This window comes from Rutidosis leptorrhynchoides, chromosome 11 (assembly GCF_046630445.1).
Source record: "Rutidosis leptorrhynchoides isolate AG116_Rl617_1_P2 chromosome 11, CSIRO_AGI_Rlap_v1, whole genome shotgun sequence".
Taxonomy (NCBI): Eukaryota; Viridiplantae; Streptophyta; class Magnoliopsida; order Asterales; family Asteraceae; genus Rutidosis; species Rutidosis leptorrhynchoides.
This window is the reverse complement of record NC_092343.1, coordinates 273,045,646-273,189,824: the sequence shown is the minus strand read 5'-3', so window position 1 is coordinate 273,189,824 and position 144,179 is coordinate 273,045,646. Positions and strand designations below refer to the sequence as shown.

The window sequence follows — 144,179 nt, the reverse complement described above, 5'->3', positions numbered from 1 at the left end:
TTAACTTTTGTTTGCCAACAAGTTTAGAATTAACTAAACTATGTTCTAGTGATTACAAGTTTAAACCTTCGAATAAGATAGCTTTATATGTATGAATCGAATGATGTTATGAACATCATTACTACCTTAAGTTCCTTGGATAAACCTACCGGAAAAGGAAAAAATGGATCTAGCTTCAACGGATCCTTGGATGGCTTCGAAGTTCTTGAAGCAAAATCATGACACGAAAACAAGTTCAAGTAAGATCATCACTTGAAATAAGATTGTTATAGTTATAGAAATTGAACCAAAGTTTGAATATGATTATTACCTTGTATTAGAATGATAACCTACTGTAAGAAACAAAGATTTATTGAGGTTGGATGATCACCTTACAAGATTGGAAGTGAGCTAGCAAACTTGAAAGTATTCTTGATTTTATGTAACTAGAACTTGTAGAATTTATGAAGAACACTTAGAACTTGAAGATAGAACTTGAGAGAGATCAATTAGATGAAGAAAATTGAAGAATAAAAGTGTTTGTAGGTGTTTTTGGTCGTTGGTGTATGGATTAGATATAAAGGATATGTAATTTTGTTTTCATGTAAATAAGTCATGAATGATTACTCATATTTTTGTAATTTTATGAGATATTTCATGCTAGTTGCCAAATGATGGTTCCCACATGTGTTAGGTAACTCACATGGGCTGCTAAGAGCTGATCATTGGAGTGCATATACCAATAGTACATACATCTAAAAGTTGTGTATTGTACGAGTACGAATACGGGTGCATACGAGTAGAATTGTTGATGAAACTGAACGAGGATGTAATTGTAAGCATTTTTGTTAAGTAGAAGTATTTTGATAAGTGTATTGAAGTCTTTCAAAAGTGTATAAATACATATTAAAACACTACATGTATATATATTTTAACTGAGTCGTTAAGTCATCGTTAGTCGTTACATGTAAGTGTTATTTTGAAACCTTTTGGTTAACGATCTTGTTAAATGTTGTTAACCCAATGTTTATAATATCAAATGAGATTTTAAATTATTATAGTATCATGATATTATCATGTATGAATATCTCTTAATATGATATATATACATTAAATGTCTTTATAACGATAATCGTTACATATATGTCTCGTTTAAAAATCATTAAGTTAGTAGTCTTGTTTTTACATATGTAGTTCATTGTTAATATACTTAATGATATGTTTAATTATCATAGTATCATGTTAACTATATATATATATCCATATATATGTCATCATATAGTTTTTACAAGTTTTAACGTTCGTGAATCACCGGTCAACTTGGGTGGTCAATTGTCTATATGAAACATATTTTAATTAATCAAGTCTTAACAAGTTTGATTGCTTAACATGTTGGAAACATTTAATCATGTAAATATCAATCTCAATTAATATATATAAACATGGAAAAGTTCGGGTCACTACAGTACCTACCCGTTAAATAAATTTCGTCCCGAAATTTTAAGCAGTTGGAGGTGTTGACGTATCTTCTGGAAATAAATGCGGGTATTTCTTCTTCATCTGATCTTCACGCTCCCAGGTGAACTCGGGTCCTCTATGAGCATTCCATCGAACCTTAACAATTGGTATCTTGTTTTGCTTAAGTCTTTTAACCTCACGATCCATTATTTCGACGGGTTCTTCGATGAATTGGAGTTTTTCGTTGATTTGGATTTCATCTAACGGAATAGTGAGATCTTCTTTAGCAAAACATTTCTTCAAATTCGAGACGTGGAAAGTGTTATGTACAGCCGCGAGTTGTTGAGGTAACTCAAGTTGGTAAGCTACTGGTCCGACACGATCTATAATCTTGAATGGTCCAATGTACCTTGGATTTAGTTTCCCCCGTTTACCAAATTGAACAATGCCTTTCCAAGGTGAAACCTTTAGCATGACCATTTCTCCAATTTCAAACTCTATATCTTTTCTTTTACTGTCCGCGTAGCTCTTTTGTCGACTCTGGGCGGTTTTCAATCTTTGTTGAATTTGGATGATTTTCTCGGTAGGTTCTTGTATTATCTCCGGACTCGTAATCTGTCTATCCCCCACTTCACTCCAACAAATCGGAGACCTGCACTTTCTACCATAAAGTGCTTCAAACGGCGCCATCTCAATGCTTGAATGGTAGCTGTTGTTGTAGGAAAATTCTGCTAACGGTAGATGTCGGTCCCAACTGTTTCCGAAATCAATAACACATGCTCGTAGCATGTCTTCAAGCGTTTGTATCATCCTTTCGCTCTGCCCATCAGTTTGTGGATGATTGGCAGTACTCATGTCTAGACGAGTTCCTAATGCTTGCTGTAATGTCTGCCAAAATCTTGAAATAAATCTACCATCCCTATCAGAGATAATAGAGATTGGTATTCAATGTCTGGAGATGACTTCCTTCAAATACGGTTGTGCTAACTTCTCCATCTTGTCATCTTCTCTTATTGGCAGAAAGTGTGCTGATTTGGTGAGACGATCAACTATTACCCAAATAGTATCAAAACAACTTGCAGTCCTTGGCAATTTAGTGATGAAATCCATGGTAATGTTTTCCCATTTCCATTCCGGGATTTCGGGTTGTTGAAGTAGACCTGATGGTTTCTGATGCTCAGCTTTGACCTTAGAACACGTCAAACATTCTCCTACGTATTTAGCAACATCGGCTTTCATACCCGGCCACCAAAAATGTTTCTTGAGATCCTTGTATATCTTCCCCGTTCCAGGATGTATTGAGTATCTGGTTTATGAGCTTCTCTAAGTACCATTTCTCTCATATCTCCAAATTTTGGTACCCAAATCCTTTCAGCCCTATACCGGGTTCCGTCTTCCCGAATATTAAGATGCTTCTCCGATCCTTTGGGTATTTCATCCTTTAAATTTCCCTCTTTTAAAACTCCTTGTTGCGCCTCCTTTATTTGAGTAGTAAGGTTATTATGAATCATTATATTCATAGATTTTACTCGAATGGGTTCTCTGTCCTTCCTGCTCAAGGCATCGGCTACCACATTTGCCTTCCCCGGGTGGTAACGAATCTCAAAGTCGTAATCATTCAATAATTCAATCCACCTACGCTGCCTCATATTCAGTTGTTTCTGATTAAATATGTGTTGAAGACTTTTGTGGTCGGTATATATAATACTTTTGACCCCATATAAGTAGTGCCTCCAAGTCTTTAATGCAAAAACAACCGCGCCTAATTCCAAATCATGGGTCGTATAATTTTGTTCGTGAATCTTCAACTGTCTAGACGCATAAGCAATCACCTTCGTTCGTTGCATTAATACACAACCGAGACCTTGCTTTGATGCGTCACAATAAATCACAAAATCATCATTCCTTTCAGGTAATGACAATATAGGTGCTGTAGTTAGCTTTTTCTTCAATAACTGAAACACTTTCTCTTGTTCAATATTCCATTCAAATTTCTTCCCTTTATGCGTTAATACAGTCAAGGATTTTGCTATTCTGGAAAAGTCTTGGATGAACCTTCTGTAGCAACCAGCTAGTCCTAAAAACTGGCGTATGTGTTTCAGAGTTTTCGGGGTTTCCCACTTTTCAACAGTTTCTATCTTTACCGGATCCACCTTAATACCTTCTTTGTTCACTATGTGACCGAGGAATTGAACTTCTTCCAACCAAAATGCACACTTTGAAAACTTGGCGTACAATTCTTCCTTCCTCAATACTTCTAACACCTTTCTCAAATGTTCACCGTGTTCTTGGTCATTCTTTGATTAAATAAGTATGTCATCAATGAAAACAATGACAAACTTGTCAAGGTATGGTCCACACACTCGGTTCATAAGGTCCATGAACACAGCTGGTGCATTAGTTAAACCAAACGGCATGACCATAAACTCGTAATGACCGTAACGTGTTCTGAAAGCAGTCTTTGGAATATCATCTTCTTTCACCCGCATTTGATGATACCCGGAACGTAAGTCAATCTTTGAATAAAGAGACGAGCCTTGTAGTTGATCAAATAAGTCGTCGATTCTCGGTAGTGGGTAGCGGTTCTTGATGGTAAGTTTGTTCAACTCTCGGTAGTCGATACACAACCTGAATGTACCATCTTTCTTCTTGACAAACAAAACAGGAGCTCCCCACGGTGATGTGCTTGGTCGAATGAAACCACGCTCTAAAAGTTCTTGTAATTGGCTTTGCAGTTCTTTCATCTCGCTGGGTGCAAGTCTGTAAGGAGCACGAGCTATTGGTGCAGCTCCTGGTACAAGATCTATTTGAAATTCAACGGATCGATGTGGGGGTAATCCCGGTAATTCTTTCGGAAATACATCGGGAAATTCTTTTGCAATGGGAACATCATTGATGCTCTTTTCTTCAGTTTGTACTTTCTCGACGTGTGCTAGAACAGCATAGCAACCTTTTCTTATTAGTTTTTGTGCCTTCAAATTACTAATAAGATGTAGCTTCGTGTTGCCCTTTTCTCCGTACACCATTAAGGGTTTTCCTTTTTCTCGTATAATGCGAATTGCATTTTTGTAACAAACGATCTCTGCTTTCACTTCTTTCAACCAGTCCATACCAATTATCACATCAAAACTCCCTAACTCTACTGGTATCAAATCAATCTTAAATTTTTCGCTAACCAGTTTAATTTCTCGATTCCGACATATATTATCTGCTGAAATTAATTTACCATTTGCTAATTCGAGTAAAAATTTACTATCCAAAGGCGTCAATGGACAACTTAATTTAGCACAAAAATCTCTACTCATATAGCTTCTATCCGCACCCGAATTAAATAAAACGTAAGCAGATTTATTGTCAATAAGAAACGTACCCGTAACAAGCTCCGGGTCTTCCTGTGCCTCTGCCGCATTAATATTGAAAACTCTTCCGCGGCCTTGTCCATTCGTGTTCTCCTGGTTCGGGCAATTTCTAATAATGTGGCCCGGTTTTCCACATTTATAACAAACTACATTGGCATAACTTGCTCCGACACTACTTGCTCCACCATTACTCGTTCCGACACCATTTGTTCCTTTCGTTCTATTAACCCCTGGTCCGTAGACCTCACACTTCGCCGCGCTTTGACCATTTCTTTTACACTTGTTGCAAAATTTGGTGCAGAACCCCGAGTGATACTTTTCACACCTTTGGCATAGCTGCTTCTGATTGTTGTTGTTGTTGTGGTTATTATTGTTGTTGGGATGATTGTTGTTATTGTTGTTGTTGTTGTTGTTGTTGTTGTTGTTGTTGTTGTTGTTGTTGTTGGGCCGTTTGTTGTAGTTGCGATTGATGTTGCGATTGTTGGGATAATTGTTGCGATTATTGTTGTAATTGCTGTTTTTGTTGTATTGGTGATTCTTATCACCGTTTTCCTCCCACTTTCTTTTGACTTGCTTCACATTAGCCTCTTCAGCAGTCTGTTCTTTAATTCTTTCTTCAATCTGGTTCACTAGTTTGTGAGCCATTCTACATGCCTGTTGTATGGAGGCGGGCTCGTGTGAACTTATATCTTCTTGGATTCTTTTCGGTAATACTTTCACAAACGCGTTGATCTTCTCTTCCTCATCTTTGAATGCTCCCGGACACAATAGGCACAATTCTGTGAATCGTCTTTCGTACGTGGTAATATCAAATCCTTGGGTTCGTAACCCTCTAAGTTCTGTCTTGAGCTTATTGACCTCGGTTCTGGGACAGTACTTCTCGTTCATCAAGTGCTTGAATGCTGACCACGGTAGTGCGTACGCATCGTCTTGTCCCACTTGCTCTAGATAGGTATTCCACCATGTTAACGCAGAACCTGTGAAGGTATGCGTAGCGTACTTCACTTTGTCCTCTTCAGTACACTTACTTATGGCAAACACCGATTCGACCTTCTCGGTCCACCGTTTCAATCCGATCGGTCCTTCGGTTCCATCAAATTCCAAAGGTTTGCAGGCAGTGAATTCTTTGTAGGTGCATCCTACACGATTTCCTGTACTGCTAGATCCAAGGTTATTGTTGGTATGTAGCGCAGCCTGTACTGCGGCTATGTTTGAAGCTAGAAAAGTACGGAATTCCTCTTCATTCATATTCACGGTGTGTCGAGTAGTCGGTGCCATTTCCTTCAAAATAGTCAAATGGAACAAGTTAATCATACAGAATATTAAGAGTAGTTAATAGTATTTCGTAGCATAATATGAACTCATTTATAAAAGCTTTTTCTTCATATTAGCGTTTTATAAGTTTTAATTCGGGTAGTACCTACCCGTTAAGTTCATACTTAGTAGCTAATATACAATTCAACTACTACAATTCTATATGAAAAACTGATTGTAATAATATTTCGCGTTCAAACTTTTATACAATATTTCACAAACTTACAATACCGCTTATTTTACATAAATCATGAAATATAGCACACAATAACTTTGATACAAGATAGTTGTGAAGATAATTCTAGCTAGTACACAAGTCATTCAGCAAAGGCAATAAAGACACGTAATTCATACGTCCAGAAACAAGTCATGCATTCTGGTTTTACAAGGACTACTTCCCATCCTTGGTCTTGTACAACATAACCGTTATGGCCGTTGATAAGACAGCGTGTTGTAACGTCGTCAAAGGGACGAGGGTTACGTAATGACCAACAGTCTCGTAATAACCTAAAAACCTCATTTCTTACCCCAATTACCGACTCCGTCACTTGTGGGAACGTTTTTTTTAATAGTTGTAGCCCGATGTTCTTTTTCTCACTTTGGTGAGAAGCGAACATTACTAACCCGTAAGCATAGCATGCTTCTTTATGTTGCATGTTAGCCGCTTTTTCTAAATCATGAAGTCCTATATTCGGATACATTGAGTCAAAATAATTTCTTAACCCGTTGCGTAAAATAGCATTTGGGTTCCCCGCAATATATGCGTCAAAGTAAACACATCGTAACCTATGGGCTTCCCAATGTGATATCCCCCATCTTTCAAACGAAAGTCTCTTATAAACCAAGACATTCTTGGAACGTTCTTCGAATGTCTTACAAACTGATTTCGCCGTAAATAGTTGTGCCGAAGAATTCTGACCGACTCTAGACAAGATTTCATCAATCATGTCTCCGGGTAGGTCTCTTAAAATATTGGGTTGTCTATCCATTTTGTGTTTTTATACTGTAAAATAGACAAGAGTTAGATTCATAAAAAAAAATACTTATTAATACAAGCAATTTTTACATATATCATAAAGCATAAGCAAACTATATTACATATATTACACCACACGAATACAACTATCTTATTCCGACTCGCTCGTTTCTTCTTCTTCGGTTTTGGTTCGTTTTGCCAAGTTTCTAGGGATATATGATGTTCCCCTAATACGAGCTGTCGTTTTCTACAACGGTTTAGAAAAACCTGGTGGTTTAGAGGTTCCCGGGTCATTGTTACAACTTAAGGGCTTCGGAGGTTGACGATACATATAAAGTTCATCGGGGTTGGAATTAGATTTCTCTATTTTTATGCCCTTTCTCTTATTATTTTCTTTTGCCTTTTTAAATTCAGTTGGGGTAATTTCTATAACATCATCGGAATTCTCGTCGGAATCCGATTCATCGGAGAATTGGTAATCCTCCCAATATTTTGCTTCCTTGGCGGAAACACCATTGACCATAATTAACCTTGGTCAGTTGGTTGAGGATTTTCTTTTACTTAATCGTTTTATTATTTCCCCCACCGGTTCTATTTCTTCATCCGGTTCCGATTCTTCTTTCGGTTCCGATTCTTCTTCCGGTTCCGACACTTCTTCCGGTTCCTCTTCGGGAACTTGTGAATCAGTCCACGAATCATTCCAATTTACATTTGACTCTTCATTATTATTAGGTGAGTCAATGGGACTTGTTCTAGAGGTAGACATCTATCACATAATATCAAACGCGTTAAGAGATTAATATATCACATAATATTCACATGTTAAAAATATATAGTTTCCAACAAAATTTGTTAAGCAATCATTTTTCAAGTAAACACGGTCGAAGTCTAGACTCACTAATGCATCCTAACAAACTCGATAAGACACACTAATGCAAAATTCTGGTTCTCTAAGACCACGCTCGGATACCAACTGAAATGTCCCGTTCTTATTGATTAAAAACGTTCCATATTAATTGATTTCGTTGCGTGGTTTTGACCTCTATATGAGACATTTTTCAAAGACTGCATTCATTTTAAAACAAACCATAACCTTTATTTCATCAATAAAGGTTTAAAAAGCTTTACGTAGATTATCAAATAATGATAATCTAAAATATCCTGTTTACACACGACCATTACATAATGGTTTACAATACAAATATGTTACAACAAAATAAGTTTCTTGAATGCAGTTTTTACACAATATCATACAAGCATGGACTCCAAATCTCGTCCTTATTTAAGTATGCAACAGCGGAAGCTCTTAATAATCACCTGAGAATAAACATGCTTAAAACGTCAACAAAAATGTTGGTGAGTTATAGGTTTAACCTATATATATCAAATCATAATAATAGACCACAAGATTTCATATTTCAATACACATCCCATACATAGAGATAAAAATCATTCATATGGTGAACACCTGGTAACCGACATTAACAAAATGCATATATAAGAATATCCCCATCATTCCGGGACACCCTTCGGATATGATATAAATTTCGAAGTACTAAAGCATTCGGTACTTTGGATGGGGTTTGTTAGGCCCAATAGATCTATCTTTAGGATTCGCGTCAATTAGGATGTCTGTTCCCTAATTCTTAGATTATCAGACTTAATAAAAAGGGGCATATTCGATTTCGATAATTCAACCATAGAATGTAGTTTCACGTACTTGTGTCTATTTTGTAAATCATTTATAAAACCTGCATGTATTCTCATCCTAAAAATATTAGATTTTAAAAGTGGGACTATAACTCACTTTCACAGATTTTTACTTCGTCGAGAAGTAAGACTTGGCCACTGGTTGATTCACGAACCTATAACAATATATACATATATATCAAAGTATGTTCAAAATATATTTACAACACTTTTAATATATTTTGATGTTTTAAGTTTATTAAGTCAGCTGTCCTCGTTAGTAACCTACAACTAGTTGTTCACAGTTAGATGTACAGAAATAAATCGATAAATATTATCTTGAATCAATCCACGACCCAGTGTATACGTATCTCAGTATTGATCACAACTCAAACTATATTTATTTTGGAATCAACCTCAACCCTGTATAGCTAACTCCAATATTCACATATAGAGTGTCTATGGTTGTTCCAAAATATATATAGATGTGTCGACATGATAGGTCGAAACATTGTATACGTGTCTATGGTATCTCAAGATTACATAATATACAATACAAGTTGATTAAGTTATAGTTGGAATAGATTTGTTACCAATTTTCACGTAGCTAAAATGAGAAAAATTATCCAATCTTGTTTTACCCATAACTTCTTCATTTTAAATCCGTTTTGAGTGAATCAAATTGCTATGGTTTCATATTGAACTCTATTTTATGAATCTAAACATAAAAAGTATAGGTTTATAGTCGGAAAAATAAGTTACAAGTCATTTTTGTAAAGGTAGTCATTTCAGTCGAAAGAACGACGTCTAGATGACCATTTTAGAAAACATACTTCCACTTTGAGTTTAACCATAATTTTTGGATATAGTTTCATGTTCATAATAACAATCATTTTCTCAGAATAACAACTTTTAAATCAAAGTTTATCATAGTTTTTAATTAACTAACCCAAAACAGCCCGCGGTGTTACTACGACGGCGTAAATCCAGTTTTACGGTGTTTTTCGTGTTTCCAGGTTTTAAATCATTAAGTTAGCATATCATATAGATATAGAACATGTGTTTAGTTGATTCTAAAAGTCAAGTTAGAAGGATTAACTTTTGTTTGCGAACAAGTTTAGAATTAACTAAACTATGTTCTAGTGATTACAAGTTTAAACCTTCGAATAAGATAGCTTTATATGTATGAATCGAATGATGTTATGAACATCATTACTACCTTAAGTTCCTTGGATAAACCTACTGGAAAAGAGAAAAATGAATCTAGCTTCAACGGATCCTTGGATGGCTTCGAAGTTCTTGAAGCAAAATCATGACACGAAAACAAGTTCAAGTAAGATCATCACTTGAAATAAGATTGTTATAGTTATAGAAATTGAACCAAAGTTTGAATATGATTATTACCTTATATTAGAATGATAACCTACTGTAAGAAACAAAGATTTCTTGAGGTTGGATGATCACCTTACAAGATTGGAAGTGAGCTAGCAAACTTGAAAGTATTCTTGATTTTATGTAACTAGAACTTGTAGAATTTATGAAGAACACTTAGAACTTGAAGATAGAACTTGAGAGAGATCAATTAGATGAAGAAAATTGAAGAATGAAAGTGTTTGTAGGTGTTTTTGGTCGTTGGTGTATGGATTAGATATAAAGGATATATAATTTTGTTTTCATGTAAATAAGTCATGAATGATTACTCATATTTTTGTAATTTTATGAGATATTTCATGCTAGTTGCTAAATGATGGTTTCCACATGTGTTAGGTGATTCACATGGGCTGCTAAGAGCTGATCATTGGAGTGTATATACCAATAGTACATACATCTAAAAGCTGTGTATTGTACGAGTACGAATACGGGTGCATACGAGTAGAATTGTTGATGAAACTGAACGAGGATGTAATTGTAAGCATTTTTGTTAAGTAGAAGTATTTTGATAAGTGTATTGAAGTCTTTCAAAAGTGTATAAATACATATTAAAACACTACATGTATATACATTTTAACTGAGTCGTTAAGTCATCGTTAGTCGTTACATGTAAGTGTTGTTTTGAAACCTTTAGGTTAACGATCTTGTTAAATGTTGTTAACCCAATGTTTATAATATCAAATGAGATTTTAAATTATTATATTATCATGATATTATCATGTATGAATATCTCTTAATATGATAAATATACATTAAATGTCTTTACAACGATAATCGTTACATATATGTCTCGTTTAAAAATCATTAAGTTAGTAGTCTTGTTTTTACATATGTAGTTCATTGTTAATATACTTAATGATATGTTTACTTATCATAGTATCATGTTAACTATATATATATCCATATATATGTCATCATATAGTTTTTACAAGTTTTAACGTTCGTGAATCACCGGTCAACTTGGGTGGTCAATTGTCTATATGAAACATATTTCAATTAATCAAGTCTTAACAAGTTTGATTGCTTAACATGTTGGAAACATTTAATCATGTAAATATCAATCTCAATTAATATATATAAACATGGAAAAGTTCGGGTCACTACACACTATGGCTTTAGTGGCACTTTTCAGGCTTTAGTGGCACTTTTTCTTCAATTCTTTAATCTTCGTGCTTTGTCTTCACATTTATTTATTTAAACGATTACAACCTAAAAATAGAATAATTACAACTAAAAACTTTACATATTGGGATGATATTGCGACTAAATATATGTTCGTTTGGAGCACTATCAGCATGCTATTGCGGTTACTTGCGCTAGGTGGTTGTGGTACTTATATATATATATATATATATATATATATATATATATATATATATATATATATATATATATATATATATATATATATATATATATATATATATATATATATATATATATATATATATATATAATGAATTGTGTGGCAATTCAAGTCGGTAAGTTGTATGCATATTCGTATACTTGTTCCCTCACTAAGCATTGTAGCTTACCCCTCGTTGTTTATATTTTCTTAGATTGCGTGGCACCAAAGGACAAGGGTAAGAGTTTGGCATAGGTTGCTTGTGGTGGATTTCCGGGAAGGCGCTTTTGGTAAAGGTCCCGACGGTCATGCACATTAAGGGGTCATTTTGGTTTAAACAATTTAGTTAAACTTATGGGTCGTGTTGTGGCAAATAACGTTATGTTTTGGTTTGTAAAACTTAAACATGGAACGAGTGTATTTTGGGTCCCTTGAACTTGTACTTGGGATCTTTGAATGTGAAATGGTGTTTGAGTGTTTGAGTTGGATTGACACACAGTTAAAATTTCGAAACTGCATCACTCAGGTACATGAAAGCGCCGCTCCTGGACAGTTTTTGGTTGTCTTTTTGATCCTTTGGGTAGAAGCGCCACTTTGGGTGACAAAAGCACCGTTCCTGAGTCCCAAAAGCGCCGCACCTGAGAGTGGTGCGCCGCTCCTGTTCTAAAAAAAAATAGTTTTAAATTAAACGGGTTGGAGTCGTTTCAATACTGGATTAGCAGTGGATGACACACACATTTCACTTTTTATTAATTGCTTTCTCATCGCCTTCCGCGGAACCGGAAGGTAGTTTACCATAAGGTAATATACCGAGTTAGTTAATTGTTTGTCTCTCTGTTCATTACCAGGATGGCCGTGGAAGACACATTACCCTTTTCATTTAATAGTTACTTACTCACCGCCTTCCTTTTTACCCAGAGAGTAGTTTCGTGTTATCAGTGATATACCGAGTAAGTTAACTGTCTCATGTCGTAATCCTAAAACCAAGGGCTTGCTGCGGGTGACACTTTTGTTATCTAATAATGGTTAACCTTAATCATTAGAGCCTTTTGGGCTAACGCCAAAACACGAGAGCTACTTGGTACAAATCCAAGAACGTGGTAAGACCGTACTAAGTAGCGTGGGACTATAACCACGACCCTCCTTTCATTCGTACACCCTGCTCTAGACAGCAAGACTAGCCGGCTTCAGAACATTTGATGTCTTTGTCCTGAATACGATGACAACCGTGGATGACAAACTCACCTTTTACCCAAATGATACTTCCGAAAAGGTTTCTAGTGTAACAACTAGAGCGAAGCGGCCTGTCTCTCGATTCTGCAACATGAAAATTTTAGTGCACAATGTCCGATCTTTTTCGTTACGTTGGTGGTTTTCTTATACTCGCTTCCGATTCGTATTGAAAATTAACATCAGAAGTCAAGTCAAAGATTTCCAAGCTTCGTTTATTTGCTAAGTTTGATTAAAAGTTGATATATCGATGCCATTTTATGTGTTGTGGTTTGAGCTTGGGAAATTGGGAAGAATAGAGTTTGCGAGTGAGATTTTGTTGTGTAAAAGTGAAAATGATGAAGATTTCTAAATCCAGAAGAGTGCACGCTTGATGCGCCGACGGCAGTCATCTTGTTTTAGGAGAAGACTGCTGCAACTTTCACTCGTGACGGTCGGTCCTAGTTGCGTTCGTTTTAGGAGCTGGACCTTTCAGCTTACAGAGAGCGAGATCTGTCACATGAGAGGTATTAATATTTGTAATTGCAGGGGCATAAGTTCGCACTCACTTTTATCTAACAAGTAGATAGAGTAAGTATAACCTAGGGTCGTCAGACGAGCCAACCAGTTGTGGTAGAAAGTCAAAGTTGTTCTAATTTAAAATTTGATTTAATGTTTTTTATATTTTTGTGAGTACTTTTTGGGTGTTTTAGCCAAGGTTTATTTTTAGTGATTTTTATATTAATATTTTTATGTTAATATTTTTAATAATAATACTTAATATTTTTGTGAAGTGTTTTTCTGATTTATTAACTACATACTTAACTTATATATATATATATATATATATATATATATATATATATATATATATATATATATATATATATATATATAACTAACTAAGGATCGTTATATCTATCAAACGTTTATAGAGTGTATCTTCATGGGTATCATATGGTCAAACGGGGGTAAAATCATAGATTGTTTATTAAATTTTGTTGTAAACTTAAAGCCCTTCTTAATTGGTCTAGTTCCAACCAAGGATGTCACATTGTCACTGGTAATATTTAAGCCAAGAGTGATTCTGACTGTAGGGTTACTTACATGTCCCCGGAACCGTACCCTCCAATAGAGAATACAAGCGACCTTTGGTTAGGCTATCTGAATAAGCCGGGGGCCCATTTAATATTATAGTTTTTCTTAACGACAATATTTTAGTAAATTCTTTAGGAAACCACGCAGACTACTTTAATATATATTTAATGACTGTTGTATAAATTCTTCATTAGACGTTGTAATTAATTATCTTAACCCCTTTTTAAACCTGTTAATATCAACTAAAACCTCCATTTAAATCAAGCTGTTTATCTCAACCACTATGGCCAGCCTTGCCCTTCCGTAAATATTGTCACGTATAATTACTTCTATCTCACCAGAGACGTTAACAAATATAATTAACGAGTTTAGAAGAAGTAAACTTTTGACGTTTAAGAGTAATTAAACCGTTTATCACACATACTGTTGGAAAGAGTAATCCATAAACTATTTTCTTCGTTGACGAAGGTTAAATATATAAAGAGTAGCTCCCGAGAGTTTTAGCTAATTTTAGAGTTTATAAGCCCGAGATATATTAAGGATTTATTATTTAAAAGATAAGTCTAATATTCAGTAGCTTACGCGGTAAATATTACGGGGATATTACTAATCAAAATATGATAACGATAAAGCATAGTTATTATAACAACACATATAATAACTAAATAATTATAATGATAGATGTTAATGTAATAATGATGAGTATAGCAATAATTTGACTTACAATGACATAGACGATCTTGCAACCATCGCTATCACGATGATTCTGAAATGTCCCGTTCTTATTGATTAAAAACGTTCCATATTAATTGATTTCGTTGCGAGGTTTTGACCTCTATATGAGACGTTTTTCAAAGACTGCATTCATTTTAAAACAAACCATAACCTTTATTTCATCAATAAAGGTTTAAAAAGCTTTACGTAGATTATCAAATAATGATAATCTAAAATATCCTGTTTACACACGACTATTACATAATGGTTTACAATACAAATATGTTACAACAAAATAAGTTTCTTGAATGCAGTTTTTACACAATATCATACAAGCATGGACTCCAAATCTCGTCCTTATTTAAGTATGCGACAGCGGAAGCTCTTAATAATCACCTGAGAATAAACATGCTTAAAACGTCAACAAAAATGTTGGTGAGTTATAGGTTTAACCTATATATATCAAATCATAATAATAGACCACAAGATTTCATATTTCAATACACATCCCATACATAGAGATAAAAATCATTCATATGGTGAACACCTGGTAACCGACATTAACAAGATGCATATATAAGAATATCCCCATCATTCCGGGACACCCTTCGGATATGATATAAATTTCAAAGTACTAAAGCATCCGGTACTTTGGATGGGGTTTGTTAGGCCCAATAGATCTATCTTTAGGATTCACGTCAATTAGGGTGTCTGTTCCCTAATTCTTAGATTACCAGACTTAATAAAAAGGGGCATATTCGATTTCGATAATTCAACCATAGAATGTAGTTTCACGTACTTGTGTCTATTTTGTAAATCATTTATAAAACCTGCATGTATTCTCATCCCAAAAATATTAGATTTTAAAAGTGGGACTATAACTCACTTTCACAGATTTTTACTTCGTCGGGAAGTAAGACTTGGCCACTGGTTGATTCACGAACCTATAACAATATATACATATATATCAAAGTATGTTCAAAATATATTTACAACACTTTTAATATATTTTGATGTTTTAAGTTTATTAAGTCAGCTGTCCTCGTTAGTAACCTACAACTAGTTGTCCACAGTTAGATGTACAGAAATAAATCGATAAATATTATCTTGAATCAATCCACGACCCAGTGTATACGTATCTCAGTATTGATCACAACTCAAACTATATATATTTTGGAATCAACCTCAACCCTGTATAGCTAACTCCAACATTCACATATAGAGTGTCTATGGTTGTTCCGAAATATATATAGATGTGTCGACATGATAGGTCGAAACATTGTATACGTGTCTATGGTATCTCAAGATTACATAATATACAATACAAGTTGATTAAGTTATGGTTGGAATAGATTTGTTACCAATTTTCACGTAGCTAAAATGAGAAAAATTATCCAATCTTGTTTTACCCATAACTTCTTCATTTTAAATCCGTTTTGAGTGAATCAAATTGCTATGGTTTAATATTGAACTCTATTTTATGAATATAAACAGAAAAAGTATAGGTTTATAGTCAGAAAAATAAGTTACAAGTCGTTTTTGTAAAGGTAGTCATTTCAGTCGAAAGAACGACGTCTAGATGACCATTTTAGAAAACATACTTCCACTTTGAGTTTAACCATAATTTTTGGATATAGTTTCATGTTCATAATAAAAATCATTTTCTCAGAATAACAACTTTTAAATCAAAGTTTATCATAGTTTTTAATTAACTAACCCAAAATAGCCCGCGGTGTTACTACGACGGCGTAAATCCGGTTTTACGGTGTTTTTCGTGTTTCCAGGTTTTAAATCATTAAGTTAGCATATCATATAGATATAGAACAAGTGTTTAGTTGATTTTAAAAGTCAAGTTAGAAGGATTAACTTTTGTTTGCGAACAACTTTAGAATTAACTAAACTATGTTCTAGTGATTACAAGTTTAAACCTTCGAATAAGATAGCTTTATATGTATGAATCGAATGATGTTATTGAAAGGACCCGTTCATATACATTATAAACGATTCACAATAGTTGTTTACATCGCGAGGTATTTGACCTCTATATAATACATTTTACAAACATTGCATTTGTTTTTAAAAGACAAACTTTCTTTACATCGAAAATTGACAGGCATGTATACCATTTCATAATATCCACTATTCAACTATAAATTGACTTAATAATAATAATCTTTAATGAACTCAATGACTTGAATGCAACGTTCTTCGAAATATGCCATGAAAGACTCCAATTAATATCTTTAAAATGAGCAAATGCACAGCGGAAGATTTCTTTAATACCTGAGAATAAACATGCTTTAAAGTGTCAACCAAAAGGTTGGTGAGTTCATTAGTTTATCATAATCATTCATTTTCATCATTTTAATAGACCACAAGAATTTCATTTCCAGTTCCCATAAATATACGTCCCATGCATAGAGACAAAAATCATTCATATGGATTGAACACCTGATAACCGACATTAACAAGATACATTTAAGAATATCCCCTATCATTCCGGGATCCTCCTTCGGACAAGATATAAATTTCGAAGTACTAAAGCATCCGGTACTTTGGATGGGGCTTGTTGGGCCCAATAGATCTATCTTTAGGATTCGCGTCAATTAGGGTGTTTGTTCCCTAATTCTTAGATTACCAGACTTAATAAAAAGGGGCATATTCGATTTCGATAATTCAACCATATAATGTAGTTTCGATTACTTGTGTCTATTTCGTAAAACATTTATAAAAATTGCGCATGTATTCTCAGCCCAAAAATATAAAGGGTAAAAAGGCAAATGAAACTCACCATACTGTATTTTGTAGTAAAAATACATATAACATCATTGAACAAGTGTAGGGTTGGCTTCGGATTCACGAACCTATATTAATTATATATATTTATATGTCGGTCAAAATTTGTCTAACAATTTAGGCCAAGTCATAGTGTACCACAATCCTAATGCTCGAGTCTGACTCAACAGTATAGTAACATGTTATATTACCCATGCTCAGTTAAAATTCTAGTAAAAGGTGACGTGTGAAACAACGTAACACAAATGGTTTCATAATCATAAAATAGTATTTTAGTATTTAGAGAAAGTCAACACAAAAAAATTAACTGAAAAGTTAACGGGAAAAGTCAAAGTTCAAGGTCAAAAGTCAAAGGTTAAAGTAAAAACGAGGTCGCATGCAAAAATACAATAACTTATACAACAAAATGATTTTTCGGTCAAACATGACTAAACGGCAGCTTCAGCGATTTTTAAAAAAATTATCGGAACTCCGATTGATAAACGGCCAAAGATAAAAGTTATACATTACCAAAAAGATTAAGTATACATTTTACAGAAGTAAACTAAACCTAGACAACTCGATAGTTGCCAACGCGGTTTCGGCGTTTCAAAGTTAATTTTTCAGCTTTAATAAATTTACAAAAGTGACCGAGTAGCCTACTTTGGAGATTTTTAGAAAATTCCTCGAAACTCGGATTGACAAACGGTCAAAGCCTTCAAATTCTCGTTACCACAAAGATATAACATGATTTTTGGAAAAAGTAAACACACATCAGGCCGACCATGACACGTGATACAAAACTGACATTTTTAATAAAAAAGTTTCAGCTCTTTTTAGAATTTTAAAATGTGACCAAACAGTCAACTTTGACGATTTTTAGAAAAATCGTCGAGACTCGAATTGACAAACAGCCAGAGTCGTTTGTTAGACCTTACAGCAAAGAATTCAGTGGTATTTTTGTTTTAATCTGAAACAACGCAGGTCAGCGAGAATTTTAGTTTCCGTATCGACGTTTCATCAAAATTTACAAAACTTCTTTTATCCATAACTTGACAACCGTTCAACGAATTCATTTGATATCTAAATGAAAAGTTCTTAATTTTTCGCTAGCTTTCCAAAGACATGCATATTTTATACCTTATTTTATCCCTAGTATAACAACCTTTAAGATTCAACATAACTTATCTAAGGGCAATATCAAATATACAAGCATGCACAATCCTATATTCTCGAGCACTAGTCAGGGATACACTATTGGTATATAAAAATTAAATTATGAGTACTCACGTATCAATATTGAGATTCAATATTGTAGGAAAGGTACGTAGACGCAACGAAGATGACAAACACTAAATTGACCTCATGAGCATACCCATGGACCATACTCAATCACCTCCATAGCTATAACCCATAATTTCCTTAATCCGATCATACTCGAAAAACAATTTCGAAATCACTCGGACAGCACTCCGTCGTAATATTTTATGTATACTAATAATATCTTGAAATAATACGGAGTAAATATATATATGTAAATCGATTGAGAGAGTTTAGAGAAAAATATTTTCAAGTTTCTATGAAATAATGAAACCTATTGAATTCTATTTATAATAGATTTTTGAATTATTAAAGTAAATTATTAAAGTATGAATTATTAAAGTGAATTATTAAAGTATGAATTATTAAAGTGAATTATTAAAGTGAATTATTAAAGTATAAATTATTAAAGTGAATTATTAAAGTATGAATTATTAAAGTGAATTATTAAAGTTAAAGTAAAGTAAAAATAAAGTAAAGGTAAAGTTTAAGTATAGTAAAAGTATAAAACTATGTACGTATAATACGCGTATAAATATATATAATATTAATTTAAATCGTTATATATATTTAATAAAATAAAATATAAATATCGTTATCTTTATCATACTAGTTAAGTAATGAGTTGTCAAAAGTGGTTCTAGATATTTATAAAAGTTATATACATTTTAATAATAAAGTTCTTTTTAAACTGAAAACGTTTTTGTACGTTTGAAACTAAATAGATCAATCGAGTCTTTATGAGATTCAATCTTCCACTATCCTTTGTCTAGTTCTCAATGATTGACAATTTGTTCTTATTTATAAATCACTTTACCATTTTCCGAATATTGTTAAAACGGAAAGATTTCTCAAATCAACGTGGGCCTTTCAACAGAGACTTGTAATCATAATTCAATATATCTGATAATTCAATCATTTGATCTTATATTCTAATTCCATTGATAAATATTTTGAAACAGATACAATCATATAAAGTATTTAATCTAATATTTTGTTTACGTTTCAAGTTATAATATATATACACATATACATATATAATCATATTCGTTTAATGGTTCGTGAATCGTTGGAACATGGTCGAGGTTGAATGAATGTATGAACATAGTTTAAAATTCTTGCAATTTAACTTAACAAATATTGCTTATCGTGTCGGAAACATATAAAGATTAAAGTTTAAATTTGGTTGGAAATTTCCGGGTTGTCACAGTTATGAACATCATTACTACCTTAAGTTCCTTGGATAAACCTACTGGAAAAGAGAAAAATGGATCTAGCTTCAACGGATCCTTGGATGGCTCGAAGTTCTTGAAGCAGAATCATGACACGAAAACAAGTTCAAGTAAGATCATCACTTGAAATAAGATTGTTATAGTTATAGAAATTGAACCAAAGTTTGAATATGATTATTACCTTGTATTAGAATGATAACCTACTGTAAGAAACAAATATTTCTTGAGGTTGGATGATCACCTTACAAGATTGGAAGTGAGCTAGCAAACTTGAAAGTATTCTTGATTTTATGTAACTAGAACTTGTAGAATATATGAAGAACACTTAGAACTTGAAGATAGAACTTGAGAGAGATCAATTAGATGAAGAAAATTGAAGAATTAAAGTGTTTGTAGGTGTTTTTGGTCGTTGGTGTATGGATTAGATATAAAGGATATGTAATTTTGTTTTCATGTAAATAAGTCATGAATGATTACTCATAGTTTTGTAATTTTATGAGATATTTCATGCTAGTTGCCAAATGATGGTTCCCACATGTGTTAGGTGACTCACATGGGCTGCTAAGAGCTGATCATTGGAGTGTATATACCAATAGTACATACATCTAAAAGCTGTGTATTGTACGAGTACGAATACGGGTGCATACGAGTAGAATTGTTGATGAAACTGAACGAGGATGTAATTGTAAGCATTTTTGTTAAGTAGAAGTATTTTGATAAGTGTATTGAAGTCTTTAAAAAGTGTATAAATACATATTAAAACACTACATGTATATACATTTTAACTGAGTCGTTAAGTCATCGTTAGTCGTTACATGTAAGTGTTGTTTTGAAACCTTTAGGTTAACGATCTTGTTAAATGTTGTTAACCCAATGTTTATAATATCAAATGAGATTTTAAATTATTATATTATCATGATATTATCATGTATGAATATCTCTTAATATGATATATATATACATTAAATGTCTTTACAACGATAATCATTACATATATGTCTCGTTTAAAAATCATTAAGTTAGTAGTCTTGTTTTTACATATGTAGTTCATTGTTAATATACTTAATGATATGTTTACTTATCATAGTATCATGTTAACTATATATATATCCATATATATGTCATCATATAGTTTTTACAAGTTTTAACGTTCGTGAATCACCGGTCAACTTGGATGGTCAATTGTCTATATGAAACATATTTCAATTAATCAAGTCTTAACAAGTTTGATTGCTTAACATGTTGGAAACATTTAATCATGTAAATATCAATCTCAATTAATATATATAAACATGGAAAAGTTTGGGTCACTACAGTACCTACCCGTTAAATAAATTTCGTCCCGAAATTTTAAGCTGTTGAAGGTGTTGACGAATCTTCTGGAAATAGATGCGGGTATTTCTTCTTCATCTGATCTTCACGCTCCCAGGTGAACTCGGGTCCTCTACGAGCATTCCATCGGACCTTAACAATTGGTATCTTGTTTTGCTTAAGTCTTTTAACCTCACGATCCATTATTTCGACGGGTTCTTCGATGAATTGAAGTTTTTTGTTGATTTGGATTTCATCTAACGGAATAGTGAGATCTTTTTTAGCAAAACATTTCTTCAAATCGAGATGTGGAAAGTGTTATGTACAGCTGCGAGTTGTTGAGGTAACTCAAGTCGGTATGCTACTGGTCCGACACGATCAATAATCTTGAATGGTCCAATATACCTTGGATTTAATTTCCCTCGTTTACCAAATCGAACAACGCCTTTCCAAGATGCAACTTTAAGCATGACCATCTCTCCAATTTCAAATTCTATATCTTTTCTTTTAATGTCAGCGTAGCTCTTTTGTCGACTTTGGGCGGTTTTCAACCGTTGTTGAATTTGGATGATCTTCTCGGTAGTTTCTTGTATAATCTCCGGACCCGTAATCTGTCTATCCCCCACTTCACTCCAACAAATCGGAGACCTGCACTTTCTACCATAAAGTGCTTCAAACGGCGCCATCACAATGCTTGAATGGTAGCTGTTGTTGTAGGAAAATTCTGCTAACGGTAGATGTCGATCCCAACTGTTTCCGAAATCAATAACACATGCTCGTAGCATGTCTTCAAGCGTTTGTATTGTCCTTTCGCTCTGCCCATCAGTTTGTGGATGATAGGCAGTACTCATGTCTAGACGAGTTCCTAATGCTTGCTGTAATGTCTGCCAGAATCTTGAAATAAATCTGCCATCCCTATCAGAGATAATAGAGATTGGTATTCCATGTCTGGAGACGACTTCCTTCAAATACAGTCGTGCTAACTTCTCCATCTTGTCATCTTCTCTTATTGGCAGGAAGTGTGCTGATTTGGTGAGACGATTAACTATTACCCAAATAGTATCAAAACCACTTGCTGTCCTTGGCAATTTAGTGATGAAATCCATGGTAATGTTTTCCCATTTCCATTCCAGGATTTCAGGTTGTTGAAGTAGACCTGATGGTTTCTGATGCTCAGCTTTGACCTTAGAACACGTCAAACATTCTCTTCTACATATTTAGCAACATCGGCTTTCATATCCGGCCACCAAAAATGTTTCTTGAGATCCTTTTACATCTTCCTCGTTCCAGGATGTATTGAGTATCTGGTTTTATGAGCTTCTCTAAGTACCATTTCTCTCATATCTCTAAATTTTGGTACCCAAATCCTTTCAGCCCTATATCGGGTTCCGTCTTCCCGAATATTAAGATGCTTCTCCGATCCTTTAGGTATTTCATCCTTTAAATTTCCCTCTTTTAAAACTCCTTGTTGCGCCTCCTTTATTTGAGTAGTAAGGTTATTATGAATCATTATATTCATAGATTTTACTCGAATGGGTTCTCTGTCCTTCCTGCTCAAGGCATCGGCTACCACATTTGTCTTCCCCGGGTGGTAACGAATCTCAAAGTCGTAATCATTCAATAATTCAATCCACCTACGCTGCCTCATATTCAGTTGTTTCTGATTAAATATGTGTTGAAGATTTTTGTGGTCGGTATATATAATACTTTTGACCCCATATAAGTAGTGCCTCCAAGTCTTTAATGCAAAAACAACCGCGCCTAATTCCAAATCATGCGTCGTATAATTTTGTTCGTGAATCTTCAATTGTCTAGACGCATAAGCAATCACCTTCGTTCATTGCATTAATACACAACCAAGACCTTGCTTTGATGCGACACAATAAATCACAAAATCATCATTCCCTTCAGGCAATGACAATATAGGTGTCGTAGTTAGCTTTTTCTTCAATAACTGAAATGCTTTCTCTTGTTCATCATTTCATTCAAATTTCTTCCCTTTATGCGTTAATGCAGTCAAGGGTTTTGCTATTCTGGAAAAGTCTTGGATGAACCTTCTGTAGTAACCAGCTAGTCCTAAAAACTGGCGTATGTGTTTCGGAGTTTTCGGGGTTTCCCACTTTTCAACAGTTTCTATCTTTGCCGGATCCACCTTAATACCTTCTTTGTTCACTATGTGACCGAGGAATTGAACTTCTTCCAACCAAAATGCACACTTTGAAAACTTAGCGTATAATTCTTCCTTCCTCAATACTTCTAACACCTTTCTCAAATATTCACCGTGTTCTTGGTCATTCTTTGAGTAAATAAGTATGTCATCAATGAAAACAATGACAAACTTGTCAAGGTATGGTCCACACACTCGGTTCATAATGTCCATGAACACAGCTGGTGCATTAGTTAAACCAAACGGCATGACCATAAACTCGTAATGACCGTAACGTGTTCTGAAAGCAGTATTTGGAATATCATCTTCTTTCACCCGCATTTGATGATACCCGGAACGTAAGTCAATCTTTGAATAAATAGACGAGCCTTGTAGTTGATCAAATAAGTCGTCGATTCTCGGTAGTGGGTAGCGGTTCTTGATGGTAAGTTTGTTCAACTCTCGGTAGTCGATACACAACCTGAATGTACCATCTTTCTTCTTGACAAACAAAACAGGAGCTCCCCACGGTGATGTGCTTGGTCGAATGAAACCACGCTCTAAAAGTTCTTATAATTGGCTTTGCAGTTCTTTCATCTCGCTGGGTGCAAGTCTGTAAGGAGCACGAGCTATTGGTGCAGCTCCTGGTACAAGATCTATTTGAAATTCAACGGATCGATGTGGGGGTAATCCCGGTAATTCTTTCGGAAATACATCGGGAAATTCTTTTGCAATAGGAACATCATTGATGCTCTTTTCTTCAGTTTGTACTTTCTCGACGTGTGCTAGAACAGCATAGCAACCTTTTCTTATTAGTTTTTGTGCCTTCAAATTACTAATAAGATGTAACTTCGTGTTGCCCTTTTCTCCGTACACCATTAAGGGTTTTCCTTTTTCTCGTATAATGCGAATTGCATTTTTGTAACAAACGATCTCTGCTTTCACTTTTTTCAACCAGTCCATACCGATTATCACATCAAAACTCCCTAACTCTACTGGTATCAAATCAATCTTAAATGTTTCGCTAACGAGTTTAATTTCTCGATTCCGACATATATTATCTGCTGAAATTAATTTACCATTTTCTAATTCGAGTAAAAATTTACTATCCAAAGGCGTCAATGGACAACTTAATTTAGCACAAAAATCTCTACTCATATAGCTTCTATCCGCACCCGAATCAAATAAAACGTAAGCAGATTTATTGTCAATAAGAAACGTACCCGTAACAAGTTCCGGGTCTTCCTGTGCCTCTGCCGCATTAATATTGAAAACTCTTCCGCGGCCTTGTCCATTCGTGTTCTCCTGGTTCGGGCAATTTCTAATAATGTGGCCCGGTTTTCCACATTTATAACAAACTACATTGGCATAACTTGCTCCGACACTACTTGCTCCGCCATTACTCGTTCCGACACCATTTGTTCCTTTCGTTCTATTAACCCCTGGTCCGTAGACCTCACACTTCGCCGCGCTATGACCATTTCTTTTACACTTGTTGCAAAATTTGGTGCAGAACCCCGAGTGATACTTTTCACACCTTTGGCATAGCTGCTTCTGATTGTTGTTGTTGTTGCGGTTATTATTGTTGTTGGGATGATTGTTGTAGTTGCTGTTGTTGTTGTTGTTGTTGTTGTTGTTGTTGTTGTTGTTGTTGTTGTTGTTGTTGTTGTTGTTGTTGTTGTTGTTGTTGTTAGGCCGTTTGTTGTAGTTGCGATTGATGTTGCGATTGTTGGGATAATTGTTGCGATTATTGTTGTAATTGCTGTTGTTGTTGTATTGGTGATTCTTATCACCATTTTCCTCCCACTTTCTTTTGACTTGCTTCACATTGGCCTCTTCAGCAGTCTGTTTTTTAATTCTTTCTTTAATCTGGTTCACTAGTTTGTGAGCCATTCTACATGCCTGTTGTATGGAGGCGGGCTCGTGTGAACTTATATCTTCTTGGATTCTTTCCGGTAATCCTTTCACAAACGCGTCGATCTTCTCTTCCTCATCTTCGAATGCTCCCGGACACAATAGGCACAATTCTGTGAATCGTCTTTCATACGTGGTAATATCAAATCCTTGGGTTCGTAACCCTCTAAGTTCTGTCTTGAGCTTATTGACCTCGGTTCTGGGACGGTACTTCTCGTTCATCAAGTGCTTGAATGCTGACCACGGTAGTGCGTACGCATCGTCTTATCCCACTTGCTCTAGATAGGTATTCCACCATGTTAACGCAGAACCTGTGAAGGTATGCGTAGCGTACTTCACTTTGTCCTCTTCAGTACACTTACTTATGGCAAACACCGATTCGACCTTCTCGGTCCACCGTTTCAATCCGATCGGTCCTTCGGTTCCATCAAATTCCAAAGGTTTGCAGGCAGTGAATTCTTTGTAGGTGCATCCTACACGATTTCCTGTACTGCTAGATCCAAGGTTATTGTTGGTATGTAGCGCAGCCTGTACTGCGGCTATGTTTGAAGCTAGAAAAGTACGGAATTCCTCTTCATTCATATTCACAGTGTGTCGAGTAGTCGGTGCCATTTCCTTCAAAATAGTCAAATGGATCAAGTTAATCATACAGAATATTAAGAGTAGTTAATAGTATTTCGTAGCATAATATGAACTCATTTATAAAAGCTTTTTCTTCATATTAGCGTTTTATAAGTTTAAATTCGGGTAGTACCTACCCGTTAAGTTCATACTTAGTAGCTAATATACAATTCAACTACTACAATTCTATATGAAAAACTGATTATAATAATATTTCGCGTTCAAACTTTTTCACAATATTTTACAAACTTACAATACCGCTTATTTTACATATAGCATGAAATATAGCACACAATAAATTTGATACAAGATGGTTGTGAAGATAATTCTAGCTAGTACACAAGTCGTTCAGCAAAGGCAATAAAGACACGTAATTCATACGTCCAGAAACAAGTCATGCATTCTGGTTTTACTAGGATTACTTCCCATCCTTGGTCTTGTGGAACATAACCGTTATGGCCGTTGATAAGACAGCGTGTTGTAACGTCGTCAAAGGGACGAGGGTTACGTAATGTCCAACAGTCCCGTAACAATCTAAAAACCTCATTTCTTACCCCAATTACCGACTCCGTCACTTGTGGGAACGTTTTGTTTAATAGTTGTAGCCCGATGTTCTTGTTCTCACTTTAGTGAGAAGCGAACATTACTAATCCGTAAGCATAACATGCTTCTTTATGTTGCATGTTAGCCGCTTTTTCTAAATCACGAAGTCCAATATTCGGATATATTGAGTCAAAATAATTTCTTAACCCATTGCGTAAAATAGCATTTGGGTTCCCCGCAATATATGCATCAAAGTAAACACATCGTAACTTATGGATTTCCCAATGTGATATCCCCCATCTTTCGAACGAAAGCCTTTTATAAACCAAGGCATTCTTGGAACGTTCTTCGAATGTCTTACAAACTGATCTCGCCTTAAATAGTTGTGCCGAAGAATTCTGACCGACTCTAGACAAGATTTCATCAATCATGTCTCCGGGTAGGTCTCTTAAAATATTGGGTTGTCTATCCATTTTGTGTTTTTATACTGTAAAATAGACAAGAGTTAGATTCATAAAAAAAAATACTTATTAATACAAGCAATTTTTACATATATCATAAAGCATAAGCACACTATATTACATATATTACACCACCCGAATACAACTATCTTATTCCGACTCGCTTGTTTCTTCTTCTTCGGTTTTGGTTCGTTTTGCCAAGTTTCTAGGGATATATGATGTTCCCCTAATACGAGCCGTCGTTATCCACATTAGTTTAGAAAAACCTGGTGGTTTAGAGGTTCCCGGGTCATTGTTACAACTTAAGGACTTCGGGGGTTGACGATACATATAAAGTTCATCGGGGTTGGAATTAGATTTCTCTATTTTTATGCCCTTTCCCTTATTATTTTCTTTTGCCTTTTTAAATTCAGTTGGGGTAATTTCTATAACATCATCGGAATTCTCGTCGGAATCCGATTCATCAGAGAATTGGTAATCCTCCCAATATTTTGCTTCCTTGGCGGAAACACCATTGACCATAATTAACCTTGGTCGGTTGGTTGAGGATTTTCTTTTACTTAACCGTTTTATTATTTCCCCCACCGGTTCTATTTCTTCATCTGGTTCCGATTCTTCTTCCGGTTCCGATTCTTCTTCCGGTTCCGACTCTTCTTCCGGTTCCTCTTCGGGAACTTGTGAATCAGTCCACGAATCATTCCAATTTACATTTGACTCTTCATTATTATTAGGTGAGTCAATGGGATTTGTTCTAGAGGTAGACATCTATCACATAATATCAAACGCGTTAAGAGATTAATATATCACATAATATTCACATGTTAAAAATATATAGTTTCCAACAAAATTTGTTAAGCAATCATTTTTCAAGTAAACACGGTCGAAGTCTAGACTCACTAATTCATCCTAACAAACTAGATAAGACACACTAATGCAAAATTCTGGTTCTCTAAGACCAACGCTCGGATACCAACTGAAATGTCCCGTTCTTATTGATTAAAAACGTTCCATATTAATTGATTTCGTTGCGAGGTTTTGACCTCTATATGAGACGTTTTTCAAAGACTGCATTCATTTTAAAACAAACCATAACCTTTATTTCATCAATAAAGGTTTAGAAAGCTTTACGTAGATTATCAAATAATGATAATCTAAAATATCCTGTTTACACACGACCATTACATAATGGTTTACAATACAAATATGTTACAACAAAATAAGTTTCTTGAATGCAGTTTTTACACAATATCATACAAGCATGGACTCCAAATCTCGTCCTTATTTAAGTATGCGACAACGGAAGCTCTTAATAATCACCTGAGAATAAACATGCTTAAAACGTCAACAAAAATGTTGGTGAGTTATAGGTTTAACCTATATATATCAAATCATAATAATAGACCACAAGATTTCATATTTCAATACACATCCCATACATAGAGATAAAAATCATTCATATGGTGAACACCTGGTAACCGACATTAACAAGATGCATATATAAGAATATCCCCATCATTCCGGGACACCCTTCGGATATGATATAAATTTCAAAGTACAAAAGCATCCGGTACTTTGGATGGGGTTTGTTAGGCCCAATAGATCTATCTTTAGGATTCACGTCAATTAGGGTGTCTGTTCCCTAATTCTTAGATTACCAGACTTAATAAAAAGGGGCATATTCGATTTCGATAATTCAACCATAGAATGTAGTTTCACGTACTTGTGTCTATTTTGTAAATCATTTATAAAACCTGCATGTATTCTCATCCCAAAAATATTAGATTTTAAAAGTGAGACTATAACTCACTTTCACAGATTTTTACTTCGTCGGGAAGTAAGACTTGGCCACTGGTTGATTCACGAACCTATAACAATATATACATATATATCAAAGTATGTTCAAAATATATTTACAACACTTTTAATATATTTTGATATTTTAAGTTTATTAAGTCAGCTGTCCTCGTTAGTAACCTACAACTAGTTGTCCACAGTTAGATGTACAGAAATAAATCGATAAATATTATCTTGAATCAATCCACGACCCAGTGTATACGTATCTCAGTATTGATCACAACTCAAACTATATATATTTTGGAATCAACCTCAACCCTGTATAGCTAACTCCAACATTCACATATAGAGTGTCTATGGTTGTTCCGAAATATATATAGATGTGTCGACATGATAGGTCGAAACATTGTATACGTGTCTATGGTATCTCAAGATTACATAATATACAATACAAGTTGATTAAGTTATGGTTGGAATAGATTTGTTACCAATTTTCACGTAGCTAAAATGAGAAAAATTATCCAATCTTGTTTTACCCATAACTTCTTCATTTTAAATCCGTTTTGAGTGAATCAAATTGCTATGGTTTAATATTGAACTCTATTTTATGAATATAAACAGAAAAAGTATAGGTTTATAGTCAGAAAAATAAGTTACAAGTCGTTTTTGTAAAGGTAGTCATTTCAGTCGAAAGAACGACGTCTAGATGACCATTTTAGAAAACATACTTCCACTTTGAGTTTAACCATAATTTTTGGATATAGTTTCATGTTCATAATAAAAATCATTTTCTCAGAATAACAACTTTTAAATCAAAGTTTATCATAGTTTTTAATTAACTAACCCAAAACAGCCCGCGGTGTTACTACGACGGCGTAAATCCGGTTTTACGGTGTTTTTGTGTTTCCAGGTTTTAAATCATTAAGTTAGCATATCATATAGATATAGAACATGTGTTTAGTTGATTTTAAAAGTCAAGTTAGAAGGATTAACTTTTGTTTGCGAACAACTTTAGAATTAACTAAACTATGTTCTAGTGATTACAAGTTTAAACCTTCGAATAAGATAGCTTTATATGTATGAATCGAATGATGTTATGAACATCATTACTACCTTAAGTTCCTTGGATAAACCTACTGGAAAAGAGAAAAATGGATCTAGCTTCAACGGATCCTTGGATGGCTGGAAGTTCTTGAAGCAGAATCATGACACGAAAACAAGTTCAAGTAAGATCATCACTTGAAATAAGATTGTTATAGTTATAGAAATTGAACCAAAGTTTGAATATGATTATTACCTTGTATTAGAATGATAACCTACTGTAAGAAACAAAGATTTCTTGAGTTTGGATGATCACCTTACAAGATTGGAAGTGAGCTAGCAAACTTGAAAGTATTCTTGATTTTATGTAACTAAAACTTGTAGAATATATGAAGAACACTTAGAACTTGAAGATAGAACTTGAGAGAGATCAATTAGATGAAGAAAATTGAAGAATGAAAGTGTTTGTAGGTGTTTTTGGTCGTTGGTGTATGGATTAGATATAAAGGATATGTAATTTTGTTTTCATGTAAATAAGTCATGAATGATTACTCATAGTTTTGTAATTTTATGAGATATTTCATGCTAGTTGCCAAATGATGGTTCCCACATGTGTTAGGTGACTCACATGGGCTGCTAAGAGCTGATCATTGGAGTGTATATACCAATAGTACATACATCTAAAAGCTGTGTATTGTACGAGTACGAATACGGGTGGATACGAGTAGAATTGTTGATGAAACTGAACGAGGATGTAATTGTAAGCATTTTTGTTAAGTAGAAGTATTTTGATAAGTGTATTGAAGTCTTTCAAAAGTGTATAAATACATATTAAAACACTACATGTATATATATTTTAACTGAGTCGTTAAGTCATCGTTAGTCGTTACATGTAAGTGTTGTTTTGAAACCTTTAGGTTAACGATCTTGTTAAATGTTGTTAACCCAATGTTTATAATATCAAATGAGATTTTAAATTATTATATTATCATGATATTATCATGATATTATCATGTATGAATATCTCTTAATATGATATATATACATTAAATGTCTTTACAACGATAATCATTACATATATGTCTCGTTTAAAAATTATTAAGTTAGTAGTCTTGTTTTTACATATGTAGTTCATTGTTAATATACTTAATGATATATTTACTTATCATAGTATCATGTTAACTATATATATATCCATATATATGTCATCATATAGTTTTTACAAGTTTTAACGTTCGTGAATCACCGGTCAACTTGGATGGTCAATTGTCTATATGAAACATATTTCAATTAATCAAGTCTTAACAAGTTTGATTGCTTAACATGTTGGAAACATTTAATCATGTAAATATCAATCTCAATTAATATATATAAACATGGAAAAGTTCGGGTCACTACAGATTCACTTATGCTTTATTCATAGACAAATATTACATAAGGTAGAGCTCCAGCCCAACTCACGATGGTCACTCATCACACAAGTGTTTAGGGTGACATACTATAATTTTAGGGGTGCGCTCGATTGGCCAGTCATGTGTGCATTGATCGTCATAGGCTTGATCGAGAATCATATCTCCACCACCTAAGTGGGTACAACGTTTAAATATTGATAGTTATCAGGAAAACATGTGATAGATGGTACGTTTTGTGAAGGTTTGTGGATGTATGGATGAAACTCTTAATATTTGTCTAGTCGAATTATAGATTTTGTTTTCAACAAGGAAAACAGAATGTTTTAGCCAGAACTTTATTATGCGTAAAGTTCTAGGGTTTACATAGTAGGTAGCTAGTATAACTTTATTGGATAGCTTTGTTAAAAGCTTTATTTAAGATAGTGTTTTTAGGAAGAAGGATATGATAACTTTATTAAAAGCTTTATTTGGTGAGAGAAGACTAGGTTTTTAAAAGCTTTTTATTTAGGAAAACTTGTGAGACGATTTTTTTTTTTATTTGTGAAGTTTGGGAATTTTCAAGGGTTTTGAATTTTTGACAGGTTGCATACTAAGCAAGGCTTAGTCCATCTTGGTTCTTAATTCCTCTTTGTTCCTTTGGCTTCATTTTTATGAAGTCTTCAAGAGTTACTGAGTCTTCTTGCCAATCATCAATGAGTTGCTTTCTGAAAATGGCTTTCAGACCATCTTAGGCTTCTTTCCTTCGTTTTCTCTTTTATCTTTGATTTTAGTAGCCGCTCTTGTGTGTGTGTGTGTGTATATATATATATATATATATATATATATATATATATATATATATATATATATATATATATATATATATATATATATATATATATATATATATATATATATATATATATATGTATTATCGCGAGACAGCTTTAACATTTATAGTAGATTGAGAATTCACGGAGAAGACATTTTTAAAATATTTTATAATTTTGGCTTTACAAAGATTCATTGTGGAGGGAGAATATGAGTTTGGAGATTGTGGGAGTGGATGGATGTGTGTGGGTGTAAGAAGGTGATTTTATTTTTCTGAGAATTTTCAAGACTTAGACAAAGTACCTAAATTACTTAAGTGATTTTACTTAGAGTGTGGTCTCGAAACGCATGTCAGGAGCAAGTTCTAATTCAAAATACAAACATCGGTATACACTCTTTTTGGGGTGAAGCATTATAGATGTTATGCTTTGGTATAGTAATTCCTCACTTTGAAAAATTGGGTTGTATATACCTAGTCATGCGATGCTTTCAAAAATCATAATAACAGTAAAAATATTCCTAACATGGTATTATTATAAGCCACTTAAGAATCAAGATAACAATCTCCTAAGAGATTATTTAAAGAAAAATATTTTTCGACAAAAAAATTTCAAAATTAACCCAAATTTTTTTAAAATTTAGGTAATTTTACTTGAGGATGATTACAGAATGCTAAAGTATAATATACCGATATCCCACACTTATAAAGAACATTGTCTCTAATGTTCTTGGTGACTCCCTATCAATTGTTTTAAGAATTCTAATTAAGTATATAATGATATACGGTTATATAGAAATGATTGTTAGGAATCTCACACTTGTTTTTCAAATAGCTTTCAATTTTAAATGTTTTAATGATTAATGGGTTTTATCCCACATTTGTGTTTAGCTCAGATATGGTATATATACTTGGTTAGGGTAAAGAAGAGCGAGTACTTTTCTACGTAAAATTCCGTTTGAAGATTCTATATTTGAGACAAGTTTTGGAACATAAAATAGATGTTTTCGGGCAGGTTGTTTTGAAGAACACACCTTTTATGTCCAAAAAGTCCCTTTTTAGTTTTCTAAGAGTTGTTTTAGTCACAAATCCAAACAGTCCGAGAAGTTTAAACTTCAAAAGTTGAGATTCAAGTTGTTTTTAGCATATATATGTTCAAAATGTTACAAAACAACAATGAGTTAATTTTATGATATATATCAAGTTGTTTTTAATAAGTTCAAGTTTAAACACAATTTCAAGTGGTTTATAAAGCAAATATGTTATGGAATACGTACCAAACCAACAAGAATATAAAAAAGAGTTAGGTTATCAAGTTACCTAAAGCAAGAAAGAACACAAACACTTCATAAACACAATGGAGACCTTCGAGCTTTGGATCTTCTAAACACGATGTCTAGACCGGCTCTGATACCAATTGTTAGTCCTAAATGTGATGAAGATTCCGATCGATTTTGTGTGTGTTTGTGGGTTTGGGATAAGATGAACTGGAGATAAAATATAGAGATAATATTTGAGAGTTAACAACTTCAACTTGGATAACTAAACAACTAGTTACAAATGAGTGGGGAGGTTGCTTTTTATAGTAGCAACCTCCCATAAATTACATGAGATGGTAAATTACATTTACCAGGGTAAACTAGCAATTACAATAATTAATACATTAAACGTACGCCATCTAAAGTGATTAAAATCGCACGCCATCTGAAATATACAATATCTATTGTCAACACTAGTTAAACTTGTGCCTTGTATAAATTTAAGTGAAACTTGGAGGACTAAATCTTGAACATAATTTTTGATTTCTTTCAAAAATGTGATATGTGATTGTACAATTCAGCTAATGTTCTTGTCATCTTAACCATTGTAAATAGAATATGCTTAATCAAATACCTTCGAACATTATTCTCCCTTTTTTCCATTAGAGGGGTTGTATAAAAAATAGCACTACACCTTACATACATCACCATCATTTCATGCATCTCAAAAATTTACGGTTACGCATCGTAACCATCAGCACAAGATCTTTAATCTTTTGAATGTTAATGATTTCTTCTGTATAGCTGATTGGAAAACCAAATCTACGAGTAACTGGTCACTTAACACGAAAATCGTATCTAAATATTGTCAAATTTTGGGTGAATTTGTCTCGGTTCTTCGAATCTAAGCTTCTAGATACATTAAACATCAGTTTGTCAAAACATAAGGACAGTCGTTGATGCTGATTTGCAGGCTGCAATATATAAACAGATGGAAATTATCATTAGATACCAGTTATATGAAACTTCCACTCGCCTTTTATACTAGAGGGTCAGTTATTTTCGTAAATAGGGTCAAAATGGGTGGTGGCTCTTACTTCTTGGTACATATTAAAACAAGTTGGTAACTCAAAAACAATTAATGTTTTATAAATGTTTTATTAGAATCCAAATCTGTTCTCACTATTTAAGCAGTTAAATACACCTCGGGTAAAAATGTAAGATATCCAGTAGTTACTCCTACCGCTTATTTAACAGATGATGATAATGTGACTTTGAAAGGTCTGTTTTCGGAGCAGGAAATAAAACAAACGGTTTACTTTTACAGTTATCAAATCCTTCTGGGATATCAGTATGGAGGTTGTCATGAAAATATTAGAGACTGGTATTTTACCAAATAATGCTAGTTCCACTTTCATTACTTTAATTCCTAAGATCACGAACCCGGTATGTGTGAAAGATTACCGCCTGATTTCCTTGATCGGTATGATGTATAAAATTATTACCAAGTTTTTATCTTTACGTCTAGCGTGAGTGATTGATCACATTATTAGTTCAGAACAGTCCGCTTTCATAGCGGGTCGACAGATTCTCAATGGTCCGTTAATGTTAAGTGAAAGTCTTTCCTGGTACAAAAGGAATAATAAAAGGATGTTAATTTTTAAATTCGATTTTGAGAAGGCGTACCATATAGTGAGTTGGAATTTTTTGGATCATATGATGATGCCTTAAGGTTTTAAACCCAAATGGCGTATGTGGATCTCTGTGTGTCTTAATTCAACCCGCTCTTCTATTTTAATCAATGGTAGCTGATATCGGTCAAAAAGTCACGTTTTTACCCCCGATATTGATCCCTAAAACCATAAAGTTCTAAACTTTATCCCCAAAATAATCAATTTGTTGGTTAATTTGTTAGATTTAGTAATTATAAAGGCTATGTTTCAAGAATCACTAAAAACGGATGAAAAACGAGGAAAAACGAGCAAACCCGGCTAAGACGATTTACTCGCGTTTAAATAACTTATTTTATAATTTTTGTAAAAGTTTATTTACTTAATCTCCCATTATAGAATATTCAATTACGAACGCGTGGGCGCAAGAATCGTCAAAAACGGAGCTAAAACGAAGATTCTAGAACGAATACGGTGAAAGACAAGTTCGATCCAGCAAACGACTTGCCAAACCCCTTGCCAAACGGCCTGCCAGGCTTGAAAACGGCCTGCCAGCAAACGGGCATCAAAAACAGGTTGCCTGGCTCGCAAACCCCCTGCCAAACGGCTTGCCAAACGGCCTGCCAAGTGGCAAGCCGTTTTTCAACCATTTATTTACATTTTTGCCATCGAGCATTTCCTATAAATGGGGGTTTCATCCCACCATTTCAACACACACCAATTCTTCACTTCTCTCTCATATATCTCTCTATAGTCGCTCTCTAGTGATCTATAGGAGATTAGTTCTCTCTACTTTCTCTCTCTAGATTCTAGAGAGAGAAAAGTACAGAGATTAGGAAATGTTGTCGCTCTCTAGTGATCAATAGGAGATTAGTATGTAGTTAGTAGTAGAAGCTTTCAAGCATTGTAATGCTATGGATATTATGAAGAAATACAAGTGTTATTCTGCCGACATTATTCGGTAACATTTATCCTTTCTTTTATAAATTTATTATAATTATAATATTCTTGTTCGATGTTTGTGATTTATTAATATTAGAAATGCTTGTTGCCATGATATGTGAGTAATTGATTGATTGTTTGCCATGATTTAATAATGTTAGTCAGGGATAATTATCGTTTCGTACTCAGTTTCTGTCTATGATATTAAACCTCGTTATTATCGTCCTTCCACCAATAAACGTGATTAAAACCTTTTATAAGTCGACAATTATAAGGTAATTAATTATCTGTGCTTATACATTGGTCAAGGTATGAACCCATCAGAAATGCTATAAAGTACATGGGAAATTACCGTAGGACCAGAGCAAGACATTGGTCAAGAGTATAAGACTGGAGGAAATACTGTTGCAACGGTAGAGTACAGTGTTGATGTACTATAGGACCACTTGAGCATGGTCAAGGTTAGAAGCTATGGAACCACTATAAGTCTAGTACTTGGTGGATAACTAAGGGATTTATTGAGTAGATTTAAGTAAGAGCTGGTTTAAATCATAAATGGGAATTTAACACACTACAATACAAACTAAGCTTATAAGTCTTTAAGGATGACTGAGAACTATCAGAAGTTCTAATTTGTCTACAAACCCTTAGATTTTACCAAACCATTGACAGAAGGGGATTCGAAACACAATCATAACCACTCACTTGGGTGATACACTAAGGTGTTAAGAAAGGTTGGATATTATATGGCTATGCTACTTTATTCGTGCGCCCAAGGTATGCACTGCATCCAAGATGGGCCGCTTATATCCTTAAACCTGATAAAGCGTCGGGAGTTGAGCATAGTCCATCCGATCAGAATATTCAAAGCCTAGTTCCTCGTGACATGCTAATCGAGAAACCGCTTAGTAGGGAATCTAGTGTTTACACCAAGGTATATCTATCCAATGAGTGTCTCGCAATCATCCCGACACTACGTTATTTTAAATCATGGTGAACCACGTCTTCTCTGTCCTTAGCTGTTGCATGCTAGCTAGCTTATTTTAATTATATCGCTTTAATATTTTAAATACAATTATAAATCAAATTAACCCAACTATTGTCTTTACACAATTTGATATTTCGGATAAAGTGGTGTCTAGAATAAACCGGTTGGACTTGGTTGTTGGATTTTCCGAACAGTCACCAATTTATTGGGACCAAAAGGATCCTGCCTCTCCACACAAGGTGTACCTGGCCACTAGTCTTGGATACTAAATTGTGTACAAACCCAATCCTAATTACTAGATTATCTGAATAAGCTCCGCTTCAAATTCGACCGCTCAAGGAACGATCCTAGGTCATATTTTCCCTTTCTAACTCATAGGAAGGAATAATAGATTTAGGCCCAGCATATATAAATTAAACAATCAACTTCTTCTGTTGATATCCTAAGTTGACGTTTTGCGACCTAACGACACCGCACAAATAAACCGTCCGATTCGGGCATATCAGTATCCCTACGAAAGAATTCGACATTAAAAGGGGATTTCGACAAGGTGATCCTCTTAGTCCTTTTTTATTTATTATCGTCATGGAAGGGTTACACCTTATGATTCAAAAAGGGGTATCATCTGGGTTGATTCAAGGAGTAAAGATAAGATCAGAAGATTTAAAATTGTCTCACTTTTTCTAGGCGGATGACGTGATTATAGTGTCCAATTGGAATAATACAGACATGGCAAATATTATTAATATTTTGCATATATTTTTTGTGGCTTCCGGTCTTAAAATAAGTATCGAAAAATCAAACGTATATGGAGTTGGGGTATCGAATTTGGAGATTCATAACATGGCGTTAGAAATGGGCGGTCAAGGTTGAAAACAAATTTGTTATCCATCGATGGTCGTCTAACTTTGATTAAGGCTGTTTTAGGAAGTCTTGGTATTTACTACCTCTCTCTGTTCAAGTGTCCGGAAGGAGTTATGAAATCTTTAGAGAGTTTGAGGTCTCGATTCTTTTGGGGTAGTAGTGTTGGATCCAATAATATGGCATGGATTCATTGGTATAATGTACTTGCTTCACACGAGAAGGGAGGGTTAAATATAGGAAGCCTTAAAGCTTTTAATTTATCCCTTCTACTTAAGTGGAAATGGAGGTTTCGTAACAATCCAAAAGCGTTATGGGTAAAAGTGATTATAGCCATTCACGGGTCAGATTGTTTTGAAGGAAGATCACGACTTGCTGTAGTATGGTCCAACATCATTCCTTCGGTTTCATCTTTACATAAAACAGGTATAATTAATCATAATTTGTTTCAAAGGAAAGTGGGTAATGGCATTAATACTCGGTTTTGGAAGGACATATGGATTGGTGATTCTTGTTTGGCTACTTGGTTTAATCAGCTTTTTAGACTTGAGAGGGATGCAGACTGTTCGGTTGCAGGAAAACTTGTTAACAGCGTGTGGCAATTGAATTGAATTTGACCATTGCGTAGTAGTAGTCATCAAGCTAACTTCGACGATCTTTTGCAGATTTTGGAGAACGTGCAACTGAATGAAGAGATTGATATTTGGAGATGATTGATCAATGGAGAAATGATTTACACGGTCAAAGATAGGAGAGTTAAGATTGATATCATATTCTTCCTTCGTTATCTCTGTCTACTAATTGGTGTTTGTGGGTTCCTCGGAAGGTAAACATTGTTTTGGAGACTTATTTTAGATTGATTACCTTCCTGGTTAAATTTATGTATAAAAGGTTTAGAGATTCAATCGATAACTTGTCCAATATGTAGTTATGGTATAGAATCGTCAGATCATGTGATGTACTCGTGTGCTATGGCTGTTCAACTGTGGCATAGAATTCGGGTATGAGTAGACGAGGATATTCTGATTTTTTTGATTTGGAACAAATGGGCTGATTGGTTGGAAGACTGGGATAAGCCGATGACATATAAAGAAAAAATGTATGTTATTATGGTGGTGTATTTTTGGATGATGTGGATGTAAAGGAATTTTGTCACCTTTGGTAATGGCCCAATGAAGAAAAGTGTGCTTTTTTGACTATGTCATTTTTCATTCTATTGGATTAGATATTGAGGTAAATGTAATGTGAGCTGGAATTCCTGGCTAGCACACCCCTTGTAATTTGAATTGTGTTCCTTGTATCCCCTCTAGCTGCTTGCTAGAGTGAGGCTTAATAAAACTTTTGTCATTCAATATATATATATATATATATATATATATATACCTCGGGTAACACTTGACCAGTTCCACTCTTAAGCAATTTATTTTAGTAACCAAATTGACCAAGAAGTAAAATACAAGTGGAACCAAACCATTTCAAGGTACATGGGTTGAAATTTGCACCTATAATTTTAAGACATTTTATGTCGTAATTTGTCATTTTCATTGTTTAATATAGCTTAATATGTATAATTTGTCAGCACAATTCTGGCAAACTACAAAATGTAATGCATAGGCAGAGATGAACAAACCTGTGAGCCTAGTATATGAGCTTTTAGATCAGAAAATATCTGCAATTAAATGGTGATTACCTCAGTCAAACACCAGATCATTCTAATATCATACCCTAATACACCATAGTGCAACACATTTTTATGTATTCAAAATAATAAACATAATCAAAGGGCAGGCCTCTTACCTCTTCATTGATTAATATTAAGCTTAGCATTGGTCTGCTAAGGCTCCATTGAACCACAGAATCCTCAAACAAAACAATCTCGAACAAAGTCTTCAGTATCTGATTACATTAGGTAACAAAAAAAAAATTATAAAATGATACAAAAATGAGAAATCCACTCAAGCAACTGTAATGCTATTAAAGATAAATTAATAGTCAATGTAGCTTACTTCTGGGAACAATGTTTGGTAGTCTGCAATATGTCGAGCAAGGTTGACCGCAACGGGTGAGGTTGGTACTTCCGCAATGGTGATGTTGTTGAAATAAAACGCAGCCAAGTTGTCGACGGCTGATGCTGCCTGATATAAAATTTTAGACATGAAAGTAAAAATCAATGATAAAAATGCATATATATATATATATATATATATATATATATATATATATATATATATATATATATATATATATATATATATATATACATACATACATACATGTATGTATATATATATATTTGTATACATACATATACATACATATATATGTATACATACATATATATGTATACATACATACATACATATATATATATATATATATATATATATATATATATATATATATATATATATATATATATATATATATATATATATATGTTATAAGACAAATATGTATGGTCGACAACTTTTATGCATATGGCCAAATGCATTTAACAACTCTCAACTATGTACAGTAGATTTAAGCACTATAAATAAGCCTCATATGTATGTAAGTTTTGTACACCGAATAATATCAATATGTTCTTTCCCTCTCTTTTATCTTCTAATTATCAATAGCCTACAGTCAAGAAACAGACCACTAAAGGTAGTTATAAGCCTACTGAATTATAACACGTTCACCACTAAAGGTAGTTATAAGCCTACTGAATTATAACACGTTATCAGCACGAAGTGCTCCGTATAACCAAGGTAATAAAAAAAATTCTTTAACGATATCTTCTATTATTTATTAGTAAGGTAAATATTATTATCATCATAACTAACATTTATATTTATATTATTTAAGTTATATATGGTCGGTTATACCGCCTGAATTATATTTCTGTAATCTAACTTTTATTAACTTCATTAACATTTATATTTATGTTATATATGGTCGGTTATACCGCCTGAATTATATTTCTATAATCTAACTCTTATTAACTTCACTAACATTTATATTTATGTTATCTAACATTTATGATTATTTATGCAATTAATCATTATTTATTGCATGCATACTAATGTTTATTCTTAAATTTATTATTTATGCATAATATGTTTATTCTCTTAATCTTCGTATTTATACTAAACATATTTATACTAAATATATTTTATAGTAATCATATTTATACTAATAAAATTCTTTTATTAAAATGATTATTAATATAACGAGTACATAACATTCGTTAACGTCAACTAACGACGTTACAACGGTCATATATACATAACGGTTGTTAACGTCAACTGACGACGTTATAACGATTATATTTTTCAAATATAAAATAAACATCTCCGTTTTCACATTTTCACAAATCAATCTTCATTTTCTCATATTACCACTCTCAAAAAGTTTTTGTAAAGATGATTCACACAAGGATGATTTTTCCTATTGTATTGGTCATATTAACTATCATCAGTGTTGCTAATATACCACCGGGTGAACCTATATTCTATCCTGCCCTTGTGGTTTTATTATTTGTAATCATACTATTATTCTGTTGTTTGCTACTTATGAATTTAAAATGATTCTAATTTCATGTTGTTAGAAATTGATTATGATTATAATTTATGTTGTTCATCTTTCTGAAAATAAAAAATGTCAAACTTATCAAAGCTTGAGTTTGCTGCCCTAGACGTATCGGGAACAAACTACACATCATGGGTCATGAATGTAGAAATAAATCTTGGATCATTGGGTATTCTAGAAACTTTAAAAGAAAATAATACTTGTTCTGATCAAGATAAATTAAAATCAATTGCTTTTATTCGCAAACATATTGATATCACCTTAAAACATATGTATCTCACTATCAAAGATCCACATGTTTTATGGGAAAGTATCAAGAGTAGATTCGATAATCAAAAGAAAATATTACTCCCAGCTGCGGGGGAAGAATGGAGAAATCTAAGGTTTCAAGACTTTAAAAAGGTAAGTGAATACAGCTCGGCCATGTTCAAGATTCATTCAAAGCTTCAATTCTGTGGTCAAGAAATAAGTGATGCTGATATGATGGAGAAAACTTTCTCCACAATGCATTCTGCAAACATAAGTATACAAGAAAATTTAAGATTGTAGAATTACAAAACTTTTTTCAAACTTCAAACTTATCTCTTAGTTGCAGAAGTGAATAAAGAATTACTGATGAAGAATCAAGAATCTCATCCTACGGGTGCGCTAGCATTCCCTGAAGCTAATGCTATTAACAATAATAATAATAAAAAAAAGAAATACACCTGGACGAGGACGTGGGCGAGGTCGTGGTCATATTGGCCAAAATCATCATCATGGAAATTACCATAACAATAATAAAAATCATAACTATGTTCGAAATCACCCTTATGGTAATGGTCGTGGTGGAGGTCGTGGTCGTAATGGTTACGGTGGTCGTGGTCGTGGACAAAGAAATAATAATCCACAAAATTATAAATTTCAACTACCATACAATCCCACAAATCATAATGTTGAAGGAAGCTCTTCAAAGAATATTGAATATTCTTGTTATCGATGTGGTAAAATTGGACATTGGTCTAAGAACTGTCGAACAAATCAATATTCTGTTAATCAATATCAAGAATCCCTAAAGAGAAAAGGAAAAGAGGCAAACCTTGTGGATGAGCTTGATACAAAAATCACTGAGCCAACAAGTGACTACTTTAATGAATAAATTTTCTATTATATGTCCATATCAAATAAATGGATATAGATTTACGATCTATATCATATCTACTTTACTATATCTTTCCTTATTATGTACTTTCATTTATAACATATTTTGAATGTAATATATTGATGAATTATGTACTCATTATTTGTTTCGCATATTTTGAAGTTCATGATGTACACTACTGGAGTGCAAAATCAGTCAAATGGTGGGGATCTTTGTATTGCAGACAGTGGTACCACACACACTATACTCAAATCTAAAAAATATTTCACTAATTTTAAAGCAACAGAAGGAACGGTACATACTATATCAGGTCCTGCGGATTTAATAAAAGGAATAGGAAAGGCAAAATTCATGTTACCAAATGGTACAAATTTTCTGATAAAAAAATGCCTTATTTTCTCCCATGTCAAAGAGAAATTTGTTAAGCTTCTCTGACATATACCAAAATGGATATGATTATCAGTCAGTGACTACAGAAAATGATAAATACTTAAGTATCACTGACAAAAAGCATGTAATTGAAAAACTACCAAGACTTAGTTCTGGTTTACATTATACATATATAAATGTACCAGAAGCACACATGGTAGTTAATGAAAATGTATGTGATCCTGTAATGATCAATCTGTGGCATGAAAGATTAGGCCACCCAGGATCAACAATGATGAAAAGAATAATTCAAAATATACATGGACATCTATTGACGGATCAAAAGATCCCTCATGATGCACTTATCCCATGTACATTATGCTTACTTGGAAAATTGATAATAAGACCATCACCTCTTAAGATTGAAAAAGAATCACCATTGTTTCTTGAAAGAATTCAAGGTGATATATGTGGACCAATTCATCCACCATGTGGACCATTTAGATATTACATGGTCCTAATAGACGCATCTAGTAGATGGTCTCATGTTTGTCTATTATCAAGTCGAAATGTGGCATTTGCAAAATTTCTTGCTCAAATTATTAAATTAAGAGCACATTTCCCTGATTATACTATTAAAAGGGTGAGATTGGATAATGCTGGTGAGTTTATATCTCAAGCATTTAATAATTTTTGCATGTCTATTGGGATTGTTGTTGAACATCCTGTTACCCATGTGCATACACAAAATGGTTTAGCCGAATCACTAATCAAACGATTGCAATTAATAGCTAGACCATTGATAATAAGAACAAAACTCCCAGTATCTGTATGGGGTCATGCAATTTTACATGCTGCATCATTAATTCGCATTAGACCAAGTGCAAGTCATACATATTCTCCTTTGCAACTTGCTTTTGGCCATCAGCCAAATATTTCCCACCTTAGAACATTTGGTTGTGCGGTTTATGTTCCTATCGCACCACCACAACGCACTAAAATGGGTCCTCAAAGAAGGATGGGAATATATGTTGGATATGAAACATCTTCAATCATAAGATATATTGAACCCATGACGGGTGATATTTTTACAGCACGTTTTGCTGATTGTCACTTTAATGAAACATTGTTCCCTAGATTAGGGGGAGAAATAAAAAATAAATAAAATGACGTTTCATGGTGTGAACCTCAATTAATGTATCTTGATCCTCGCACAAAAGAATGCGAGATCGAAGTTCAAAAAATAATACATATGCAAGAACTTGCGAATAAATTACCTGATGCATTTACAGATACAAAAAGAGTGACTAAATCATATATACCAGCAGCAAATGTTCCAGCTCGAATTGAAATTCCAAAAGCTGGCAATAATGTCACTCTTGAGTCTTTGTCTCGCCAGAAACGTGGGAGACCAATTGGTTCCAAAGATAAAAATCCCCGAAAAAGAAAATCAGCTGATAATGAGGTAAAAGAAAGTGTTCAAGAAGAACCACAAATCAATACTCCTTCTGCAGAGGAGATTGATGATGTCAATACGGAATTTTCAATTAATTATGCACATTCAAAAATATTATGGAACCAAAATGAAATGAAAAATCTTGATGAGATATTTTCATATAATGTTGCATATGACATCATAAATGATGATGATGATCCAGAACCAAAATCTGTCATGGAATGTCAAAATAGACATGATTGGGATCATTGGAAAGGAGCAATACGAGCTGAATTTGAATCACTCAATAAAAGAAAAGTTTTAGGATCTAGCGTTCTCACACCTAAAGATGTGAAACCAGTGGGATATAGATGGGTTTTTGTGCGAAAAAGAAATGAGAAAAATAAAGTTACAAGGTATAAAGCTAGACTTGTAGCTCAAGGTTTTTCTCAAAGACCGGGAATTGATTATGATGAAACTTATTCCCCTGGTATGGATGCAATTACTTTTAGATACTTAATCAGTCTGGCAGTTTCTAGAAATTTAGAAATGCATCTCATGGATGTTGTGACTGCTTATCTATATGGATCACTTGATAGTGATATATATATGAAGATACCTGAAGGATTTAAGGTATCAGAAGCAACCAATGCAAAATCCAAAGAAATGTACTCAATCAAGTTACAAAGGTCTTTATATGGGTTGAAACAATCGGGTCGCATGTGGTATAAACGATTAAGTGATTACTTGATATGCAAAGGGTATACCAATAATCTTATTTGCCCATGTGTATTCATTAAGAAAACAACATCCGGATATGTGATCATAGCCGTTTATATCGATGATCTTAACATCATAGGTACAAATAAAGAGATCCATGAAGCCATTCAACTTCTAAAGAAAGAATTTGAAATGAAAGATCTTCAAAAAACCAAGTATTGCCTTGGTTTGTAGATTGAGCATATGCCTAATGGTTTACTTGTACATCAAACAACTTATACGGAAATGATTTTAAAACGTTTCAATATGGACAAGGCAAAACCATTAAGTACTCCTATGGTTGTTAGATCACTTAATGTTGACACTGATCCATTTCGTCCCTGTGAAGATCATGAAGATATCCTGGGACCAGAAGTACCATATCTTAGTGCAATTGGAGCTCTTATGTATCTTACAAATTGTACAAGACCTGACATTTCTTTTGCAGTTAATTTGTTGGCAAGGTTCAGCTCAGCTCCTACCAAAAGACACTGGAATGGGATCAAACACATATTTAGATACCTTCGAGGAACTACTGATTTAGGATTATTTTATTCTAACGAATCAAAACAAGATTTGGTTGGTTATGCAGACGCAGGTTATTTATCTGATCCACATAAAGCTAAATCTCAAAATGGATATGTGTTCCTAAATGGAGGTACTGCAATATCTTGGCGTTCTCAAAAACAAACACTTGTTGCAACATCATCAAATCATGCCGAAGTGATTGCATTACATGAAGCTACTCGGGAATGTTTTTGGTTGAGATCAATGACACAACTCATTACTGATTCTTGTGGACTAGAACGCGATAAAAGTCCAACAACTATCTATGAAGATAATGCAGCTTGCATAGCACAGATGAAAGAAGGGTATATCAAAAGTGACCGAACAAAACACATACCTCCTAGATTCTTCTCATATACTCAAAATCTCATCAAAAACAACCAGATTGAAATGAGATATGTTCAATCCAGCAAAAACTCTGCCGATCTTTTCACCAAAGCACTTCCAACTGCTATTTTTAGAACGCATGTTCACAATATTGGCATGAGGCATGTTCAAAAGATGTAAAAGATCAACGATGTCTACTTGAGGGGGAGTCAACTGTAGTGACCCGAACTTTTCCATGTTTATATATATTAATTGAGATTGATATTTACATGATTAAATGTTTCCAACATGTTAAGCAATCAAACTTGTTAAGACTTGATTAATTGAAATATGTTTCATATAGACAATTGACCACCCAAGTTGACCGGTGATTCACGAACGTTAAAACTTGTAAAAACTATATGATGACATATATATGGATATATATATAGTTAACATGATACTATGATAAGTAAACATATCATTAAGTATATTAACAATGAACTACATATGTAAAAACAAGACTACTAACTTAATGATTTTTAAACGAGACATATATGTAACGATTATCGTTGTAAAGACATTTAATGTATATTTATCATATTAAGAGATATTCATACATGATAATATCATGATAATATAATAATTTAAAATCTCATTTGATATTATAAACATTGGGTTAACAACATTTAACAAGATCGTTAACCTAAAGGTTTCAAAACAACACTTACATGTAACGACTAACGATGACTTAACGACTCAGTTAAAATGTATATACATGTAGTGTTTTAATATGTATTTATACACTTTTGAAAGACTTCAATACACTTATCAAAATACTTCTACTTAACAAAAATGCTTACAATTACATCCTCGTTCAGTTTCATCAACAATTCTACTCGTATGCACCCGTATTCGTACTCGTACAATACACAGCTTTTAGATCTATGTACTATTGGTATATACACTCCAATGATCAGCTCTTAGCAGCCCATGTGAGTCACCTAACACATGTGGGAACCATCATTTGGCAACTAGCATGAAATATCTCATAAAATTACAAAAATATGAGTAATCATTCATGACTTATTTACATGAAAACAAAATTACATATCCTTTATATCTAATCCATACACCAACGACCAAAAACACCTACAAACACTTTCATTCTTCAATTTTCTTCATCTAATTGATCTCTCTCAAGTTCTATCTTCAAGTTCTAAGTGTTCTTCATATATTCTACAAGTTCTAGTTACATAAAATCAAGAATACTTTCAAGTTTGCTAGCTCACTTCCAATCTTGTAAGGTGGTCATCCAACCTCAAGAAATCTTTGTTTCTTACAGTAGGTTATCATTCTAATACAAGGTAATAATCATATTCTAACTTTGGTTCAATTTCTATAACTATAACAATCTTATTTCAAGTGATGATCTTACTTGAACTTGTTTTCGTGTCATGATTCTGCTTCAAGAACTTCGAGCCATCCAAGGATCCGTTGAAGCTAGATCCATTTTTCTCTTTTCCAGTAGGTTTATCCAAGGAACTTAAGGCAGTAATGATGTTCATAACATCATTCGATTCATATATATAAAACTATCTTATTCGAAGGTTTAAACTCGTAATCACTAGAACATAGTTTAGTTAATTCTAAACTTGTTCGCAAACAAAAGTTAATCCTTCTAACTTGACTTTTAAAATTAACTAAACACATTTTCTATATCTATATGATATGCTAACTTAATGATTTAAAACCTGGAAACACGAAAAACACCGTAAAACCGGATTTACGCCGTCGTAGTAACACCGCGGGCTGTTTTGGGTTAGTTAATTAAAAACTATGATAAAATTTGATTTAAAAGTTGTAATTCTGAGAAAATGATTTTTATTATGAACATGAAACTATATCAAAAAATTATGGTTAAACTCAAAGTGGAAGTATGTTTTCTAAAATGGTCATCTAGACGTCGTTCTTTCGACTGAAATGACTACCTTTACAAAAACGACTTGTAACTTAGTTTTCCGACTATAAACCTATACTTTTCTGTTTAGATTCATAAAATAGAGTTCAATATAAAACCATAGAAATTTGATTCACTCAAAACGGATTTAAAATGAAGAAGTTATGGGTAAAACAAGATTGGATAATTTTTCTCATTTTAGCTACGTGAAAATTGGTAACAAATCTATTCCAACCATAACTTAATCAACTTGTATTGTATATTATGTAATCTTGAGATACCATAGACACGTATACAATGTTTCGACCTATCATGTCGATACATCTATATATATTTCGGAACAACCATAGACACTCTATATGTGAATGTTGGAGTTAGCTATACAGGGTTGAGGTTGATTCCAAAATATATATAGTTTGAGTTATGATCAATACTGAGATACGTATACACTGGGTCGTGGATTGATTCAAGATAATATTTATCGATTTATTTATGTACATCTAACTGTGGACAACTAGTTATAGGTTACTAACGAGGACAGCTGACTTAATAAACTTAAAACATCAAAATATATTAAAAGTGTTGTAAATATATTTTGAACATACTTTAATATATATGTATATATTGTTATAGGTTCGTGAATCAACAATGGCCAAGTCTTACTTCCCGACGAAGTAAAAATCTGTGAAAGTGAGTTATAGTCCCACTTTTAAAATCTAATATTTTTGGGATGAGAATACATGCAGGTTTTATAAATGATTTACAAAATAGACACAAGTACGTGAAACTACATTCTATGGTTGAATTATCGAAATCGAATATGCCCCTTTTTATTAAGTCTGGTAATCTAAGAATTAGGGAACAGACACCCTAATTGACGCGAATCCTAAAGATAGATCTATCGGGCCCAACAAGCCCCATCCAAAGTACCGGATGCTTTAGTACTTCGAAATTTATATCATATCCGAAGGGTGTCCCGGAATGATGGGGATATTCTTATATATGCATCTTGTTAATGTCGGTTACCAGGTGTTCACCATATGTATGATTTTTATCTCTATGTATGGGATGTGTATTGAAATATGAAATCTTGTGGTCTATTATTATGATTTGATATATATAGGTTAAACCTATAACTCACCAACATTTTTGTTGACGTTTTAAGCATGTTTATTCTCAGGTGATTATTAAGAGCTTCCGCTGTCGCATACTTAAATAAGGACGAGATTTGGAGTCCATGCTTGTATGATATTGTGTAAAAACTGCATTCAAGAAACTTATTTTGTTGTAACATATTTGTATTGTAAACCATTATGTAATGGTCGTGTGTAAACAGGATATTTTAGATTATCATTATTTGATAATCTACGTAAAGCTTTTTAAACCTTTATTGATGAAATAAAGGTTATGGTTTGTTTTAAAATGAATGCAGTCTTTGAAAAACGTCTCATATAGAGGTCAAAACCTCGCAACGAAATCAATTAATATGGAACATTTTTAATCAATAAGAACGGGACATTTCAGTTGGTATCCGAGCGTTGGTCTTAGAGAACCAGAATTTTGCATTAGTGTGTCTTATCGAGTTTGTTAGGATGCATTAGTGAGTCTGGACTTCGACCGTGTTTACTTGAAAAATGATTGCTTAACAAATTTTGTTGGAAACTATATATTTTTAACATGTGAATATTATGTGATATATTAATCTCTTAACGCGTTTGATATTATGTGATAGATGTCTACCTCTAGAACAAGTCCCATTGACTCTCCTAATAATAATGAAGAGTCAAATGTAAATTGGAATGATTCGTGGACTGATTCACAAGTTCCCGAAGAGGAACCGGAAGAAGAGTCGGAACCGGAAGAAGAATCGGAACCGGAAGAAGAATCGGAACCAGATGAAGAAATAGAACCGGTGGGGGAAATAATAAAACGGTTAAGTAAAAGAAAATCCTCAACCAACCGACCAAGGTTAATTATGGTCAATGGTGTTTCCGCCAAGGAAGCAAAATATTGGGAGGATTACCAATTCTCCGATGAATCGGATTCCGACGAGAATTCTGATGATGTTATAGAAATTACCCCAACTGAATTTAAAAAGGCAAAAGAAAATAATAAGGGAAAGGGCATAAAAATAGAGAAATCTAATTCCAACCCCAATGAACTTTATATGTATCGTCAACCCCCGAAGTCCTTAAGTTGTAACAATGACCCGGGAACCTCTAAACCACCAGGTTTTTCTAAACCAATGTGGAAAATTACGGCTCGTATTAGGGGAACATCATATATCCCTAGAAACTTGTCAAAACGAACCAAAACCAAAGAAGAAGAAACAAGCGAGTCGGAATAAGATAGTTGTATTCGTGTGGTGTAATATATGTAATATAGTGTGCTTATGCTTTATGATATATGTAAAAATTGCTTGTATTAATAAGTATTTTTTTTATGAATCTAACTCTTGTCTATTTTACAGTATAAAAACACAAAATGGATAGACAACCCAATATTTTAAGAGACCTACCCGGAGACATGATTGATGAAATCTTGTCTAGAGTCGGTCAGAATTCTTCGGCACAACTATTTAAGGCGAGATCAGTTTGTAAGACATTCGAAGAACGTTCCAAGAATGCCTTGGTTTATAAAAGGCTTTCGTTCGAAAGATGGGGGATATCACATTGGGAAATCCATAAGTTACAATGTGTTTACTTTGACGCATATATTGCGGGGAACCCAAATGCTATTTTACGCAATGGGTTAAGAAATTATTTTGACTCAATATATCCGAATATTGGACTTCGTGATTTAGAAAAAGCGGCTAACATGCAACATAAAGAAGCATGTTATGCTTACGGATTAGTAATGTTCGCTTCTCACCAAAATGAGAACAAGAACATCGGGCTACAACTATTAAACAAAACGTTCCCACAAGCGACGGAGTCGGTAATTGGGGTAAGAAATGAGGTTTTTAGATTGTTACGGGACTGTTGGACATTACGTAACCCTCGTCCCTTTGACGACGTTACAACACGCTGTCTTATCAACGGCCATAATGGTTATGTTCCACAAGACCAAGGATGGGAAGTAATCCTAGTAAAACCAGAATGCATGACTTGTTTCTGGACGTATGAATTACGTGTCTTTATTGCCTTTGCTGAACGACTTGTGTACTAGCTAGAATTATCTTCACAACCATCTTGTATCAAATTTATTGTGTGCTATATTTCATGCTATATGTAAAATAAGCGGTATTGTAAGTTTGTAAAATATTGTGTAAAAGTTTGAACGCGAAATATTATTATAATCAGTTTTTCATATAGAATTGTAGTAGTTGAATTGTATATTAGCTACTAAGTATGAACTTAACGGGTAGGTACTACCCGAATTTAAACTTATAAAACGCTAATATGAAGAAAAAGCTTTTATAAATGAGTTCATATTATGCTACGAAATACTATTAACTACTCTTAATATTCTGTATGATTAACTTGTTCCATTTGACTATTTTGAAGGAAATGGCACCGACTACTCGACACACCGTGAATATGAATGAAGAGGAATTCCGTACTTTTCTAGTTTCAAACATAGCCGCAGTACAGGCTGCGCTACATACCAACAATAACCTTGGATCTAGCAGTACAGGAAATCGTGTAGGATGCACCTACAAAGAATTCACTGCCTGCAAACCTTTGGAATTTGATGGAACCGAAGGACCGATCGGATTGAAACGGTGGACCGAGAAGGTCGAATCGGTGTTTGCCATAAGTAAGTGTACTGAAGAGGACAAAGTGAAGTACGCTACGCATACCTTCACAGGTTCTGCGTTAACATGGTGGAATACCTATCTAGAGCAAGTGGGACAAGACGATGCGTACGCACTACCGTGGTCAGCATTCAAGCACTTGATGAACGAGAAGTACCGTCCCAGAACCGAGGTCAATAAGCTCAAGACAGAACTTAGAGGGTTACGAACCCAAGGATTTGATATTACCACGTACGAAAGACGATTCATAGAATTATGCCTATTGTGTCCGGGAGCATTCGAAGATGAGGAAGAGAAGATCGACGCGTTTGTGAAAGGATTACCGGAAAGAATCCAAGAAGATATAAGTTCACACGAGCCCGCCTCCATACAACAGGCATGTAGAATGGCTCACAAACTAGTGAACCAGATTGAAGAAAGAATTAAAGAACAGACTGCTGAAGAGGCCAATGTGAAGCAAGTCAAAAGAAAGTGGGAAAAAAACGGTGATAAGAATCACCAATACAACAACAACAACAATTACAACAATAATCGCAACAATTATCCCAACAATCGCAACATCAATCGTAACTACAACAAACGGCCCAACAACAACAACAACAACAACAGCAACTACAACAATCATCCTAACAACAATAATAACCGCAACAACAACAATCAGAAGCAGCTATGCCAAAGGTGTGAAAAGTATCACTCGGGGTTCTGCACCAAATTTTGCAACAAGTGTAAAAGAAATGGTCATAGCGCGGCGAAGTGTGAGGTCTACGGACCAGGGGTTAACAGAACGAAAGGAACAAATGGTGTCGGAACGAGTAATGGCGGACCAAGTAGTGTCGGACCAAGTTATGCCAATGTAGTTTGTTATAAATGTGGAAAACCGGGCCACATTATTAGAAATTGCCCGAACCAGGAGAACACGAATGGACAAGGCCGCGGAAGAGTTTTCAATATTAATGCGGCAGAGGCACAGGAAGACCCGGAGCTTGTTACGGGTACGTTTCTTATTGACAATAAATCTGCTTACGTTTTATTTGATTCGGGTGCGGATAGAAGCTATATGAGTAGAGATTTTTGTGCTAAATTAAGTTGTCCATTGACGCCTTTGGATAGTAAATTTTTACTCGAATTAGCAAATGGTAAATTAATTTCAGCAGATAATATATGTCGGAATCGAGAAATTAAACTGGTTAGCGAAACATTTAAGATTGATTTGATACCAGTAGAGTTAGGGAGTTTTGATGTGATAATCGGTATGGACTGGTTAAAAGAAGTTAAAGCAGAGATCGTTTGTTACAAAAATGCAATTCGCATTATACGAGAAAAAGGAAAACCCTTAATGGTGTACGGAGAAAAGGGCAACACGAAGCTACATCTTATTAGTAATTTGAAGGCACAAAAACTAATAAGAAAAGGTTGCTATGCTGTTCTAGCACACGTCGAGAAAGTACAAACTGAAGAAAAGAGCATCAATGATGTTCCCATTGCAAAAGAATTTCCTGATGTATTTCCGAAAGAATTACCAGGATTACCCCCACATCGATCCGTTGAATTTCAAATAGATCTTGTACCAGGAGCTGCACCAATAGCTAGTGCTCCTTACAGACTCGCACCCAGCGAGATGAAAGAACTGCAAAGCCAATTACAAGAACTTTTAGAGCGTGGTTTCATTCGACCAAGCACATCACCGTGGGGAGCTCCTGTTTTGTTTGTCAAGAAGAAAGATGGTACATTCAGGTTGTGTATCGACTACCGAGAGTTGAACAAACTTACCATCAAGAACCGCTACCCACTACCGAGAATCGACGACTTATTTGATCAACTACAAGGCTCGTCTGTTTATTCAAAGATTGACTTACGTTCCGGGTATCATCAAATGCTGGTGAAAGAAGATGATATTCCAAAGACTGCTTTCAGAACACGTTACGGTCATTACGAGTTTATGGTCATGCCGTTTGGTTTAACTAATGCACCAGCTGTGTTCATGGACCTTATGAACCGAGTGTGTGGACCATACCTTGACAAGTTTGTCATTGTTTTCATTGATGACATACTTATTTACTCAAAGAATGACCAAGAACACGGTGAACATTTGAGAAAGGTGTTAGAAGTATTGAGGAAGGAAGAATTGTACGCTAAGTTTTCAAAGTGTGCATTTTGGTTGGAAGAAATTCAATTCCTCGGTCACATAGTGAACAAAGAAGGTATTAAGGTGGATCCGGCAAAGATAGAAACTGTTGAAAAGTGGGAAACCCCGAAAACTCCGAAACACATACGCCAGTTTTTAGGACTAGCTGGTTACTACAGAAGGTTCATCCAAGACTTTTCCAGAATAGCAAAACCCTTGACTGCATTAACGCATAAAGGGAAGAAATTTGAATGGAATGATGAACAAGAGAAAGCGTTTCAGTTATTGAAGAAAAAGCTAACTACGGCACCTATATTGTCATTGCCTGAAGGGAATGATGATTTTGTTATTTATTGTGACGCATCAAAGCAAGGTCTCGGTTGTGTATTAATGCAACGAACGAAGGTGATTGCTTATGCGTCTAGACAATTGAAGATTCACGAACAAAATTATACGACGCGTGATTTGGAATTAGGCGCGGTTGTTTTTGCATTAAAGACTTGGAGGCACTACTTATATGGGGTCAAAAGTATTATATATACCGACCACAAAAGTCTTCAACACATATTTAATCAGAAACAACTGAATATGAGGCAGCGTAGGTGGATTGAATTATTGAATGATTACGACTTTGAGATTCGTTACCACCCGGGGAAGGCAAATGTGGTGGCCGATGCCTTGAGCAGGAAGGACAGAGAACCCATTCGAGTAAAATCTATGAATATAATGATTCATAATGACCTTACTACTCAAATAAAGGAGGCGCAACAAGGAGTTTTAAAAGAGGGAAATTTAAAGGATGAAATACCCAAAGGATCGGAGAAGCATCTTAATATTCGGGAAGACGGAACCCGGTATAGGGATGAAAGGATTTGGGTACCAAAATTTGGAGATATGAGAGAAATGGTACTTAGAGAAGCTCATAAAACCAGATACTCAATACATCCTGGAACGGGGAAGATGTACAAGGATCTCAAGAAACATTTTTGGTGGCCGGGTATGAAAGCCGATGTTGCTAAATACGTAGGAGAATGTTTGACGTGTTCTAAGGTCAAAGCTGAGCATCAGAAACCATCAGGTCTACTTCAACAACCCGAAATCCCGGAATGGAAATGGGAAAACATTACCATGGATTTCATCACTAAATTGCCAAGGACTGCAAGTGGTTTTGATACTATTTGGGTAATAGTTGATCGTCTCACCAAATCAGCACATTTCCTGCCAATAAGAGAAGATGACAAGATGGAGAAGTTAGCACGACTGTATTTGAAGGAAGTCATCTCCAGACATGGAATACCAATCTCTACTATCTCTGATAGGGATGGCAGATTTATTTCAAGATTCTGGCAGACATTACAGCAAGCATTAGGAACTCGTCTAGACATGAGTACTGCATATCATCCACAAACTGATGGGCAGAGCGAAAGGACGATACAAATGCTTGAAGACATGCTACGAGCATGTGTTATTGATTTCGGAAACAGTTGGGATCGACATCTACCGTTAGCAGAATTTTCCTACAACAACAGCTACCATTCAAGCATTGAGATGGCGCCGTTTGAAGCACTTTATGGTAGAAAGTGCAGGTCTCCGATTTGTTGGAGTGAAGTGGGGGATAGACAAATTACGGGTCCGGAGATTATACAAGAAACTACCGAGAAGATCATCCAAATTCAACAACGGTTGAAAACCGCCCAAAGTCGACAAAAGAGCTACGCTGACATTAAAAGAAAAGATATAGAATTTGAAATTGGAGAGATGGTCATGCTTAAAGTAGCACCTTGGAAAGGCGTTGTTCGATTTGGTAAACGAGGGAAATTAAATCCAAGGTATATTGGACCATTTAAGATTATTGATCGTGTCGGACCAGTAGCTTACCGACTTGAGTTACCTCAACAACTCGCGGCTGTACATAACACTTTCCACATCTCGAATTTGAAGAAATGTTTTGCTAAAGAAGATCTCATTATTCCGTTAGATGAAATCCAAATCAACGAAAAACTTCAATTCATCGAAGAACCCGTCGAAATAATGGATCGTGAGGTTAAAAGACTTAAGCAAAACAAGATACCAATAGTTAAGGTTCGGTGGAATGCTCGTAGAGGACCCGAGTTCACCTGGGAGCGTGAAGATCAGATGAAGAAGAAATACCCGCATCTATTTCCAGAAGATTCGTCAACACCTTCAACAGCTTAAAATTTCGGGACGAAATTTATTTAACGGGTAGGTACTGTAGTGACCCGAACTTTTCCATGTTTATATATATTAATTGAGATTGATATTTACATGATTAAATGTTTCCAACATGTTAAGCAATCAATCTTGTTAAGACTTGATTAATTGAAATATGTTTCATATAGACAATTGACCACCCAAGTTGACCGGTGATTCACGAACGTTAAAAATTGTAAAAACTATATGATGACATATATATGGATATATATATAGTTAACATGATACTATGATAAGTAAACATATCATTAAGTATATTAACAATGAACTACATATGTAAAAACAATACTACTAACTTAATGATTTTTAAACGAGACATATATGTAACGATTATCGTTGTAAAGACATTTAATGTATATATATCATATTAAGAGATATTCATACATGATAATATCATGATAATATAATAATTTAAAATCTCATTTGATATTATAAACATTGGGTTAACAACATTTAACAAGATCGTTAACCTAAAGGTTTCAAAACAACACTTACATGTAACGACTAACGATGACTTAACGACTCAGTTAAAATGTATATACATGTAGTGTTTTAATATGTATTTATACACTTTTGAAAGACTTCAATACACTTATCAAAATACTTCTACTTAACAAAAATGCTTACAATTTGATAAGGCTAAAAAGGAACATATATTTCATAGCAAAATCCCCCAAGAAAGACAAGATTTTAGTTGCAATTGTTCCATTTTCGAGTAATATTCGTTTATTTTAAATAAGTGCGAAGACAAAAGGCGAAAACGAAGATTTGAAGACGCAAAGGTCCAAAAAGCTAAAAAGTACAAGATACAATTAAAGTGGTTCAATTTATTGATGAAGAACGTCTAAAAATGACAAGAGTACAAGTTACAAAACGCAAAGTACACAATATAAAATTGTACGAAAGGACGTTCGAAAATCCGGAACTGGGACCTAAGTCAACTTTCAACGCTCGACGCAACGGTGTAAAAATTACAAGTCAACTATGCACAAGAATAAAATATAATATTTAAATAATTCATAATAAGAATAATATTAAATAATAAAAAGTTGTTAATTGAGCATAGTTCAGGGGTCGTAAGTGAAAAATCAAATTCAGAATTCGCCTATAAAAGGCAGTGTATTCGATAGAAAAAAAAATACACCCTTTTCTATCCTAAATCCCTTTTCTATATCTAATATCAATATCTATAATTCTCTATCATAATGTTAATGTAATAAGATATAACAATAATCTTAATTTTAAGTTTAAATTATGATAATAATAAGATTTATGATAGAGATCGTTTGAGTATGTAAGTCGAAATTCTGTCCGTGTAACGCTACGCTATTTTTAATCATTGTAAGTTATGTTCAACCTTTTTATATTAATGTCTCGTAACTAAGTTATTATTATGCTTATTTAAAACGAAGTAATCATGATGTTGGGCTAATTACTAAAATTGGGTAATTGGGCTTTGTACCATAATTAAAGTTTGGGCAAAAGACCGACACTTGTGGAAATTGGACTATTGACTATTAATAGATGGGGGGTATTGTCTAATTGAGTGACAACTCATTGGAGTCTGTCGAACCTATCTTCAAATTAATTATCCTAATAATTAATAATGATTATGGTTGTCCTATTTAGTGACGTTCATATAGAATCTATTATAATCATTTAATTAATTATTCGGGTTGGGTAATTGATTATTCAAACTGATCAAGTGGGTAAATTAATATTCATATCTAATCAAAACAGGGGTAGATTACATACAGTGATAACTGGTGTAATTGTTGACAGAAGTGATAACTGCGTCACAGTTTAAATCCTTAATTAGTTGGAATATTTGACTTCGGGTATAAGGGTAATTTGACGAGGACACTCGCACTTTATATTTATGACCGATGGACTATTATGGATAAAAACCAGATAGGTATCAAATAAACCACGACAAAGGACAATTAACCCGAGTAACAATTAATTAAAATCAAAACGTCAAACATCATGATTACGGAAGTTTAAATAAGCATAATCCTTTTATTTCATATTCTATCGCAATTTTATTTATTGTTATTTTATTTATCGTCATTTATTTATTTTACGCACTTTAATTATTTTCATTTATCTTTACGCTTAAAAATATAAAATCGACAAACCGGTCATTAAACGGTAAAAACCCCCCTTTTATAATAATATTACTACTTATATATATATATATATATATATATATATATATATATATATATATATATATATATATATATATATATTTATATAAATATAGTTATAGTTAAAAATATAGTACGTAATCACTAGCTCCCCGTGGAACGAACCGGACTTACTAAAAACTACACTAATCTACGATTAGGTACACTGCCTATAGTGTTGTAGCAAGGTTTAGGTATATCCCATCCGTAAATTAATAAAACTTGTGTCATATTTTGTAGTATTTTGTATTAAAAATAATACTATTTCGTACCCTCACGCTACATCGCCAAGTTTTTGGCGCCGCTGCCGGGGAGCGCTAAAACGCTATATTTTTAATTATAATAATATTGAAATAAAATATAATAATATAATAATATTGAAATAGAATATAATAATATAATAATATTGAAATAGAATATAATAATATAATAATATTTTAGAATCAAAATTTGATACGTAAATTTTAAAAAGTCGTATTTATTAAATACTTCAGGGGTATATTATGTAACTTGTAATTAATAATTTCTATCATGTCGCTTTCATGTGAATAGTAAATTAATTAATTTCTTTTCATTTACTATTCATGAATAGTAAATGAATTAAAAAAAAAGTTTTGAAAAAAAATAATAATTATAAAAAAATTATTAATTTGTAAAAAAAATCGTTTTTTTTAAAAAAAAAAAAGTTGTAAAAAAAAAACGTTTTTTTAAGAAAAAAAAAATTCGTTTTTTTAAAAAAAAAAATTTGTAAAAAAAAAATTCGTTTTTTTTAAAAAAAAAATTATAAAAAAAAAATTTTTTTTTTAAAAAATAATAAATAATAATTTTTTTTTAAGTTTTATTACCTTTAGATTTTTAGACTATAGTTACAATTTTTAGTATTAAGTTTAGTTTTGCATAGTTATTTTTATTTCTAGAATTTTTAGGTTTGCCGTAAAATCCCTTAAGTGCTTATTCCTTAGACTAAGATTTAGGTGCTTTAGAATTTTGCGACGCCGTTTTTCGCGCTACTTTCTTATTTTTATTTTTCGACGCCTATTTTTCGACCTTTTATTTTTCGACATTTTTCGACGCGCAATCTATTTCTTTCTTATTTCTCGACGCTCTAGTTTTTAGGACTTAGAATTTTCTCTATTTCTTATCTAATTCTCAAACGGAAAGAAAAATTATTTAAGCGGTTAAGTTAATAGACGTTGACATTTTTCTGGTTCGTAGTAATAGTTGGATTTGTTAGTGGCTAGTTGTGGGCTTCCGATTTAAAGGGTCCTGGCTACCTGCTACATCTTTTGGCTATTCGAAACGTGGGCAAAATCAGAAAAGTCTATTAATTGGACAACTTATATAAGTTTTTCTTATTTTTTTTATAACTACTAGGATATTCTGTGAATGCACCGAGCAAAACGTTCACCACCTTTCATACGTTCACCACCTGTAACTCGATCAAGACATTGAGCAAATATTGTCGCCATTGATTTTTCTTTAGAATCGTCATCTAGTCGAACAAGAACTCCAACTCAAATTTCCGATAATCCATCTTTTGAACCCGACTTCACAATTAAGAACCCGGAGCATATTCAAGGACAATTCCAAGATCCTGAACCACAAACCGTTAAATCAGAGTCCTCTAGTGATTCGTATTCAACGAATTCAATTATGGAAGTAACGGAACCTCTAAGTATGGAAGATCGAATGAGAGCCACACGCACGGGCCAAGGTCACGCCATTATTAAGCCAGAAGTTAATGCGCCAGATTATGAAATCAAAGGACAAATTCTACACATGGTAACTAACCAATGCCAATTCAGTGGTGCACCGAATGAAGATCCTAACGAACACCTTCGTACGTTTAAAAGAATTTGTACACTATTCAAAATCCGAGAAGTGGAAGATGAGCAGATCTATCTCATGTTGTTTCCCTGGACTTTAAAGGGAGAAGCCAAAGATTGGTTAGAATCGTTACCTGAAGGGGCGATTGACACATGTGATGTTTTAGTTGAAAAATTTCTTAAACGGTTCTTTCCGGCATCCAAAGCCGTGAGACTTCAAGGAGAAATTGTTACGTTCGCGCAAAAGCCAAATGAAACATTATATGAGGCGTGGACAAGATTCGGAAGGATGTTGAGAGGATGTCCTCAACACGGTTTAGACACTTACCAAATAGTACAAATATTCTACCAAGGTGTCAACGTTGCTACACGAAAATACATCGACATAACAGCTGGTGGTTCCATTATGAAGAAAACTGCAACTGAAGCTTACAAAATTATTGATAACACAGCCTCCCACTCACATGAGTGGCATCAAGAAAAAGATATCTTTTGATCATCTAAAGCGGCTAGAGCCGATTCTAGCCATGACTTTGATTCCGTTTCAGCAAAAATAGATGCTTTCGAAAGACGAATGGAAAAGATGAATAAAGATATTCACGCAATACGAATCAGTTGTGAGCTATGCGGTGGACCACACTTATTGAAAGATTGTCACATTGAACCAACATTGGAACAACGAGAGAATGTTTCCTATATGAACCAAAGGCCTGGAAATAATTATCAAAATAATTATCAACCGCCAAAGCTAAACTTCAATCGAAATCAAAACATTCTTTACAATCCAAAAGGACCCGACAATAACTCGTATAACCAACAAGATCCGAATAACCAACCAACTCAAAACAACACTGTCAATCAACAAAGACCTGGCTTGTATAAACCACCACAACAAACCGAAGAGAAAAAGTCAAATCTGGAAGAAGTGGTATTTAAGCTAGTTGAATCTCAAACACAATTTATTGAAACTCAAACTCAAACGAATGAGAGGTTTGATCAGTCATTTAGAACTCAACAAGCTTCTATTTTGAATCTAGAAAAATAAGTAGGTACTCTTGTTAGATTGATGAGTGAAAGGAAACAAGGAAAGCTACCGAGTAATACTGAAGTAAATCCTCGGAATGAAAATGTTAATATGGTTTCAACAAATTCTGAAAAACCAGCATCAGAAGATGGGAAGGTTTTAGATGAGAGTAACAATGAAGAAGTTACACCACCACCACCCGAGTATGTAAAGCCAGTGGTGGCACCATACAAACCACCCATCCCGTTTCCAAGAAAAGGAGTTGAGTATGAGCAAGTGATAGGTAATAAAGATTGTGATACCTCTGGAAAAAAGAAGAAGAAAAAGAATAAGAAAGTACAAGAAACAAAAGCCGTAGAAGTAAACCCGGTGAAGACAGTTCCACCAAAACCTCCTCCTAGGATAGGTGATCCGGGTGAATTTATTGTTCCTTGTCTACTTAGTGATTGTGTCATGTATGATGCACTAGCAGATTTAGGTGCGAGTGTAAGTGTTATGCCTCTTTCCTTATATAAGAGATTAGGTGTAGGTAAGTTAAGTCCAACGGATATGAGTGTTCGACTCTTTGATCAAACCATTAAGCACCCAGTTGGAATTGCTGACAACCTACCCATTCAAGTAGGCAATTTAACCTTTCTAGTCGAATTCATTGTCATTGACATAGAAGAGGAACCAAACATTCCTCTAATTTTAGGTCGACCATTCTTAGCGTCCACCGGGGCGTTCTTTGATGTAAGAAACGGTAGAATGACACTTAGTAATGATGAAAAATCGATCACCTTTATGATTCGAAAGTCTAAATCTCCACCAACCAAAACCGTTGAACCAGCAAAAACGATTGGTAAGAACCATGTTGTTTTACCAACTCCAACGGTAGTGCTTAACAATAATAAAACGCCTAAGTGTGGGGAAAATGAAGTAACACCTAATGATGACATGATAACAAAGAACCCCGTTATTGATACGAAATTAAATGACCCCGTTATTAACAGTTCAATGAAGAAACTTTTTAAACGGGCTATTGATGCTAGAAGTAAGGGGAACTTTAAGTTATGTAACCGGTTAGTATCCAATCTGTCGCCTAAAGAAAGAGCGAAACTAGTTGAATTTTGGGATATTACGGAAGAAGCCGGGCACTGGCTTAAAGAAAAAGTCACAGATATGCAAGTTGATTATGGACCAAGAGAAATTAACGATGAAGTTAATCACAATTTTGACACCACAGCTACCTAAGTGTGGGGAGATTCAAATGTTCTAAAAAGAAAATGCTGTCTAGAGTTAATTTTTCTGTTCTCGTGTAGTTCCGAGAATGGAATCCGATTGGTCTTTTCCGCTAGCAGACACTAAAGAACTAGTTTTCTCCCCCCATTCTGAATTTTTGTTTTTTAGGTTTTATATAAAATTAATATGTTTTTTTTAAATTTAATGTTTTGTGTGATTTTAAAAAACAAAAATTGACTTTATTTCATTAAGTTAAAAAAAAATTGATTTCTAAAATTCGTCGTGAGTTGAAGACTAGGTCATTAAGCCGAAATTGCTTTACCTAAGGACGGGGCGATAAATTTTGTTATCATTATTTTTTTAATTTTATTGATCTAAAGTATGCAAAAAATATATATATATATATATATATATATATATATATATATATATATATATATATATATATATATATATATATATATATATATATATATATTATATTTTATAAATTTTTAAACGTGGGATAATATATCAAACTTTAAAAATATGTATATATATATTTGTATTTTATGTTATGTACAAAACAGGGTAAAACAACGCACTTTCAAAAACTAGCATTAAGTTCAGCAAAAGCTACTAATTTTGACGACAAGACGCAAAATATCAAATGTGATATGACAACAACATGTTTGCAAACTGGGTATTTTTAATCACTTTTCTACACTAATCACCCTCGTGAATTTATAATTAGAGTCTGATTTCATGCAAATGAGGGCATTGCATGATCTTAAGTGTGGGGAAGGGTTATAAATTCTCTCGGGTTTACACTTGGTTTATTTGCCAAATTTTGCGAAAATTTGAAAAATTTTCAACTAAATGAAATCAAAATCATGTTTATATATATTTATGAACGATGAAAACTAGGTGTTAATACCGAAATTATTGTTACCTCGGAAAGGACATAAATTGAGAAACACCCTAAAACGATTGAATTCATTTAAAATGGAATAAAGGAGAATAAAAAAAGCAAAGAAAGAAACTAAGTGTGGGGAGAATGTACCAAGTTATTCAATTAAAAACTATCTATCACATGTTTCTGTAAAGTTATTGCAGGTACTTTTGTTTTGGACGATTTTAATCAGTTTTACCCGATTTACTGTAAGAAAGATGGATCTACACGATGAATCAATTCCATCATTAAAAGGAAGTAAAGTCTTCCGAAAAAGAAACGCGCTTCTTGATTTAGGTCAAGAAGTTGTCGTCCAGACCAGCTGTAGGTTGACGAAAAATCTAGAAAAGTCATCTCTAAAATCAGCAGGAAATCCACGGACCTCAGCATCAAACAGGGTCGCCATGTGGTCAGATTTATCCTAACCATGAGAAGGATTTATCTCGTACAATGGGGGGGCACCGTGCAAATTAGCTTGATAAGACTAATGAATCAGATCCCCAGAAAGGATAATCTCCTTAAAAGATTAAAAATCAGCTTTTAAGACTGATATTACTCAATCCTTGAGATTGACCTTAAAGATTGAGAATTCAAACTCATGGAATTCAATGATATCTAAACTCGAGCTTGAACGAGAAAATATTTTGATCAAAAATACAAACCGATTTGTTTTCTGAAAACCCATTTTCAATGCGTTCATTACCATTGAACGTAAAATCGTAGGAATTCACCTGGAATTCATTAGGTCACCTGAACCAGATCGGGTGTCAACCGTAAGAACGGTGGTTGCATAGCATGGTCGGAGACAGGACCTTGTGCCAGACCGAAAAATCATAGGATGATCTTTACTATTGCTCCTACCAAGGATAGTACTAGCATCCGACACGTTAATAAGACCATAATCATCTGCATGTCACGGGACATTGTCCTAACAGTTTCTTGTTCATCGCTTTTCTTTACAACCGGACGGTAGTTTACCGAAAGGTAATATACGGAACAAGTAAACTGGATGTGTGCTTTCCGATACCGGGATAGCAGTGGATTACACGAACCTAAATGTTTTTAGCCAAAATATTGATCCACAAATATATTTTGCAACACCGATGGTGGGTCAAATCAGAAAACTTGTCTAGGGTAAAATCTAGCTTGAATTTTTAAAAGATCAAATGTTTTCATAAAGATCCAATTTCCTAAAGGATCTACATTTTTATAGTCATGTGGGACTGTAAACCGCCTTTCAAATGTGCACTTTGCTTTGGAAACCGAAAGTAAATCGGCTATTTGATTGCAAGTTTCGTTGACCTTAACCCAAGGCAACTGTGGATGACACACCCACCTTTAACCATGGTTCTATTGTTAATATCATTGTTTATACCGCTCAATCAAAATCACTGATGTACAAAGTGTGAAGAATAAAGAAGTGATTCGTGTGATGTATTATATTATTTCAAGACTGTATTGCTTGAGGACAAGCAACGCTCAAGTGTGGGGATATTGATAAGGCTAAAAAGGAACATATATTTCATAGCAAAATCCCCCAAGAAAGACAAGATTTTAGTTGCAATTGTTCCATTTTCGAGTAATATTCGTTTATTTTAAATAAGTGCGAAGACAAAAGGCGAAAACGAAGATTTGAAGACGCAAAGGTCCGAAAAGCTAAAAAGTACAAGATACAATTAAAGTGGTTCAATTTATTGATGAAGAACGTCTAAAAATGACAAGAGTACAAGTTACAAAACGCAAAGTACACAATATAAAATTGTACGAAAGGACGTTCGAAAATCCGGAACTGGGACCTAAGTCAACTTTCAACGCTCGACGCAACGGTGTAAAAATTACAAGTCAACTATGCACAAGAATAAAATATAATATTTAAATAATTCATAATAAGAATAATATTAAATAATAAAAAGTTGTTAATTGAGCATAGTTCAGGGGTCGTAAGTGAAAAATCAAATTCAGAATTCGCCTATAAAAGGCAGTGTATTCGATAGAAAAAAAAATACACCCTTTTCTATCCTAAATCCCTTTTCTATATCTAATATCAATATCTATAATTCTCTATCATAATGTTAATGTAATAAGATATAACAATAATCTTAATTTTAAGTTTAAATTATGATAATAATAAGATTTATGATAGAGATCGTTTGAGTATGTAAGTCGAAATTCTGTCCGTGTAACGCTACGCTATTTTTAATCATTGTAAGTTATGTTCAACCTTTTTATATTAATGTCTCGTAGCTAAGTTATTATTATGCTTATTTAAAACGAAGTAATCATGATGTTGGGCTAATTACTAAAATTGGGTAATTGGGCTTTGTACCATAATTAAGGTTTGGGCAAAAGACCGACACTTGTGGAAATTGGACTATTGACTATTAATAGATGGGGGGTATTGTCTAATTGAGTGACAACTTATTGGAGTCTGTCGAACCTATCTTCAAATTAATTATCCTAATAATTAATAATGATTATGGTTGTCCTATTTAGTGACGTTCATATGGAATCTATTATAATCATTTAATTAATTATTCGGGTTGGGTAATTGATTATTCAAACTGATCAAGTGGGTAAATTAATATTCATATCTAATCAAAACAGGGGTAGATTACATACAGTGATAATTGGTGTAATTGTTGACAGAAGTGATAACTGCGTCACAGTTTAAATCCTTAATTAGTTGGAATATTTGACTTCGGGTATAAGGGTAATTTGACGAGGACACTCGCACTTTATATTTATGACCGATGGACTATTATGGATAAAAACCAGATAGGTATCAAATAAACCACGACAAAGGACAATTAACCCGAGTAACAATTAATTAAAATCAAAACGTCAAACATCATGATTACGGAAGTTTAAATAAGCATAATCCTTTTATTTCATATTCTATCGCAATTTTATTTATTGTTATTTTATTTATCGTCATTTATTTATTTTACGCACTTTAATTATTGTCATTTATCTTTACGCTTAAAAATATAAAATCGACAAACCGGTCATTAAACGGTAAAAACCCCCCTTTTATAATAATATTACTACTTATATATATATATATATATATATATATTTATATAAATATAGTTATAGTTAAAAATATAGTACGTAATCACTAGCTCCCTGTGGAACGAACCGGACTTACTAAAAACTACACTACTCTACGATTAGGTACACTGCCTATAGTGTTGTAGCAAGGTTTAGGTATATCCCATCCGTAAATTAATAAAACTTGTGTCATATTTTGTAGTATTTTGTATTAAAAATAATACTATTTCGTACCCTCACGCTACATCATCGCAATTACATCCTCGTTCAGTTTCATCAACAATTCTACTCGTATGCACCCGTATTCGTACTCGTACAATACACAGCTTTTAGATGTATGTACTATTGGTATATACACTCCAATGATCAGCTCTTAGCAGCCCATGTGAGTCACCTAACACATGTGGGAACCATCATTTGGCAACTAGCATGAAATATCTCATAAAATTACAAAAATATGAGTAATCATTCATGACTTATTTACATGAAAACAAAATTACATATCCTTTATATCTAATCCATACACCAACGACCAAAAACACCTACAAACACTTTCATTCTTCAATTTTCTTCATCAAATTGATCTCTCTCAAGTTCTATCTTCAAGTTCTAAGTGTTCTTCATATATTCTACAAGTTCTAGTTACATAAAATCAAGAATACTTTCAAGTTTGCTAGCTCACTTCCAATCTTGTAAGGTGATCATCTAACCTCAAGAAATTTTCGTTTCTTACAGTAGGTTATCATTCTAATACAAGGTAATAATCATATTCTAACTTTGGTTCAATTTCTATAACTATAACAATCTTATTTCAAGTGATGATCTTACTTGAACTTGTTTTCGTGTCATGATTCTGCTTCAAGAACTTCGAGCCATCCAAGGATCCGTTGAAGCTAGATCCATTTTTCTCTTTTCCAGTAGGTTTATCCAAGGAACTTAAGGTAGTAATGATGTTCATAACATCATTCGATTCATATATATAAAACTATCTTATTCGAAGGTTTAAACTCGTAATCACTAGAACATAGTTTAGTTAATTCTAAACTTGTTCGCAAACAAAAGTTAATCCTTCTAACTTGACTTTTAAAATTAACTAAACACATTTTCTATATCTATATGATATGCTAACTTAATGATTTAAAACCTGGAAACACGAAAAACACCGTAAAACCGGATTTAAGCCGTCGTAGTAACACCGCGGGCTGTTTTGGGTTAGTTAATTAAAAACTATGATAAAATTTGATTTAAAAGTTGTAATTCTGAGAAAATGATTTTTATTATGAACATGAAACTATATCCAAAAATTATGGTTAAACTCAAAGTGGAAGTATGTTTTCTAAAATGGTCATCTAGACGTCGTTCTTTCGACTGAAATGACTACCTTTACAAAAACGACTTGTAACTTAGTTTTCCGACTATAAACCTATACTTTTCTGTTTAGATTCATAAAATAGAGTTCAATATGAAACCATAGCAATTTGATTCACTCAAAACGGATTTAAAATGAAAAAGTTATGGGTAAAACAAGATTGGATAATTTTTCTCATTTTAGCTACGTGAAAATTGGTAACAAATCTATTCCAACCATAACTTAATCAACTTGTATTGTATATTATGTAATCTTGAGATACCATAGACACGTATACAATGTTTCGACCTATCATGTCGACACATCTATATATATTTCGGAACAACCATAGACACGCTATATGTGAATGTTGGAGTTAGCTATACAGGGTTGAGGTTGATTCCAAAATATATATAGTTTGAGTTGTGATCAATACTGAGATACGTATACACTGGGTCGTGGATTGATTCAAGATAATATTTATCGATTTATTTCTGTACATCTAACTGTGGACAACTAGTTATAGGTTACTAACGAGGACAACTGACTTAATAAACTTAAAACATCAAAATATATTAAAAGTGTTGTAAATATATTTTGAACATACTTTAATATATATGTATATATTGTTATAGGTTCATGAATCAACAGTGGCCAAGTCTTACTTCCCGACGAAGTAAAAATCTGTGAAAGTGAGTTATAGTCCCACTTTTAAAATCTAATATTTTTGGGATGAGAATACATGCAGGTTTTATAAATGACTTACAAAATAGACACAAGTACGTGAAACTACATTCTATGGTTGAATTATCGAAATCGAATATGCCCCTTTTTATTAAGTCTGGTAATCTAAGAATTAGGGAACAGACACCCTAATTGACGCGAATCCTAAAGATAGATCTATCGGGCCCAACAAGCCCCATCCAAAGTACCGGGTGCTTTAGTACTTCGAAATTTATATCATATCCGAAGGGTGTCCCGGAATGATGGGGATATTCTTATATATGCATCTTGTTAATGTCGGTTACCAGGTGTTCACCATATGAATGATTTTTATCTCTATGTATGGGATGTGTATTGAAATATGAAATCTTGTGGTCTATTATTATGATTTGATATATATAGGTTAAACCTATAACTCACCAACATTTTTGTTGACGTTTTAAGCATGTTTATTCTCAGGTGATTATTAAGAGCTTCCGCTGTCGCATACTTAAATAAGGACGAGATTTGGAGTCCATGCTTGTATGATATTGTGTAAAAACTGCATTCAAGAAACTTATTTTGTTGTAACATATTTGTATTGTAAACCATTATGTAATGGTCGTGTGTAAACATGATATTTTAGATTATCATTATTTGATAATCTACGTAAAGCTTTTTAAACCTTTATTGATGAAATAAAGGTTATGGTTTGTTTTAAAATGAATGCAGTCTTTGAAAAACGTCTCATATAGAGGTCAAAACCTCGCAACAAAATCAATTAATATGGAACGTTTTTAATCAATAAGAACGGGACATTTCATCAACTATATGCTGCACTCTTTTTCCCTTAGCTAAAGTTTTTCCCACTGGGTTTTCTTTAGAAAGGTTTTTAACGAGGCAGTAACTTGTATTTAATCTTATGAAACAAAATTGTCGTCCAAGGGGGAGTGTTATAAGACAAATATGTATGGCCGACAACTTTTATGCATATGGCCAAATGCATTTAACAACTCTCAACTATGTACAGTAGATTTATGCACTATAAATAAGCCTCATATGTATGTAAGTTTTGTACACCGAATAATATCAATATGCTCTCTCCCTCTCTTTTATCTTCTAATTATCAATAGCCTACAGTCAAGAAACAGACCACTAAAGGTAGTTATAAGCCTACTGAATTATAACAAAATATATATATATATATATATATATATATATATATATATATATATATATATATATATATATATATATATATATATATATATATATATATATATATATATATATATATATATATATATATATATATATATATATATATATATATATATATATATATGGTGATGGGATCCAATGAGAACCATTTTAGTGGTGAAAACCCCGTGAACCCTTGGGTCGAGCAAAAAAAGGGCACGGGCGAGCAATTATGGTCTTGATCGAGCAATTTTGTTAGATGCATCAGAATTAGTTTGTTCTACATTTATGTAGAACAAGCTGTAGAACATGATGTTCTACATCAATTTTCTTCAAATTAGGTTTATGGTTAGGATTTAGGGTTTAGCCAGGGTTTAAATTTTAGGGTTTCGATTGAGTTTTAACACGAACGGTTTATAGTTTAGGGTTTAGGGCTTTTGATTTAAGGACTAAACCCAAAACACTAAAACCAAAACTCTAAATCGGGCTAAATTTATTAAAAAAGGTGAAATTGAACAAAAATGGGCATATTAGAACAAATCTGGCATATTAGAACAATTTCTGTTCTACAACTTTTTGTTTGAATTGGAGCAAAATTGCTTGCTCGAATTTAAGTTCCTAGAGTTCTCAACCAAGTTATGTGATCCTTGGATCCTCATCCTATTGTCCCGAGACAAAAAACACACAACTTAAGAAAAAGTACATGACACATGTATTGTACTAACCTGTTAACTTTTCAGTTTTACCCCTTACTTTTTACCTATAATTTTGTCTTACATGTTTAAAGTAGGGGTACAAAAGAACATTATCACATTATTCTTTCCCATTTATGGAATTGGACAATTAATTTGGAACATCCCTTTATGGGACGAATATATATATATATATATATATATATATATATATATATATATATATATATATATATATATATGAGCAGGATCCATGAAGAAGTAACAAATTGGAGGGAAGTGGGGGAAAGCATTCTGAACCACTCATTCACCTCCCTAAATTTTAGGATCTTGTCCCCCTTAAAATGGGTGTAGAGGTATTTTCATCATTTTTGATTAATTTTTTTTTTAAATATTTATTTTTTTAAAAAAAAAATTTCATGAAATTTTTTTATTTTTATTTTTTTTTCTAGAATATATTGTTTAGAAAGAATACTATTTTTTCTTGGATTTCTTTTTTTGAATATAATATTGCTTAAAAAGAATATTATGTTGTTAGATCAATATATGTTGAATATTGTTTCAAAAGAATACCATTCTTTCAAAAGTATATTTAACAATTTTGAGTTTTTTCTCAAAAAACTAACATTTTCGATAAGTATTAACTAATTTCGTCCAGATTGTTACTATTATTATCAAAGAATAATATTCTCCTCCAAACTTTTTGTCTAGAAAATTAGTATTCTTTACAAGCAATATTATTCTTAACGAAGCAAATTACTATTTTTTCTCTAGAAATTTAATATTTTTTCAAGGAATTATACTTTTAGTGAACATTATGCCTAAAAGGAAATATACTTTTCAAACAATGTTTATCAGAGAATATTACTAGTTTTTGTTTAAACAGTTATATTGTTAAATAACAATGTATGGGCAAGTGAAACAATTTGGACGAAATTAGTTAACATTCATCGAAAATGTTAGTTTTTTGAAAAAAACTCAAAAATATTAAACATTTTTTTGAAACAATATTCAACATAGATATCGTTTAACAATATAATATTATTTGTAAGCAATACTATTTTTCATAAAAAAATACAAGAAAAAAAATAGTATTCTTAGTAAACAATATTATTTTACTGGAAAAAAAAATTCAGGAAAAAAATTTTCGATAAAAAAATTATTTAAAAATGAATAAATGTAAATGACGAAAATACCCCACCATCCATTTTAGGCGATAAGGGTGGGGGACATGATCCTAAATTTTAGCAGGTGAATGTGTGGTCAAAAATGCTTCCCCCCACTTCCCCTTGATGCTACTCATATATAGGGGCAGGATCAATGGGGAAGTAACCAATCGGGAGGAAGCGGGGGGAAGCAAAAAAAAAATATTTCGTTTTTTTTGGAATTTTTTTTTCCAGCATCAAGATCACACGAAAATATGAACATTTAGAAGAGACACTTCGTGATGAATGTTATTATTTAGGCGGGAAAATGATCGACAAAAATAACATTCAAGATAATATTGTTCGTGAAGAATATGAACGTTTTTTTTTCATGTTTTGTAAAGTAAAATTTAGCCCGATTTAGAGTTTAGGGTTTAGGGTTTAGGATTTAGGGTTTGGTGTTTTGGGTTGATTCCATAAACCCAAAACACCAAACCCTAAACCCTAAACCCTAAACTCTAAACTCTAAACCGTTCGTGTTAAAAACTCAATCTAAATCCTAAATCTAAACCTTAAACTCCAAATTTCTAAACCCTAATATCTAAACTCTATAAACCCTAATATCTAAACACCAATAGCTAAAACCTCAACATACGCTCGAAAAACACGATAATTGTTATATATTACTTATTCGAGCGTTTTCCCGCCAAAATAAAAACATTTATCACAAAGTGTCTCTACTAAATGTTCATATTTTCATCTCATCTATAATGTTCGTGAACAAAGTTTTTTCAAAAAACGAAAAAAAAAAAGTTGTTACTTCCCCCGATTGGTTACTTCCCTCTTGATCCTACCCTATATATATATATATATATATATATATATATATATATATATATAGAGATAGAGAGAGAGAGAGAGAGAGAGAGAGAGAGAGAGAGAGAGAGAGAGAGAGAGAGAGAGAGAGAGAGAGAGAGAGAGAGAGAGAGAGAGAGAGGGGTAACTTGACAGCTACGTTGCTTGATAAGTACCTGAGTTATGATATTTGTATCAAGGCCTTTCAGTCCAGACTCTAGCGAGCCAACTATATGCATGAAAGTTTTCATATCCAGGTTCAACATAAAAACTATATGGTTGTCGAATAGAACCTCCAAAAATGCATAATATGCCTTAGTAAGCTACAAACACATGAATTTAACATTAAAGTAAGGAAACAATAATTTCAATCCCAAATGTAATACATTAATTAACATTTTCATTCTAACAAACTAAATAAAATATAGCTATTTCAGCTGAACCCAAATGATGAAAATACCTTTCTGTAAACCAAAATATCTGCCAAAGGAAGTGATATGGTCATCTTTAGAGCAATGTCAAGGGCATCGGCAAGAGCTCTGTCTCCATACAGTTCAAACACCCCAAAATTTACATAATTTCCAGCAAGGGCTGTCATTAGTACACAGTAAAAGATATTACTGTTAGTAAATAAAAGTAAAAATCATATGTGACCAACACGAAAAAAGACATTAAGGTACAGTTTTTTGAAATGAAACAGCATTTCAGATTATCAAAATCAATTAACTAAAATTTCATATCAACCCTATGAATGATGTATGTCTTTTCGTATATATACACATGCCACAATCAACAGATTTACGAAATCCATAATAATTAAACAAATTGCATAGTCAAAAAAGGAATCGCCCAATACAAAAAAAAAAAAAAAAAAAAAAAAAAAAAAAAAAAAAAACGTAAAAAAAATATATTATTTCATTTCTTATCAGTGTCCAACAAATAATCAACAACTCGTGCATTCTAGAAGCTTTAATAAATAGAGCTTAATCAAAAACACATAAACAAAAAGGTAGGTTATATTTACCCCTTGAAAGAACAGTTATTGCAATCCAAATCCCCTTGTATTTAAAGCCATAAATATTGGTAACATTAGGCATGGATAAGATCCTTGATCCATATGCCACAACAAGTTTACTAACTTCTCGAAAAAGAAGTATGCCATTAGGGGATGAGGAATCAAAAGTTAGACGTTGAGCCTTGTTTAATACAAATTCAGCCATAAACTTCAACAATGGGGTAGTAACCTGCAAAATAAACTTTTCGTTGAGTATCAACAGTAGGCTATATTTCTATGCATTTTTAAGTATAGTAAAAATAAAGTTACATGTTAATCATAGAAGTATCTCTTTTGCCACAAGAATGCTACAAACTAACATATATAGTCGAACACAGTGGCTGTAGGAATATTCTTGGATATACTTGGAGGTCATTTTCCATTATTTTTACTGACAATGAACGTTTTTGAACAAATGAAGCAATTAATGCATATGAACTGTTTAAATCATATTTGAAATTAATCTAATTGCTCTACACATGTGATGTAGCCATGTAGGACATGATATAATTAGTTTACAAACACGTTGCAAACAGGAATAAATCGCAAACGCGAATCACCAAACTATAAACTTCAAGAATTATTGAAGAGTATAAAGATAACACAAAGTTTTAAAGATAACACAAAGTATAAAGATACCACTTATGTGGTATTGGGTTTTGTTGTTGTTGTATAAAGATAACACAAAATTTTAAACTTGAATTACTTCAAATGCCTAATAACACAATCCATATTTATAGACCTAATAATCCTAATCCTACATAATTTCAAATACTTATTTAAAGATAATATCTAATCCTACATAAACTCTAATTAGTTTCCTAATAAACAAATAATAAATATTTTCCTAATTTAATTCGTATTACTTGATCCTCAAGTAATTATCCAATTCCTTATCGGTCAAGTAATCTTCTATTCCGTTCCTCATCATTCTCCCCTTCTTGAAAAGAACTCGTCCTAGAGTTCCCATTCAAATCAGATGATATACCTGATGTAGACTCAAACAAATCAAATACCACAACTAGACACTTAATTTTAAACATCTTTTCATGGAATTGATTTTCCCCAAAGTCTTTGTACGTAATCGTCTTGAACTCAACCCCCTTGACTTCGTCTTGAGCGATAATATTTATTGCATCAACTATATTGTCAACTGAATTTAGTAGGAGTGGCAATGAATCTTCTTCATCGATAACTTGTGATTCATGTAATTTTCCCAACTCAGTAGGGATCGGGTTTAAATCTTCATCTTGTGTCACTGGAGTCGGAACTTCCGCTTTCAATATTAGTTCATCTTTTAGTTCTTCTTCCAAAACTCCGAACATGATTCATCTACATCATTTAAAGAGTACAATGGTGATGTTACTTTCGGCTCATGAGGGATGTGGTCCTCGTTGTAAAGATCTTGAAATTCATAGTTTGAGGATGAATCATCATTATCATCTAAGCGACAGTGTAGTTGTTTCAATTGATGATGTGTTGGTCGTCGGATTAATCGGGGTGGTGGTTGTTGGTAGAAGATGGTGTTTTGTTGGTGGTATTGTGGTAGTCCATATTGGTGGTATTGTTGTGATTCGACCCAATGTTATACACTATAAGTAGCTCTTCGGGTTTCTTCCTCAATCCATCGTTCTTTTGCACGTTTGTTGGATTCGTTAATTATGTCTAACGTGTTCTCGATTCTTATGAGGATGATAGCGAGATCTCGATTCTGGTTACCCTTATCATTGGCCATTGAAACTAGTAAAGAAAAAAGAAAAAAAATTTCTTTTTTTCCTAATGAACAGTACCTTCGAAACAGTAATCTGACACGTTTTTTCTGACGTAAACAATGTTCCCTGACGATGAACAGTGATTTCCCGACGATAAATAGTACCGTGACGCATTTTTCTGACGACGATGAACAGTGATTTCAGAGTTTTTTTCTTTTTTTTGTATATAATATCAAAATTCAAACGTACGAGAGACTTAACTAATCGGAATTAAGATATGTGAGATAAACTATCAAAATCAAAACGTGGGTGCGACCCTACTAATCGGAATTATGATAGGCTGGATCGATTGCTTTAATACCAACTAATGTAGGACAGGATATGATTCGTTTACAAACACGTTATAAACAGGAATAAATCGCAAACGCGAATCACCAAACCATAAACTTCAAGAATTATTGAAGAGTATAAAGAAAACACAAAGTTTTAAACTTGAATTTAAGTGAATAGAATGAATTAATTAAAATGCCTAATGACACAATCCATATTTGTAGACCTAATAATCCTAATCCTACATAAATTCAAATACTTTATTTAAAGATAAAATCTAATCTTACATAAACTCTAATTAGTTTCCTAATAAACAAATAATAAATATTTTCCTAATTTAATTCGGATTACTTGATCCTCAAGTAATTATCCAATTCCTTGTCGGTCAAGTAATCTTCTATTTCGTTCCTCATCATTGAGTAAGGATTTTTCTTGCCAATATTGAGTAGAGAACAAAAATATAAGCTTTAACATGAAACAATATTCATGAGGTTACCTGTGGTGTGTCTGCCCAACGTGAGATCCCTTTTAAAAGGATTGGCATGTGAGAAGGATATAACCAGTCAAATAAAAGGCCATATGTTTTTGGACTGAAAATAAACAAATGTGATGTCGTTATAACATAGACAAATATAAACAATCTATAAAAAGAAACCAACCTATTGGTTGCCATTGTGATTCCTCTTAAATCCCTCATCAATCCAATCAATGCATATTTGACATTATCAGTACGAAACATAGCATCAGGGATCGACTCCAAACTGATAAAAACCTATAACAGCAGAAACAAATAGCATTAAAAGTTCTAAACATGTATAATGAAGAACCTATAATGAACATCAGAAAAATAATATCCAAATTGTGTAGACAGTGAGGTGATGTATATCGGAACAATGCTGAGGTACGGGACTCATCTTTAGCCACCATTGTAAGAGAACAGTATCAACTTGCATAGATGAAATTAATTAAACTTGTATCATATTTTTAAGCATAGATGAAGAAATATATTCATGTCGTTTGGTCCAGACCGAATATGTCTATGAATCTTCAAAATATTTGTAAGATTGACCAGAGTTTTACATATGTTTTGAACTATTGCACCCGGTTGGGACTTTTAGGGAGTACTCGTCAACTCGGGGAGTACTCAGATGTTGACCAAGTTCGACATAATTTGACCGAGTTTTGAACAGTTTTGACCGAGTTTTGACTGATTTTCCGAGTAATCCCAAGTTTTGACCGATTTTCCGAGTAACACTAAGTTTTGGCCTAGTTTGACCGAGTTTGATTGAGTTTGACCGAGTACTCCCGAGTTACAAGAACCGAGTAATTCCGAGTTCTGCAACACTTGATACTTTAACATCTATCCTTGGATGTTTAAATTTTTCTCTCTCGATTTAAAAATTTGAAAGAAAAATGCAACGTTTTACTCACTAAAAATGCAACATCAGCCAACACTCAGTAGTCCAGTAATCATATAGCAAAAAGGAGCAACAGGGTAAAAAAGGAGCAAACCTGTAATAGTGGATCCATAGCTGAGTTAAATTTAACTGGGCTGTCCTCCATAAAAATAAGCCAACCAATAGTGAAATAAAACTTCGTTCTATTACGAGAGCCTCTATATTCATGCAGAAAGGGGAAGCGTTCCCTCTACACATAGAAAGAGCATTTTGGGGTTATTAAAAAGGTATGTAGTGTTCTAAAAGGGAGAAAAAAGACTGATCTACTAATTAATCAAAAGCGTGACTCCAAACACCAGGTACAAAGTAGTTCACGCGAACATAAAACTACTGTAGTTAAATTATAGACTTGATGTTCAAAACGGTGATCTAATGCCATTTGGATACAATTACCAGGGTTGAAAAAGACGCGAGATGGAGACGAGTTGGTCTAGACCTTGAAAGGTCGAGTCGGTCGAGACGAGGTAGAGACATAGGTTGACCCACGTTGACTTTTAAATATAAATATTTCAAACACAAATATTTTAAAAGCAAATTATTTACAAATAACATGATGTGTTGTTAGTTTAAATAAAATATATAGGTTTTCAAAAAGGATATCAATAATCATAGTGTACGGAGTATCTATTAATTTATCTTTAAGGTATACTTTATTCCCAGTTAATTTTTAATGGACTTTAAATTTTCATTTACACTAAAACAAGGTCAGGTAAAAAGGCGACTTTTGACCGACGTTGACCTGACTTTTCCCAACTTTGACCCACTTTTGACCGTTCCCCAACATATTAAATGTATTCTTCAAACCGGGACGGGATAGTCACCAAACCGCCTCATCGGCCGCCTGACAATTACGTTTCTTAACGGCTGACCAAAAAAACTCATTTGTTAAATCTAGGAAATGATCTCAAGAATACATATTTGAGCATAGAGAGTAATCGCTTTGTTTATGTTGAGAATTATTTAGCATAGTTGCTAACCAAAGAGGCTGGGATATTAAGTGACCCTAAACTGAGAACTCTAAATAGCCAGGCAGCCACTTAAGTGACGGTAGAAAATAAAATAAATCAAAAAAGTAGAGCCGGGGGGGTTTACTGTATGATTAGCAACAATGAATTTGACAGTGTCCAACTTCATAAGTAGTTTTCCAGTCATATATCTGCAAAGGATACGTCACATACAAGGTTGAAAAAGACGCGAGACGGGGTCGAGACGGTAGGGGCCTTAAACGTCGCAACGTAAAAAATGAGGTCGAGTCGGATGTTGACCAACGTTGACTTTTTTATATATTTCAAACATAAACATTTCAAACTTAAATATTTCAAAGTAAACATAGATACTTGCCTTTAATTTGAAATATTTATGTTTGAAATTTTATTTTTGAAATTTATTTAAAAAGTCAACGTTGGTCAACATCCGTCTTGACCCAGTCTTGGCCGTTTTTTACCGCGCAGTTGTTGACCGTTTTTAAGCGTTGACCGTTTTTTAACCGTTTCTTGGTCTGTTGCAACAATAGCATGGTAAAAACGTTGTGACGCCCGTCTCGGCCGTTTTTTACCACACTGGTCACATATACATGCATTTTTTACACAAAAATACTTGCAAACTCCATAAAAAAATCATAGAGAACTGAATAAGATGGGACTAACCCAGATGCAAGTTCCAAAAACAGACCTAAGGTGTGATCAATCACTTCTTCCTGTAAATAAATAGGATATATGAGAAACAATACAACATTTTCTAGAAATCAGAGACAAACATATATATATATATATATATATATATATATATATATATATAAATAAAAAAAAAATAAAAAACCTACCTCCGTGTAACACCTGAGATTTGTTACAATCAAATTTAATGCCTGAAGATGATCTTGCAGTCCAAGCAGCTCAGATAATCGTCCATATAGCTGCTGTAATATAAATTTTTTTAAGGTTTTTATTAAAGAACAGTTTATAGTATGCATAAGAGTTGATATTCGTTTTACTCACCTGAGAAGAATACATCGCTTGGTCACCTACATATGATTTTCTTAAGTTTTGAAAGAATGTCAATATTGCTTGATCAAGTCTCTGCTTGCTTACCACACCGTATCTCTGAAATAAAATATATATTGAATTTATAGATGAAATTTCACATATTCTAGTAACATATTAGTCATACAGAATTTATAGAGGAAATTTGGTTTCCTAGGACCAAGATCATGTAAAAGTTACAGTTTTTAACGCAGAAGTTGTATTCTAGTAACAGAAAAAGTCTGTCTAGTTCTCTTTTAGAAATGATGTAGCAAATTGATTTATATTTCTCTTTTGATAAATGATCTAACTGGATATTTAAAAAAATCTAAGAACTCATTATCAGACGAAAATACTAATAAAGTCCATACTTCATAATCGAGTTCAATTTGCACTAAGCTGCTTTACCTGAGTATGGAATCCACTATCAGTGACATTAACGATACGTAGAACACGAGCTGATAATTCTGCATCAATAGCTTCTTGGAAATCCAAGCTGAATTATGAAAAAAAAAAAAAAAAAAAAAAAAAAAAAGATAAATAATTTTTTTGTCAAATGACAAGATTCTCCAAGAACATAAGCAAGAATATATATAAACGACTTTATATTATATACCTGCCACTACTATACGGTCTAATCTTCAATATAGCAGCGACAATATGAACTATCCAAGCTAACCTGGCTTCAATTACTGACAACTCACTTTTATCACTAATTTGATTTTGTGCTCTTTCCTATTGATTAATACACACAGAAAATATAGTAAAACTACGCCAAAAATGTCGTTTAAGTATTTGAAGGGAAAGCAATTTGAACTAAAGCCTACCGTATACATTTGCAATATGGGCTCCACAATGTTTATAATAAACAAACTACTCCTTTCATACTGAAACACAAGGGTAGTAGTCAACATTTATCATTTTATCATATCAGATAAAATTAAATATTAAATACAATTATCATTATACGCCAAAATTATATACCTGAAATCTACATAGGTTTGGACAGCAATCAAGCTGATCTTGAAGAAGCTCTACATTGTCAAGAAGATTCTCGGAGAGGTCATCTTGGGAAGTAGCCTATAATATATTTGAGCTTATGCTAATCAAAAAAACAAAAATAAATTAAAAAAAAGACATTAATTATTCACTTTACAAAGGAATGAAAGATTGGATTAAGTTAAACATGCCTGCACAGAATCAAATCTTGATGTAATAAAAGCTTCACTAATCTTGGGCACAAACTCATCAAGTAAACTAGGGGCATTGGCTTTCAAATAGGGCACGTATGTTACCAACCGTGACCACAGCCCCAAAAGATAGTATACACTGCTACTAGCCCACTGAAAAAAAAAAAAAATAAATAAAAATTAAAAATTAAAAAAAAATAAAATAAAATAAAATAAAATTATAAAATAAATAATAAAAAGAATTCATGATAAAACAACAATCTTACTTCTAGAAATAAACGAAGCAAATAACATCCGGTAAAGTCTTTCTTTTTCAACTTTGACTTTAAATACTTTTATTTGTATTATATAATGATGAAAATTATATCAATGAAAGAAAAACTTTAAATACTTTTATTCATAGTTCATTCATATAAATTTTTTCAAATATTATATAAAACTAAAAACAATATTTAAAGCCAAATTTGTAAAGAAAGACTTTTAAAAGTCAAAAAGGACGGTTATTTTGGGACAGAGGAAGTAGATGATTAAGTCACATAGCTGTTGTACTTCTTAATCAATGCACATACCCCATAGCCCTTGTGAATTTTATTATGTTTTTTCTAAAAGGCATACACACATACATATATCACGTATATCGTTTTGTATCTACAAATAGTCCCACCCAAACCTCAAGGTTGATGAAATAACTCGATATATTATGTGATTTTAAAACTGTAAACACCCAGCAAACCTTCCATGATTGTAATGATTTTAATGTGAACTCTGCAACCAAACGTATCCAATCACTGTAGCCTTCCACTTTCTCAAAGTTCTAATAGCTGCAACCACCAATACATATCACATTATCTGATACAAACAACTGCAATACAAATAAGAGCTTGCCCCAAAACTATCCAAAGTAGTGTAGCCAGTCACGGATGTTAGTTCAAGTACAAAATCTTAGTTGCTTGATATGCTTACTTTGTTGCTCTACATCCTAAGGAACATGTTTTGTTAAATATATTATATATCTATCTACATGTAATTGAGATGATCAAAATCATTTTAACATTTTTTCGGTTAGCCTAATAGTTGAAGTACAAGGCACACTGCTTATGACAGTATCTATATGTTGGGATTTAACAAGTTTCATAATACTTAAAACCATTTATTAGTAAGCTTGCGGAAGCGTGTTAATATGAGTATGTTTAGCCGTTTAAGAACTTGTTAATCATTCAACCATTTAAATGTAAATCCCATGGATCAAGTTGTGAAATAATACTTACTAATTAACAAGAAAGGATAGTGTTTATACCTCCTCAAAACAAGTTTGAGGGTTCTTCAAAATGAGCAGAAAGTTTGAAGGAGATGATGATGAAATGAGCTCCTAACTTGAACCTTCAAGTGTATAGAACCCTAAGCTCTTGTACTCCAACACCACCCTTAATCTTGGCAATACTTTGGAACCTTTAAACCTTTGTTAACTAAGCTAGAAAACCAGTTTCTTTGCTCACTGATTTCTGGACAGCAGCAACCCAAAGAAATGATGATGAATGTAGTTTCAAAAGCATGAAACCTCAAGAGATAATACCCCAAACTTATCACCAACACCCTAGCCTTTTGTTAGGAATTGAATGACACTTGAATTAAGCTTGCAAGAACAAATTTAGGACTTGGTTTTGAGTCCCAAAACCCACGGTTTTTGGACAGCTGCAGTAGCTGAATTTTCAGCTCTTTTTTACTTCTTCACTTGATGTGTTTATGCATGTGTGTTTTTACTACAAGTCTCTAGACCATGCTTATGGAGAATGGGAATTGTAATTGACCAAGAAAAGAATCTAAGCATGTGTACTAGAGTCCCCATGCCACTACATACATTTAAATAAAATGGTTTTTATAAAATTTGATTTTATAAAATTGAATTTTATAAAATACATTTTTATAAACTTACATTTTATTTATTATGTTTACATCATTTATAAAACCTATTTTATAAAATGTAACATAATTGATTTATTATTTACCTATAAATAATTAAATCCATATCATATAAATTATTCCATAATTTATATATATATACATCAAGTAATAATTTTAGAAAGCCATTTTCTTTAAAATTCAAGTGTTGCGTATTTAATCAATGATCCAATCGTTAAGATCAAATACGAATAAGGTGTTGGCAAGCTTGTTATTGGGTATGACCCGACTTGGATCAAAACATATCAGCCACGTTAATTTAATATGTCTCTCGGGCATATGAAATACCTTCAATCTCCCACTTACACGAGAAACATAAGAAATTAATGCAAGTGATGGATACCACCTAACGACCGTCCATCACCCCCAATATGTTATGACTTTGTGCCATTCAACAACATCATCCCTTTCGAGTTCCCATCTCGAATATGAATAGGTGAATCTTTCATTATATCCTTTCGTCCTAGATGTCATGTTAAATCCAAGAGATACAGAGTGATCACTCTCTTTTAGATTTAACTTTATCAGGCCTTAAACATCTGACTCTCAACGAATAAGAGGGACAAATTCCATCTTGACTACATATGTCCTAAATACATACCTTGCATTATGCCTGAGCTCTTCCTTATGAACTATCATATTTCAGAATAGCGAAGGAAAGAATCAAGGCATAATACCTGGTAAATATCCGAACCCAATACGTATCTCAGGTCAGAGGATACAATGATATTCGCCTTTACTCAAGATTACATGTGATCAACCACAAAGGCTCCATTTAGTAAATCTTGAGAGCGGGTCTTCCAATATTTGTATCCTACAAATATCTATGAACCTTGGTTGCAACCTTGCCCCACATTCATCCCGTGAATGTATACCAATCCAAGTTCATAATAGTCTAAACCTCACATTTGCTCCCACAAATGTGATCGACTACGGAATTCAGAATAATTACTTATTCATGGATAAAATATGCAAAATAGGAACATAACTCAAAATAAATTAATACCATAATTATATTAATGAGTTTGAACAATTTCGTTCCGTTACAATACTTAAAACAGATCATGACCAATCACTAGAATATCGAAGCCCTAATGCACAAACATGTCCTGCATGTTTTGATCCATGTAAGAGCTTCGTGAGAGGATCCGCTATATTAAGATCTGTGTGAACTTTGCGAATACATATCTTTCCCTTTTCAACTTCATCCCTTATGTAGTTGAATCTCCGCTCAATGTGACGGGTCTTTTGGTGAGCACGAGGTTCTTTGATTTGAGCAATCGCACCCTCGTTATCACAAAAGATCTCAAGAGGGTCCTGAATGGAAGGGACTACTCCTAAGTCGTCGATGAATTTCTTCATCCATGCAGCTTCCTGAGCTGCCAATGATGCGGCGATGTACTCCGACTCTGTAGTGGATAAAGCAACAACATCCTGTTTTGAACTCTTCCAAGAGACCGCACCTCCATTTAACGTGAAGACATAACCGGATTGTGATCGAGAATCATCTCGATCAGTTTGGAAACTTGCATCTACGTAACCTTTTACAGCGAGTTCCTCCTCACCAGACCCGTATATAAGAAACATATCCTTAGTCCTCCTAAGGTATTTCAATATACTTTTGACAGCAATCCAATGACTGTTTCCTGGGTTATTCTGGTATCTACTTGTCAGGCTAAGAGCGCATGACACATCCGGTCTAGTGCATATCATTGCATACATGATTGACCCAATAGCAGACGCATATGGGACTTTCTTCATTCTCTCCTGATCATCTTTCGTGGTGGGGCACTGAGATGAACTGAGAAGTGTTCCCTTTTGAATAGGTACCAAACCTTTCTTAGAGTTCTCCATCTTGAACCTTTTCAAGATCTTTTCAATGTATGCACTTTGATTCAAACCTATCAGCTTCTTGGATCTATCCCTGTAGATCCCAATCCCCAAAACGTATTGTGCTTCTCCAAGATCCTTAATGGAGAAGCATTTACTTAACCAAGTTTTAACTCCTTGCATTGCCGGAACATCATTTCCAAATAGTAATATATCATCCACATATAATACAAGGAACATGATAGTGCTCCCACTAGCTTTCTTGTATACACAAGCTTCATCACCATTTTTAATGAAGCCAAATTTCTTGGCCTCCTCATTAAAACGATGATTCCACATTCTAGATGCTTGTTTCAATCCGTAGATTGACTTCTTTAACTTGCATACCTTCTTAGGATATTTCGGATCAGCAAAACCTTCAGGCTGAACCATATAGACATCTTCCTCAAGATGTCCGTTTAGGAAAGCGGTCTTGACATCCATTTGCCATATTTCATAATCATAATGAGCAGCAATGGCAAGTAATATCCTAATAGACTTTAGCATTGCCACAGGTGAAAAAGTTTCATCATAGTCAACCCCTTGAGTTTGAGTGAAACCTTTTGCTACAAGTCTAGCTTTATATGTATCCAAGTTTCCATGTATGTCGGTTTTCATCTTGAAAATCCATTTACAATCAACTAGCCTTGAGCCAGTAGGTTGTTCAACAAGTTCCCAAACTTGGTTGTCATACATGGATTGCATCTCAGCGTTCATGGCTTCCTGCCATTTATCCTTATCAATCCTTGATAAAGCATCTTGGTAGTTTATTGGTTCATCCAAATCAACCACATAGCAACCATCCATGAGAAACCCATATCTCTCAGGAGGATTACTAATCCTACCAGATCTGCGAACGTCTTGTGTATTTTGATCATCCATTTGATCACTCTCAACATTTTCATGTTGAGTGCTAGTGTCAACCAATTGTGTATCATCTACTTGATCTTGAACCTTGATAATGCTAAAAACGAACATATATTTCATAGCATTATTCCTCAAGAAAGACAAGCTTTTAGTTGCAATTGTTCTATTTACAAGTGATATTCGATTAAATAATAAAAGGTGAAGACAAAAGACAGATTCGACGAATTGAAGACGCAAACGACCAAAAAGCTCAAAAGTACAAAAGACAATCAAAAAGGTTCCAATTATTGATAAGAAACGTCTCGAAATTACAAGAGTACAAGATTCAAAACGCAAAGTACAAAATATAAAATTGTACGCAAGGACGTTCGAAAATCCGGAACCGGGACCAGAGTCAACTCTTAACGCTCGACGCAACGGACTAAAAATTACAAGTTAACTATGTATATAAATATAATATAATATATAATTAATTATATTAATTATATATATATTATATTTATATATAAAAAACCGTCGGCAGAGAAAACTCCAAGGACTGAGCTGTAAATACATTCTCCGCGACTCGCGGAGTTTGAAGAGGCTTTTGCCGCGAGTCGCGGAGCCCCAAATTTCAACTCTGGCTATAAAGCAAACCGAATTCTGATCATTTTTCATCATCTATTTCTCTCTTCTCTCATATATACGTAAAATATATATATATAATTTATATTTTAATTTTAATTTTAATTATAATTCTAATAATAAGGGTATGTTAGCGAATGTTGTAAGGGTGTAAGTCGAAATTCTGTCCGTGTAACGCTACGCTATTTTTAATCATTGTAAGTTATGTTCAACCTTTTTATATTAATGTCTCGTAGCTAAGTTATTATTATGCTTATTTAAAACGAAGTAATCATGATGTTGGGCTAATTACTAAAATTGGGTAATTGGGCTTTGTACTATAATTGGGGTTTGGACAAAAGAACGACACTTGTGGAAATTAGACTATGGGCTATTAATGGGCTTTATATTTGTTTAACTAAATGAAAGTTTGTTAATGTTAATATAAAGATTTACAATTGGGCGTCCCTATAAATTACCATATACACTCGATCGGACACGATGGGCGGGGTATTTATATGTACGAATAATCGTTCATTTAACCGGACACGGGAATGGATTAATAGCCACTAGAATAATTAAAACAGGGGTGAAATTACATTCAAGGGTAATTGGTGTAATTGTTAACAAAGTAGTAAAACCTTGGTTTACACGCAGTCGATAACCTGGTGTATTCATTAAACAAAGTATTAAAACCTTGTTACAATTCGAATCCCCAATTAGTTGGAATATTTAACTTCGGGTATAAGAATAATTTGATGAGGACACTCGCACTTTATATTTATGACTGATGGACTGTTATGGACAAAAACCAGACGGACATATTAAATAATCCAGGACAAAGGACAATTAACCCATGGGCATAAAACTAAAATCAACACGTCAAACATCATGATTACGGAAGTTTAAATAAGCATAATTCTTTTATTTCATATTTAATTTCCTTTATTTTATATTTAATTGCACTTCTAATTATCGCACTTTTATTTATTGTTATTTAATCGCACTTTTAATTATCGTACTTTTTAGTTATCGCAATTTTATTTTATCGCATTTTTATTATTCGCAATTTCATTATCGTTATTTACTTTACGCTTTAATTTAAGTCTTGTATTTATTTTATATTTTACATTAGGTTTTAACTGCGACTAAAATCTTAAAATCGACAAACCGGTCATTAAACGGTAAAAACCCCCCTTTATAATAATAATATTACTTATATATATATTTGTATTTTTATAAAAGTAAACTAATATAGCGTTGAGCTTTGTTTAAAGATTTCCCTGTGGAACGAACCAGACTTACTAAAAACTACACTACTGTACGATTAGGTACACTGCCTATAAGTGTTGTAGCAAGGTTTAAGTATATCCATTCTATAAATAAATAAATATCTTGTGTAAAATTGTATCGTATTTAATAGTTTTTCCTAGTAAAATATAAACTATTTTATATACACCTCGTACGACATCAAGTATTTTTGGCGCCGCTGCCGGGGAACACTCTTAAACGCCGAAAGCGCAACGCTAATATAAAAAAAAAAAAATTTTTAGTTACTTTTATTAAAAGTCGTTTTTGTAAAAATACGTTTTAATTATTCAAAAATATAAAAAGAAAAAACAAAAATATATGTATTTTTAAGATTTTGTTAAATATTTAAGTTTTATAAGTTTCTTTATTTTTATTTTAGTTTATAAAAATATAAGTTTTATTTTAAAATCTTTTATTTATTTAAAAACAGAAAACAGAAAATAATAAAAAAAAAATTAAATAAAAACGCGTAAAAACTCAAACCTGTCAGCTGAAATTCTGAACCCCGCGACTCGCGGGGTTTGATGCAATAAATGCCGCAACTCGCGGAGCCTTTCTGACAGGCGACAAAATAACCCTAAATCTGCATTAATTACGGATTATTATTAATTATAATTATTATTTAAACCTAATTATTATTATTATTATTATTAGTTTTATTTTTATTTTTACTTTTTATTTAATTTATGTATTTAGTATTAATTAGTTTTATTAAATTGTAAAATTAGTAGTTTTATTAAATAAATAATATAAAAATAATATTTTTATAAAAATTGTACTTTTTACAACTTTTTGTATATTTTTATATTTTGTCCTTTTTTAATCGTTGTAGCGTAATATTTGTATTTTTTTTAGCTCATATTTAATTTTAAACTTAGTTTTTGCTTTAGTTATTTTTACTCCTAGATTTTTAGGCTTTGCCGTAGAATTCCTTAAGTGCTTTTTCTTTAGACTAAGATTTAGGTGCTTTAGAATTTTGCGACGCCTTTTTAAGTTTTAGTTTCTTTTTAAGTTATTTCTATTTGGGATTTAGTTTTTCCTGTAAGCTTTAATATTTTTAGACACCTTTTACTATGTATCAATTATCATTCCAATTAGTAATTTCAATTTGCGATTATAATTTTAAGTTAGTTGTAGTAATAAGGTTAGGTTAGTCAAGTATTTTTAAGTTTTTATAAGTTTCTTTTATTTTTCCGTCACCTTTTATTTTTCAACCATTTTTTTTCTTTTTCGACCTTTTGCGACGAACTCTTTTTCTCTCTTATTTCTCGCTATTCTAGTTTTAGGACATAGATTTTTATTCTACTTCTTATCTAAAATTTCTTAAAATTACGAAAATTTATTTTAAGTGGTTAAATTAATAGACATCAAAATTTTCTGGTTCGTAGTAATAGTTGGATTTGTACGTGGACCGGGTTATTGGAGCCAAACAGTCCTCAATTATATTGAGACCAAACGAATCCTGCCCCTCTGCTGCATCTTTTGGCTATTCGAAACGTGGGCAAAATCAGAAAAGTCTATTGATTGGATAACTTATTATAATTTTTCTTTCCTTTTAAAAACTAATAGGATATTCAGTGAATGCACCGAGCAAGACGTTCATCACCTTTTGTACGTTCACCACCTGTAACTCGATCAAGACATCGTTTAACAAATATAACCGCCGTTGATTTTTCTTTAGAATCGTCATCCAGTCAACCAAGTACTTCAGTTCAAATTTCCGATAATCCATTTTTTGAACCCAACCTCACAATTGAGAATCCAGAGAATATTCAGGAACGGTTCGTAGATCCTGAACCACTAAACTTTCCTCCGGAACCACCAATCATTCAAACAGAGATTGTTGAGGAACGAACCATTAAATCAGAATCATCTATTGATACCGATTCAACAAATTCAATTATGGAGAATCTGGAACCTTTAAGTATGGAAGACCGAATGAGAGCTAAACGCAGTGGCCAAGGTCACGCAATTACTCATCCAGACATTAATGCGCCAGATTATGAAATCAAAGGACAAATTCTACACATGGTGACTAATCAATGCCAATTTAGTGGTGCGCCGAAGGAAGATCCAAATGAACATCTACGTACCTTTAATAGGATCTGCACACTATTTAAAATACGAGAAGTGGAGGATGAACAGATATATCTCATGTTATTTCCCTGGACTTTAAAGGGAGAAGCCAAAGATTGGTTGGAATCGTTACCTGAAGGGACGATCGATACATGGGACGTTTTAATTGACAAATTTCTTAAACAATTCTTTCCTGCATCTAAAGCCGTAAGACTTCAAGCAGAAATTGTTACGTTCACACAGAAACCAAATGAAACTCTATATGAGGCATGGACAAGATATGGAAAGTTATTAAGAGGATGTCCGCAACATGGTTTAGACACCTGTCAAATAGTACAAATATTCTACCGAGGATGCGACATCACTACAAGAAAAGACATAGATATAGCAGCTGGTGGTTCTATTATGAAGAAAACCGAAACTGATGCTTACAAAATTATTGACAACACTGCTTCCCACTCACATGAGTGGCACCAAGAAAAAGACATCATTAGATCATCTAAAGCAGCTAGAGCCGATTCTACCCATGACTTAGATTCCATTTCCGCAAAGATAGATGCTGTGGAACGACGAATGGAAAAGATGACTAAAGATATTCACTCAATACGAATTAGTTGTAAGCAGTGTGGAGGACCACATTTGACAAAAGATTGTCTCAGTATTGAATTAACAATGGAACAAAGAGAGAATATTTCATACATAAACCAAAGGCCTGGAAATAATTATCAGAATAATTATCAACCGCCAAGACCGATTTACAATCAAAACCAGAATTATAACCGAAATATTCCATACAACAACCAACAAGGTCCTAGCAATCAACAAGTATCCAATAATACTTACAATCAGCAAAGACCGAATTTTCAAAACAAACCACCACAACAAACCGATGATAAAAAGCCGAATTTAGAAGATATGATGACGAAGCTAGTTGAAACTCAAACGCAGTTTTTCACATCTCAAAAACAAACCAATGAACAAAATGCTCAAGCATTTAGAAATCAACAAGCTTCTATTCAAAATCTGGAACAAGAAGTAAGTAACCTAGCAAGGTTAATAGGTGAAAGAAAACCGGGAAGTCTACCTAGCGATACAAATGCTAACCCCCGGAATGAAACAGCTAAAGCTATTACCACAAGAAGTGGTACAACACTTAAACCACCTGAAATACCTGTAACTTCTGATGAAACCATTCCTACTCCACAAGAACCACAACTTGATCAAGATAAGGAAAAAGAACCGGTAGTTGAAAAGGTTAATGAAGATAACACAGTTAAGGATAAACCTTATGTTAAACCATACCAACCACCACTTCCTTATCCGAGTAAAATGAAGAAAGAGAAACTTGAAGCCGAGCAATCCAAATTCTTGGATATGTTTAAACAGATAAATGTAAATCTTCCTTTCATTGATGTGATTTCAGGAATGCCTAGATATGCTAAATTCTTGAAAGATCTAATCTCAAATAGAAAGAAAATGGAAGAACTCTCGGTTGTTACTATGAATGCTAATTGTTCAGCAGTGCTGTTGAATAAGATACCAGAAAAACTATCTGATCCAGGAAGTTTCACAATTCCATGTTTTCTGGGTAGTCTTAGTTCAATAGAAGCATTGGCAGACTTAGGTGCTAGTATAAATCTAATGCCGTATTCACTATACACTAAACTAGACCTTGGAGAATTGAAACCAACCAGAATAAGCATACAACTAGCCGATAGATCAATAAAATATCCTAGAGGGATAATGGAGAACATGCTAGTTAAAGTTGGTACTTTAGTATTTCCAGTAGATTTTGTTGTTTTGGACATGGAAGAAGATTCTCAAGTTCCTCTAATATTAGGAAGACCATTCTTAAACACGGCTAAAGCAATGATAGACGTGTTCGGTAAGAAATTGACCCTAAGTATAGAGGATGAGAGTGTTACCTTTTCAGTTGATAGAGCAATGCAACAACCGCAATCTGCAGATGATACATGTTATTATATTCAAACTATAGATGCACATGCAGAATTATTAGAAGAATTTCCAGAATTACAAGGAACAGGAGAATGTTCTTTAGGAGAAGGTAATGAACCAATTGATGAAGCTGAAATGTTAGCTACACTTATAGCTAATGGATATGAACCAACAACAGAAGAAATTCAAATGCTAAAAGAAGAAGACAGATATCGATATAAATCATCGATAGAAGAACCTCCGAAATTAGAGTTAAAGCCACTTCCAAACCATTTGGAATACGCTTATTTACATGGTGAATCTGAATTACCTGTAATAATATCGTCTTCTCTCACAAATGATGAAAAATCACAACTCATTTCTGTGTTGAAAGCTCATAAACCAGCCATTGCATGGAAGATTCATGATATTAAAGGAATAAGTCCTTCGTATTGCACACATAAAATCCTTATGGAAGAAGGTCATAAAACGTATGTGCAACGCCAACGAAGACTAAATCCTAATATGCAAGATGTAGTTATGAAAGAGATTATTAAACTGCTAGATGCAGGTTTGATATATCCAATTTCTGATAGTCCATGGGTAAGCCCAGTTCAATGCGTGCCAAAGAAGGGTGGCATGACTGTCATTACAAATGAGAAAAATGAGCTTATTCCTACTAGGACTGTAACAGGATGGCGTGTATGTATTGATTATAGATAATTAAATGACGCCACCAGAAAAGATCACTTTCCCTTACCTTTCATAGATCAAATGTTGGAAAGATTAGCCGGAAATAGTTACTATTGTTTTCTAGATGGATTTTCCGGATATTTTCAAATTCCAATAGCACCCGAAGATCAAGAGAAAACCACATTCACGTGCCCTTATGGTACTTTTGCTTACAAACGCATGCCATTTGGACTTTGTAACGCCCCTGCAACCTTTCAAAGGTGCATGATGGCGATTTTTTACGACATGATAGAAGAATGCATGGAAGTATTCATGGATGACTTTTCAGTCTTCGGTGATACATTTAAATCATGTCTAGTTAATCTGGAACGAATGCTAATTAGATGCGAAAAATCAAATCTAGTACTTAATTGGGAGAAATGCCATTTCATGGTTAAAGAAGGCATCGTTCTTGGACATAAAATTTCAAAAGAAGGAATTGAAGTGGATAGAGCTAAAGTAGATGTAATTGCTAAACTTCCACATCCCACAAATGTTAGAGGAGTTAGGAGTTTTCTAGGGCATGCCGGTTTTTACCGACGTTTCATAAAAGATTTTTCTAAAATTGCCACTCCTATGAATAAACTCCTAGAAAAGGATGCGCCATTCATCTTTTCAGATGAATGTATCAAATCTTTTAATATTCTTAAAGAAAAACTCACTAATGCACCGATCATGATAACACCAAATTGGAATCTACCATTTGAACTAATGTGCGATGCAAGTGATTTTGCAATGGGAGCCGTTTTAGGACAAAGGATTGAAAAACGATTTCAACCTATATATTATGCTAGTAAGACGTTACAAGGAGCACAAACGAACTATACAACTACTGAAAAAGAACTCCTTGCTATTGTCTTTGCTTTTGACAAATTTCGATCATATCTCGTTCTAGCAAAAACGGTGGTCTATACCGACCATTCTGCTCTTAGATACCTATTTTCAAAACAAGATGCTAAACCAAGATTAATCCGTTGGATCTTACTCTTACAAGAGTTTGATATTGAAATCCGAGATAAAAGAGGAGCAGAAAATCTCGCCGCTGATCATCTTTCTCGTCTTGAAAATCCTGAGTTAGAAGTTCTAAATGAATCGGCCATACAAGACAACTTTCCTGATGAATATCTATTGAAGATAGATTATAAAGAAATCCCATGGTTTGCAGACTATGCAAACTACTTAGTTTGTGGATTCCTTGAAAAAGGATTATCGTACCAAAGACGAAAGAAATTCTTCAGTGATATAAAACACTATTTCTGGGAAGATCCACATCTGTTTAAAAGTTGTCCCGATGGAATAATACGCCGATGTGTATTTGGAGATGAAGCTAGTAAAATTTTAAACCATTGGCACACAGGACCAACAGGAGGGCATTATGGGCCTCAACTAACAGCAAGAAAAGTTTATGAAGCTGGATTCTATTGGCCTACAATTTACAAAGACGCACACCTTCTATGCAAATCCTGTGATGCATGTCAAAGGGCCGGAAAAATAAGTCAACGTGATGAAATGCCACAAAATGTCATCCAAGTATGTGAAGTATTTGACATTTGGGGTATTGACTTTATGGGTCCATTTCCAAAATCTCATAATAATCTATATATACTCGTAGCCATTGATTATGTATCTAAATGGGCGGAAGCACAAGCTCTCCCAACTAACGATGCACGAGTTGTAGTCAACTTTTTAAAACGTCTTTTTGCAAGGTTTGGAACACCGAAAGCTTTAATAAGTGATCGGGGTACTCATTTCTGTAATAATCAACTTGAGAAAGTTCTTAAAAGATATGGAGTAACTCATAAAATCTCCACCGCATATCATCCACAAACAAGTGGACAAGTTGAAAATACCAACCGAGCTTTAAAACGTATTCTAGAGAAAACCATAGGATCAAATCCGAAGGAATGGTCCATTAAATTGGAGGATGCACTCTGGGCTTTTAGAACAGCCTACAAAACTCCAATTGGAACCACACCTTTTAGACTTGTTTATGGAAAAGCATGTCATCTTCCAGTAGAAATTGAACACAAAGCATTTTGGGCTTTGAAGACATGTAATCTTGATTTACATGGAGCTGGACGTCTACGATTAAGTCAACTAAATGAATTAGAAGAATTAAGACATGAAGCATACGAAAATTCGTTAATCTATAAAGAAAGAACGAAGAAATGGCATGATAAAAGAATCAGAAGTTCAAAAGAATTTAAAGAAGGAGACAGAGTTCTTCTTTTCAATTCACGATTCAAGCTATTTCCTGGAAAATTGAAATCAAGATGGTCTGGACCATTCATAGTCAAAAGAGTTTTCCCATACGGAACGATAGAATTAATAAATTCAAATGGGATTGAATTTAAAGTTAATGGTCACAGAGTTAAACATTACATACATGGTCCGATGGAAGTCGACAACGAAGTTAATCACAATTTCGACACCACAGCTAACTAAGTGTGGGGAGAATCAAGTCTTTAAAGGATAATAAGTATTTCTGTTAGAGTTAGATTGTCTGTTTTCGTGTAGTTCTCGAAAATGGAACACGTATGGTCTTTCCCTAGCAGACCCTAAAGAACTAGTCTTCTCCCCCCATTCTGAATTTTTATTTTTTTAGGTTTTTACAAAATGAAGACTGCCTGTGAACTAAACCATGGTCTAATGCTACACGCTTTGATCACTAAACGTAATAATGACATACTACCGAGCGAATTAGTATCAGTAATCAGAGAAAGAATGGACGGAGTTAGAAAAGAATCCAGATGCGAAGATAATAAGTTACAATTTGGTAAAGGAAAATCAAAATCCGCAGCGAAAAGAAGAGCACGACACCTAGAAAGATGTCACAAATGCGGAAAATGGTCACATGGAGGTAAATGTTCAAATAATCAAACCTATTCAAATACCGAATTTGTTACTTTATGCAGAGACGGACCGTTCATATGTTTAGAAGAAAAGACAATGAATGCTCGAGGTTACGCCTATGCAGCCATGGAAAACCAATTAAACCGACTATCTTATGAATGGAATAGATCATATAACTAAGAAATCTATTGCACAGGTATGTCTGTACAGTTTTTAGTTTTTATTTTTATTTTTAACCTTTTGATAATAAACGCTAATTTGTTCGCTAAAAAGTATTAAATTGGTATTGAATAAAATTAGGTTTGGCGACCGAAATTATTGATATCATTCAAAAATTTATTACATCACTGCGAAATTTAACGTTTATTCTTAAGGTATAAATATCTTTAATCAATCAACCCAAAATATTTCAAAAATTCGTCATGAGTTAAATTAGGTCTTGGAACCGAAATTACTTTACCGAAAAGAGGGGCGCATATTTTTGATAATATTTGATTAATTAAAGTGGGATAAAAAGACAAAAAGATTTTTAATTTTATTTTTACCATGTTTTTAAAATTAATATTTAAATCTTAAATTAATATTGTAAACTTTGTAAAAACAATATATTTAAAATTGTAAATATTTGAAAAATTAATATAAGTTTGATATGAATTTATAATATGAATTTTTAAATTAAGTTTGGTGTGAATTTTTAATTTTTAAAATATTAATTTTTAATTTTATGCATTTCAAATTTTAAGTTTGGTGTAAATTTTTAATATTAATTTTGAATTTTATATTTAAGTTGTGTGAATTTAAAAACAAAAATTTACTTTATCTCATTAAGTTAAGAATATGATTTTTAAAATTCGTCGTAAGTTGAAGACTAGGTCTTTGAACCGAAATTACTTTACCCAAGGGAGGGACGAGAACTTTTATTATCATTATTTTTAATCTTATTAATTTAAAGTATGCCAAAAACATTAAAAACCCCAAAAATCTTAGCTTTTAAAACAATCGCTACAAAAAGACAAATTTTAAAATTTTGTCGAAGGACGGACTAGGACATCGATCCGAAACGACCTCATCCTAAATAACAAGGGAAACAAAATTTTAAAATTAAATACTTAATTGTTTTATAAGTTAAAGATTATATATAAAAAAAAAAAAAAAAAAAAAGAGCAAACTCCGCGACTCGCGGAGTTTGGTGCTTAAATCTCCGCGACTCGCGGAGGGACCGAAAATCAGAAAAAAAAAATATAAAGAGCTGAACGATCAGTGCACTCCAAAACACAAAAACACCCAAAAACACTGCGAAAAGAGCTGCGCAAAAACACGAAAAAAACCCCCCCAAAATCACAATTTTTAACCGTTAATCACCAAATCTTTTGCTAAAATCATGTTGAGAAGGATGCTATCTAAGAATTACTCAAGAAAAACGGTAAATTTCTACACCTAAACACCATTAATTCGAAATTAGGTGTTCTTGAGCTATTTTTTCCCCAATTTGATTTTGATGCTTTTTAGTGTAATTAAGCTTAAATTGTTTATGTATTATGCTTGTATAACCTAGATTGATGCTGTTTAACATGATTAGAAGCCTTAAACTTCAAATTTTGAGTAATCTAGGGTTTGTGTTCTTGAGCAAATTTGGGGCTTTTTGATATAAACAGGTTATGGCCGATTTTTGTCATGAATTGTTGCTAAATTGAGTAGTGTAACATGTCTAGGTAGTTAAATGATCCAAACTTTGAGCCTAAACATGATTTTGAGAATTAAAGTGGACTTTTTCAAGTCCAAAATTCATGAACTTGATTTTTGAAAGATAATGCCATTTGAGACTTGTTTGATTGCTAGTAATGATTATTTTGACATGTTATTTGAGTTGAATGCTTATGAACTTGGCGAAAATTTTTGTATATGCTTATTTGAAAAAGTGTAAATTTGATGAAAATATGAAAATGAGCTTAAGTTTGATATAAATTGATAATGTCATTGTAATTATTTTGATTGATGATTTTGCTGACACTAATGCATATTTGGATGCACAAAATTTGTGTTTGATGTGTTTTGCAGAATGAAAGGGGTGAATCTTCATCCCAAGCCCGCAATGCTCCTGCTGAGAATTTGGAACAACAGGAGGTGGATAACTACTACAAGCAGGATGTACCTCATCCAGTCATGACCTTTTCCGATATGCATTTGGAAGAGTTGCACCCGAACCTGAGATTTGACAGACTTTGGATAGATTATCCAAAATATCAACGGGGTTTGCATACTCTTCACTCTAAGGTTGTTGAGGTACCGAGGGTCATAGAATGGGGACCCTTAGAAGCTGTAGAATTGGCCGGGCCAATTAGGGAATTACTTGTACAGAGGTATGGTAATTCTTCTTTTAATGACTGGATATGTTTATTCACCATACGCAGACCTGTATATAAAGTATGGTGTGAAGAATTGTTATGTAGTATAGAGTTGAATGATCGGGTAGCTAGTTTAACCGATCGTTCTTTTATTAGATTTTTGTTAGGCGGTTCGATGCGCCACATGTCTTTACTGGACATGGCTCAGGCTTTACGTATATATACGCCTGAGGAGTTAGCGTCTGCCGATTGTAGAGGATTGATACTAAACGGTAGAAAGATAGATGAAAATTTTTATACACACGGTGTGTGGAGTCAAATGACAAGCCATCACCGTTTCAAAGGGGGAAGTTACTCTTATTTGGATATAGATAGAGCCGAATTAAGAGTGATACATAGGTTTTTAGCTAATTCGATTACACAAAGGGGTAAAAACAAGGAAAAAGTAAATGAACAGGATTTGTTTTACCATATGTGTATTCGAGACCCACAGAGCGCTGTAAGTATACCATATTGTGTGGGTTATTATTTATCAGTTATGGTTCGGGGGATGCGACCACATAGCATAATAGGAGGTGGTATTTTTATTACTTTGATTGGTGAATATCTCGGTGTGGATATAAGTCGGGGGGGATTATTAGTAGAAGAACCGGAACCCCGCGATACTATAGGTTTAAATGTATACCATGGTGCGAAAGTTTTGAAGAGGCGAAATAACGCCGCAGTACGATACCATGGTAGACATCCACAGGTGGAGAGAAACCAACAACAAGGTAATGTAGGAGGGGGGAATGAGATGCAAGAAATGCATAGGTTTATAGCTTCTCAGGAATACGAAAATGCTAGACAAAGAGCATTTGAAGATTGGCAAGTTCATCAGAACCAGATCATAGCTCATTGCCAACATATAGGTAGAAACTATATTCCTACACCGAAACCCATCTTCCCTCCTTGGTCTATAGAGATGCAGCCACCATATCCTACGTATGACCCTGCCGAAGCATTCTATAGCACTTATGGTTATGCCTGGAACCCCTATTGGTACCAATATCATCCTTAGTTTACTTATTATTTTTTTTTTATTTTGTAATTTGTAATTATTGATACATTTAATATTTTTGTTAATATTGTAATCATTTTTATAATTATCTAACTTTTATTCTTAGATTTTAATAATTTTTGAATGTGGGGTAATATACCAAACTTCAAAAATATGTATATATGTTTGCAGTTTATCTTATGTACACAACAGGGTAAAACAACGCATTTTCAAAGACTGGCATTAAGTTCAGCAAAAGCAACTAATTTTGACGACAAGATGCAAAATATATGTGAAATAACAACAAGACAGAATGAACAAATGATGTGCACCATTTATCATTCAGCAAACAAACGCCAATATATTTGGAAACTTTGGTAAAAATTTAATCATTTTCACACAAATCACCCTCAATAATTTAAATTGTTACTGATTTCTTGCAAATGAGGGCATTGCAAGATCTTAAGTGTGGGAAGGGGTTAAATTCTTTCGGATTTTAAAATTTTTATTTTATACACTTGGTTACCATTAAAAATACTAGTAAAGCAGTAGTTGTATTAGAATCTAGTGCTCTCTGATAATAAAAGAACAGCCCTGGTCTTATATACTGACTACCCAATTCTAGTAAAATTTTTCAAAATTTTCAATTAAATGAATTTAAAATCATGTTTATACATATTTATGAACGATAAAACTAGGTTTTAACACCGAAATTATTGTTACCTCGAAAAGGACATAAATTGAGAAACAAACTAAAATGTTAAAATTCATTTAAAATGGAATAGAGGACGATAAAAAGGAAAATAAAAGCCAAGTGTGGGAAAATTTACCAAGTTATTTTAAACATATGTCACATATATCTGTAACAAATAACTGAAAATACTTTTGCTTTGGACTAAACTAAACTGTTTTACCCAATGAAAGAAAAGAAGAGATGGATCTACACGATGAATCAATTCCATCATTAAAAGGAAGTAAAGTCTTCCTAAAAAGAAACGCGCTTCTTGATTTAGGTCATGAAGTTGTCGTCCAGACCAGCTGTAGGTTGACGAAAAATCTAGAAAAGTCATCTCTAAAATCAGCAGGAAATCCACGGACCTCAGCATTAAACAGGGTCGCCAAGTGGTCAGATTTATCCTAACCATGAGAAGGATTTATCTCGTACAATGGGGGGGGGGGGCACCGTGCAAATTAGCTTGATAAGACTAATGAATCAGATCCCCAGAAAGGATAATCTCCTTAAAGATTAAAAATCAGCTTTTAAGACTGATATTACTCAATCCTAGAGATTGACCTTAAAGATTGAGAATTCAAACTCATGGAATTCAATGATATCTAAACTCGAGCTTAAACGAGAAAATATTTTGATCAAAATTACAAACCGATTTGTTTTCTGAAAACCCTATTTTCAATGCGTTCATTACCATTGAACGTAAAATCCTAGGAATTCACCTGGAATTCATTAGGTCACCTGAACTAAATCGGGTGTCAACCGTAAGAACGGTGGTTGCATAGTGGTCAAATACAGGACCTTGTGCCAGACCGAAAAATTATAAGGGTGAGCTTTACTATTGCTCCTACCAAGGATAGTAATTGCGTCCGACACGTTATAGACCATAATCAAAAGCATGTCACGGGACATTGCCTTAACAGTTGCTTGTTCAACGCTTTCCTTTACAACCGGACGGTAGTTTGCCGAAAGGTAATATACGGAACAAGTAAACTGGACGTGTTGCTTTCCTAATACAAGGTTAGCAAGTGGGTGACACAAAACAGCAAGTTTTGAGCTAAAATTTTCAAATCTAAAACCCACCAAACCCACAAAAATATTTTGCAAACACCGGTAAAGGGTTATTCCGGAAAACTTATCTAGGGTAAAAACTAGATTTCAAAAGATCAAATGTTTTCATAAAGATCCAATTTCCTTAATGGATCTAAATTTTTATAGTCATGTGGGACTGTAAACCATATCGTTACTACCATTGTTTATACCGCCGTATAGAAATCACTGATGTACAAAGTGTGAAGAATAAAGAAGTGATTCTAGTATTTCAAGACGATATTGCTTGAGGACAAGCAACGCTCAAGTGTGGGAATATTTGATAATGCTAAAAACGAACATATATTTCATAGCATTATTCCTCAAGAAAGACAAGCTTTTAGTTGCAATTGTTCTATTTACAAGTGATATTCGATTAAATAATAAAAGGTGAAGACAAAAGACAGATTCGACGAATTGAAGACGCAAACGACCAAAAAGCTCAAAAGTACAAAAGACAATCAAAAAGGTTCCAATTATTGATAAGAAACGTCTCGAAATTACAAGAGTACAAGATTCAAAACGCAAAGTACAAAATATAAAATTGTACGCAAGGACGTTCGAAAATCCGGAACCGGGACCAGAGTCAACTCTTAACGCTCGACGCAACGGACTAAAAATTACAAGTTAACTATGTATATAAATATAATATAATATATAATTAATTATATTAATTATATATATATTATATTTATATATAAAAAACCGTCGGCAGAGAAAACTCCAAGGACTGAGCTGTAAATACATTCTCCGCGACTCGCGGAGTTTGAAGAGGCTTTTGCCGCGAGTCGCGGAGCCCCAAATTTCAACTCTGGCTATAAAGCAAACCGAATTCTGATCATTTTTCATCATCTATTTCTCTCTTCTCTCATATATACGTAAAATATATATATATAATTTATATTTTAATTTTAATTTTAATTATAATTCTAATAATAAGGGTATGTTAGCGAATGTTGTAAGGGTGTAAGTCGAAATTCTGTCCGTGTAACGCTACGCTATTTTTAATCATTGTAAGTTATGTTCAACCTTTTTATATTAATGTCTCGTAGCTAAGTTATTATTATGCTTATTTAAAACGAAGTAATCATGATGTTGGGCTAATTACTAAAATTGGGTAATTGGGCTTTGTACTATAATTGGGGTTTGGACAAAAGAACGACACTTGTGGAAATTAGACTATGGGCTATTAATGGGCTTTATATATGTTTAACTAAATAAAAGTTTGTTAATGTTAATATAAAGATTTACAATTGGGCGTCCCTATAAATTACCATATACACTCGATCGGACACGATGGGCGGGGTATTTATATGTACGAATAATCGTTCATTTAACCGGACACGGGAATGGATTAATAGCCACTAGAATAATTAAAACAGGGGTGAAATTACATTCAAGGGTAATTGGTGTAATTGTTAACAAAGTAGTAAAACCTTGGTTTACACGCAGTCGATAACCTGGTGTATTCATTAAACAAAGTATTAAAACCTTGTTACAATTCGAATCCCCAATTAGTTGGAATATTTAACTTCGGGTATAAGAATAATTTGATGAGGACACTCGCACTTTATATTTATGACTGATGGACTGTTATGGACAAAAACCAGACGGACATATTAAATAATCCAGGACAAAGGACAATTAACCCATGGGCATAAAACTAAAATCAACACGTCAAACATCATGATTACGGAAGTTTAAATAAGCATAATTCTTTTATTTCATATTTAATTTCCTTTATTTTATATTTAATTGCACTTCTAATTATCGCACTTTTATTTATTGTTATTTAATCGCACTTTTAATTATCGTACTTTTTAGTTATCGCAATTTTATTTTATCGCATTTTTATTATTCGCAATTTCATTATCGTTATTTACTTTACGCTTTAATTTAAGTCTTGTATTTATTTTATATTTTACATTAGGTTTTAACTGCGACTAAAATCTTAAAATCGACAAACCGGTCATTAAACGGTAAAAACCCCCCTTTATAATAATAATATTACTTATATATATATTTGTATTTTTATAAAAGTAAACTAATATAGCGTTGAGCTTTGTTTAAAGATTTCCCTGTGGAACGAACCGGACTTACTAAAAACTACACTACTGTATGATTAGGTACACTGCCTATAAGTGTTGTAGCAAGGTTTAAGTATATCCATTCTATAAATAAATAAATATCTTGTGTAAAATTGTATCGTATTTAATAGTTTTTCCTAGTAAAATATAAACTATTTTATATACACCTCGTACGACATCAAACCTCTTCAAGATCTCTCTTCCTTTCACTATTTCCTTCCATTAGGAACTTAGTTTCAAGGAATTCAGCCTTTCGAGCAACAAATACATTTTGCTCGGATGGATCATAGAAATAATATCCCATATCATCCTTGGGATATCCTATGAAGATACACTTCGTGGATCGAGCATTCAACTTATTAAGGACGTAACGCTTAGGATAAGCTTCACATCCCCATACCTTTAAGTATGATAGAGATGGTGGTTTTCCAAACCACATCTCATGAGGAGTTCGTTCCACTTTCTTGGTTGGGGCCATATTTAAAATACGAGCCGCGGAGCATAGACAATAACCCCAAAATGATAGAGGTAACGTGCTTCTAGCCATCATAGATCGAACCATATCCATTAGGGTTCGGTTCCTCCTTTCAGAAACTCCATTAAGTTGGGGTGTTCCAGGTGGAGTAAGTTGTGAGATAATCCCACAACTCCTAAGATGATCTTGGAAAGCATCGCTTAGGTATTCACCTCCTCTATCGGTACGAAGTACCTTGATTGTCTTATTGAGTTGATTTTGTACTTCGCTTTGATATTCTTTGAATGCTTCAAAAGTTTCGTCCTTATGTCTTAACAAGTAGACATATCCAAAACGACTAAAGTCATCAATGAAAGTAACGAAGTATCTTTCACCATTCCTAGCTATGGGCTTAAAGGGTCCACATACATCCGAATGTATTAATCCCAATAAGTCCTTAGCCCTTTCATAGGTCCCTTTGAAAGGTGCTTTAGTCATTTTGCCTTGTAAACAAGATTCACACACATCAAACAAGTCCATCTCATTTGATTTCAAGAGTCCATTCTTTTGAAGTGTATGCATTCGGTTCTTGTTTATGTGACCAAGGCGACAATGCCATAAGTAGGAATCACTCAAATCCCTTTTGAGTTTCTTGGTGCTAGTATGGTATATAGAGCTCGATGATGTGTCATCATGAACCAATTCATAAATTCCATTTGAAGGCGAAGCCTTGAAATAGAATACATTATCTTTAGAAACATGAATATCATCATCAATAAAATTAACAACGTAACCACATTGTTTTAAGCGAGAAATAGAAATAATGTTTCTACACAAATCCGGAGCATACAAAACATTTTCTAAAATAAGTTCCAATCCACTTGGAAGCTTCAAAATAAAATCTCCTTGAGCTTTAACATGCACCTTTGCACCATTGCCCATATAGAGACTTGATGTTCCCGCCTTATGATCACTTCTTTTGAACCCCTGCAAAGAATTGCAAATATGAGTTCCACATCCCGTGTCTAATACCCATGTATTAGAAGAAGTAATACTAAGCTCTATATATACCATATACATATTACCTGAGGTTTGCCCTGCATCCCTCTTGTCCTTCAACTCCTTAAGATAGACCGGACAGTTTCGTTTCCAATGACCCATCTCACCGCAACCGAAACATGGGTCTTCTTTGGGGTTTGCCTTCTCGGCTACCTTTTGATTCTTAGCCTTGTTGATGGTTGGGGTAACCATCTTCCCTTTCCCTTTGCCTTGATGGGCGGGTCCTTTTCTCTTGGCCACCTTTGGCTTAGAGGTGTTACCTTTTGACCCACCTTGATCGATTGCTAACACGGGTAAAGCCCTTTTACCCATGCTAGTTTCCGCCGTTCTAAGCATACCGTGAAGCTCACCTATGCTCTTATCCATCCCATTCATATTGTAATTAATTACAAATTGATCAAACCTTTTTGATAGGGAGTTAAGGATAAGATCGGTGGCTAACTCATTTGATATGTTTAGGTTAAGACGGTTAGCACGATCGATAAGGCTTTTCATCTTAAGTACATAAGATGAAACCGATTGGGTATCGTCCATACGACAAGCATGTAGCGCCCGAACCATTTCGAAACGCTCGACACGCGCTTGTTGGAGGAACATCTCCTTCAATTGCGTTATCATGTCGTATGCACTATGATGCTCGAAATCCTTTTGGAGTTCGGGTATCATAGTCCCAAGCATTAAGCATGAGACTTGAAGGGAGTCGTGGCAATACTTATCATAAGAGGCCATTGCTTCCACATCATTCTCATCCGGTTGATCGGGAATGGGGTCCTCAAGTACATACGCTTTATCCTCTTGTTTGAGGACAATCCGAAGATTGCGGAACCAATCCATAAAGTTGGTATGGTTAAGTTTGTCTTTCTCGAGGAGAGACCGTAATGATAGGTTGTTCATGTTAAGTGGTGCGTTTTGCATGTTGTTGTTGTTATTAGCGGCCATCTACAAAATTCAACAAAGTTCATTTTAAGTATCGATTTTAGATTTAATAAACAATACCCTTTTAATTTGATTGATATTTATTAAATTTTAGAATCCAACGGTAAACCAAATTTCGGTTAGGTGACCTTTATCCCGTTATTTGATTTAGCTAGGTAGTCATTATATGACAATTGCAATCCTTTTGCAACTTCTAAGTTATGGGATCATGCAATCCTTTTGAATGGCATATTATCCCATCAACGCCTATTTGTTCATCATGCTTCGGTGACCCTAAGTTCATGATTCCCAAATCAAGTCGTCCTATTTGTATAGACTTGTAAATTTAACATACAAGTGGTTAGGTGACCTTTATCCCACAAGCATGCGAAATTTACCTTAATCATATTAGTTTGCTCATAACGGTTAGGTGACCTTTATCCCATCATGAGTTCCCTAATACTTTTAAGTGTCACACAATAGGATGGCGTTAAACTTGTTTACCTTGTTTGTAAAAGGGATTTTAAGTTTTCGTTAATTCTAGTTTGAGAAAAACTTTTATGCCATACACCAACATGCATTTAGTGTATGGTACTTATGAAAAACCAATTTCATGTCTTGTAATTGAGCCAATTACTTGATATAAACCATTTTATATACGTTATCCTTTTCTTGTTCTTAATAACCATTTATTAAGGTTTTTGGTTGCAATTTTAATTCAACCATTTAAATAACCATTTTGCATGTACTTAGTACGTCTAATTTAACCAATTAAATTGTCGTTTTGTTTGTTGTTATCTTGTGATTAATTGTATCAACCAAACATACAAAACAATAATCATACAAACAACCACACATGCAAAATAAGTGTGTTCACAATCTAGCCATTTTGGTGGACATTTGTTTAGCCGAAAACAAATGTCACCAGGTAAGGGTTAATCATACAAAGTAGGAGATTTCAAATCTCCCACTTAATCTTGCATCCATATGCACCTTGTGTTCTTCAAGTCTTCATCATCTTGTATCTTCATTTTTACAAAATATGTATCCTAATACATTTTATCTAGAAAATGAAATTACAACCTATTCTATTTTACATACCAAATATAAAATGAATTACATAACCAAATGAAATAATTATTACAAACCAATTGAACAATTATTACATGCCATTGAATAATTATTATTACAAACCAAATGAATATAACAAATCAACCAAATATAGCATGCAATCAACACAAGGTCAAGGCATAGATTGTGAACTTCAACATGCAACCAAATATGAACCAAATGGAAGAGCCCAAACCCACTTTTGGACCCTAACCAATTCGGCATTAAACATAAACCCACCCAAATCCAATAATTTTTGCATTCTTCTTTCATGCATGTACTTAGAATGCAAAGTTGATGGGTTTTAAAACAACAATTCGAAGCATATTTCAACAACTTCGGCTCTAGATACCATTGTTGGGATTTAACAAGTTTCATAATACTTAAAACCATTTATTAGTAAGCTTGCAGAAGCGTGTTAATATGAGTATGTTTAGCCGTTTAAGAACTTGTTAATCATTCAACCATTTAAATGTAAATCCCATGGATCAAGTTGTGAAATAATACTTACTAATTAACAAGAAAGGATAGTGTTTATACCTCCTCAAAACAAGTTTGAGGGTTCTTCAAAATGAGCAGAAAGTTTGAAGGAGATGATGATGAAATGAGCTCCTAACTTGAACCTTCAAGTGTATAGAACCCTAAGCTCTTGTACTCCAACACCACCCTTAATCTTGGCAATACTTTGGAACCTTTAAACCTTTGTTAACTAAGCTAGAAAACCAGTTTCTTTGCTCACTGATTTCTGGACAGCAGCAACCCAAAGAAATGATGATGAATGTAGTTTCAAAAGCATGAAACCTCAAGAGATAATACCCCAAACTTATCACCAACATCCTAGCCTTTTGTTAGGAATTGAATGACACTTGAATTAAGCTTGCAAGAACAAATTTAGGACTTGGTTTTGAGTCCCAAAACCCACGGTTTTTGGACAGCTGCAGTAGCTGAATTTTCAGCTCTTTTTTACTTCTTCACTTGATGTGTTTATGCATGTGTGTTTTTACTACAAGTCTCTAGACCATGCTTATGGAGAATGGGAATTGTAATTGACCAAGAAAAGAATCTAAGCATGTGTACTAGAGTCCCCATGCCACTACATACATTTAAATAAAATGGTTTTTATAAAATTTGATTTTATAAAATTGAATTTTATAAAATACATTTTTATAAACTTACATTTTATTTATTATGTTTACATCATTTATAAAACCTATTTTATAAAATGTAACATAATTGATTTATTATTTACCTATAAATAATTAAATCCATATCATATAAATTATTCCATAATTTATATATATATACATCAAGTAATAATTTTAGAAAGCCATTTTCTTTAAAATTCAAGTGTTGCGTATTTAATCAATGATCCAATCGTTAAGATCAAATACGAATAAGGTGTTGGCAAGCTTGTTATTGGGTATGACCCGACTTGGATCAAAACATATCAGCCACGTTAATTTAATATGTCTCTCGGGCATATGAAATACCTTCACTATACATAATGTTGAATTAATAAAATGCACAATTATATATGAGTAGCACATTGTACATGTCAAGAGACTCAACATAATATCTACAATCCCAGAACTGGAGGAGTAATTAAAATACAAACAGATGCACATATCACCTGATAGTTTACTCTAAACCGTCTAAGAAGACGACAAAACTCATGGTAATTAGAATGATCAGCAAGACCTGGTTCAAGATTCACAAACAACCTTTTAGATTATGCTCTCACTGATAGAATTTCAGATTAAAAGCAAACAAGATGCATAGGATAAAACACTAATTACAGTATTAACATATCTAGCACTCATATTTGGTATCTTGTACTCTATTATACTATAAGAGATAGACTAAATATGTATTTAACCATCCTAATATAATCTAGTGGTTTGGATCATTATATCTTGACAAAAAGGATTAGGTTCAAACTCACAATTCTTGAAGAGATAAACAAGAAATTATTTTCTGGGGACAACCCAATAATATAAATATGCTTTGACAATGCATACATATAGGTGGCAAATACAAGATATCTCTCTTCTAAAATATAACTAAAATAGTAGTTTATGAGCCAAATAAGCACAATCAATATATCTTAACAACCTAATACTACAACAGAAAACCATGTACCTTGGCCTGCTTGTAAGATCTCTTTTGTTCCAGTCATCAAATGGGCCAGGAACTTCGAACGTGTGGCACCATTAGAGAATATAGAACGCCTTACAGAAGCCAATCTCACTAAGCATTCCAAAGCCTATAAATACAAAAAAAAAAATAAATAAAAAAATAAAAAAAAATAAATTTTTTTTTCCAGAAACATATAAACACTTAAAAATATATACATGACATATAACTTGCATAAAAGTTTGCACCGATGACGGTAAATATGCATTCAAATGCACTTAATTCATATTTCAGATGACAACTAAGCTTAATTCATATTTCAGATGACAACTAAGCACTAACGAAACTGACATACTGAAATGTAACATGGTGATGCAGCCTTATTATGCCATAACATTGTAATTTTTTTCAATGTTCTACAATAACTATATAACATGTCTATGAACAAATGTTGTGTATGGGAATATATAGTAGCAAAAACAGTAAGTTCAACTATGTTGCTACCATTGTTGGGCATATAGAAAAGTCAGTGCAACTAGGTTGGGACCATCATAGAGTATATAAAGCTGAAAAGCCATTAATGCTTATGCTTACTTAAGTAAAAAGCTACAATGAAAACAAAAAACAAAAATTTCAATTCAATTTAGTGAACCTTGTAGAACTTAGAAGGGTTAATACAAATTGGGTTTCTCACTATTGCAATATACAATTTTCTGTAAACGATTCATGAAAAGAAAAAAAAAAACCGATTTCTGAGCAACTGATTCTGGAACCATAACATGCAAGGTTTAAACTTGAGCTCAACCACAATCAGTAAGGATAAACCGCTTGTTAGCTTGCTTTTAAACTCTAAACTTGTCACATTATGTGTCTATTAATATCATAGAAAAAGCATAATCACGTGTGTTTTACCAAAATAAGTCAACTTTATTATTTCATTGGTTCAAATTAAATACGTGTGAAATCCAAACATAACTAGAAATATGGAAAACAAACACAGCCAAATGTGGAGATATTTAACTTATTTAATAATAGAGAAAGAAAGACTCACATGTTTAGATGAAGGAGGCTTTGTGATTGCATAGTATTCAAAAAATATTTGTAGTGTCGTTGGATCTTCCAAAATCGGCTTCCACCCAGATGGAATCTAGAAATTTACGAGTTGTTGGAAACATAAATGGGATAACGATAAGTTTAAAACCTTTGAAGGTACTTCAATTACAGTCAGCTGGTTCTTTATAATATTCTATTTCACAATTGTATCAATGTTAAACATATACCTGGACAATACTAAATTCATCTGAGCTTTCGTCGATTGATGTCACATCAAAATCAAAAGACAGACATGTTAATGCCAGAGATAGTGCCAGATCTTGCAAGCGGCTGCCAACTGCACCCAATATATATATATATATATATATATATATATATATATATATATATATATATATATATATATATAAGAGATTCGGGGGAAGCGGGGAACCAAAAACTTTTTTTTTTCGTTTTTTGAAAAAACTTTATTCACGAACATTATAGATGAGATGAAAATATGAACATTTAGTAGAGACACTTTGTGATAAATGTTTTTATTTTGGCGGGAAAACGCTCGAAGAAGTAATATATAACAATTATCGTGTTTTTCGAGCGTATTTTGAGGTTTTAGCTATTGGGGTTTAGATATTAGGGTTTAGAAATTTAGGGTTTAGAAATTTAGGGTTTAGGGTTTAGATTTAGGGTTTAGATTTAGGATTTAGATTGAGTTTTTAACACGAACGGTTTTGAGTTTAGAGTTTAGGGTTTAGGGTTTAGGGTTTGGTGTTTTGGGTCTATGGAATAAACCCAAAACACCAAACCCTAAACCCTAAACCGTAAACTCTAAACCGTAAACTCTAAATCGGGCTAAATTTTACTTCACAAAACATGAAAAAAAACGTTCATATTCTTCACGAACAATATTATCTTGAATGTTATTTTGTCGATCGTTTTCCCGCCTAAATAATAACATTCATCACGAAGTGTCTCTTCTAAATGTTCATATTTTCGTGTGATCTTGATGCCGGAAATTTTTTTTTCAAAAAAACGAAAAAAAATAAAATTGCTTCCCTCCGCTTCCCCCGATTGGTTACTTCCCCATTGATCCTGGCCCTATATATATATATATATATATATATATATATATATATATATATATATATATATATATATATATATATATATATATATATATATATATATATATATATAGTAGATGGATCAAATGAGAACTTTTTTTGTGTGAGAACCCTTAGAACTCCAAAATACCCCCAAATACACTGAAATTCGAGCAAAAAGGGACACGGACGAGCAAAAAAGAGGATAGTCGAGCAAAAAACAGGAAATTCGAACAAAATAAGAAACACGGCCGAACAAAAATAAGCAATTCGAACAAAAAACATGATATTCGAACAAAAAAAAGGCGGGCAAAAAATTTTTGTGTTCTACATTTTTGGTAGTCGAGCAAAAAAATGTAGAACACAGATGTATTCGAACAAAAATCGTGATATTCGAACAAAATGTGTTCTACATTTTGGTAGTCGAACAAAAAAAAATTGTTCGACCATGAATTTTTTGTACGTCCGTGTTTTTCATTTTTGCTCGATTTTCCTTTTTTTTTGGTGCTCGAATTCCCCTCTTTTGCTCGAATTTCAGTGTATTTGGGTGTATTTTGGAGTTCCTAGAGTTCTCACACTAAAAAAGTTCTCACTGGATCTTCTCCCTATATATATATATATATATATATATATATATATATATATATATATATATATATATAATGACAACTAAAAATATAAGAAAAAAAATTCTAATAGAACTGAAAATTACTATGACATTACCATCACTTTTCAGGTGTTGTAGGGATGAAAGTGATATTTGGAAGATTTGAAAAAGAGATCGATCTCTGAAGTTGCAGACAACTCTTCGATGACGTGAAGGCAATCCGGGATTTGGCTGTAATGTAAGCATGGAAAAAGGTAGGAATACGAAAAGGAATGATGATATATACGACTAATATATCAATCATCAAATCTAATTTTGATAATAAAGAAAGAAAAAAAACAAGACTAATAATGACAAATCACAAAAGAAAAAAAAAAGACCATGTACCTTCACAAATGTGTTGAGTAACATATACTTTATTACATTATACCACAAAGTAGTTAATAGGCAAGGCATATTAACAAACCTGATTCATCTCAGTAACAAGTTGATTTAATATCTTTAAACCAATAGAAACATGATCCGGTGAAGCCTTACAAACACAACAACCAACTCTCAAGCATTAAATGATTGTGCATCAACATATGATTGAACTACATATACATTCATATGGGCAGGTAGCTAAAGTAACTCTGTATTAAAGAGAATCTAACAGCAACACTTTTAGTATGTGATATAATTTGAATACAATAGATGCAATTGGGAGAACAAAAACATAATATAATAGTATGTAAAACTATAACTATAGATCATATATGCATGTCACACCCACATTTGGATCCTTCCACCACCTCTAAGATAACTTTTGTGACCATTTTACCCTTAATGAAAATACTTCACTTGATGAATAAAGCTATTAGAGAAAGGGTAAAATTGTCCAGAAAATTGTTTTGTTAGTGTATGGTAAAAATCAGACAACATCCAATCCAAAGACTGGTTCAAGTTTTCAACCCAACACACGAGTCGTATAAACAAGAAAATACTATAGTTTGCTAATGGCTAATAAGAAAATACAAAAGAAGACAATGTAGCTTTAATTTTTTACAAGTGTGGATTACTAAAACTTAAAAGCAGAGGTAAAGATACTACCTGCATCAAAAAATTTGTGGAGTCTTTGACAACATCTCTGAACCTATCATCATCGAACCAACCAAACTTGGTCACCCGACACAAAAGTTGGACTAGAGATCCGATTACATACGGCTGCAATTCATGTCCCCTTTTCGCCAAATAGGTAACAATGTAATTCCCTTCATTAGATAGTCCAGAGGCATAAATTATAATGTATGTTAATCTATGAATTACAAAGCATATGTGTCAACTGTCAACCTAAAAAAAAAAAAAAAAAAGGTTATTAGAAAAATTACGTATATCGAGACGTAACTGCAAGGATAGTGTGTGCTCGGTCACTTGTTTTAGCAAACTCGAACTAGCTAACATCAATGCATAGGGAGTTGAAGCATTGTCCAATATATACTTGCATTGGGAAATGTATTCGGTATTTGTTGAAAAACACTTTAGAGTGTTTTCAACATGAGCCCGTTCAACTGAATCATGTGAATTGTAGAGTCTCTCACACAAAGCTTCCAATTGTGCTAAGTTCTCCATTCTTGCTTAGATTTGAAGATCGACTTTCACGTGTCAAAAACCACCAATTAATCTCTAGAAAATGAATTGATTTACATTCCTCTTATTATTCACGTATTTTGCGTTTTTGGATTTTCAATCTCCATTTTGCGATCATAAATCCTCAAAAGGAACTCAATTAACACAATTTTATAATCTAGGTCAAGATAAATCTATAATAAACTAAAATTGATTCAATAACAAAAAAGAAGGGAAAAAAATCGCTATTAGATGAAAAACATGTCATTTGATTTCTTTAATTCTTCATCCCATTACCTCAAATATAATCAAGTACCGCACGTTATCAAGCAATAAAAAATAGGCGACACGATTGGTTAAATCAAAAAACATAAGCAGTTAACGGAAATGATCATTTGCAATGATCAAACTGATACGTATTTCTAGGACACAAACACCTTTCAAAACTGTAGAATCAGATAAATTAAATTTGTATCCGTAGCACAATTAATAGATACTCCAGAGAACAAAATTGAATTAGTTGAGATGATTAAATCGCAAAATATATGTATACGCACTAACACACATGTATCGGTATCTATAGAGAGAAGAGAAATACAGGTAAGAAAGTTATATTATTAATTCCTCGGTCATTTTTTATGTACCAAATTAATTAATACTTTCAAATTAATATTTCACTTTTACTTTTATAAATATAAATAAAAAGAATAAAAATAAGTTTTAAATTGATATATCACTTTCATTAATATTAGGACTTTTTTAAGTGTACCCCTTAGGGCTATATATGCTTAAGAAATAAAATTATGCTTTGATGATAGTACGTTAAGATAGTAATGAGGTGGTTATCAAAAGTTAATGGTTGGTTATAAATAATGTACAATTCAAAGTTGCATGTCCTAATTTGTTAATTATAGTCCTAAGGGTTACAGTTAGAAAAATTCTTAATTTCTTAATATATTAATATAAAAATAAAAGAATAATAAGTTGTGTGTTTTTTTCTTTGTAGACTATATTAAGAAAAAAAAAAATGAGTCTGGGAATTTTTTCTAGATGTCTTGATAAATATTGTACTCTAAAATAACCCAATATAAAAAGCCCTACTTTTCTCTCTACAAACCTAATCCTCTCCGTACAACCTCCTTTTTTCTTCCTTGCCTTATTTTTCTTCAGCCGCCTTCATCATCGTCATTTACATCCTTCAACCTTTGCTATTTTGTAGCCTCTGTGCGGTTCCGTTTTTCGACCACTGGCATCTCGCCGGTGGTTTCGGTTTTCTTGCTTTCAGTTTTAATAAGTGCAACCTCCGTTCCTTCTTTTCCGGCAGTGTCTTTGTCCGGTCAGCTTCTTCGATCTCTCAGCAACTTCCAGGCGACGATCCGAGTTAGTTATCCTCTGGATCTAAGGTTTGTTTGGGTTTCGGGGTCGTTGCCGGGTTTAATTTGCTCGCCGGAATCTTCCTATCCACTCTGCGAGGCCGTCTTCTTTCTTATGGTGGGTGTAGGCGACGAATTCCGTTGGAATTCTACACTCTTTAAGGTATGTTTTCAGTTTCGTTTTAGGGTTGGGGTTGATTTGATTGACCGACGAGTGTTTGTTGCTTTCTGCTTAAATCCGGTGGACTCCGGCGATCTGTTTGCTTCCTGCGGCTACTACCGGCGGGTGGCGACTGCCAGAAGCCTTGGTTGGTTGCTGGCGGTCAACAACTGTTATGGTGGCTGCGGGATGCTATTACTAGTGGGTGATTCTACTTCTTTTTGCTACGGTGTCTACTAGTGGTTACCGATGGAAGTCGGTGATTCTGGTTTCCGTGATGTTGTCAGTGGCCTTTAGTGGCTGCCTGCAGCCTAAGATGGTAGACTGGTAGTTGCGTTCTGCTGACGGCTGCCAGTTTAGCTGGTGGTCGTTAGTGGAAGTTACTTGTTGGTTGTTGGCCGCTGGTCTATGTGGGTTTGTAAATCCTTAGAAAATTTGGTGGAGATGGCCTGGTTTCTTTACGATTTGGTTCGGAGCCTGGTGCTATTTGGTTGATGCGCGTCTGTTCGTTCATTCCGTTTAGCCCGTCGTCGAGTCTATTCGGGTGGGCTCGGTGTCATTGCCGACGTTGTTGACGTTGTTGACATCGAAAAATTGATGTTTGATGGGGTTTTCTCTCGGGGTCTTATTGTCTGCCAGGACGGCGATTTGTACTTACTCGGTGGGCTTGGTGTTTCTCTTGTGTCGTTGGAGATTACATTGGGTTTATCGGTTACGAGAGGGTGCTTTGGCGTGCAGGCCTCGGGTTAGGTGTTCTTGGGTTGCCCGGTGAGCGTTTCGGGGGTGCGGCTGGTGAGGAGTGTTGGCTTTGGATTGAATACGGGATCGGGTATTATTGTATGTTTTAGGTTTAGATTTGGTGGACTTTGTTTCGTGTGTTATTTCAATTGTATGTCTCAATTATGCTCGCTCTGCTTTCAATGTTAACGTCCATTACTTGTAGGACGCACAGAGCAAGCATCATAGTATTTAGTCGTTTGTGACCTTGTACTCCTGCAACGGATCATTACGATCTGCTCTTTGTTTTTACACCAGATCTTACGATCTATTATATATAAATATTTTAACCGAAAAAAAAGCCCTACTTTTTTAGTTTGATGTTATTGTTACTTGTTGACGTGGAAGTATGACTTCTTTTTACGAAATCGCATTTGTGGAGTGTTATTTAGATGATCAAGTTACCGCCAAAACCACTCTCAACCATAACATAACTTTTTTTCAACACCACATCTACTTTCTTTCTCCATCACTACAAGAAAAGACACTTTTTCCGACGACACTTTTCCCTACGACACGAGTCGTCGGCATTAGTACCGCTAAACGACAAAAAATTCACTGTCAGATTTATCGAACTTTTTTGTTGACCAGGCTATCCCAACGACATGTCTTCGCTGTGTCGTCGCTAACAATTTACCCATTTCTTTTCACTATTATGTCATGGCGGCAAAAAGGAAAAATTCCCGCCAAGTATTCGAGACGACATGTCGTTGGGAATGCTAAAACATTTTTTATTTTTATGTATTTGTTTTGGCGCAAATTAGAAAAATACTTCCCGCCCAACTATCCAGACGACATGTCGTCAGCATTGACCAATTTTTTTTTGGAAAAAAAATTTAAATTAAAACAATATTTCGAGAATAGAAATTAATTATTAATTATTTGAGTTTCGTATACTACAATTTGATTGTGTTAGATGTTAGGAAACAAGTTCATGATTTTGGTTATGGAACGGAAATAGATAATAAAAATTGGTTAGAATTACCGAAAAATTAAGACAGCCATACAATCGTCGACCTAAATTCTGTTGCGAACAAGTTCATGATTATGGTATAACGGTGGAATGTAGCAGTGGAATGTGACGGTGTAATATAACAGTGGAATATAACGATGTAATGTGATGGTATAAAGTGAAGGTGTAATGCAATGATTGGAAGTTGCGGTGTAAGGTAATGGTATAATGTACACGTTGTAATGTAATGGTGGTATGTGATGGTGTAATGGAGTAATGAACCATAAACATTAAATGCAATGTAATGTTATGATAGAATGTAATAGTGTAACGTAACAGTGTAATGTATTAATGAACCACCACTACCACTAACTTCCACCCACAACCACAACCCTCCACCCACCACCAAAACATCCCACCACCCACCAACACCACAACCACCACTCACTACTACTAACACTCACCACTATCACCATCTCTCCTTTGCTGCTTTGGAGCCTTTTCATACTCATGCTCCCCCTCAGTTTGTTTTCTCCTTTTGTGTTTCTTAGATTTCTTCTCCCCCTTTTTATCATCAGCAGGGGCAGAAGGATGGTCTGGGGAAACATGTGCAAAGTCACTATCTGACTCTGGAACAGAATAGGCAAAGTTGTTCTAGTCAGCATCAGCAGGAGATAGATGGGTACCAGGATCCACGCCATATTGTCTAAGGCATAGGTTTGAAGTACGAACTTCATTCCTTGCAACACCCATGGCCATATTGTCATTTTATTTTAAAAGTGTAAATTAAAATATAAATTTATAATTGGTTTCCTTCTGCTTAGCTTTTATACATTATCGTAGTCAATTCAAAATAATTAATTAAAATAATTCATAACTATTAATTTTAATAATTAAAATAATTATTAATAAGATTTAATAATAATAATTAATTAATAAGATTTAATTTTAATTCAAAATTATTTAGATTAATGACATCACCCACCATGCTTAGATTTTTTTTCTTTTTGATTTTTTCTTAACAAATGAATTAGCCTAATAATGACATCATTATTATAGCATTTTAATATTAACTATAGATTTATGTGAGAATAAAACAAGTCATGTGCTTTTGTGTTTGCAATTCGTTGTTGCATTTTACTTTCTTGTTTGGCCACGATCTTTACATCAATAATTCCTCCAATTCGAGAAGTAGGGATCTCCTAAAAGTCTAAGACTCAAATAGTTTATTCATAATATTAAGCATTATCCAGAATTGCAGCCATAGACCTCTGCATATAAAGTTTACCTAGCTTGTTCTGTAGGATTATCCATAATCAACGAATTTATAGTTTCTATTATAATGTTAAAATTGTTATAACATTAGACTTTAATGGATAGTCAATTTTGTACAAATCATAGTCAATATTGGATACCTCTTGTATAGTATTTTTTTGTACTATAAATACCCATGTATGCAAGCTAAAAAACTTGCACCCTCCATTATACTTACAAGAATCATTTCTCTCATTTCTCTCATTAGTATTCTACTCCTTCATTACTAGAATTTTGTAGTAAGTTTAGGCTACCAATGTTGTTATGAACAACTAAATTACAACACGTTATCAGCACGAAGTGCTCCGTATAATCAATGTTTATCTAAGCAAGCACAAGTCACTAATCAAGGTAAGAAATTCTTTAACGATATCTTCTATTATTTATTAGTAAGGTAAATATTATTATCATCATAAGTAAAATTATATTTCTGTAATCTAACTTTTATTAACTTTACTAACATTTATATTTATGTTATTTAAGTTATATATGGTCGGTTATACCGCATGAATTATATTTATGTAATCTAACTTTTATTAACTTCACTAACATTTAAATTTATGTTACTTAAGTTATATATGGTCGGTTATACCGCCTGAATTATATTTATGTAATCTAACTTTTATTAACTTCACTAACATTTAAATTTATGTTACTTAAATTATATATGGTCGGTTATACCGCCTGAATTATATTTATGTAATCTAACTTTTATTAACTTCACTAACATTTATATTTATGTTATTTAAGTTATATATGGTCGGTTATACCGCCTGAATTATATTTCTGTAATCTAACTCTTATTAACTTCACTAACATTTATATTTATGTTATCTAACATTTATGATTACTTATGCAATTAATCATTATTTATTTCATGCATACTAATGTTTATTCTTAAAATTTATTATTTATGTATAATATGTTTATTCTCTTAATCTTCGTATTTATACTAAACGTATTTGTACTAAATGTATTTATAGTAATCGTATTTATACTAATAAAATTCTTTTATTAAAATTATTATTAATACAACGAGTACATAACAGTCGTTAACGTCAACTAACGACGTTACAACAGTCATATATACATAACGGTTGTTAACGTCAACTGACGACGTTACAACGGCTATATTTTTCAAATTTAAAATAAACATCTCCGTTTTCACATTTTCACAAATCAATCTTCATTTTCTCATATTACCACTCTCAAAAATTTGTTTTTTAGATGATTCACACAAGGATGATTTTTCCTATTGTATTGGTCATACTAACTATCATCATTGTTGCTAATATACCACCGGGTGAACCTATATTCTATCCTGCTCTTGTGGTTTTATCATTTGTAATCATGCCATTATTCTGTTGTTTGCTACTTATGAATTTAAAATGATTCTAATTTCATTTTATTATTTGTCTATGAATAGAAGTTGATTATGATTATGATTTATGTTGTTCATCTTTTTGATAATAGAAAATGTCGAATTTGAAAAAGCTTAAATTTGCTCCTTTAGAATCAAGTGGGAAAAACTACTTAACATGGGTTACGAATGTAGAAAAACATCTCGAATCAATTGGTATTTTAGAAACCTGAATGAAAATAACAATGTTCATTTTATGTAAAAGAGGTGAGTTTGTAAGAAGCATATTGCGCAGAGTTTTCTATTTAACTTTCAATTTCAACGCCTCACTTAATATCAATGAGTAGTACTACTTGAAGTTGATTTATCTATAAAAGCTTTTAGTAATGATTTCTACTAGATTAAAACATATTTTATAGAATAACAACTTCTTATAGACATTTTCCAAATAAAGTATTAGACTAATTAAAGCACTAGCTCCCAGTACTAACTTTAATCAATCCACGTACGATTATTTTATATATAAAATATAAACGAGTAATCAACAATTACAAGCTAGCTAGTTACTTGTATATTTTAGAAAATTATTATAATCAAACCAAACTTCTTAATCATACATATATGATTAAAGATTCAAGTGTATTGTGGAAAAAGCTCAAAGATAGATATGATATTAATTATTCAGAAACAATCGTGATCTATGAACAAATAAAATTGAAGATATTAGTAGACGCGCTTATAAGAATCCCAGAGATTCTTATTAATGATATGGTAACATGGATCATCAGTCTAGTATTTCTTGAATACATGAACATCTTGTTTAGCTCTACAAATAAGTCCTAAAAGAAAAGAAAATAAGAGTGAATCTGTTGAAAAATCTTGATTAAATAAACCATGAGCTACCTTGAGACTTGAATGGTTTGAATTTTCTATGATGCCTAGCTTGTTATGTATCACTCATAAATAAATGGTTTTAGACCATAACGCATATGTTTATTAAGTGTTATATTTTATGTACTTCAGATTGTAACTTATTTGCAGGTAATATAATTTGATTATCTTCCTGAAATATAACTCATTATTTGCTTATCTTATTGAAGTTTTAGTATGAATCCTGCTGAAATACAACATCAATTAAATGATAAAGACCTATGTATTGCATATAGTGGTAACATACACACTATGATCAAATCTAAGAAATATTTCATTGATTTAAATCAAATGAAGGAATTATAAATACTATATTAGGTCTTGCAAACTTGATATAAGGAACGGAAAAGGCAAAAATTCATATTATCAAATGGTACGAATTTTCTGATAAACAATGCCTTGTTTTCTCCCAAATCAAAGAGAAATTTGTTAAGTTTCTCTGATATATATCATAATGGATATGATTATCAGTCAATGATAACCGGAAATGAGAAATATCTATGTAGCACCGAAAAGCGCATATGATGAAAAGTGCAGCGCATATGATAAAAAGTGCATATGATGAAAAGCGCATATGATGAAAAGCACAGCGCATATGATTAAAAGCGCATATGATGAAAAGTGCATATGATTAAAAGCGCATATGGTGAAAAGGATATATGATTAAAAGCGCATATGATTAAAAGCGCATATGATTAAAAGCGCATATGATGAAAAGTGCATATGATGAAAAACACATCGCGTATGATTAAAAGAGCATATGGTGAAAAGGATATATGATGAAAAGCGCATATGGTGATTAATGAAAAAGTACATATGGTGATTAATGAAAAGCACATATGGTGATTAATGAAAAGCACATATGGTGATTAATGAAAAAAAATATTGAGAAAGAATCACCAATGTTTCTTGAAAGAATTCAAGGTTATATATATGGACCAATTCATCCATCATGTGGACCATTTTGATATTTTATGGTTCTAATAGACGCATCTAGCGGATGGTCTCATGTTTGTGTGTTATCAAGCTATAATATGGCATTTGCAAAGTTTCTTGCACAAATTATTAAATTGAGAACACATTATTCTGATTACACCATTAAAAGGATGAGACTTGATAATGCTGGTGAGTTAACATCTCAAGCATTTAATGATTATTATATGTCTACAGGGATTGTTGTTGAACATCCAGTTACTCATGTGCATACACAAAATTGGTTTAGCTGAATCAATAGATAAATGCTTGCAGCTAATAACTATATAATTGGTAATGAGTACAAAAGTCTCAATATTTATATGGGGACATGTAAATTTATATGATGCGATATTAATTCGCATTAAACCAAGTGCAAGTCATAAATATTCTCCATTACCAACTTAATTTTGGTCGAGAGCCAAATATTTTCCATCTTAAAACATTTAGTTGTGCGGTTTATGTTCCTATCGCACCACCACAACGCACTAAAATGGGTCCTCAAAGGAGGATGGGAATATATGTTGGATATGAAACATATTCAATTATAAGATATATTGAACCCATGACGGGTGATGTTTTTACAGCACATTTTGCTAATTGTCATTATAATGAAAAATTGTTCCCTATATTAGGGGGAGAAATAAAAAATAAAGAAAAAGATGTTTCATGATGTGAACATAAATTAATGTATCTAGATCATCGCACAAAAGAATGCGAAAAGAAAGTTCAAAAATAATACATATGCAAGAACTTGCAAATAAATTACCTGATGTATTTACAGATATAAAAAGGAGTGACTAAATCATATATACTAGCAGTAAATGCTTCAGTTAGAATTAAAATTCTAAAAGCTGCCAATAATGTCACTCATGAGTCTTTGCCACGCCAAAAACGTGGGAGACCAATTGGTTCCAAAGATAAAAATTCTCGAAAAAAAATCAGCTGATAATGAGGTAAAAGAAAGTGTTCAAGAAGAACCACAAATCAATACTCCTTCTGCAGAGGAGATTGATGATGTCAATACGAAAATTGCAATCAATTATGCACATACAAAAAAATATTATGGAACCGAAATGACATGAAAAATTTTGATGAGATATTTTCATATAATGTTGCATATGACATCATGAATGATGATGATGATCCAGAACCAAAATCTGTCATGGAAAAATAGACACGATTGGGATCATTGGAAAAGATCAATACGAGCTGAATTTGAATCGCTCAATAAAAGAAAAGTTCTCGGATCTATTGTTCTCACACCTAAAGATGTTAAAAATGTGGAGTATAGATGGATTTTTATGTGTGATGACCCGAAAAATTTCGACTTATTTAAACCAATTCTCTATACGATTTATTATTTTGACACGTTAAACAAAGTCTGTTAGATTGAGTCTCAAAATTTTAGAACTGTTTCATATATACAATTACCTTTGATTACTCTCGACGATTCATGAACAATTATATGTATATATATATATATATATATATATATATATATGTACAAGTAAAAAATGACTTTCATACAGTAAAACACTATTTGCTACAGTAAAAATGACTTTGCTACAGTAAAACACTATTTGCTACAGTGAAACTGTACTTTGCTACAGTAGCTACAGTGAAAACGACTTTGCTACAGTGAATTGCTACAGTGAAAACAACTTTGCTACAATAAACACTATTTGCTACAGTAATACTATTTGCTACAGTAAAGACTATTTGCTACAGTACACTATTTACTACAGTAAACACTATTTAATGTCGACGAACTAGCAAACAAAAACGGATAAGGCGGCCATGCGATCGCATGACAAAAACACTGAAAACTCATGCGATCGCATGAGCTACAGTAAATGGAAAAGTAATATAAATACGCCTGTTTGCTCGACGGATTCTTCACATCTTTTTTTTCTTCTTCAGTAATCAATATTTATATTTAAATTATAATTATAATTTTAAATTTAAGTTTAACAATAATAAGGTACATACGAGGGTGTTTTTAATTCGAGTTTCAAACCGCTTTAAGCTAAGGAAATATTGAGTATTGTTCGGGTTATTGTTCTTGAATCCAAGGCTAACCATACAGTCGTCTACCATCATTACGTCTACGCAATTTGCCTACAATATTGAGTCTCAATATTGAACTGTGAGTTTATAGTCTCCCCTTTTAAATACTTTAAATATTTTTTGGGCTAAGAATACATGCAATTTATTTTAAACGCGATAAGACACAAGTACATACTAAATTCTACACTGAGTTAAACCGAAAATCCCTTAGCTTTGGTAACTAGTAGCTGCCAGTACATAGGATATGGACTGGTGGGCGCGAATAATTGTATATGGATCCATAGGGCTTGACATCCCCGTCCGAGCTAGAGCTCTAGCCTTTTAACGGACATATGTTATTTGAGTTTAACACACGTTGGTTTGCGTGTATTAAAACGAATGGGGTAATTATCACTATAGCATTAAGTTTAGTTACCAGGGTGCTCTGTTACGTAGAATCTATTGATAAACTTTTGATGAAATCTTGTGGTCTATCTTTATATATATTTATGACTCGAACAATTAAACCTATAACTCACCAACATTCGTGTTGACCTTTTTAGCATGTTTTATTCTCAGGTCCTTAGACTGCTTCCGCTGTGATGTGCTTGTTGCCTGCATGGAGTCTCTCATGCTTTGTATAAAGTTTATTGCATTCTAAATAAAACTGCGTTGTGTAATAAATAATTGGACTGTGATGTCAACCTGTAAATTAAAGACTTATGTATTTTGGGGTTTTGCTTATACCTAAGCACTCGCCCACATGTTTATAACTTTCTATGTTTAGAAAGTCACTTATTTTAGTGAATGCAATATTTTATCAAAACGTATCATATAGAGGTCAAAACCTCACTGTGGAATCAATGATTAACGTGCCGCGTCAATAGCGATTTTGACGGGTCGTTTCAGTTGGTATCCGAGCTTGAGGTCATAGGGAACCAGAAATTACATTAGTGTGTTTAACTGGTAATTGTTAGGATGCATTAGTGAGTCTGGACTATGACCATATCTGTTTTTACTGATTTTTGCTTTTCATTTGGTCAAAAACATTATATGTGATATATTTATATGCTAACGTAATTGTTGTTTCAATTATATGATAGATGACTTCTTCTAATCCTATCATTTTGTACGACTCGGAATCGGACACTGAATCTATTCTATCCACAACTGAAAAGGGCGTTCCAATACCTATTAAAGAAGAAATCGTGTTAGCCGGGGAATCTCAACTCCCGGTAAACCCAGAGGAGGTTCCAGCTCCACCCAGCTTTAGTTTTCCGGAGCCACAGTATTGTTGGCATGGACCCATGATCCCTGGAGTAAACGAAGATCGTCTATTTCTAAATGAACATGGACATTGGGCCAGATACACAGCCGACGGGCGGGTTGTGAATATTACGCCTGGCAGATTTCGGTTCATGACCACCGGTACATATTCTCGTACACATGATGCAGACAGTTCATCATCATATTCTCCTACACATGACTCAGATAGTTCGTCATCAGACGAGATCAGTGAGGAGGAGGATTTCGCTAATGAAATAAAAGAAGTCACTAAGGAGAAATTCCAACTTGCTATAGATAATAAAAACAACCACAATAATAAAAAGTCCTTAATTATTAAAAAGGAACAGGACCATTTGGTTCTTCACCACCCTTACCATAGTAAACCCACTGAGGCACCGGGCACCTCAAAACCCCAACCAAAAATTAAATACACTGCTAGAATGTCTGTCGGACCTTGTGCACACAAACAGTTGGCAGAGAGAACCAAATGAGAAGAAGTTTCTGATAGTTCTGAATAAACGACCTCGCAACCATAAATCTTCCATGTGCTATTCTAGTGCTTATGTGTGCTACTCTATCTTGTTATATAGAATAAGCATATGTAAAATATCGGTATTGTATGGTATTGTATTATTTTGGTTTATTAATAATAAATGCATGGAATGATTATTTGTATTATTACTACTTATTATTATTATTATTATTATTACATAATAACGTAGTAACTCGCTATAATTTTTCATAGTGGAATATTATTAGGATTTTAGTAGTTAATTCCTTGTACTAGCTATTATGTATGAACTTAACGGGTAGGTAATACCCTAGAAATAATTATAAAATGCTAATAAGAAGAAAAGGCTTTTATAATAACTGGTTCATATTATTAATATGCTACGATTAACTATTGACAACTCATTTTACCTATAATATTCTATATGATTAAATTATATCTGTTGTGTTTATTGAAGAAACATGTCTCAAATGTCGGATGCTGAGTTTGAGGAACTAGTCGAGAAACGCGTGAATGAAAGAATTGCTGCAGCTGAGGCAGCAAAAGCAACAGCTGAAGCAGCAGCCAAAGCAGCAGCCGTAAACACAAACTCACGAAACGGATGCTCATACAAAACTTTTCAAGGATGCAAACCACAGACGTTTAGTGGAACCGAGGGACCAGTCGGTCTAACCCGATGGTTTGAATGATGGAGTCCGTTTTCAAAATCAGTAATTGTGCGGACGGAGACAAATCAAAGTATGCTTCGTGCATGTTGCAAGACGGTGCACTTACTCGGTGGAACAATTATACTAAAGCAGAAGGAGTAGATACGGCATATGATATCTCTTGGGAAGAACTGAAAAAAATGCTAATCGAGGAGTACTGTCCTCGAAACGAGATCAGAAAAATGGAATCTGAGTTACGTAATCTGAAGGTTTTCGGCGCGAATCTCAATAACTATGAAAAGCGTTTCATGGAACTAGCCTTGTTGTGTCCCGAATTGGTGCCAAACGAGAAACGAAAGATAGAAATGTATATTGACGGTTTATCGATCAATATCAAAGGAAATGTTACATCGTCCAAACCGAATACGATGCAGGAAGCCATGACAATGGTACACCAACTCATGGACCAGATCACAGAGAGTTCGATTAAGGAACCAATTACCGAAGTCAAGACAACTGAAGAAAAGAGGAAATGGGAAGACTATAAGGGCAAAAGTACTCAACTGAAGAAACAAGAAACTTTTAAAAGTAAATAAGATGGGGCAACTGCTAGTCCAAACTATAAGGGACCCCATCCGTTCTGCAAAAGATGTTACACACATCATGCAGGTTATTGTCAAGTGGTCTGTGATAAGTGCAACAAGAAAGGACATATGGCGAAAGATTGTTATGCCACAGTTTCTGCAGTAAAGACAAAATCGACCAATGTCAAGAAATGTTTTGGATGCGGGAAGTCTGGTCACTTTATAAATCAATGCCATGATAAGGAGAAGAACAAAGAACCCGCAGGGCATTTAATATTAGTACCAGTGAAGCACGTGAGGATCCTAATCTTGTCACGGGTACGTTTACCGTTAATAATCAACTAGCTTCTATTATGTTTGATACGGGTGCTGATAAAAGTTATATGTGTAAAGACTTTAGTTCTAAACTAAAATGTGCATCATTGTCTCTAGACGATAAATATACTATTGAATTAGCTAATGGTAAACTGATAAAAGCCGATAAAATTTGCCATGGTTGCGAAATAAATCTCGCTGGTGAAACCTTCAAAATAGATTTGATACCCGTAGAATTAGGAAGTTTTGACGTAATCGTTGGCATGGACTGGATATCCAAAACAAGAGTGGAAGTTGTTTGCGCTGAGAAAGCAATCCGCATCCCTCGTAAGGATGAAACGTCATTAATGATTTATGGGGAGAAGAGCAACTCAAAGCTGAACTTTATCAGCTGTATGAAGGCCCAGAAACTTATAAGAAAAGGTTGTTATGCTATTCTGGCACATGTAAAGAAGATCGATACTGAAGAAAGAAGCATTGATGACATGCCGGTTGTAAGAGAATATCCCGGAGTATTTTCAGAAGAATTACCGGGGCTACCTCCACACAGATGTGTAGAATTCCAGATTGATCTCGTACCAGGAGCCGCACTTGTAGCCCGATCCCCATATAGACTTGCACCTTCAAAAATGCAAGAATTACAAGACCAGTTGCAAGAATTATCAGACCGTGGATTTATTCGTCCCAGTTTTTCACCTTGGGGTGCTCCTATTCTGTTCGTCAAGAAGAAGGATGGATCTATGAGAATGTGCATAGATTGCCGAGAATTAAACAAATTAACGATCAAGAATCGGTACCCATTACCGAGGATTGATGATTTGTTTGATCAATTGCAAGGATCAAGTGTTTATTCCAAGATTGATCTACGCTCCGGATATCATCAGCTGAGAGTGAAGGAAGAAGATGTTCCTAAAACCGCGTTCAGAACCTGTTACGGTCACTATGAATTTTTAGTCATGCCTTTTGGATTGACTAATGCTCCAGCAGTATTCATGGATCTAATGAATTGCATCTGTAGACCGTATTTAGACAAATTTGTCATTGTTTTTATCGACGACATATTGATTTACTCGAAGAACAAGGAAGAACATGAGCAACACTTAAGACTAGTACTAGAGATACTCAAGAAAGAAGAATTGTATGCAAAATTTTCGAAGTGTGATTTCTGGTTACAAGAAGTACAATTTTTGGGCCACGTTGTCAGTAAACATGGAATTAAAGTTGACCCCGCCAAGATCGAAGCCATTAGTAAATGGGAAACACCGAAGACTCCAACACAAATCCGCCAATTCTTAGGTCTTGCTGGTTACTACCGAAGATTCATTCAAGATTTCTCTAGAATCGCCAAACCCTTAACTGCATTGACTCAAAAGGGAAAGAAGTATGATTGTTCCACGGAACAGGAATCCTCATTCCAGTTATTAAAGAAGAAGTTAACGTCTGCACCCATTTCGTCATTACCGGAAGGAAATGATGATTTCGTGATCTATTGTGATGCTTCATGCCAAGGTTTAGGATGTGTATTAATGCAACGCACAAAAGTTATCGCATATGCCTCACGACAACTAAAAATTCATGAAAAGAACTATACGACGCACGATTTGGAACTTGGAGCAGTAGTTTTTGCACTCAAAATATGGAGACACTATCTATATGGCACCAAGTGTACAGTGTACACCGACCATAAGAGTCTTCAACATATTTTTGATAAAAAAAACTCAATATGAGGCAACGTCGCTGGGTAGAGTTGTTAAACGATTACGATTGTGAAATCCGTTTCCACCCCGGAAAGGCTAATGTTGTAGCTGATGCCCTAAGTTGGAAAGAAAGAGTAAAACCTCTTAGGGTCCGAGCTTTGAATATTACAATTCGTACTGATCTCACAAAGCAAATTCAAGCAGCACAGTTAGAGGCTTTAAAAGAAGAAAATGAAAAATTCGAAATGAGCAGAGGGTTAGAAAAACAGCTTGAAGTAAAAGCCGATGGAACCCTGTATTTTGCTGGTAAGATATGGGTACCAAGACATGGTAACCTAAGGCAACTAGTACTAGATGAAGCACATAAAACGAAGTACTCAATTCACCCAGAAAATGGGAAAATATACCACGATCTCAAGAAGTTCTATTGGTGGCCTAATATGAAGACAGAAATTGCTACTTATGTAAGCAAATGTTTGACGTGTGCAAAGGTCAAAGCTGAACACCAAAAGCCGTCAGGATTACTGCAACAACCAGAAATTCTGCAGTAGAAATGGGAAAGAATAACCATGGATTTCATTACGAAATTGCCAAGGACTACAAGTAGTCATGATACTATTTGGGTGATAGTTGATCGTCTAACTAAATCAGCTCACTTTCTACCAAAAAAGGAGACAGACAGTATGGAAAGATTAGCACGCCTATATTTGAAGGAAGTAGTTTCCAGGCATGGTGTACCTATCTCCATCAATGATAAACTCCATTTTGTCGAAGAACCTGTTGAAATCATGGACCGCGAGGTCAAACAATTAAAACAAAGCAAAATATCGATAGTTAGAGTTCGTTGGAACGCAAGACGAGGACCCGAGTTTACTTGAGAATGAGAAGATCAAATGAAGCAAAAGTATCCACATTTGTTCACTGATATCGCTCATGAAATAGGTACTACTCAAAATTTCACTCAAAATTTCGGGACGAAATTTTCTTTAACGGGGAGGTACTGTGATGACCCGAAAAATTTCGACTTATTTAAACCAATTCTCTATACGATTTATTATTTTGACACGTTAAACAAAGTCTGTTAGATTGAGTCTCAAAATTTTAGAACTGTTTCATATATACAATTACCTTTGATTACTCTCGACGATTCATGAACAATTATATGTATGTATATATATATATATATGTACAAGTAAAAAACGACTTTCCTACAGTAAAACACTATTTGCTACAGTAAAAATGACTTTGCTACATTAAAACACTATTTGCTACATTAAAACACTATTTGCTACAGTAGCTACAGTGAAAACGACTTTGCTACAGTGAATTGCTACAGTGGAAACGACTTTGCTACAGTAACACTATTTGCTACAGTAAGACTATTTGCTACAGTGCACACTATTTGCTACAGTAAAACACTATTTAATGTCGCCGAACTAGCAAACAAAAACGGATAAGGCGGTCATGCGATCGCATGGCAAAAACACTGAAAACTCATGCTATCACATGAGCTACAGTAGATGGAAAAGTAATATAAATACGCCTGTTCGCTCGACGGATTCTTCACATCTTTTTTTTCTTCTTCAGTAATCAATATTTATATTTAAATTATAATTATAATTTTAAATTTAAGTTTAATTATAATAAGGTACATGCGAGGGTGTTTTTAATTCGAGTTTCAAACCGCTTTAAGCTAAGGAAATATTGGGTATTGTTCGGGGTATTGTTCTTGAATCCAAGGCCAACCATACAGTCATCTACCATCATTACGTCTACTCAATTTGCCTACAATATTGAGTCTCAATATTGAACTGTGAGTTTATAGTCTCCCTTTTTAAATACTTTAAATATTTTTTGGGCTGAGAATACATGCAATTTATTTTAAACGCGATAAGACACAAGTACATACTAAATTCTACACTGAGTTAAACCGAAAATCCCTTAGCTTTGGTAACTAGTAGCTGCCAGTACATAGGATATGGACTGGTGGGCGCGAATAATTGTATATGGATCCATAGGGTTTGACATCCCCGTCCGAGCTAGAGCGCTAGCCTTTTAACGGACGTATGTTATTTGAGTTTAAGACACGTTGGTTTGCGTGTATTAAAACGAATGGGGTAATTATCACTATAGCGTTAAGTTTAGTTACCAGGGTGCTCTGTTACGTAGAATCTATTGATAAACTTTTGATGAAATCTTGTGGTCTATCATTATATATATTTATGACTCGAGCAATTAAACCTATAACTTACCAACATTCGTGTTGACCTTTTTAGCATGTTTTATTCTCAGGTCCTTAGACTGCTTCCGCTGTGATGTGCTTGTTGCCTGCTTGGAGTCTCTCATGCTTTGTATAAAGTTTATTGCATTCTAAATAAAACTGCGTTGTGTAAGAAATAATTGGACTGTGATGTCAACCTGTAAATTAAAGACTTATGTATTTTGGGGTTTTGCTTATACCTAAGCACTCGCCCACATGTTTATAACTTTCTATGTTTAGAAAGTCACTTATTTTAATGAATGCAATATTTTATCAAAACGTATCATATAGAGGTCAAAACCTCACTGTGGAATCAATGATTAACGTGTCGCGTCAATAGCGATTTTGACGGGTCGTTACAGATCGCATGAGGAGGTTAGGTGGGATACATTCGTTAAATTGCTCGATTTCGCTCAGTTTGTGCACCTCAAACTCTTTATCTCTCTGATCTTTACTCCGTAATATTAATTATTTTAATTATTATTATTATTATTATTATTATTATTATTATTATTATTATTAATATTATTATTATTATTATTATTATTAGTGAGTGTTATTATTAGTATTATACATAAAATACTACGACGAGGTCATGAGTGGGTTATTTTCAAAACTGGTTTTCGAGTAGGATAGGGCTAAGGGAATTATGGGTTATAGCTATGGAGGTGATGGGTTTGGTTCATGGGTATGCTCGTGAGGTCAATCTAGTGCTTATCATCTTCGTTACGTCTACGTACCTTGATTGCAATATTGAATCTCAATATTGATACATGAGTACTCATAATTTAATTTTTACATACTAATAGTGTATCCCTGACTAGTGCTCGAGAATATAGGATTATGCATGCTTGTACTTTTGATATTGCCATTAGATAGGATATGTTGAATCCTGAATTAGTTACGTATGCGGTTGAGATAAGGTATAAGATATGCATGTCGTTGGAAAGCTAGCGAAAAATTAAGAACTTTTCATTTAGATATCGAACGGTTTCGATGAACGGATTTGAAGTTATAGTCAATTGAATTTTTGTATTATTATTAAAAATGATTATTATTATCGTCGTTATTATCGTCGTTCTAGTTTTATCTTATTATTATCATTATTATTATCATTATTATTATCTTTATCATTAAAAGGGATTTATCATTAAAAATTGTTATTTTTATTATTATTACTATCGTGATTATCGTTAAAGTTATGATTAGTATTATTATTAGTATTATCCAATTATTATTATTATTATTATTATTATTATTATTATTATTATTATTATTATTATTATTATTATTATTATTATTATTATTATCATTATTATTATTATCATTATTAATATATATATATCATTATTTAAAAATGGATATTGTTATTGTTATTATTATTATTATTATATTATCATTAAAATAATTATTAGTATTATCGTTAATAATGTCATAGTAATTATCATTATTAGTATTATTATTATTAAAACTAATATTAGTAACACCTAATTATTTTGATTACTATTATTATCATTATTATGAACACGATATAAAAGACGATTAAAAACTATTAAACAAAACGATTAGGAAATAATGAGTAAGAGTATCATGATGAAATTAAAATATTTTAAGATATTGATTTAGAAAAAATTATCGTTCTTATTATTTTTATTATTACTATTATTATTAAAAGTATTGTTAGTATTAAAACTATCATTTTAACAAAAATTATCATTTTAATAGAAATGTCATTGTTACTATAAAATATCATTATTATTATCATTTTAAATAGAATTATTATTTTAAAAAATAATATTAAAAAGTATCGTAAATATTAAAGTTATCATAATTAGAATTATCGTTTTATCATAATGTCATCTTAGTAATTATGAATATTGATATTTTTATAATAATAATTATTATTACAAAATAATACAACTTTTACTTACTATTATTATAAATATTATTTTATCAAATAAATATGTGATACAAACATATTTTACTACGTGTAATAAATTTCTTTAATAATATCTATCATATTATATTTATGATATTAAATGAACTCTATAAATTTTATTACGTAATATATATAAAAGTATATTATATTATATAAATTTTAATATATAAAATTTTATTTATTAATAAATGAATTATATTATTTACTCTATTAAATCTTTTAAAAATATTTAAAAATATAAAACGACGATATTAAAATATATTATAATCATGTATAAATTTTGGAAATCATTTTGAGTCAAATTGACTTTTGTTGACTTTTGCGTATTAGTCTTGGGCATTAGGATTGTGCTACACTATGACCTGACCTAATTGTTAGACAATTATTGACCAACATATAAATATATATATAATTAATTTAGGTTCGTGAATCCGAGGCCAACCTTGCACTTATTCAATGACGTTAAATGTATTTTTACTACGAAATACAGTATGGTGAGTTTCATTTGCCTTTTTACCCTTTATATTTTTGGGCTGAGAATACATGCGAAATTTTTATAAATGTTTTACGAAATAAACACAAGTAATTGAAACTACATTATATGGTTGAATGATCGAAGCCGAATATGCCCCTTTTTGCTTGGTAGCCTAAGAATTAGGGAACATCACTAATTTTGAGAATTAGTACACGCCTAATTGACGCGAATCCGAAAGATAGATCTATTGAGCCTAACGAACCCCATCCAAAGTACCGGATGCTTTAGTACTTCGAATTCGTTTTTATCATGTTCGAAGGATTTCCCGGAATGATAGGGGATATTCTTATATGCATCTTGTTAATGTCGGTTACCAGGTGTTCACTCCATATGAATGATTTTTGTCTCTATGCATGGGACGTATATTTATGAGAACTGGAAATGAAATTCTTGTGGTCTATTAAAATGATGAAAATGAATGATTATGATAAACTAATGAACTCACCAACCTTTTGGTTGACACTTTAAAGCATGTTTATTCTCAAGTATTAAAGAAATCTTCCGCTGTGCGTATGCTCATTTTAAAGATATTACTTGGAGTCTTTCATGGCATATTTCGAAGAACGTTGTATTCGAGTCATTGAGTCATCAAAGATTATTATTAAGTCAACTTATAGTTGAATAGTGGATATTATGAAATGGTATGCATGCCTGTCAAATTTCGATGTAAAGAAAGTTTGTCTTTTAAAAACGAATGCAATGTTTGTAAAATGTATCATATAGAGGTCAAATACCTCGCGATGTAATCAACTATTGTGAATCGTTTATAATGTATATGAACAGGTCCTGTCAGTTGGTCCCATGCGATCACATGAGGAGGTTAGGTGGGATACATTCGTTAAATTGCTCGATTTCGCTCAGTTTGTGCACCTCAAACTCTTTATCTCTCTGATCTTTACTCCGTAATATTAATTATTTTAATTTTAATTATTATTATTATTATTATTATTATTATTATTATTATTATTATTATTATTATTATTATTATTATTATTATTAGTGAGTGTTATTATTAGTATTATACATAAAATAATACGACGAGGTCATGAGTGGTTTATTTTCAAAACTGGTTTTCGAGTAGGATAGGGCTAAGGGAATTATGGGTTATAGCTATTGAGGTGATGGGTTTGGTTCATGGGTATGCTCGTGAGGTCAATCTAGTACTTATCATCTCCGTTGCGTCTACGTACCTTGCCTGCAATATTGAATCTCAATATTAATATGTGAGTACTCATAATTTAATTTTTACATACTAATAGTGTATCCCTGACTAGTGCTCGAGAATATAGGATTATGCATGCTTGTACTTTTGATATTGCCATTAGATAGGATATGTTGAATCCTGAATTAGTTACGTATGCAGTTAAGATAAGGTATAAGATATGCATGTCGTTGGAAAGCTAGCGAAAAATTAAGAACTTTTCATTTAGATATCGAACGGTTTCGATGAACGGATTTGAAGTTATAGTCAATTGAATTTTTGTATTATTATTAAAAATGATTATTATTATCGTCGTTATTATCGGCGTTCTAGTTTTATCTTATTATTATCATTATTATTATATTTATCAATAAAAGGGATTTATCATTAAAAATTGTTATTTTTATTATTATTACTATCGTTATTATCGTTAAAGTTATGATTAGTATTATTATTAGTATTATCCAATTATTATTATTGTTCTTATTATTATTATTATTATTATTATTATTATTATTATTATTATTATTATTATTATTATTATTATTATTATTATTATCATTATCATTATTATTATTATCATTATTAATATATATATCATTATTTAAAAATGGTTATTGTTATTGTTATTATTATTATTATATTATCATTAAAATAATTATTAGTATTATCGTTAATAATGTCATAGTAATTATCATTATTAGTATTATTGTAATTAAAACTAATATTAGTAACACCTAATTATTTTGATTACTATTATTATCATTATTATGAACACGATATAAAAGACGATTAAAAACTATTAAACGAAATGATTAGGAAATAATGAGTAAGAGTACCATGATGAAATTAAAATATTATAAGATATTGATTTAGATAAAATTATCGTTCTTATTATTTTTATTATTACTATTATTATTAAAAGTATCGTTAGTATTAAAACTATCATTTTAACAAAAATTATCATTTTAATAGAAATGTCATTGTTACTATAAAATATCATTATTATTATCATTTTAAATAGAATTATTATTTTAAAAAATAATATTAAAAAGTATTGTAAATATTAAAGTTATCATAATTAGAATTATCGTTTTATCATAATGTCATCTTAGTAATTATAAATATTGATATTTTTATAATAATAATTATTATTATAAAATAATACAACTTTTACTTACTATTATTATAGATATTATTTTCACAAATAAATATGTGATACAAACATATTTTATTACGTGTAATAAATTACTTTAATAATATCTATCATATTATCTTTATGATATTAAATGAACTCTATAAATTTTATTACTTAATATATATAAAAGTATATTATATTATATAAATTTTAATATAAAAAATTTTATTTATTAATAAATGAACTATATTATTTACTCTATTAAATCTTTTAAAAATATTTAAAAATATAAAACGATGATATTTAAAATATATTATAATCATGTATAAATTTTGGAAATCATTTTGAGTCAAATTGACTTTTGTTGACTTTTGTATATTAGTCTCGAGCATTAGGATTGTGATACAATATGACCTGACTTAATTGTTAGACAATTATTGACCAACATATATATATATATATATATATATATATATATATATATGTGTATATATATATATATATATATATATATATATATATATATATATATATATATATATATATATATATATATATATATATATATATATATATAATTAATTTAGGTTCGTGAATCCGAGGCCAATCTTGCATTTATTCAATGACGTTAAATGTATTTTTACTACGAAATACAGTATGGTGAGTTTTATTTGCTTTTTTACCCTTTATATTTTTAGGCTGAGAATACATGCGAAATTTTTATAAATGTTTTACGAAATAGACACAAATAATCGAAACTACATTATATGGTTGACTGATCGAAGTCGAATATGCCCCTTTTTGCTTGGTAGCCTAAGAATTAGGGAACATCACTAATTTTAAGAATTAGTGCACGCCTTATTGACGCGTATCCTAAAGATAGATCTATTGGGCCTAACGAACCCCATCTAAAGTACCAGATGCTTTAGTACTTCGAATTCATTTTTATCATGTCTGAAGGATTTCCTGGAATGATAGGGGATATTCTTATATGCATCTTGTTAATGTCAGTTACCAGGTGTTCAATCCATATGAATGATTTTTGTCTCTATGCATGGGACGTATATTTATGAGAACTGGAAATGAAATTCTTGTGGTCTATTAAAATGATGAAAATGAATGATTATGATAAACTAATGAACTCACCAACCTTTTGGTTGACACTTTAAAGCATGTTTATTCTCAGGTATTAAAAAAATCTTCCACTGTGCATATGCTCATTTTAAAGATATTACTTGGAGTCTTTCATGGCATATTTCGAAGAACGTTGTATTCGAGTCATTGATTCATCAAAGATTATTATTAAGTCAACTTATAGTTGGATAGTGGATATTATGAAATGGTATGCATGCCTGTCAAATTTCGATGTAAAGAAAGTTCATCTTTTAAAAATGAATTCAATGTTTGTAAAATGTATCATATAGAGTTCAAATACCTCGTGATGTAATCAACTATTATGAAAGTTTGTCGGTTATTATAGGAGATTTATTCAAGATTTCTCCCGAGTAGCCAAACCTTTAACTGCCTTGACACACAAGGGGAAAAATTATGAATGGACTTTCGAACAAGAGAGTGCCTTCCAATTGTTGAAAAAGAAGTTGACTACGACACCTATTTTATTGTTACCTGACGGAATGGAAGATTTTGTTATCTACTACGACGCATCAAGAATGGGTTTTAGGTGTGTTCTTATGCAACGGAAGAAGGTGATTGCATATGCTTCTCGACAACTCAAAATTCATGAACAAAACTACACCACACATGATCTGGAATTGGGCGCCGTTGTTTTTGCATTAAATATGTGGAGACATTATCTATATGGGGTAAAGTTTATTGTGTACACCGACCACAAAAGTCTCCAACATATTTTAAATCAAAAGCAACTAAATATGAGGTAGCGTAGGTAGGTTGAGCTACTAAATGATTATGATTGTGAAATCCATCACCACCCGGAGAAAGCGAATGTGGTAGCCGATGCCTTGAGTTGAAAGGAAAGAGAACCTATTCGAGTAAAAGCTATGAACATGATTATTCTTACTAATCTTAATACTCGAATAAAAGAGGCACAACAGGAGGTTTTGAAGGAAGGAAATTTTGGAAAGGAAATACCCAAAGGATTAGAAAAACAGCTTAATATTCGGGAAGACGGAACCATGTATTTAGCTGAAAGAATTTGGGTACCAAAGAATGGGGATTTGAGGAAAGTGGTACTAGATGAAGCACATAAAACCAGATATTCAATACATCCCGGAGATAAGAAAATGTACCAAGATCTCAAGAGAAACTTTTGGTGGCCAGGAATGAAGGCCGATATAGCCACATATGTAGGGGCATGTTTGACTTGTTCTAAAGTCAAAGCTGAACATCAAAAACCATCGGGTCTACTCCAATAACCTGAAATCCCAGAATGGAAATGGGAAAACATTACCATGGATTTTGATGTTATGCGAGGTGTATATAAAATAGCTTTATTTTTACAACGAAATACTATTAAATATGCTACAATTTTACACAATATATTTATTTATTTATAGAATGGATATACTTAAACCTTGCTACAACACTTATAGGCAGTGTACCTAATCGTAAAGTAGTGTAGTTTTTAGTAAGTCCGGTTCGTTCCACAGGGAATCTTTTTCACAAAGCTTAACGCTATATTAGTTTAATTTTATAAAAATACAAATATATAAATAAGTAATATTATTATTATAAAGGGGGGTTTTTACCGTTTAATGACCGGTTTGTTGATTTTAAAACTTTAGTCGCAGTTAAAACCAAATGTAAAATAAAAGACTTAATTTAAAGCGTAAAGTAAATAAAAATAATGAAATTGCAATAAATAAAAGTGCGATAAAATAAACTTGCGATAATTAAAAAGTACGATAATTAGAAGTGCAATTAAATATAAAATAAAGGAAATTAAATATGAGATAAAAGAATTATGCTTATTTAAACTTCCGTAATCATGATGTTTGACGTGTTGATTTTAGTTTTATGCCCATGGGTTAATTGTCCTTTGTCCTGGATTATTTAATATGTCCGTCTGATTTTTGTCCATAACAGTCCATCAGTCATAAATATAAAGTGCGAGTGTCCTCGTCAAATTATCCTTATACCCGAAGTTAAATATTCCAACTAATTGGGGACTTAAACTGTAACAAGGTTTTAATACTTTGTTTAATAATTACACCAGGATGTCGACTGCGTGTAACCCAAGGTTTTAATACTTTGTTATCAATTATGCCAAGTGTCCTTGTACATAATTTCACCCCTGTTTTAATAATTCTAGTGGTTATTAATCCATTCCCGTGTCCGGTTAAATGAACGATTATTCGTACATATAAATACCCTGCCCATCGTATCCGATCGAGTGTATATGGTTATTTATAGGGACGTCCAATTGTAAATCTTTATATTAACATTAACAAATTATCATTTAGTTAAACAAATATAAAGCCCATTAATAGCCCATAGTCTAATTTCCACAAGTGTCGTTCTTTTGTCCAAACCCCAATTATGGTACAAAGCCCAATTATCCAATTTTAGTAATTAATCCAACATCATGATTACTTCGTTTTAAATAAGCATAATAATAACTTAGCTACGAGACATTAAATTAAAAAGGTTGAACATAACTTACAATGATTAAAAATAGCGTAGCGTTACACGGACAGAATTGCGACTTACACCCTTACAACATTTGCTAACATACCCTTATTATTAGTATTTAAAATTAAAATTAAAATTAAAATTAAAATATAAATATAAATATAAATATTACGTATAGATATATTGAGATAGAAAAAGATGTGTTTTTGTGGTGCACCAAAGCTCGATTTTTATAGGCATGTGGGCTGGAACTGTGCACCATGCGATCGTATGGATTTATGCCTTCCAGGCCATGCGATCGCATGGCCAGCTGGGGAGAGCCACATTTGGTTGTTTTCTTCTACCGACGTTTATTTAAATATAATATAATATATATATTAATTTTAAGAATTAATTATATATTATATTATATTCATATGCATAGTTGACTTGTGTCATAACCCGTCCTTAACCATAAGAACGTGTTAGATAACGTATGATTTCATTGCGAGGTATTGACCTCTATATGCGACATTTTTAAAAAGGAAAACTGCATATATTATACATTACAAACCAAACCATTATTTTTGTTACAAGCTTTAGACAATAAAAAGATGATTATCGTTTAACGATAATCTTCGACTTACAAACTTTACAAATGATAATAACAACACGATTTCTAGCATATTTTACAACACACGTCCTCGGATATGCAGTTTTATTTTTGACACAAATATGAGTACGCATGATCCTGCTTAGATTCAACATAATGCAGCGGAAGCTTTAATTATCACCTGAGAATAAACATGTTTAAAAACGTCAACATAAAGTTGGTGAGATATAGGTTTAGTGCGCAGCAATATATATATATAGACCACAAGATTTCGTATATAAACATTTCAATAAAAATATTCTAAGTGGTTGAGCACTTGGTAACCATACTTAACATTTAATCACGTCGCATATTCCCTTTAATATGAAATCTTACTACACCGTACCAAGTGTAGTCACAAAACGAAGTACTGTGCAACCGTTGAATACTGGTCGTCCAGTCCGGTTGGGGTTGTCAGGCCCGATAGATCTATCAACAGGATTCGCGTTTACAATACCGCTGTAAATATTAGTTACCAAGCTACAGGGAAGTATGCCAGTGGTACAACTCAACGTAGAACATATTTTTCAGTTACTTGTGTCCATATCGTAAAACATAAAATACATGTATTCTCATCCCGAAATATTTAGAGTTTGAAAGTGGGACTATATACTCACTCTTGTCTTGATGATATATATATATTTTGACTCGGTCTTCCGGTTGATATCACGAACCTATCCATATATAATATATCAATATGTTTTCATTTTAAAACAAACGTTATATATATATATACTTGTTATACTTTTAATATTTTGAATATTTCCTTAGTCCGTAGTTAGCATTCCGATGTTAGTAATTCAATTTTTAATGGTTCATTTTTAGATGTTTAATATACCCGCAATAAACAAAACCCCCAACGAAATAAATAAAACCCCATCGTATATGTATTGGTCGAGATTAATCTTGACCCATGGTACCGGTATTGTCAAATGACGTGTTGCGTACATAAAGTACCGGTGTTGTCAAATGACGTGTTGCGTACAAACATGGGATCTTATGATTAATCTTCTCGTATTGTTTACGGGTGATCCTGAACCATATAAAATTGAATTATAAGTACATATATATAAAATATCATGTTATCTTAGAAATATGTGATTTATATCATTTTTTTCCAATTGATCCCGTAGTTGAAATGATCTAGGATAACCAATTTTGTTTTGGTCATAGTTTCTTCGTTACAAATCCGTTTTCGTTGATTCAAATTGCCATCTTCTTGGATCGAGTTCTTCTTTAAGACTATGAACTGTAAATACCTTGGTTTGTATTCAAAATCATACGGCATAAGTGAAACATTAGTGAAACATATGAAGTTAAACATTTTTGTTACAACAAAATCATTTAATGACCATTTTTCTAAAAATACTTATACTTTGAAAAACCAAGTTTTACCTTGTTAAATTAGTATATACATAAGTTATATTACAGGTCTTGAAGTATTTTAAAAGTTAAGTTAGAAGGATCTATTTAGTTTGCAAACAAGTTTGAAAACATTCAAACTATGTTCTTGTTGTTAAACTTTTGTACCACAAAATAAGATAGCTATATATATATGAATCGAATAAGGTTATGAACATAGATTCTACCTCAAGTTCCTTGGATAAGTTTGCTGTAAAAGAGAAGTAAGAAGCTAGAATCAAAAGGGTGATAGAAGTGGATGAAAGATTGATAGTAAGTTGGTGTTCTTGGAGGGTTTTCTTGAAGTGTTTTTGTATGGTTTTCTTATGGTGTTTTAGTATGGTTTTTGAAGCTAGATCTTTATGGAACTTTGCTGGATTGTTATGGAGTTTAGAGAGTAAGAAAGAGTGTGTGTTTTTAGTTAAGAGATTGAAGTAAAAATGAATCAAAAATGATGATACATATATACTCCTAAAAATGTGATCTTTAAGGATAACATGACAAAATTCTAGTTTGTATTTTTGTAATTAGTCTTGCAATGATTCAAAAGTAATTACCTAGCTCTAAGGGCATGAATAATGGCTGGTTAGGTGGTGATTTTGATGTGTATTTACTATTAGTAAATACGTATAGAAGCTTAGTATGATACGAGTACAAATACTCTAGGTATACGTATGGAAATTTTGTGAAAAATGGAATGAGGATTCAAATATAGCTATCTTTTGTGAATACACTTATATGATTTTATGTATTTAAGTTCTTAAAAGTGATTAAATACATTACTTATACAATATATGTATAAACATTATAGTCTTAAGTATTTAAGTCAAATAACGTTACGTATTGTTATCGTTTTGAAAACTTAAGTTAGTAGTTTCAAAATACACATATAACTTGTTGTTATTAATACAAAATGAGATATTAAAACATTTATTAATCATGTTAAATATGTATATATACATTTATATACACAAACGTATAATTATCATATATTGTATAGTTCGTGATATCATCGGTCAAACTAGACGGTCAAACGTTGTGTAAAACTCTTTTCGGAAATATAAGTCTCGACAATTTGGATTGCTTATCATGTTGGCAAGGTTTAATTTATGTAAATATTAATCTTATAAGTATAGTATGATCGAAAAAAATGCGGGTCGTTACATTACCTCCCCGTTAAATAAATTTCGTCCCGAAATTTTAAAATTGTACCTATTTTGCGTCATCGAGAAACAAGTGTGGATACTTTTGCTTCATCTGATCCTCTCGTTCCCAAGTAAACTCGGGACCTCTTCTAGCATTCCAACGAACCTTAACAATCGGTATATTACTCTGTTTGAGCTGTTTAACTTCACGGTCCATGATTTCGATTGGTTCTTCGACGAATTGTAGTTTCTCGTCGACATGAATTTCTTCAAGAGGAATGGTGAGGTCTTCCTTTGCAAGACACTTCTTCAGGTTTGAGACGTGAAAGGTATTATGTACTCCAGCGAGTTGTTGCGGTAACTCGAGTCGATAAGCTACCGGTCCAATGCGTTCGATGATCTTGAACGGGCCTACGTACCTTGGGTTCAGTTTACCCCTTTTGCCGAAACGTATTACACCTTTCCAAGGTGACACCTTTAGCATAACCATGTCCCCAACCTGAAACTCTAATGGTTTCCTTCGAACATCGGCGTAGCTCTTTTGGCGACTACGGGCTGTTTTCAATCTCTCCTTGATTTGCACTATCTTCTCAGTCGTTTCATGTATGATCTCGGGACCAGTTAAATGTCGATCTCCTACTTCATTCCAACAGATAGGAGATCTACACTTCCTTCCGTACAATGCTTCGAATGGCGCAGCTCCAATGCTCGCATGATAACTATTATTATACGAGAATTCTGCTAACGGTAGATATTTATCCCATCCGTTTCCAAAATCGATCACACATGCCCTGAGCATGTCTTCGAGAGTCTGAATCGTTCTCTCACTCTGTCCATCGGTTTGTGGATGATATGCGGTACTCATATCCAACCGAGTTCCTAGTGCCTCCTGTAGTGATTGCCAGAATTTTGAGGTAAATCTACTATCACGATCGGATATAATGGAAATAGGTATTCCATGCCTTGAAACAACTTCCTTTATATACAATCGTAATAGTTTCTCCATTCTATCTGTTTCCTTTATAGGCAAGAAATGTGCAGACTTGGTGAGACGATCAACAATCACCCAAATGGTGTCGTATCCCCAGGCAGTCTTTGGTAACTTCGTGATGAAATCCATGGTAATACCGTCCCATTTCCATTCTGGAATTTCTGGTTGTTGAAGTAACCCTGACGGCTTCTGGTGTTCTGCTTTAACCTTGGAACAAGTTAAACACTCCCCAACATATGTTGCAACGTCTGTTTTTAAATTAGGCCACCAATAATGCGTCTTAAGATCTTGGTACATCTTTCCAACTCCAGGATGTATCGAATATCTTGTCTTATGTGCCTCGTTCAATATCAACTTCCTTAATCCACCCAACTTCGGTACCCAAATACGATTTGCAAAATATCGAATTCCATCTTCCCGCATAACGAGTTGCTTCTCATACTTCTTCATTATTTCATTTCCTATATTTTCTTTAGTAAGTGCTTCTCGTTGAACTTCTTTGATTTGTGAGTTGAGATTCATGCGAATTTTTATGTTCATCGCTCGTACTCGAATTGGTTCTCGTTCCTTTCTGCTTAGAGCGTCGGCCACCACGTTCGCTTTCCCGGGATGATAACGAATTTCACAATCATAGTCATTTATTAACTCAACCCACCTACGTTGCCTCATGTTCAGCTGTTTTTGATCGAAAATATGTTGAAGGCTTTTATGATCAGTAAACACAGTGAATTTAACCCCATACAAGTAATGTCTCCACATCTTCAATGCAAACACGACTGCTCCCAGTTCTAGATCATGCGTCGTATAATTCCGCTCGTGAATCTTCAATTGTCGGGATGCAAATGCAATTACTTTCTTTCGTTGCATAAGAACACAACCAAAACCTTGTCGCGAAGCGTCACAATATATTTCAAAATCATCGTTCCCTTCAGGTAACGATAAAATAGGCGCCGTAGTTAACTTCTTCTTCAATAATTGAAATGCGTTCTCCTGCTCCGAGGTCCATTCGTATTTCTTCCCTTTTTGCGTTAATGCTGTCAACGGCTTAGCTATTCGAGAAAAATCTTGAATAAACCTTCTATAATAACCGGCTAAACCCAAAAATTGGCGTATCTGCATTGGTGTCTTAGGAGTCTCCCATTTTTCAATGGCTTCAATTTTTGCTGGATCAACCTGAATTCCTTTGCTACTAACAACGTGGCCAAGAAATTGTACTTCTTTCAACCAGAAAGCACACTTAGAAAATTTAGCATAAAGTTGTTCTTTTCTCAACAACTCCAGTATCAACCTTAAATGCTCTTCATGCTCTTGCTCACTCTTGGAATAGATAAGAATATCATCAATGAAAACGATAACAAACTTATCTAAATACGGACTACAAACTCGATTCATGAGATCCATGAATACAGCTGGCGCATTCGTCAATCCAAACGGCATAACCAAAAATTCGTAATGACCATAACGTGTCCGAAAAGCAGTTTTCGGAATGTCCTCTTCTTTAACGCGTAGTTGATGATAGCCCGATCTTAAATCGATTTTCGAATAAACACATGATCCTTGCAATTGATCAAATAAGTCATCAATTCTCGGTAGTGGATACCGATTCTTGATAGTTAACTTATTTAATTCACGATAGTCTATACACATCCTAAAAGATCCATCTTTCTTCTTAACAAACAAAATTGGAGCTCCCCACGGTGAAGTACTCGGTCGTATGAATCCACGGTCCAGTAATTCTTTTAACTGACTTTGAAGTTCTTTTAACTCGGACGGTGCAAGTCTATATGGAGCACGAGCCACTGGTGCAGCTCCTGGTACTAAATCTATTTGAAATTCTACCGATCTAAATGGAGGTAATCCCGGCAATTCTTCCGGAAAAACTTCAGGAAAATCTCTTGCCACAGGCACGTCGTTGATGCACTTTTCTTTCTTTTCGACTTTATTAACATGTGCTAAAATAGCGTAACATCCCTTTTCTAAACACTTCTTGGCTTTCAAACAGCTAATGAGTTTTAGCTTTGAATTACCCTTCTCTCCATAAATCATCACTGGCATTTTATCCTTACCAGGAATACGAATTGCCTTCTTGGCACAAACAACTTCCGCTCCTATTTTGGACATCCAGTCCATGCCGACTATTACATCAAAACCTCCTAATTCTACGGGTATTAAGTCGATTTTAAACGTTTCTCCAGCTAGATTTATTTCACAATCACGACAAATTTTATCGGCTTTAATTAGCTTACCATTAGCTAACTCAATCAAGTACTTAGCATCTAGAGGTAATGATGAACAATTCAATTTAGTGTAAAAATTTATACACACGTAACTTCTATCGGCGCCAGTATCAAATAAAATAGATGCTGATAAGTTATTAATGGTAAACGTACCCGTAACAAGTTCCGGGTCTTCTCGTGCCTCTCTAGCATTAATAACAAACGCTCTTCCACGTGCAGGTCCGCCATTCTGATTCGGGCACTGGCTCTTATAATGACCTTGTTTTCCACACCCAAAACAAGTAATGTTAGCCAAAGCAGTTCTATTTGCGTTGGTGGCAGGAGTCTTGTTGTCATTTGTAACGAGAGCCTTACAATCTTCCGCAAGATGACCTTGTTGATTACACTTGGTGCATAACACACTACAGTAACCAAAGTGATGTTTGTGGCACCGGTTACATAAAGGATTTTGTCCTTTATAACCAAAGCTTAAACCACTACCCGCACCTTGCGTGTTTTCTTGTTTCTTAAAAGATTGTTGTTGGTTACCTCGATCATAATTTCCATTCCACTTTCTTTTGTTACCTGATACCTTCACATCAGTATTGGATACTTTCTTATCCATGATGACCTGATCCATTAGCTCGTTTTCCATGGTTATAGCTTCATGAATTGTCTTAGGTTTCGATGCTGTAACATTTGCCTTGACCTTTTTGGGCAAACCAGCTTTGTACATTTCAATCTTCCGTTCTTCGGTTGGAACCAATTCAGGACATAGCAAAACTAATTCCATGAATCGCTGGTTGTAGTTGGTGATT

General features: G+C 33.2%; 1 protein-coding gene across 1 annotated transcript; it reads right to left on the bottom strand.

The window, feature by feature from the left end:
- Positions 1-34,045: 34,045 nt before the first annotated feature.
- Positions 34,046-111,370, bottom strand: LOC139877881 (uncharacterized). Its single transcript, XM_071865282.1, has 28 exons — positions 111,130-111,370; positions 110,849-111,012; positions 110,229-110,294; positions 109,879-109,993; positions 108,283-108,392; positions 108,054-108,149; positions 107,009-107,132; positions 106,481-106,567; positions 80,570-80,631; positions 79,837-79,989; positions 79,631-79,726; positions 79,474-79,533; positions 79,263-79,381; positions 79,055-79,142; positions 78,623-78,727; positions 78,451-78,543; positions 78,275-78,324; positions 77,721-77,784; positions 76,684-76,818; positions 75,831-75,943; positions 75,668-75,761; positions 73,100-73,319; positions 72,536-72,666; positions 72,252-72,398; positions 39,677-39,805; positions 39,468-39,566; positions 39,301-39,339; positions 34,046-34,183 (listed from the first exon to the last, which is right to left on the bottom strand). Exons 1-28 carry the CDS (start codon positions 111,368-111,370, stop codon positions 34,046-34,048), a joined length of 3,138 nt encoding a protein of 1,045 aa, XP_071721383.1.
- Between the last annotated feature and the right edge of the window lie 32,809 nt (positions 111,371-144,179).

Excerpts from the sequence above, each read along its gene's own strand:
- LOC139877881 (XM_071865282.1), bottom strand. The coding sequence starts at position 111,370 with ATGGAGAACTTAGCACAATTGGAAGCTTTGTGTGAGAGACTCTACAAT. Across the intron at positions 79,727-79,836 it reads CAAGATTTGATTCTGTGCAG|GCTACTTCCCAAGATGACCT; the intron begins GCATGTTTAACT and ends AATATATTATAG. Across the intron at positions 77,785-78,274 it reads TTTTTGGAACTTGCATCTGG|ATATATGACTGGAAAACTAC; the intron begins GTTAGTCCCATC and ends TATCCTTTGCAG.